We start from the raw sequence: 144,179 nt of genomic DNA on the forward strand, positions 1-144,179 counted from the left end.
TGGTTTGTCACACAATTAGCCTACACCTGTTAGTCAGTGTGTGTGTGTGTGTGTGTAATTGTTTGTTTTTATGCAGTGATGTCTGGACAAAATAACTTTGTAAACGTAGGCAATGTTCAGTTTGAAAAGTTGTTATTTCATATTTATACCTTTTATATGTAAGGGGCCATACAAGACATAATTCATTATGGCCCTCTCACTCACATATTCTCCTTACACATACATATATTTTCAACTAATCCTGTATAGCGCCACCTACTGTATTGGAGTATGTAGGCATAAATTACCTGCCTTCTGTTTCAACCAAACTCCTTCTGTTTCAACTATATACTCATTCACACATGCCTACATTCTCCTCTCACATACATACATTCTTCTCTATATTCATTTCTTACATACTTATAAGAGTGAAAATATATTTATGAGATAAAAATGTATGAATGTGAAAGTGAAAATGTATAAATGTGAGACAATTATATGAATGTGAGAGTAAAATTGTATACATATGAGAGTGAAAAAATGTATGGAGAATATGTGAGAATGCTAGAATGAATTATGTCTTGTACGGCCCCTCATCTGAATATTTTTGGTCTCATCATTAAACTTATATGGAACATTTGAAAAATATAAGAATAACATTTACTGCTGCTCTCTGTGCTCGGGTACGTTTAATCATTTTGTCAGAAACCTGCTGTTGTGTCAATCAATCACGTGCACCATGGTTTGGTAGGTTGTTGTTTGTTTAGTTAATAGATGAGCATAAAGCAATATAGGTCATCTTATCTGATCTTAAGCCATGTCATAGACTCAAAGACTGAATTTTGCATCCACAAACAGACAAAATCAAAGCGGCTGTCTTTACAGCTACCAATCAGTGACCTGCTTTATTGTTCAGATAAATCTATCTTTCTGTAAGTCACAAGGGAGGACAAGCACAATAAATGTGCGTATAAATATCCCCCTCATCAGCACAGACAGAATCATCAGTGACAGTGACAGTGACTCGCCTGCACCTGAATTTACTTTGCAAGTCAAGGTAAGCTAAGAGGTTATAGTGCTTTAAAAATCACAGTTTGGGTGTTTGTTTCATTTTGTGTGTGCTTGGCTGAAGGGTTCATGTATGTTTGTTATTTTCAGCATGTTTTATACACTTGTCTTATATAGTATCTCAGTTTGTTGAGGGTTGTGTATCTATTTCATTACATCTGTTTAATGCAATTCTTCTCTCTCATCAGACTGAACCAGAACAATGAAACCCAGTTCAACCCTGCTGCTGCTGCTGCCTCTCCTGGGGATGTGCTCAGCTTACGACTACAGTAAGTGAAGTATGATCAAGTAAATGACCCCTCTATCCCAACTTCCATCAAATTTCTTAACAATACTGCTTGAGTTTGTGCACTTATGAGGTGTAGGCTATGTATGTGCTATGTTGTGGGATATGTACAATATGTGCTATGTTATGGGATATGTGCAATGCTGTTATGTCTTGTGTTTGCCGGGTTGGTATGGCTGAGGTGTATTGTTTTTTGTCATTTGTGGCCATCGAGGCATTTATGGTGCAGCTACAGAGTCCAAGACAAATTTCCCTGAACGGGACAATAAAGTTTATCGTATCCTATCATATCGTATTGTAAGTGTTAGAATCACAGTAGTCAATGTAGACTACATAATGGTGGTCAGTGTATCTTTTGCTTTTGGTCATTGGATTTTCTTTTGATGAATGGAAATTAAAAAAACAAAAAATCATTGGTTTATTGGATTTTCATTTTGAAATACAAGAAATAAAATTGAAACACAAAGCGTTCTTGTTTTTGAGTGTCAGAGAACAATTAACTACATTTTAAAAACAGTTTGATTTTCATTTTCTATTTTATTGTTTTTGAGTGTCAGAGAACAATTAACTACATTTTAAAAACAGTTAAAAACAAAACAAAAGCTAACGTTTTTTTTCATACTCTGACACTGGAAGTTGTAATTTACAAGGCAAGACCGTGGGCCGGACTGGTCAAGTAAAGTCTTCACGTCCACCCATGCACACTCACCAAATACAGAGTAGAGAAAAGGAGGGATAATGCAGGTTCATATACTTTGGTTATGACTTTTGCCACCTCAGGTGTATGTTGTCTACTTAAGCTTTTGCCATTTTCAGCTCAAAATCTCATCAAACTTGTTGCAGAAAATCCTCTTCTGCCCCCACTTTACGTTTAATATGTGCACAGATTTCCAAGAAAAACTGCAAGTGCCTGCAGGTTCGCCAAGAGGTTGACAATCGCTTGGCAAGTTGGTTAGCACGTCCTTTATGGGTGAGTGAGTGCACATCCGTTACATAGGCACACAGTGTCTAGTCCACTTTATTTTTAGTTTATCTCTTCAGCAACAGAAGGTGCCTAAATTATGGAAACATGCCACTATTGTTCCTGTGGCAAAGACGAAAAGCCCAGAAACATTAAATGACTTTAGGCCTGTAGCATTGACCTCTTTAATTATGAAAACTCTAGAAAAAATAATTAAACAAGAGGTTCAAACACAGGTGGAGTCACTCCTTGGGCCCATGCAGTTCGCTTACAGGTGTGGCAGAGGTGTAGAGGATGCCACCACCACACTGCTACACCTTCTGTACCGCCACCTTGAAGGGACAAAAGCTCATGCTAGACTGTTGTTTGTAGACTTTTCCTCAGCTTTTAATACTATCCAGCCACATCTTTTAGTTGACCAGCTAATTCACTTTTTTTAATTTGGATCTTAATCTTGTAGGCTGGATACTGGACTTTTTGACTGTCAGGTCTCAGTGTGTGAGGGTAAATGGTTCCTTCTCCAACCAGCTGCAGTCCTCTACTGGGTCTCCTCAAGGCTGCTGTCTTTCTCCTTTACTCTATTATCTTGTATACTAATGACTGCCATAGCAATCATCCCAACAGACATACCATCAAATTTGCAGATGATTCAGTGGTCGTTAGTCTCCTTGAAGGTGATGAGCTTCAACATGGACCTGTGGTTGACGATTTTGTTTGCTGGTGTGATGAGTCTTTTTTACAGCTGAATGTGACAAAGACTAAAGATATGTTGATTAGCTTCAGAAAGATGAAGAAATGGTACAGAGATTGAACTTGTGGGCAGCTATACATATCTTGGAGAGGTTCTTGATAAGAAACTCTGTTTTGACCAACATGTCGCTGTCACAACAAAAAAAGTTCAACAACGTCTTTATTTTCTCAGGAAAATGAGTTCTTTTAATGTGTCCGCTGAGATGATGACTTTATTTTATAAAAGTTTTATTGAATCTGTTTTAACATTTTGCACTATTGCCTGGTTTGGAAACTTGACTGTAGCCTACAAAAATAGGTTAGGTAGCCTCATCAATGTGGCCAGTAAGATTTCTGGGAGGAGGCAACCCCATCTTATAGACCTTTATAAAAGGCAGGTGTTCAAGAAGGCCACTTCCATCCAGGAGTGCGTAGATCACCCCCTTCAGACCGAGTTTGAACTGTTACCTTCAGGTCGGAGGTTAAGGGTGCCTTCTATCAGGACAAATAGATATAGGTCTTCATTTGTTCCTTCTGCTATCATAATGTTGAACAGTGTTAAACAGTGAGATAATTGACCACAGTCTGTTCTATCTCACCTTGTTTGAATGCACTTGTTGATAAATTAATTACTCTGCCCACTATGTGTTGCTATGTGTTGTTATATGCGCTGTTTTCTTAACAGGGGTGTGTGTTTTTTTTGTGTGTGTGTGTGTGTGTGTGTGTGTGTGTGTGTGTGTGTGTGTGTGTGTGTGTGTGTGTGTGTGTGTGTGTGTGTGTGTGTGTGTGTGTGTGTGTGTGTGTGTTATGGGTATTGGATGTTTTTATGTGTTGGACCTCCTGGCTGCAAATCAATTTCAGGGACAATAAAGATAACTTTGAACTTTGACTTTGAACAGATACAGTCCTCATTGGCACTGTTGCCTTGAAAATGACAACATCTGGTGTCAAAATATGGAGTAAAAAAAGTGTTTTTGGTCTGTTTATTTAATTCTGTTGACTGGTGATTTTATTTTTTTATGTGAAATAAAACATGAAAATGAAACAATTTTTTAAAATTTAGTTAATTGTTCTTTTACTCTCAAAAACAAGAACACTTTGTGTTTCAATTTTATTCTTGTATTTCAAAATGAAAATAGAATAAATCAATGATTTCTTGTTTTTTAATTCCCATTCATCAAAAGAGAATCCAATGACCAAAAGATACACTGACCATTCTGCATGTCTTTGTAGTCACCTAAGAGAAATGATGAAGTTGAGGTGAAACAAACCAAACAGAAAACCTGATGTTTGACATCAGTGTTGTGCAGTCAGAGTCATATGAATTGAGTTTGCAGAGCTGTGTCCAGTGATGGAACAAGTATTGAAATCTTTTAAATGAAAGAAACACCACAGTTTATAAATGCAGAAATATGTAGGTGACCTCAACAACCAAATTATTTTATGTCAACTTTCCCATTCACAGAAAATGTGGCTCTGCGTGGTAAAGCGACTCAGTCGTTCCGCCATCATGAGTTTGGTGCCGCCTACAACGCCATCGATGGAAACCGTGAATCAAATTATTTTGCTGGTTCATGCACCCACACCGTGGAACAGACCAATCCCTGGTGGAGAGTGGACCTGCTGGACTCCTACATCATCACCTCCATCGTCATCACCAACAGAGGAGACAACTACCCAGAGAGAATCAACGGGGCTGAGATTCACGTTGGCAACTCTTTAAGAGACAACGGCATCGCAAACCCACTGTGAGTCCACGTTGGTCGTGAATGATGTAGATGAGAAACCTAACTTTGCTTAAGAAACTGTTTAGCAGAAGTTTGGCTGTAACAAAAACCAGACGACAGTTAATTGCCTGCCATATCACAATTTTGATAATACTCCATTTAAAGCAGAAGTAAGTGATCCGGTCGTTTTGGCTAACTTCTTGTCAGCCGATGGAGTTAGCAGCCCCCGCCCTTGTCCCTACGTCACCACATTCACGCGCATCCCTTGGCTGCCGTTCTGTCTCCTCATTGGATAAAGGTTGTAGGATACAAGGAAAGTTTTCTCTTCGGCTTACAGCAGAGCAGAGTGACTGACAGACCCGTGTTTCAGACCAAACACTATATGTAAGTGATTGCTGTCGGAAGAAATAACTATTTAAGACTTATATTAACACAAATATTCCGCTTACTTCCGCTTTAATTGCTTGGTAAAAGGAATTTTAACTTATAGCTACTAGGGATGGGCATTTCGAATAATTTCCTAATCGAGTAACCTAACCTGGTGTTACCCGGGTAACCGATTACTGTAATAAAAAAATTAATTTAAAAAAATTACGTCATGTCTGATGGACAGAGCGCAGCCGGTGCATAAATGCGCTCTGTCCGTCAGACAGTCCGCATTACTGACGCACAGCGTCGTCAGACAAAATATCAGGTGGATAATAAGAGTAGAGACTGGACTTTAAGATGCACATATCGGGCAGATGTGCATCTTTATGCCGGGGAATAAAGGCGCTGCATGCGCTCTGAGTGCTGAGCGCAGAGCGCAGCGCATTTATGCCGCGGCTGCCTCGGAGGAGGAGGAGAAAACTTTCTTTTCTTTTTTCTTTTTTTTTAAATCATTAGCGGTGCTTATTTATTAGTCCACACTACATGTTGGTGCCTTCGGTCCTCTCTGCCGTGCATCGTTTCAGGAAATAACTGGGAATGTTTCAGAATGTTTGTAAACTGAAAGCATATTTTCTAACAGACTTGATGACACCTGTCGTCTCCCTCCCGACGGTTTACGCCGAGGGAACCACCACAGATTATTGTAAAAGGTTTGAAAGTCCGAGGCTCGATCCAAAAACACTTTTACACAGCAGAAAATCACGTTGCTTGATCCGAAACAGTTTAACACTACAAAAAGCCGAACCATGGCATGATAATGTAGTTTGATCCGACACTAGACTGCGCTCTAACGTGCCGTTTTTTTAATCCTAGGTTAACCGGGTAATAAATTCATAACCGAGTAGCAGATTGCCTACTCGGGTACCCGGGTACTCGGGTAACCGTGCACATCCCTAATAGCTACTGCAAAATTTTGGGCACCCCTGGTCAAAATGTCTATTAATGTAACAGTTCAGCAAATGGAAGATGAAATGATCTCCAAAAGACATAAAGTACACATTACTTTTACATTTTAAACAATATATATTTTTCATCATCATTTTTTTTTTCATCTGACACGCCTTCCGTAGAGGAACCAGAGGCTGAGGACTCAGAGGTTGATTCATCCATTACCCAAGCTGAAGTCACTGAGGTAGTCTGGAAGCTCCTCAGTGGCAAGGGTACCTCAAGTCTCTGGATGTTGTGGGGCTGTCGTGGCTGACACGCCTCTGCAGCATCGCGTGGCAGTCGGGGACAGTGCCTCTGGACTGGCAGACTGGGGTGGTAGTCCCTCTCTTCAAAAAGGGGGACCGGAGGGTGTGTTCCAACTTTCGGGGGATCACACTCCTCAGCCTCCCGGGGAAAGTCTATGCCAGGGTACTGGAGAGGAGAATTCGGCCGATAGTCGAACCTCGGATTCAGGAGGAACAATGCGGTTTTCGTCCTGGCTGTGGAATACTGGACCAGCTCTACACCCTCCGCAGGGTGCTCGAGGGTGCATGGGAGTTTGCCCAACCAGTCCACATGTGCTTTGTGGACTTGGAGAAGGCTTTCGACCGTGTCCCACGTGGCATCCTGTGGGAGGTGCTCCGGGAGTATGGGGTCGGAGGCCCTCTGCTGAGGGCTGTACGTTCCCTGTACGACCGGAGCAGGAGCTTGGTTCGCATTGTTGGCAATAAGTCAGACCTGTTCCTGGTGCGTGTTGGACTCCGGCAGGGCTGCCCTTTGTCACCGGTTCTGTTCATTGTTTTTATGGACAGAATTTCTAGGTGCAGCCAAGGGCCGGAGGGGGTATGGTTCGAGAGCCACTTGATTTCATCTCTGCTTTTTGTGGGTGATGTTGTCTTGTTGGCTCCCTCGAGCCAGGACCTTCAGCACGCACTGGGGCGGTTTGCAGCCGAGTGTGAAGCAGCTGGGATGAGAATCAGCACCTCTAAGTCCGAGGCCATGGTTCTCGACCGGAAAAAGGTGGTTTGCACCCTCCAGGTCGAGAGAGAGTTCCTGCCTCAGGTGGAGGAGTTTAAGTATCTTGGGGTTTTGTTCAGATAAATAGATAAATAAGAAAAAAAAACAACAGCTAATAATCCCTGAAGTGACTGGATAACTGTCTATACTACACTGCTCCACCCCTTCCAATAATGATACAACAGTATTAAAATGCTGCTTCCTCTCTCCCTTCTCTTTCAGGGCTGCTGTAATCGACCAGATCCCAGCAGGCAGATCTCATAGATTTCCTTTCACCACACGTGTGGAGGGACGTTACGTGACTGTGTCTCTTTACGGTCAAAGGAAGGAACTCACACTGTGTGAAGTGGAAGTCTACGGTTACCGCTCTCCAACTGGTGAGACATCGTCGCCAAGGCCACAGTCACAACAAAGTTCAAACCACATTCATTTCATAGATGCAAACCTCATTCACATCTGGTTATAATTGTTATCGATTTGTTAAAATAACAATATGCAAATAACAATACATTTTAGGGTCAAGACATACATGCACTATTTTTCTGCAGATATTATTGAGGAGAACTAAATGTTTGATGGCTGATGTCTGCAACTGTGCCCTTTGTGCAGGAGAGAACCTGGCGATCTATGGGAAAGCTACACAGTCTTCACTGCATTCCACAGGCTTTCCATATAATGCCATAGATGGGAATCGAGCCGCCAACTGGGACTCCGCTTCCTGCAGTCACACAAAGGCGGACCTCAACTCCTGGTGGCGATTAGACCTGGGCAAAACCACCAAAGTGTTCTCTGTTGACATAACAAACAGAGACTCGTACTCCACCAGACTCAACGGAGCTGAGATCCGCATCGGAGACTCTAATGAAAACAATGGCAACAGCAATCCAAGGTAATCTACAGCCTATTGATGAAACCTGTACTATAACTAGCTGTCATTGTGGATCAATAAAAAACAAACAAGTAAACATATTTTCACTTATCTTCTTGTAGATGTGCTGTCATCTCAAGCATCCCCGCAGGTTTCACCCAAAAGTTCCAGTGTAATGGGATGGAAGGTCGCTATGTCAACATCATCATTCCCGGGAGACACGAGTACCTGCACCTGTGTGAAGTGGAAGTGTATGGCTCCAGATTAGATTAGGTTAGAGGGGCCACAGCTGGATTAACCAGGCAAAGGTCCAAGAGCCAAAACGAGTCCACATTATCATTTTATCCAATGTGGATGAACTGCACTGTATTATATTATATACACATATACACATTTCTGTTACTTAGTGTATGGTTCATTATTTTTGATTTGGGGTGAACAAAATAAACAACTGATGGTATAACAAAATATTCAAAAAATGTCATAAAATCTAATAAATGACTAATGTAACGTGTATATTTCATTTAACATATCTTGTTACTTTTGGTTACACTTCATGTGTGCTTGTATTTGTTTGGAATGTTTTCATTTTTATTTTGTAGAGCTGTTGCTGAGTTTAATTAGAAGATTTTCATTTCTTTGATTGACTGAAATGCAAAAAATAATAAAGAAAGAAATGAATAAAAGCAGCCTGCATGTCTTTTCTTGTTTCCAGTTAGAATGGACTCATCTCACATGGAACCTCCTGGGATAATGTTGCTGCTGTTTATATTAACCAACATATTTGGCCTTAACCCTGCTGCTAGACAGAAACAGACTGGTGGCCTGGTGTTGATTACCCACACTGGCTCATTGTCTTGGTACGTTTTATATTTATCAATGATTACTATGACTAATAATTGATAGGACCGACTCAAGCTGGCAGACAACAGAGACTGATATGAGGTGGTTCCTGAGTGGGAGGGGCAGAGGGTTTGTCTGAAACGTTGACAGGAAGGTGGCAGACTCTGAGACAGCCTTGAGCATGTACACCAGGACTATTTTACTATGTTGTTCAGGGGGCCAGGCTTCCTGGAAGCTATGGGCCCCTACCTCTAAACCTATATCTACACTTGACACAACTTGGCACCACATGCCACATTGCAAAGAAGACACAAATTGAGAGGTACATGTGCATTTTTTTTTTTTTCAACCTTTATTTTACCAGGAAAGTCCCTTGAGATTAAATCTCTTTTGCGAGGGAGACCTGGGTGCACTGGTACAGCAGAAGCAGGTTACATAACAATATAAACACTTACATATAATACAAACATATCATCATTCAAAGCAGGTGCACTTTTCTATTACTTTAAAATTTATAAGGGTTTTGAATTCACGCAGGGAGATAAAATTGGATAACTGAAGTGTGTTCTGAGTGGTGTTCCAGGACCAAGGGGCAGCATAGGAGAAAGCTGCCTTACCATGCTCAGTATGAGTCCTGGGAACTTTATACAACTTCCGTGTAGAGGAGCGGGAGTTGTATATAGTGTGTGCAGGGGATAACAGATCGCACAGATATGACGGCAACTTATTGAGGAGCGCTTTGTAGGTGAAAGTAATCCAGTGGTGATGTCTTCTGAGTGATAGTGAGGGCCAGGAGACCAGAGAGTAAAGAACACAATGATGTGTTGTGAATGCTGAGTTGGTGATGAACCGAATAGCACTGTGGTAAGCTGTGTTGAGGCACTGGAGAGTTGAGGGGGCAGCATGCATATAAATAATGTCTCCATAGTCCAAGGTGCTCAAGAAAGTTGACTGTACTAATTTTTTCTTGGCAACAGGATTAAAACAATTTTTGTTTCGGTAATAAAATCCCAACAAGACCCTCAGTTTTTTCAGCAATTGAGACACATGTACAGAATATGACAGTTTATCATCCACCCAGATGCCAAGATATTTATATGATGATACTTTATCAATAGTTTCTCCTCCCTTTGTGTGTATTTCGAGCTGAGTGATGTTAATTGAGCGAGCTCTAGTAAAGGTCATGAATTTAGTTTTCTTTGCGTTAAGGACCAACTTTAACTCATTCAGTGATGATTGAAACTGTTCGAAAGCAGATTGTAGATCACTGACAGCTTGAGCGAGAGAGGGGGCTATTGCATAAATAACAGTGTCATCTGCATAAAGGTGAAATTTTACATTGTTCATGTTTCGCCCAATATCATTAATAAAAATAGTAAATAAGCTAGGAGCCAGAACCGAGCCTTGAGGGACCCCATATGAGATGGTCTTGAGATCTGATCTGTGTCCCTCTAAAGTAACACATTGGGTCCTGTCTGTGAGATAATTCTTGAACCATTGAGTAGCCTGGTCAGAAATACCAATCTCTGAGTCTGCTGAGCAACAACCCATGGTCAACACAGTCAAAAGCCTTGGTAAGATCAACAAACAGGGCGGCACAGTGTTTCTTCTGGTCTAAAGCATTACAAATATCATTAAGCACAGACACAGTTGCAGTTATAGTGCTATGTCCTGCCCTAAAGCCAGACTGAGTTTCACACAGAATATTATTATTTACTAAATAATGTTTTAACTGAGAGTTTACTTGGGACTCAAATATTTTAGCTAAAACAGGCAATTTTGAAATGGGGCGGTAGTTGTTTAAATCAGATGGCTCCCCGCCTTTAAAAAGTGGTACAACAAAAGCTGATTTCCAGATTCTGGGGATGACATTTGTTTGAAGGCTCAGATTAAAAATGTGAGAGATGGGTTCGGCAATAAAATCAGCTGCACATATTAATAGGTACGGGTCCAGATTGTCCGGCCCAGGTGGTTTTCTTGAGTTAATTCCTTTAAGAGCTTTCCTTATTTCCTCGCATGAGATAGGTTGGAAGAAGAAACTGTTTTGAAATGGGGCGCTGTCATCTGAGTGCGCTTCAGCAGGTGAGTTTGATGGTATTTCATCTTTGTAAATGCTGGGAATCACTCCAGCTGAAGTGCTCGTTGAAACATTTTACTATCCCTTCTTTGGAGTTAATTTCAACTGAGTTCGCTATGATTTTTGCTGGTAGGATTGACTTGACTTTAGAATTAGATAAGGATTTTATTTGTTTCCAAAACTTTATTGGGTTGTTTAGATTTTCTGAGATAGAGTTTAAGTAATATTCAGCTTTTATTTTTCTTGTTAGGACTGTGCATTTGTTTCTTAGGGCCCGAAAAGTTGTCCAGTCTGCTGGGGCATCACTGGAGCGTGCTTTAGCCCACGATGTATTCCTCTCCCTGATTAGTTTAGCGAGTTCTTCTGTAAACCATGGGTTGTCTTTTCCAGATATTCTAATTTTTCTTATAGGGGCATGCTTATCACAGATCGCTTTAAATGATTTGTAGAAGTCTTCCCATGCACACTCCGCGTCATTTACTAACCTGATTCTATTCATGTCACTTTCATGCAGATCGCGAAGAAAGGCTTGTTTTTGAAAATGTTTAAAATGCCTTTTAAAAATATAGCGAGGCTTGGTTTTAATTAATTTGGAGTGCCTTACTATAGAGATTGCACAGTGATCACTTACATCATTGCAGAATACTGCAGTTGGTGTATATTTATGTGGCATGTTTGTAAGTATTAAGTCTAATAAGGTGGCTTTCTCCGGATCTTTTTGATTAATCCTGGTTGGAGCGTTTATTGTTTGTGTGAGGTTTAGATTGTTGCATAAATCTTTAATACCATCAGAAGCAGAAGAAAGCCAATCCCAATTAAGGTCACCCATGAGGAGAACCTCAGTGTTACAGAGGCTTTGTAGGGTCTCGGACAGTGAGGATAGTGTTTCTTTAATAGCTGATGGGGGTCTGTAACACCCCACAACAGTTAGGAGGTGGTGTTTAGTTAGACTGACTTTAATGGCAAGCAGCTCAAATTGTCTGGCCATGGAGATTGAAAGAGACACAGAGCTAGAGAATTTAGTTTTTACATAAATTGCAACCCCGCCTCCTTTACCTACTCTGTCGGATCTATAAATATTGTAGCCATCAATAGCGATTGCATCATCTGATATTGAACTTTTTAACCATGTTTCTGATAGGACCAAGATATCCACATCAGTTGTACGAATCCAAAGCTTTATCAAGTCTAGTTTAGGAAGAAGACTTCTAACATTTATGTGCAGAAAGCCTAGACCTGTTCTGCTTTTGAAATATTCTGGTGTGAGATTACTTTTTGCGGGGTCAGGATTTGAAATTGAATTTAGGCTCTTTTGTTTGTTTTGTTTTGAATTAGGATGAGACTGTTTATTCGGATGAGACTGTTTATTGTAGCCTATGATAATGTTCTCCTCTGATGCGAGTTCCAAGACGGAGGATGCAATTGTTCCAGGTACAGTCTCCAGCATGGTCATGGCATGGCATGTTGTTGGTGGGAGGGCTCGACAGTAGGGGGAGCAGGAGCCAGGAACAGTGGACTGAGGGGGAACAGTCTTGCAAATGGTTGGCGGCTGCGGCCGCAAGGGGGGGCTACTGAGCAATTGAGCAGTGGAGGTGACTAACTGGGGAGGAGAAGAAGTCGCTGCAACATGAAATGTAAACAACCGTCAGTCCTGGGTAGTAGTCCGAACGGTATAATGAATGTTTTCGGATAGCACTGAGTTCGCCAGTTTGCTCGGGTGGAGACCGTCTCTGCCATAAAAAGAGGGACAGTTCCAGAAGAGATTAAAGTTGTTAACGAAGCAGATGTTGAGAGCCCTGCAGGAAGCCAGGAGCCAGGTGTTAAAGGTCCCATATTATGCAAAATGCACTTTAGAGCGGTTTTCTATCAATAATATGCATCCTCGGCCTGTCTACAATCCCCCCTGGTATGAAAAAAGTTCATCCTCTCCCTTTTTCGCTTTCTCTGTCTTTAGAAAATGTGTGCTTAAACAGGCCATGTTGAAGATAGTCTGTCGGTGACGTCACCGACAGACTCGACGCCACCCCCTAGGTTGGTGGCACCGCCCCCGGTGAAGGTTTGCCACGCCTGAAGAAATTTTCTAAACCGTGCCATTTTTTTCCCCTGCTTGTTAACATAGTGGTTGCTCTGTTGTTAGCTGCACACACGAGCGCCAAAGTCATCAGATATGACCACATTTCAATCAATAAATGTTTTAAAATGAACAAACTATGCAAGTCTGGTCGCTTTTCCGCTGTCGCCCCCCCTCCCCTTTATTTACGTAAATGTGGTGATTTCAGTACATAGCCCAGCTCCTCCTCACTTTTCATTCAAACAAACTAATGCCACTGCCACAGTTGTTAAATTTCATCAATGAGACCAGCATTAAATCTCCTAAAAATAATGTAACCAGCCAGCGGTAAACCTCTAAAAGCATGCGGATACGTTACTTCGCTCGTTTTCTCCTCCGGGAGGAGGAGATGTCCGTGCCGGCAGATCAGCTCAGTAGAGCGGCTGCTGCTGCAGCAGACAGCCGCTGCCCTGGTGCCCGGTCGGGGCTCACACAGACTCTAGTCTGCACTACTCCCAGGACAGACATCGGAGCAAACTGACCACAGACTCTGGATTAAACTTTCTTGCATGAAACTGTGACGTGTTAACAGCGCTAAAGCCAGAATTAAAACAGGTTTTAGCAGCTTCTATGGCTGTTCGTTTGCCGCGAAACGGCGACAGCCGATGCTAATTTCTGTTAGCCCGTCTATGAGGTTTCACATTATACGTTAGCATTAAGCTAAGCGGACTTTATGCTTAGTTGTGATACTGGCTGTGTGTGTTTTGAACGTTGTTTCAAGCCTAGTTTGGGACTATTGGGAGCTACATGAACCACGAGACCGCACTGGCGGCGACGTCAAGAGCTGTCGCCACGCTGTTATATCAATCGCTCTGGCTATAGTGATACATCCACCCATAAACATTAGCCCATGCTACCGTTAGCCACATACTGTCCCTGAGGCAGAATCTTTCCTACTATGGCCACGCCAAGACCCGCCTTACTAGGCCTCTGATTGGCTGAGAGGGGCAAGGCAAGGCTGTGACAGACGGAGCTCATTAACATTTAAAGGTACAGGCACAGAAACAGCTTGTTCTCAGGAGAGCTCATTTGAGCGACTTTTAGACAGCTGCCATTCAGGACCACGGATCAGTTTGGGGCAATACATTTCGAATACAGTTTAGTTGGACGTCTGACAGCTGAGTGAAACTGAGTAAAAAGAGTATAATATGGGACCTTTAAGACTACGGAGTCTACTGAAGCGCTCAGCGCCGCGCGACAGCGTTGGAAGAGGGCCACTGATAAAGACGGATTTACCGCAGCTTTGCAGGTAGTTTAAAAGTCTGGTAAAATGCTTTTTCGTCACCTCAGATTGTTTCTGGGCAGTGTCGTTACACCCCACATGAATTATTGTGCGGTGAACAGAGGGAGGGAGGAGTTGCAACAGATCGGGTAATTTGTGGAGAATGTCTGGGACTGTAGCCCCGGGAAGACAGCGAGTGATAGCGTTAGGGTAACGAATGTTCCTGGTGATGCTATCTCCCATTATTAAAGTGGTGGGAGCGACCTGAGGGCGAGGTAGGCGTAGTTGAGGCGGGGTTTTGGGGTTGGTGATGAGATTCTCTGGTGGATCATGGCAGGGGGTCCCTCTGGAGTGTTGGCGCACAGCCTCTATCAGGACTCTGCGCCGGGAGGAAGAGGTCGAGATTCGGGGGCGGGACTCGGTGCGGGGACCATCAGCCGCGAGCGGGGTTAGGGCTACGGGGATACTGTGTGCAGCTGCCGGATCAGGACCAGGTAGAGGATTAGGGGCAGGGGCAGGGGCTAGACCAGGATGGAGATCAGGTACGGCAGCGAGCGGAGTGCTAGGTGGAGACGCAGCTGGATGTAAGGGGGGAAACTCTTCAACAGACAGTACATTATAGCGGGTGGAGAGGTTCAGTCTCGGGGGGGAGTTGACCTGTCGGAGATTCGTTTTGCGGCCACGGTCACGAATCACCACCTCACACCAGGAGGACACTCCATTTGGAGTCGAACAGGAGGGGCGCATGCTAGAGATGGGGTCCCAGGTGACAGTGTCCTGAGCGGCTGTGGTTTGCAGGGTTGATTTATTAAATTGCTCGGACAGGACCAGGTTAGATAGCGTAGGAAGACGGGTGGAGAGGTTGGACAATATTGAGTCTTTTTTCTCCAACTCTGCAGAGAGACGTCGGACATCTTCCTTAAGATCCGCGATCTTCTTGTATGATCGATGGAGAAGGAGGTTGGCGTCACAGTGTGGCAATTCCCCCGGGAAAGAGGATGAAGCCATCACAGATCCACGTAGGGCGCAGCCGCTGGAAGAAGTTCCCACGCTGTCAGTCAGCTCAGCTGGTAGAGTGCGATTCAGGAGCGCTGAAACAGAGGGAGGGAAAGACGGCAGCCAGCAGACAGCCAGAGAGAACAGCCAAGAAGCTATGCAGCCCGAGGCAACGGAGTAGAAAATGTGCCGTGCAGGACACGTACTCGCCAGGGCTCCGTCCAGGAGCCCGCAGCAGTGAGAAAACAACAATCAGCTATCCGTAGGGAGAGGGACACCTACCGACCAGGGCCCAGACTGGGCCCGCTGATGATAGACAGCTCAGGTTAGCCTCCGGTTGCGGTGTCGACACTCTCCGGGATCGCTTGTTGCTGGGTGGGGTTCACAAGGGAGATCATCCAGGTAACAAGGGGCAGTTATGCTCATATAGCGGTGGTGGAGTCGGAAAAAGTGAGCATATAGTGAAAAACCGGTGTCGCTATTAATGGCGTTCGGTGGTGACGGTGAATCACAGTGGGTCACAGTGGGTCGCACGGAATCAATAAAAAGTGCAGCGATCAGAAAAGTTTGATCGTCAAAAGCAACATCTCGGCTAAAAGTTACAGTATACTCATGTGGCAGGTGGCACCGAGTAGGGAAGGCCAGCTGAAAGCTACAAGTGGTGGCTGGTGTAGTTTTCCTCCAGGGGGGGCTACACCAAAAACTAGTCTATTATATTATGTAGAACCTATTCCAAAGGTGTCAAACTGAAGTACACAGTGGACCAAAATTAAAAATAAATTGGTACAAGTCGAGGGCCGGACTGGTTTAATGTTTATTGAGAACTTATTGAAATTACTTTATTACACATATTGGACCTGCAACTAACAAAGCCTGTAGGTTATTGCATATAAAACAACTTTAATCATTTAATAAATAAAAAAAACCGTTGCATTAAGTTCTATCTGCAGCTCTCCATAATGAAAACTTTTTTTCCACAGGGCTCCTTTGTTTCATGTCCAGATGCTTGTACTGGACCTGCCAAAGTCAATAATAATTTCTTTGGTCTTTGATTAAGCAACAAGTTGTTCTTGTTGCACCAGTCTGTGAACGCCCCCACCAGGTCCCTGTATTCATCTTCCTGTCCCTTCTTCACACATGCCACAATGGCCGTATCGTCAGAGTACTTCTGAATATGGCAAGATTCAGATCTAGATGTAAAATCCACAGTGAACAGTGTGAAGAGGTAAGGTGAAAGCACAGTAGGGGAGAGTGGGGTAAAGTGAGACACTTTTTACATTTGCTCCCCTCTAAGCGAGCTAAAATGATTTATCAGTAAAATTTACACATTTCCCATTAATTCAGGATGTTGCCTAGCAATGGAAATTATCAGAATGTATTTAGGACGAAGGACAGTGAAAATATGATTGTTTTAAAAAAAGTGGTCTCGTGTCTCACTTTACCCCAGGTCAGGGGTAAACTGAGACAAACTAGAAAAATCAATGGGGTAAACTGATACACTTACTTTTTCCACTCTGAAACTACCATAACAATACATGTTGTAACAGTTAGAGTCCTGACAGCTAGCTTGACAACCACACTTTCCAGAACTAATGTCGGACTAGTAACAGAATCATGGGGATTGGTCAATTAAGCACTTTTGTTTTCTCAACGCAAAGTGACTCAAGACCAAAATCAAATACAATACAAAATGTTTTAATTAACATTTAAATGACAGATAGAACCAGTTAGTCTGGGGGTCAGATTGTAGGCCCCGACAATGGTGACCATTTTGATCAAAAGTCCTCTTGTGTGGGGGGGGGAGCCGACAAAGTGGAATATGACTAAAATTGAGTTAATTAACCAATAAAAAAGTGAGCTGACTGAGAGCACATAGCATAACAAAGCAGTATGGCTACAAATCATTGATCACACAAGATTTCTGGCTTGGGGGACGAGATTCTAGTGTAAATCTTTGTGTGTGGTGCTCACAGTGTCTCACTCTTGGATTTATTATAATACATCCATGGTCTCACTTTACCCCGCTGCATTTGTCTCACTTTACCCCAACAACCCCATTTTAGAAAAAACGACCTCTCTAAGAAATTCAGGCTAATTTTCAGCCAGCATCATCACATGGTTTTATGTGTTGGTAGTTCATCATCATGTATCATAGAAGTTTTTCTACCTGAATCAATTGGCTTTGGCACAACAGTTGATTAAGTTGACCGCAAGAAATTTTACTTTTACATGCAAAAATCATATTTTTGTGAAAAAAACATGCTTTCCACAGCATCATGAGGTCCTCTCCTTCATAGCCATGGGGAAATGGAAGGGGCTTGAAAACATAATGGTCTGATGACCATAAATGTGTTCCGTTTTCTAGATATAGGGGGTGTCTCACATTACCCGGTGTCTCACATTGCCCCACTCTCCCCTACCATGTGGTACTCCCACATTGCTCACCACTGTGTCTGACATGAAGTTCCCCAGCCTCACATACTGTGGCTGGATGGAGCAAGATCACTGGATGGATCAGGACTGGAGGGAAAAGCAGCTGAGGTAGAGGGGCAGTCAGATGGATAAAACGTCTAAAATGAGGATAAAACATAAAGAAGGGTAAGAGCATGAAATTAATTAAAGCAGATATCAGCTTCACGGCCGTTTCGGCTAATGCTGCGTTCAAGGCAGGCTTTGGAAACCGTAAGTTACAGCTTCAAGTCACAACTACGACTTGGTAGCGTTCCAGGTAACCCGTAGCTCGTGTTTTTACCATCCTGTTGTCTGTGAAAGTTCCCTATAACGGCCACTCGTAACTTCCGACCCGTGAACTCGTACCAGATCGAACTGATATGACTTCACAGGAAGGAAAAACACAAAGTACGAGTTTCTTTGAACGCACCATGAGTTAGCAGCCCCCGCCCTTGTCAGGCATCAATTGGTCCTCGTGCTACGTCACCACATTCACGCGCATCCCTTGGCTGCACACACAGCCCTTCATGCCGTTCTCTCTCCTCATTGGATAACACTTGTATCCCACAAGGAAAATTTTCTCCTCGGGTTACAGCAGAGCAGAGTGACGGAGAGACTCGTGTTTAGGCTGAAATACTTCATGTAAGTGATTGCTGACGGAAAATAGGACTATTTAGGACTTATATTAACAAAAACATTCCACTGATATCTGCTTTAAAAATATTTCAAAAAATCAATTAAAAACCTGATTATAGTAAGGGAAACTATGAAAATCTCTGAACTAAATCCTTACCAAGAAGTTTCTTCACCATCGTGTTTAGGAAGGTGTGTAATATCACGTTTAAAATATTGAAATTCAACTCCTATGGGAGCCCACATAAAAAACTGCTCAAAGTAGGGGTTTTTCACCCAAACGGCGATGCCCACATAGTATTTCCCACTCATCTGAATATTATATGACATCACAAAATCCAGGAGGGTCTGTATAATGTCCTACAAAGTAGGCTAAAAAAGATAGAAAGTAAAAAAAGATAATCCTGGAAGTTATATTGACCCCTTGCAGCTACGTCACAATTAGAACGTTCGCGAGAGGCGACGCCATGACGGACGGCAGAAAGTGCTCAGTGATAATGTACTGCTCCCATAATACATCCATGACTGCTCCATGGACTGTATGGGTGCCGTCCAACAATGTGGCTCGATCACTTCACACTACAACCTTACAGCATTATCACTTATTTTAAATAGAATATCTACTCATCCGTTGCAATAATCTGTTTGTTTTTTTGTTATTCACCGTAGAATATCTCAGTTTTCTGTGCTTTTTCCACTGCTAAGGAGCTAACGTCAGTCAGTGCCACACTCCCCATACAGCAGCTGCTGCTGTCTTTGCTGCTGCTAACTACAGTTAACAGACCTGGAAAGTAAAACCTGGTCCGACCCGTGGGTGTTGAAGACCTGACCCGACGTCTGTCTAATTAGTGATCATTCTCTGATTAAACCCGGCTGAAAAATAAAAGAAAACGGGAAGCCGTCTTCGTTGTAATCGCCGCGATCCGACGGCAACTACGTTGTGACGGTGCTATGTTTAATACGAGCGTTAGCTGTTGTTAGCCACAGCATGTAGCTCAGCTAGTTAGCTTCAACTGTGTTTACATCGACTATACACTGTAGATAAACTAACTTATAATGGCATCGATAACGTGTCTGTATATCTTCACACTGGTCCTGTTGCTCATGTAACCCCGCCGCCAGTGGCCAGCCGCCAGTGGCCAGCCCCCAGTTCTTAGCTCTAGACCAGCAAGGAGTTGGTGCTTGGGAACAGTTTTAAGAACCAATATCCGGTTTTTAAGCGGTGGAAAAGCAAAGAACCGGTGCTAGTCAGGCTCTGGCTCCGAACCAGCACTGGAACCAGCTCAGTGGAAAAGGAGGGGAAACCCTACAACCACGGTATGTCACAAAACTATAACGCGCCCATTCAATTACATTGACGTTCACTGTTCTTTTGCCGTCCATCATGGCGTCCGCAGCTACCGCGAGTGGAACGTGACGTCACGTGCAAGGGGTCAATATATATACAGTACATCCAGCAAAAACTGAAACAAACAAGTTTGTTAGAAATGAAGAGAAGAAAAGCACAAGTGTGCTACATTGATCGCAAGCATGACAATATGTTACGTAATTTGCACACACACTGAGCATCACTCTCCATCCAGCATCCAGGCTCTAAAAGTGGTCGTTCCTGAAGAATGGAAAAAGATAGATGTTGCAATGTGTCACCAACTTGTTCATTCCATACTAGAAGACTTGGTGCTGTCCTTAAATATCATGTCAGGTCATACAAAATACCAGTGGTAGCTATTGTTGTGTGGTGTATTCATTTTTGCTTCAACTGATTTAAGTAAAACTAAAACTTTTGCAATCTAAGTAATATTATTAACCTTACTTTCATTTGTGTTCATTGAGATATAGATTAAAATCATATTTTATTTATGCTGAGCACTGTACATATGTCCAGGAGACTTTGTCCTGTCCTCGAGACGTGAGCGAGGGAGGATCAGATCATAGAATAGATTTAGTGATGAGGAAAGTCACTATCAGCTGCACGGGCGCATGACGTCTGTCCGACTACCCATTTCTCCGACCATACATTTCTTTATTTTTGCGTCCATTAGTCCGACCTCCCACTTCTCCGACTTAAGTAGCCCTAACCCTTAACCTTACCCTAAACCTAACCATAACACTGTAGAATGGGTAGTCGGAGAAATGAGCCGTCGGACTTTTGGGCAGTCGGACTGATGTATGCTCCCCCAGCTGCACATCTGTCAGCAGGTCAGCTTCACACTGTGCAAACTTTATTTTGTAAGACTAGAAGTTGACTTAGGGCATATCACGCCTGTGGATTGTTTTCCTGTCCTGGGTGAGGCAGGATCAGATGGTAGAATAGGTTTAGTGATAAGGAACGTCACTATCTGTCAGCAGGTCAGCTCCACGCAGACAGACTTTATTTTGTAAGACTAGATGTGACTTAAACCGTGACATGTTGGATATAAACACTAAGCACTATACTCACCCTAATTTATAATGATTATTGAGTTACAGGGTTTAATTTGTGCCAAGATCCGGCACCTCACCAGTTGGGACTGGTACCTATTTGCAGAGTCAAAAGTACATTCTGTACTTCAGCAGAAGTACTGAAAGTTTATATCCAACATGTCACTGTTTACCAAGGATGTATTCTTTGTTTGGAGCAGTTCTTCTGAAACAGGGAGCGGTTTACATCAGAGACTGTATCGGAATAAAGAAAACAATCCACAGGCGTGATATGCCCTAAGTCAACTTCTAGTCATACAAAATAAAGTTTATGCAGTGTGGAGCTGACCTGCTCACAGATGTGCAGCTAACAGTGACTTTCCTTATCACTAAACCTAAAAACACTAAAAGGTGGGCCAGTAGCAACTTTTGGCATAAGTGCGAGGCAAGAATGTACGTATATGGTTAAAGTGCTAGTTTTCTTGAATAAAGTGCTGGTTTTCTTATTTGAGGTAGATAAACTGCAGAGTGCTCATAGCTGCAAGATGAGTAAAAAAAATAATGATAGTAATAGAAATGTTAGCAATTTTGAAAATGTAAAAAAATAAAATGAGAATGACATAGTTTATGTAGCTGAGAAGGCAACAGTGGAAGACCAAATTCCAGCAACCAGGTTTCAGAAATAAATATGTACCAGCAATGGTGCATCTGTAATGCTCAGATAAACAGCAGGAGGAGAGGCACCAAAAGAAAACTCATAATGATAAACCAGGAGCGGAGCTATGGGTGGGCCTGGATGGGAACAGGGGGGAACAAGGGGGTGCCACAAGCAGTGGCATAAGTATCGACGGTGCAACCGGTGCAGCCGTCAGGGGCCCATGAAGGAAGAGGAAAAAAACCAAAAAAAAAACAGCTATCCAGAATTGCCACAGGCCCCTGTTTTGTGAATGGAATAGCTCTGTGCAGGCCGGTAAGGTAACGCTGAGCGGCTAGTATAGGAGGAGGAAATGATCATTTGTCCAATCACCTTGATACCTGTCAGTCATGATGAGTCGCGGTTTGAGCCCAGGTCAGGGCAGGCTGTTAGGATATGGAGCTGCTGTCCGTGGTGCTTAAACGCTGGTTTGCAGGGTGAGAGAACTGATACCTAGTCAGTACCAAGTCGATCCTGACACGTAAAAAATACGTTGGTACCTGCATTTTTTCTCGGCGGACTGTGTCGATCGCTGTCGGGACCGACACGGAAAGAATACGCACGTCGAGTTGGAGCAGCGCGTGGTCTCCGTGCGGCTGCAGTCGAGCTCGCGGCCGGACCTCGAGCCTCCAACTGCTCAGTGTGCGCCACAAGTTTGAGCTCATGTAAACATGACGACGTGCCGTGTGTCTTTCTCCCCTCGGTTGTCATGATGGAAACATGACGCTCTGACAGTGGTGCTGCGTGTGAACCATAATAAATCCATGGTATGGACCAGAGAAAATACAAACATATGTAAACGTAGGCTAATACTATGAGCTGAAAAATGAAACAATGTGTCATTTTTGCACCAGTTTGTGTGCGTGTCCAAGTGTGTGTGTGTGTGTGTGTGTGTGTGTGTGTGTGTGCGTGTGTGTGTGTGTGTGCGCGCGCACTTCTGTTTAGGGCGGCGGGTAGGGGCACAACATTTTTTTTGCACCGGGGCCTATCACCAAACTATCACTAAATTGGGTCCTCTGCTGTTTACAATTTCTATAAATGAATTGGGGAAAAATGTTGAAAATGCTAATTAAAATTTTTATGCCGATGATACTGTGATTTAGATAAAACTAATTGTCGTCCTACATCTCCGACTCCTATTGAGACTGTTTCTACTTTTAATTAGGCATCATCCTTGAGGACAATAAGTCTTTTAAGCCCATATTGAAAACCTGACAAATAAGCTAAAGGTGAGATTGGGCTATGTCCCTTTGGCCAAGTGGTTAGCGCGCGCAACTCTTACCAGAATATCCCTCACATCAGCGCCAGAGTCTGGGGTTCGAAGCCCGCCCGGGCCCTCTTCACCTTGCCACATTCAGATGTGACACTTGAGGGTCCTGTCACTATGCCTCCAATTGATCCTGCGCCCTGGCTACTTGACCAAGGGCATGTCCCTTTGGCCAAGTGGTTAGCGTGCGTGACTCGTACCTGGGAGTCTGGGATTCGAAGCCCACCTGGGCCCTCTTCACCTTGCCACACCATTTTTCATTGTGCTTTAAGATACATTACCGGCTGTAAGTCACTCACCCATCATTGTACTCTGTATGCTAAAGAAGCTGGCTGTCTCTGTCTGCACGTATAGGCTTCTACACTGGTACACTATAAAGCAATTATTGGACTACTTCCCTCATACCTCTGCACCTACTCACTCTCACATCAAACCCATCATACAGTTTGCACTCTCTGGACTTCCTATCTACCTCTGTCCCTAAAACTCATACTGAGTTTGGGAAGATGGGATTTGTGTACTCTGCTCCCTCTGACTGGAACAATCTCCAAAACACTAAAACTACAGGCATTTATCACCATTTCTGATTTTAAGACCAGACTTAAAGCAGAAGTAAGCGGAATGTTTGTGTTACTGTAATATAAGTCTTAAATAGTCCTATCTTCCGACAGCAATCACTTACATAGAGTGTTTGGTCTGAAACACGGGTCTGTCAGTCACTCTGCTCTGCTGTAAGCCGAGGAGAAAACTTTCCTTGTATCCTACAACCTTTATCCAATGAGGAGAGAGAACGGCATAAAGGGGCGGTCCTCTCTGTGTGTGCAGCCAAGGGATGTGCGTGAATGTGGTGACCAACCACTCCATCGGCTGACAGGAAGTTAGCCAAAACAACCGGATCGCTTACTTCTGCTTTAATGGCTTTTTAATGGCAAATTCTGGAGTGTGTAAATGTTTTACTGTAGTATTTTAGCATCACTGGATTAGTGTTCTTTTAGTGTGTATCATTGTGCAATGTTCTATCTTGCTTGATTCAACATAATCTCTTTTCCCTCCGGATCCCCTCGTACAGCCTTCTCTTCCACCACGCAGCCCTCTCTTCCTCCTTCTCTCCCCCCTATACCCCCGCCGGACTGCAGGACATAGGGCTCTGGACGTCATTTATTTTTTCTCTCTTTTCTCTCTGTCATGTCTGTCCCTTCTTCTTTGTGTGTATATGTATCTTGTTTGCTGCCTTCTTGGCCAGGCCTTGCTTGGAAAAGATATGTTTTATCTCAAGCAATCTGCCTGGTAAAATAAAGGTAAAATAAATAAAAAGTAAAATAACTCTAACTCTAAAATAACTAATATTTTTGGTCTCATTAAATTTATGGAACATTTCAAAAATAAGAATAACATTTACGGCTGCTCTCTGTGCTCAGGTACGTTTAATCATTTGTCAGTAACCTGCTGTTGTGTCATTCAGTCACATGCACCATAGATTGGCAGGTTGTTGTTTTTGTATGTTTTAATAAGCACCACCACTGTAAATACATACTAGATGAGCAAAGAGAGAGAGAGAAATAAAGTTCATCTTATCTGATCTTACTCTAAGCCATGTCATAGGCTGGAAGACTGAAGTTTGAATCCACAATCAGTCACGAGGAAGGACAAGCATAACAAGATGTGGGTATAAATATCCCCCTCATCAGCACAGAATCATCAGCGATTTCTCGCCTGCAACTGAATCTACTTTGCAAGTCAAGGTAAGTTAAGAGGTTGTACTAAAGTAGCAGATTTTACAATCAAAATTTGGGTGTTTAATTGTTGTGTGTGTTTGGCTAAAGGGTTTATACATTTTCAGCATGTTTTATACACGCGTCTTATAGTATCTCAGATTGTTGAGGGTTCGGTACCTATTTCATTACATCTGTTTAAATGTCATTCTTCTCTCTCATCAAACTGAACCAGAACAATGAAACCAAGTTCAGCCCTGCTGCTGCTGCTGCCTCTCCTGGGGATGTGCTCAGCTTATAAATACAGTAAGTGAAGTAGTGTGTCCTTGTAGTCACCTAAAAGAAATGATGAAGTGTTGTGCAGTCAAGGTCATTGAGTTTTCAGAGCTGCGTCCAGTGATGGAACAAGTATTAAAATATTTTAAATGAAAGAAAGAAACACCACAGTAATGTGTGAGTGACCTCAATAACCAAATGTTGTTATGTCATTTTTCCCATTCACAGAAAATGTGGCTCTGCGTGGTAAAGCGACTCAGTCGTTACTCGGTCATCCGTTGGGTGCCGCCTACAAAGCCATCGATGGAAACCGTGAATCGAATTATTTTGGTGCTTCATGCACCCACACCCCGGCACAGACCAATCCCTGGTGGAGAGTGGACCTGCTGGACTCCTACATCATCACCTCCATCGTCATCACCAACAGAGGAGACTGCTGCGCAGAGAGAATCAACGGGGCACAGATTCACGTTGGCAACTCTCTAAAAGACAACGGCCTCGCAAACCCACTGTGAGTCCTCGTTGGTCGTGAATGATGTAGATGAGAAACCTAACTTTGCTCAAGAATGGGCTGTAACGAAAACCATACTGCAATTGCAATTCGAATCAATTGCCTGCCATATCACAATTTAGATAATACTCTATTTTTGCTTGGAAAAAGGAATTTGAACTTATAGCTACAGTGGCATTAAAAGTACCATCCCAGGCGACTCATTTTTGGCTAAATTTTGGCAAAATCATAAACATCTGAGTATATCTGGTAAGTATTAGACAGTAATCGATGACATAATTGATTTGACATTGGATTCTCCTATCAGAGTGGCGTCCCTAGCAATGGTGATTCCTGATTGGACCGGTTGGGTGGGTGCTTATCAGTTGTGCAACCTGCATATGGACTAACCAGGTCCTACATCTTGCCATTTTTGTCCATTCTTCGTATAGCCTGAAGCCATAAATCTCTTCTTTTCTGTCCCACTTGCTTAACTATTAACATTAACAGAAATTTTGACCGGGGGTGGCCCAAAGTTACGATAGAAGACAACAACCCTACGTCACTTGAAAGGCCACACCCCCTCACCGGTGAAAACAAAGGAGAAATCGTTGATGTGTATGCCGAAGAGTTGCAGTGTGGTATATTAACTTAAAAGAACCTAACATAAGGTTTTCCCTTCTCTCCTTAAGCAGGAAATGAAATTATCTCCAAAAGACATAAAGTTACAGACACATTCCCTTTACATTTTAAACTATATAATTTTTTAAATTCTCATCTCATTTTCAAAATGACAGAAAATGAAAAGGGTTTGGCCACCCTGCATAGTTAGTACCTATAGTAGTAGCCCCCTCTTTTGGAAACTATCGCAGTGTACAAACAGCTTGTCTGATACCAATTGGTCAAAGTTATCTGAGAGCTCAAGTCTTCTGGGTTTCCCATTCTTGTGCAGGCTGTTGCTTGTATTCCCCTTTTCACTCTAAAATTGTAGAAGACAAAAAATAACACACTGATATTGTTTAAAATATTGTTTCATGTTTAACTTTATGCCTTTTGGAGATCATTTCATCTTCTACTTTCTGAACTGTTCACATTAACAGAAATTTGGACCAGGGCTGCCCAAACTTTTTGCATGCCACTGTATAGAGAAATAAGTAAAAAGCAGCTAATAAAAGTGACTCAATAACTGTCTATACTACACTACTCTGCTCCACCCCTTCCAATACTGATACAACAGTATTAAAGCGCTGCTTCCTCTCTCCCCTCTCTTTCAGGGCTGCTGTAATCCACCGGATCCCAGCAGGCAGATCTCATAGATTTCCTTTCACCACACGTGTGGAGGGACGTTACGTGACTGTGTCTCTTTACGGTCAAAAGAAGGCACTCACACTGTGTGAAGTGGAAGTCTACGGTTACCGCTCTCCAATTGGTGAGACATTGTTGCCAAGGCCACAGTCACAGCAAAATTCAAACCACATTCATTTCATAGATGCAAACCTCATTCACATCTGGTTATAATTGATATCTACTTGTTAAAACAACAATATGCTAATAGCAATACACTTTAGGGTCAAGACATACACACACTATTTTTCTGCAGATAGCACTGATGCTGGTGAAAATTATGAAAAAAGAAAAAAAAAGAAGTCAAGCCAACTTTCATGCACTTTATTGTTGAATTTTAATAATATAGCACCGTTTTATTCAATGTTGAAAACAAAAAAGATGTTAAGACCTTTTAGTTACTTAGTAAATAATATAAGCTCAATTTGTTTTATTTTTTCATTTGCTGGTAACAGCAAGCTCAACCAATCAGACACGTCGCTGATAAATATGAGGATTATGGTTAATGTAGGCTAGTGCTTCTCCGTGATATGACATTGGAAACAAAACGTGTTTTCTTAAAATAAAGTTGATATTATACGGGGCTTTTGGACTCAGCAGAAGCACATAATATTGTTACACAGTCTTCCTTGGATGGTTACAGCGTTATGGCTAATAATCAGATCTTTCTTCAGAATATCGATTAATCTAAACTGCAGCTTTTTGAACGCGGAAGTGGTCTTCACCTGTAGAATCCACAACTCCCCCCCCCTGGTCTGACGTAGCTTCCGACAAGGACGTCATTTTTTTTATTTATATATTGATTATTCTGCACCAACACCATGATCACTAAATAAATAAATGAATAAATAAATAATAACCGAAATGACGTCCTTGCCGAAAGCTACGTCAGACACAGCAGCATCAGGTTCAATAAAGCTTTAAGAAAAAAAAAAAGTTATCCTCCGCTCACGGCGTCTTTCAGTGCCAAAGCCGGGTCGGCTGGATCACTTTGCTCTGAGTGTCACATATCGCCGCAAAGGGGATTGCATTGGAATCAACTGAAAGCCCCGCTCGTCAAAACGTGACGAAAAACGGGCACCTAATGAGTCAGGCATGTGACGATGAGGGACAGTGACCGTTCGTCAGGCTAGGGTCGCGTCCAAAAGTTGACTGCAGCTCAACTTTATGCAAATGAATCCGTCAGACGTAAGGTCATTGTCCAATGGGGAGCAAGATAGAGAACAGCTTGGTGGGGTCGATGGGTCTGCTTATCCACTGTCCGTGCCTCTCAGTTAACACGCCAATCTGTGTTCCCGCCTACCAAAACGTCCGGGTTTTTTTGTAATTCACTTTTTATTAGTTTTCAACAAGAAAATACATACACAAACAGTGGCGGACTGGCACCAAAAAGAGGCCCTGGCATTTCTGACAGAGAGGCCACACATTACACACACACACACACACACACACACACACACACACACACACACACACACACACACACACACACACACACACACACACACACACACACACACACACATATATGATATGATATGATATGATATGATATGATATGATATAATATGATATGATGAGAAAAGAAAATGCATTGTTCACTAAAACTGCACACTGGGATTCGATCCCAGACTGGAATAAAGTTTCTCCTCGGCTTACAGCAGAGCAGAGTGACTGACAGACCCGTGTTTCGGACCAAACACTCTATATAAGTGATTGCCGTCGGAAGATATAACAATTTAATGGTGCGTTCCAAGCCGGCTTTTGAACCCGTAAGTCACGACTTCAAGTCACCAGTTACGAGTTTGTAGCGTTCCAGGCAAGTTACGAGTTACTAACTGGGAACTGGGAGTAGATCTATCTAGTGCGAGTTCACAGGTGGGAAGGTACGAGTTTGACTGTACGTTCCAACTGGTAACCATAGGAACAGGTCGGAAAAACACGAGTTACGGGTTGCCTGGAACGCACCATAAGACTTATATTAACACAAACATTCTGCTTACTTCTGCATTAAACAACTGTTTTATAAAATTCTTGTGTTCATTAAATCTTACTTTATTTATGCTGAGCACTATATGTCCAGCAGACTTTGTCCTGTCCTCGAGACCTGAGCCAGGGAGGATCAGACGGTAGATCAGGATCAGATGGTTTGGTGATGAGGAACGTCACTATCTGTCAGCAGGTCAGCTCCACGCAGATACTGCACAAACTTTATTTTGTAAGACGAGATGTTGACTTAAACAGTGACATGTTGGATATAAACACTAAGCACTCACCCTTATTTATAATGATTATTGAGTTACAGTGTTTAATTTGTGCCAAGATCCGGCACTTCGCCAGTTGGGACTGGTACCTATTTGCAGAGGTGTCAAAAGTACATTCTGAACTTAAAGCAGAAGTAAGTGATATATTTGTGTTAATATAAGTCTTAAATAGTTGTATCTTCCGACAGCAATCACTTACATAGAGTGTTTGGACCGAAACACGGGTCTGTCAGTCCCTCTGCTCTGCTCTGAGCCGAGGAGAAAACATTTATCGTATCCTACAGTTTTTATCCAATGAGGAGAGAGAACGGCATGCAGGGCTGTGTGTGCAGCATAGACGGATTATCATGACCACGGGCCCTGGACACAAACTCGCCACGGGCCCCTGTCTACTCATGCAAACAGTGTGCGCGCAAAGGCGCTCTTCCCATTACGCACATAACAACACCGGGCAACACACAACAACACAAAATTACTGTCATTTTAGGTCTTTTTGCGCGAGGGTTGTGCTCCCCTGAACCGGGCTCTAAACACTGGTGCGCATCATGCCACGTAGCAATGGGATTGGATTATTAATAAGAGCCTATTGCACAACTGAAAAACTGTAAATATTGTAGCGACCCCGCAGTAACGTTCTTGTTATGATGTTTAAGTTCTGTGATTTCTGACTGACTGTCAATGTGTACGGGCAGGTAGGGTATGGTTGGATGAGGGGCCGGGGTGAGTGTGAGGAGGACAGAGTCCTGTGTGTGTGTGTGTGTAGGTGAGTTAGTGAGGAGGAGCAGATGACGAAGTGAGAGCTGTCAGATAAATTTGTGTTAAGTTGTTGTAGTTACGTCGGATCGGACACGACAATGTCAATAAAAACGTTAGTTTACCATAGACGTCGGACGTGAAATAGCGGCGCAGTGGAGCCAGTTTCCTTTCTGCGCCGTTAACAGATTGTGCCAGATGCGCCAGAGCGCGCACCTCTGTGCCAGGCTCGCGCTCTGCAGCGGTTTCTGTTTATTCATTTAACAGAGCGCGAGAGAGATTAACACACAGGCTACACACACACATAACCAGGGGGTCGGACTGCACTCAGATGCCGAGTAACCTACTCGAGTACTTGGATATCGGCTACAGCCTATAGAAACTACTCACCAAAACCACCGGCTTTTTCCTGGAAAAGTTCTTGATAACCTAGTCCAACACTCGGATCAGTCTGTCCTCTACGGCCACTTACATAGCGCAGTTTCAGCCGTTTCAGCTTTTTCTTTCCTTTGTTTTCGTCTAGCAGCAACAGCTGATCCACTGAGCGCCCGCGTCTCCATTTTAAAAACGCACTGTATATTTGACCCCAGCGCACGTAGGCTACGTCATTGTGTCATATAATTTCTAAAGCATTCAATTGATTTTATAATCATACTACATTTTCAAAACCACATTCATTCCAATATATATATTTATTTTTTTTGTACCAAAAAAAACTCTGAAGGCCAAGGGCCCCTATTGGATCTGGGGCCCTGGGCACACGCCCACTTTGCCCATGCGGTAATCCGTCTATGGTGTGCAGCCAAGGGACGCCGTGAATGTGGCGACGTAGGGACGAGGACTGTTATGGTGCGTTCAAGGAAACTCGTATTTTTCCGACCGTGAAGTCGTACCAGTTCGATCTGGTACGAGTTCACGGGTCGGAAGTTACGAGTGGCCGTTATAGTGACTTTCACCGGTAAAACAGGTCGGAAAAACACGAGTGGGTTGCCTGGAACGCTACAAAGTCGTAAGTTGTGACTTGAAGCTGTAATTTACGATTTCAAAAGCCTGCCTGGAACGCAGCATTAGCGAAAACGACCGGATCACTCACTTCTGCTTTAAGTGTGGGTCAAAAAGAAAACCAAGTGGTGGGGTGGTGGATGTCGTTTCAGTCTTTTCGGTGTCGTTGAGTCGCCTTTTTTCCTGTGGCGTCTTCCTCATGGGCTTCTGCCTTCTTCCTCCTTCCGGCCCAAAATCCCGACTTCCACTTCGGGAGCAGTTGCCAACCATTTAGAGAATCCCCCAACACCACGCCCCCTTCTCACGTGTATGTCAGTGACTCCCTAGCAACCACTCTACCGTTCATCCCACCAGACTGACTCATAACAGGCAGCCCTTTCCTGCATGTCATTCCCCCTCTCTCTGCCTCCCCCTTTCCTGTCTATCTCTACTGTCATCACTATCAAATAAAGGCAAAAAGCCGAAAAATATACTTAAAAAAAAAATCTCTCTCTATTTTCAATTCACCATAGTAATTATCTAACTATATAACTGTGTTTCAGTTCCTGGCTGTCCTCCTGGTTGGACTGTGTTTGGCTCTCGCTGTTTCATGTACCGAGTCGATGACAAGGAAATGGCTGATGCAGAGGTATTGGAACAATATGATCACACAGCGCCTCTATGTCAGTGGGCTTTGCTTAAAATTTCTAGTTTACACCATAAAGCACTGTGTGAACAGTTTTCTTGTAATGTTGTTTGTTTTGTTCCCGGCACCAGATCTAGGGTTACACAAGCCAGTAAGCACTGTGTTACCATGACAGCTTGAAGGATGTGCTCAACAGCATGTATTATAGGAATTATAATTTCATATATCCTATAATTACGATGGAGTATTAGGGCCACATTGAGAAAAAATGAATATAAAAAGAATATGCACCGGCTTATTGAGAAAAAAGAAACACAGACTTCGAGAATAAAATAAAGTCGTAAATTTCGTACATTTCCTACGAGAAAAAAGTCATAACATTATGAGAATAAAGTCGTACATTTCCTACTAGAAAAAAGTCAGATATTTACGCGAATAAAGTCGTAAATTTACGAGAATAAAGTCGTACATTTCCTACGAGAAAAAAATCATAACATTACGAGAATAAAGTCATAAATCGAAGTTTGTGATTTTTTTATTTGTCAATGTGGCCCTAATTTGTAATATATGTAATTATAAGTTCTTCTAATCCATGCCCCACAGGGACAGAGCTACCCAGCTCTGCCTGTGAAATAGCACCATCTACTGGCATAAATGTGTGTTCCTTCAATACAAAACAATGTGTGGTGGTGTATGTCTGTGTCAGTGGCGTGCACAGATATTGACATTGTGGTGCTATAGCACCTGCCCTTTGCCCTCTGGACCAGACAAGTGCCCTTTTGAAAGTTACTTTTTTTGTGTGTGTGTACTATATGCGGCCCATGTTGACATGATCATCGATCAGTTCTCAATTAAAAACGTGTAATATTAATGCCCCAATATGCATGCTCCCCTCCCTTCCCTCCCTTAGCCCGTGTCATGAAAGTGAAACGTAACGTGTTGCGCACTGCCTGTCAGTAACAGCGGCCGCTTAACCCTCTGAGGGCGATGCCGGGGGTATTGTTGTACTCTTTCGCGTCTATTTCTGTAACGGAAAATGATAGCGACGTAATTCTTTTTTTAATGAAACTGGGACACTTTAGCCTTTACATCGATCTCATCGGTGTGTCTATAGCTTACCCAAAAGCCGAGCAGTCAAGCCAGTAAGATCGGGTGTCCATTAACAAAGATACTCTATTTACCAAGATACCCCATGAAAGGCTGCTCCAATGATAGAAATGGTATACACTTCCTGTCTCCTAAATGGATGTGGTCAACCGTCCCCCCACCTCGTTCTGTGAACATGTGTGTGGATTTATAAAATTTGTAGGTAGATGAAAGTGAGATATTTATATACATTAAATATTTAGGTTACACCCCGCTTTTCTGAAACCCCGCCTTTCCATTCTTCGTATCGGGGTTTCCTATTTTTTCGAAAGACCCTGCTATTCCGAAAGGGCTGTTGGGGAAAACCCTTCATTCCGAAACCCGCCAACTCTGAACGAACAGACGGACGCAATCAGAAAGGAAACAGAGGCTGCGCATTGATCATTTTTTCCTTTTTGGGATCAAAGAGATCATGTCAACTCCTTTCCTCATTGCCTAAACCCAACCAAAGCAATTTTTTTTTCTCCCCCAGTCAGCTGTCAGCAGGAGCGGCTGCAGCAGGCTCGCGCCCGTGAAGTGGGCTCAAGCCAGGCTCAGCCGCGCTCGAGCGGAGCAGGGGAGAGAAAAAAAGTGCATTTCGTTTACTCTGTTGAAGATCTTCCACAACAGAGTGGGGGAGAAAGCAAGTGGGACATATCTGCCCAGTCCCTGAGCAGCACGCATTTCACAGAGACAGCCACAACGCAGAGTGTAAACAACGTCACCCGGTTCAGCACCACGGACAGCTGTGTTTCGGGGGGACGTTTTGGAACAGCGGTGTGTCGGAATGGAGGTGTTTCGGAATGGAGAGCTGTCCCCAAATATTTACACTACTAACAGTCATATTTAGCATGATCATTTTCACGGGAGTTCGCGGCCGTTTGTTTGATGTTGCCTAGGAGATCTGTGCCAAATCTCGCGAGAGTTTGTCGTTGAGATACAGACAGGTCGTGAACAAAGTTCATTTTCTCCTGATGTGTCCGTCTGAAAATTGCCATTTTTGTCTCAAAATGTTCAGAAGAGATGTGGCTTGTGAAAAATGAGTTCAAAATTTACTTCAGTGACTGTGGGGTGAAAGAATCGACCATAATCTGTGTTCACGTTCAATTTTCCCATTGGAGTCAATACACTCAAGACTGCCGCTGGTCTCGTGCAGAAACCCATGTGACATGTATACAGGAAGCTGACTCGTCATGGGGGGTCTTGGTTTATAAACCGCCTTTGCCATTAGGAGACCCGGGTGCCGGTCCGTCACATGACCGGTTAAAATCCAATGGGGAAGCTGTGAGCGGTCACATGATCGGCCAAAGATTGTTTATTTACATCAAGATGATTGCTCTGTTGCCGTGTATGATCACAGGAAATATCCAGTAAATCCTAATCTCATTAGAAATTGTAATTACAGTCCTTATTTTTTAATATCACAATATATATTGCAGAAAATCGCAGAAAATGAAAATATCACAATATAATTTTTCCAATAGCCCTAGCTTGCAGAAAAAGTAGCCGTCTGCTTTGTTGCAATGTCACGAAGCAGTGAACTACTGTTGGTCTTTTTTCATTTCAAAGCAGGAAAATGATAATGCTCACTCAAGTCTTTGAGCTATTGTCCAATTGAAGTCTCAAGTTTGAATTAGAGTCCCTTTTTTCAATATTGTGTTGGCACTACTATCTTTATTTTGTTGTTTCCAATGCATAGTCTCTTTGAATTGATACGGAAATTTTATTACCAAAATGAAATAAATATGCAATTACGTGCAACATGTGCCTATAATGTTTTTTTATTATTATTTAGGAATCTCACGCTGCTATAATAAGGCAGCCGGCCATTTCATGTGCCGCATAGTGCCCTTATTTTTCACTGAGCACCTGCCCCCCCAAAATGTCTGTGCATGCCACTGGTCTGTGTAAATTGTTAGAATGGTTCAAGTACTCAACTGGCTGTTTACATTAAGAAACCATGTAGCATTTTCCAACCCACTACAGTATCATCATTTTCTGCTGGTTGTAAGGCGATGCCTGTGTGTTTGCTGTTTAGACCCAGGTTGTATTTCTCTCATTTCATTATCTTGGTCATCAGCTCACCTGCATCAGTCTTGGTGGGAACTTAGCCTCAATCCACAGCGCTGAGGAACACAAGTTTGTCAGGGACCTGATTCAGAAAAAGAGTGGATCTTCTCCACTTACCTGGATTGGAGCCCATGACAGCATAAGGGTGAGATATTTAAACACCAAGGATCTGATGTGCCCTGTGCATAAAGAGGTAGATAACCTGTGCTTTCTCTTCTAGGAGTCCACATGGATGTGGACTGATGGCTCAAAGTTTGACTACAAAGACTGGATTAAAGGGCAACCCGACAACTTTCAACATTCAGAGCACTGTGTGGAGACTAAGAATTTTGGTATTTATGATTTCATGACCTTTTACTGGTGATTTGTGTTCCCTGAAGGGAACTTGATTTCTGGAGCCTTATAACAATGGACAGATTGTTGTGAAGATGTTAAAAACAACCGATAAGTTCATACAGAGTCAGATAATGACTGCTGGCTCTGCCCTGTTCAGAGATCAGTCATGTTTGATGTCCAGGTGGATGCCAACAGGTATCTGCAAGTGTGCACCACCTGAGTCTGATGTTGTCCCTGTGTCCGCATGGGTTCTCTCCAGGTTCAGTCCAAACACATGATGCACATTAAGTTGACTGTCCCCAGCTCTCTCTCTCTCTCTCTCTCTCTCTCTCTCTCTCTCTCTCTCTCTCTCTCTCTCTCTCTGTCTCGACCCTGCGCATGTGAGCTGATTGAACACACTTTGTCAGCAGTTCTCTCATTGATGCATCTCCATGACAGCACAGCAAATGAATCCTGGGGCGTAATTTTGCTAATAGATACTTTAAAAAGAAAATGTATTAAACTTAGATGTCCTAACAACTGAGTGCATGTTTGGGAACATGTGTGTAGGAACTGTGCACGTCTCTTAGAAATATTGGTAACACTTTACTTGACGCCTATCTCTATAACGCATTATAAGCATACTTAGAATCATGATGATCATAATGCTTTATAACAATAATCATAACACACTATAAAGCATTTTATCATGAATTATAAGGTCAGGCATTATAATATGTTATAATTGTTATAGTAACTCGCTGACAATGCCCACATCAATAATGCATCATAAATATAGTTATAATGTGCTTATAAACATTTATAACTATCATTATAAACACTCATAAATTACCATAAGGCTTTATAACAATAAGCATAACACATCATAGAGCATTATAACTCTATTATAATACTTGACCTTATAAGCCATTATAAAATGCTCTATGATGTGTTATGCTTATTGTTATAAAGTCTTATGATAATTTATGAATGTTTATAATGATAGTTATACACGTTTATAACACATTATAGCTATATGTATTATGCATTATTGATGTGGGCATTGTCAGCGAGTTACTAACAATTATAACGTATTATAATATCTGACCTTATAAGTCATGATAAAATGCTTTATAGTGTGTTATGATTATTGTTGTAAAGCGTTATGATCATACATTTTATGAGTGTTTATAACTATAGTTATACAGTGCTATAACTGCATTATAGCTCATTTTAAGTATGGTTATAATGCATTATAGAGATAGGCGTCAAGTAAAGTGTTTACTATATTACTATATTTACTGTAAATAAACTCCTCTTCTTCTTACAGGTCGGAGCTGGAACGATGACCAATGCTCCTTCAAAAGACCTTTCATCTGTGCCAAACCTTTGGGACTGGCAAACATCAGTACTGACTGATCGTCACATCAGACTTCAGTGACAGCAGTGTGAACTCACACACACACATGTGTCTTCTCCTGAATTTATAATCAAATGAGTTCAGTTAATCACAACTAATCACAGCACAGTCATTGTTTTTGATTTGTGTGTTCAGGGATATAAGATCAATCTATAACTACAGGCAGGTCAGAGATTTGACCTGGTCCTGTCCTCTTTCTCTTTCTTCCCATCATTTCATTGGTTCTAGTTCTTTGTTCCTCAGTGGTGGTGGATTGTTGGATTTCGATCCTTCAGTATAAACTGTATTGTGTTGCTGAATCCAACAACTTTTGAAATAAACAGACAGAGCATCAGGCAGTAGTCATGTCCATTTACTGTCAGACTAATTGCATACACTTTGATACAACCAGGGAAATGAAAACAACACAGAACAGAGCATGAACAGAGGACAGAGAAAAAAAACAGCCACAGACCAAACCTTTCTGAATCAAATAAGCAGCTGCACTTTGTTTAACATTCGATACAGTTATTAGCTTTATACATCCAACTCCACTGTTACTTAGGTTGACACACTGAGACACACACAGCAATAAAAAAAAGAAATAAAATAAAAGGAAGGAAGGAAACTAAGACTAGAAACCTTTCAAGGCCCAAATCAGCTCCAAGTTCAGATGGTTAGCAGACTCAGTGAGCTCCGATGTTGTAAATGGTTTGTTGGTTCAGCCTCTCAGAACAGGCAGAATCTGGGAATCAGACAGATTTATGTTTGGAAAAATCATAAATTCTATCCACAGTCAGAATACAAGAGCAAAAAAAGTACATTTCTCCATTAAAGGACAAGTTCTATTATATTCTATAATATCAAATTTGCCAATGGTTTAGTATTCTTCTGTGCAGTTGTAGTATTTGCAAGAGCTCACAAAGGTAGAAAGAGAGGACGTGTGAAGTAGCTTAAACCAAAATACTCTAGTGAGATACTGGTACAATGCTGGTACAATGCTCAAAGCTTTTTTTCCCCTCTTTTTTTATATATATATTTTTTGGGGGGGCTTTTTTCTGCCTTTATTTTATAGTTGGGAAAGTGAGTGAGCAGTTTCTTTGGAATCAACCTCTGTATGAACCAATGAGCATGGAGCTGAGAGCTGCAGACAGGAAGTGTTGTGAGACCAATCTTTTCCTTGTGAAACATGTTGACAGACAATAGTAAAATATAACAATAACACCAGTTTTATCCGTTACAAATGTATTATTTTTTTAACAGTAGATCTTAATTTGTGTTTATCCTGCAGAAACAGTTTTTCTTTTCTTGGTGGCAGTTGGCCACATGAGGCTGATCACACTTACGACAGGCCAACAGACTAAAGACATAAGCAGCAACTGGGGGGGGGGGCAAGCAAAAGATTATAGCTGCTACAGCAATGGTCGGGGCCGGGCAAAATTAGGCAATTTTAAAGTGAAAGTTGCAAAGCCATAGCACATACAGTATGGTTGATAGTTTTGAAATATAGGTATGCTGTAACACCACAAGTCAGGCCTATTGTCTTGTGTTAGTTGAGGACATCTGGCATATTGAAATGGCATCATCATCACCCTTGCTGGGTCTTGAACCCACATCCTCTGGCACCAAGAACCAGCTCCTAACCCACTGAGCTAATTGTCTGGAAGCGTGTATGGACGTACGCTGGGTCATTGCGCTGACCAGCTTAGTATGGTCTTTAGTTGGGGTTTTTCACCCAAAACACTCCCTACTGGAAAAAAAACAGCGACGCCCATATTTCCCGCTCATCGTAATACAATATATATATTATATATATTAATATAATAGAATTTATAGTCTATCTTTTTTACTTTGTAGAACATTATACAGACCCTCCAGGATTCCAGTCGTTCCCACATGTCTGGCGAGGCAAGCCCTAAAATGAATAAAAAGTTTTAGTTTTATTTTTGTTTAATTTAATGCACATGGTATTAACAGTTTCAGTTTCATTAAAAACAAAACGCCAAGAGAGCTTCTAGCAGAAAAATGCTAAGCTTGGTTAGCATTTGACGTGCATACGGTTAATTGAAAACGTATTATAAGTCAAACGTTTGTTACGCTGCAGATGCATTTTCAACAAAAACTTTTATGACATGAAACAAACGATGTGATTAACGTTCAATACCTTTTTTTCCGGGGTCTGCACGTCCATGTTCCGAGTAGGTAACATTAGCATAACACAAACCAGGGGGCTCTGTAGCAGAAAACCAAGGGGTGTGAATGTGTGGGTCCAAACGTGCGGGTCTGAATCTGCAGACACATGCTCCTCAACAAATGTTTTATAAAACTCAGTCTTGTCAACATTTAGCTATTTGTTCTTGTGTTCATTTAGATATAGATTAAAATCTTACTTTATTTATACTGAGCACTGTAGCCTACATACAATATATGTCCAGGAGACTTTGTCCTGTCCTCGAGACTTGAGCGACGGAGGATCAGATGGTAGAATAGGTTTAGTGATGAGGAAAGTCACTATCTGTCAGCAGGTCAGACACTGCACAAACTTTATTTTGTAAGACTAGAAGTTGACTTAAACAGTGACATGTTGTAAGCACTGTATATTCACCCTTATCTATAATGATTATTGAGTTACAGTGTTTAATTTGTGCCAAGATCCGGCACCTCGCCAGTTGGGACTGGTACCTATTTGCAGAGTCAAAAGTACATTCTGTACTTCAGCAGAAGTGTTAGTGTTTATATCCAACTGTCACTAATGTCACTGTTTACTAAGGATGTATTTACATCTGGTTCGTTTGGAGCAGTTGTTCCGAAACAGTGAGCGTTTTACGTCAGAGATATCAGTTTCGTTGCTGAATCGGAACAAAAAAAACAATCCACAGGCGTGATATGCCCTAAGTCAACTTCTAGTCTTAAATAATAAAGTTTACGCAGTGTGGAGCTGACCTGCTGACAGATGTGCAGCTGATAGTGGCTTTCCTTATCACTAAACCTATTCTATGATCTGATCCTCCCTCACTCATGTCTCGAGAACAGGACAAAGTCTCCTGGACATATATGTACAGTGCTCAGTATAAATAAAGTAAGATTTTAATCAATATCTCAATGAACACAAGAACAATGGGCTCTATGCACAGCTCCACTACTTCCTGAATTTAAGGCAGCTCCTTTATTTCCTGTCTTACTGTGCGTTCACACCAAAAGCTTCCAAAGCGTCAAAACGCCGGAAGCCTGGCGGCACTGAGTGACAAAAGCGTCAACAGACGTCGCCGCGTTTCCAAAGCGTCCAAAGCTTCCAAAGCGTCACCAGACGAGAAGTTGAGCCAGGTTTAACTTTAGGGTAATTAGCTATGACGCGGTTCGGCGGCAACCTGTCAGAATAGAGATGTCCGTCGGCTGCCTTTTTTTCCCTTTTTTTTGTATTTCGGCTCCCCAATGACCAGCGCGATCGAACTTTGACGTTAGTCACGTGACGAGCGGCCAAAACGGCTGAAAATATTTGCCGTTTTGGGAGCTGTCTTGTCTGACGCCCACCCTCGAGCGTTTTTGACGCTTTGGAAGCTTTTGGTGTGAACGCACAGTTACATTATTGGACAAACTGATGAATCCAGGTGTGTCTGACCATTGTGACTACTCAGACACACCTGGATCAATCAGTTTGTCCAATAATGCAAGACAGGAAATAAAGGAGCTGCCTTAAATTCAGGAAGTAGTGGAGCTGTGCATAGAGCCCATTAACTAAATCTTGACAAGACTGAGTTTTATCAAACATTTGTTTAACTCATTAAATGAAAGTAAGGTTAATAATATTACTTAGATTACAAAATCTTTAGTTTTACTTAAATCAGTTAAGCAAAAATGAATACACCACACAACAAAAGTAACTGGTATTTTGTATGACCTGACATGATTTTTAACGACAGCACCAAGTCTTCTAGGATGGAACGAACAAGTTGGTGACACATTGCAACATCTATCTTTTTCCATTCTTCAAGAACGACCACTTTTAGAGCCTGGATGCTGGATGGAGAGTGATGCTCAGTGTGTGTGCAAATTAACATATCGTGTTTGCAATCAATGTAGCACATGCTTGTGCTTTTCTTCAGTTTTTGTTGGTATGTGAAATCTGGTGCATGCCCAGTGTCTTTTCTCTCTCCCTCCCTTTCTCTTCTTTTCACCAAGGAGTGTTTTGGGTGAAAAACTAATGCTTGCAATCAATGCAGAATCATGAATAACCCTGAGTTTGACCCCTCACAAGTTACTTGTGGCCAAATTAAACATTTTGGAATATTATGAAAATCCAATTACGGGTACCTTCGTCAAGTATCTGATAAAATGCCCTTACTATAAGGATATAAATCTTTAAAAGTGAGGCGACAAAATGAACACGCTGAAAATGATGATTTCTGCCTGGAAATAATCCTTGGTTCTCCCAAAAATCCAGTTTGAGATATGGAAAAACATGACCAAAGCACGATATCTATAGATACAAGGGTATTTCTTGTTTCACTACAAGGGTTGTGTTTGGTACGGACTTCCCCGGGTGGGGTTTGAACTCTGGTCTCCTGTACCCCGGGCGACAATGCAAACCCTTTTGCCAAGAGGTCAATAACTGCTTGGCAGTCAGGTTTGCACATCTATTATAGGTGAGTGAGTGCACCGCAGACCTCCCGTTACAGTTGCATCAGACATTTATAAATCCACCATATTTTTATACAGTAACATCAAGTTAAAACCTGTCATAAAGTAAATCAGGTTTGTTTAACAGAGAGCATTGTAGCACTGTATAATAAAGAGCAATACCAGAATTTCACTGTAGCATAACATAATAGCATAAGGCCTACTAAATTCTAGCTGTTTTAGTCTTTGTCAAATAGAATCGGTATAGCATTTTGTAACTTAAAGGGACAACGAGGAGTTTTTATTTGGTTATAAAAAAGTCTCATATGAATGTGGATGAATCTACGTTACCCACACTTGTTAATGGGCCCATTTTCGATAAATATATCATTTTGTCTCTGTCGTTATTTTGTTATTATTATTAGTGGTGGAAATGCTGGGCGAGCCGACCAGCGGTTCCTTACTTTCAATTTTACAGACACTGCCCGGCGGGACATGGGAATATCGCCGCCAAATCTCTGTTTATGGTCGGAACTACGACGGTCTTCAAACCTCCGACTTTCATTCTTGATGAATGAAAACATTCTTGGCAAGACGTGCCTCTTGCGCCGGTCCAAGAATTTTACCGTGCACGCAGGTGCATTTTAGGTCTAATATTGTTATTATTTTCTGACAAGCTAACGTTCGTTTTGTCATTTGGTTTGGTTAGTCACACAATTAGCCGTATAGCCTATACTCCTCGCTCCTTCCGACTGAAGCTACCACTGTGTGATATATTGTATTTGTACCATGTTATACTTTGTTTTGTCCTTGTCTAAATGTTGTTTTAGTGTGAAGCGCGGGACTGCAGATGGAAATTAGCTTTAGAGCAAAATCTGGCATATTTACATTTTGTATGTTCATGAATATGCAATAGGAGTCCTGTTACAAATTTTTTTTTTTAAATGAAATGAAAACATTTCTCTCTCTCTCTCTCCCATCACAGAGAGAGAGAGAAAAAAATAAAGTTCATCTTATCTGATCTTACTCTAGTCTAAGCCATGTCATAGGCTGGAAGACTGTTTGAATCCACAATCAGACGAAATCAAAGAGGCTGTCTTTACAGCTACCAATCAGTGACCTGCTTTATTGTTCAAACGAATCTTTCTTAAGTCATGAGGAAGAACAAATAAGATGTGGGTATAAATATCCCCCTCATCAGCACAGAATCATCAGCGACTTCTCACCTGCAACTGAATTTACTTTGCAAGTCAAGGTAAGCTAAGAGGTTAAGTAGCATTGCTTTTAAAATCACAATTTTGGTGTTTATTTAATTGTTGTGTGTGTTTGGCTAAAGGGTTCATGTATGTTTGTTATTTGCAGCATGTTTTACACACTTGTCTTTAGTATCTCAGATTGTTGAGGGTTCGGTACCTATTTCATTACATCTGTTTAATGCAATTCTTCTCTCCTCAGAACCAGAACAATGAAACCCAGTTCAGCCCTGCTGCTGCTGCTGCCTCTCCTGGGGATGTGCTCAGCTTATAACTACAGTAAGTGAAGCATTATCAAGTGTTAGAATCACAGTAGTGTATGTAGACTGCATGTCCTTGTAGTAACTTAAATGAAATGAAGTGTTTGCAGTCAAGGTCACTGAGTTTGCAGAGCTGCGTCCAGTGATGGAACAAGTATTCAAATCTTTTAAATGAAAGAAACACCACAGTAATGTGTGAGTGACCTCAATAACCAAATGTTGTTATGTCATTTTTCCAATTCACAGAAAATGTGGCTTTGCGTGGTAGGGCAATTCAGTCGACCCGCTATCGTGGGTTTGGCGCCGCCTACAACGCCATCGATGGAAACCGTGATTCAAATTGGGCAGCTGATTCATGCACCCACACTGCGGCACAGACCAATCCCTGGTGGAGAGTGGACCTGCTGGACTCCTACATCATCACCTCCATCGTCATCACCAACAGAGGAGACTGCTGCGCAGAGCGACTCACCGGGGCGGAGATTCATGTTGGCAACTCTTTAAGACACAACGGCCTCGCAAACCCACTGTGAGTCCTTGTTGGTCATAAATGGATGTAGATGAGAAACCTAACTTTGCTCAAGAATGGGTTGTAACGAAAACCATACTGCAACTGCAACTGCAATTGCCTGCCATATCACAATTTTGATAATACTCTATTTTTGCAAACGAATTTGAACTAGCTACAGTGGCATTAAAAGTACCATCCCAGGCAGCTCATTTTTGGCAAAATATTGGCAAAATCATAAAAATCTGAGTATATCTGGTAAGTATTAGACAGTAATCGATGTGTGATTTGACATATGACGAAATTTGGTCATCTGTGTAAGGAGCATCCTGGGCCAAACTCTGGCCAACCAATCAAATTAGTCACAGACAACTTTGGTTGGATGGCCCGTCTGTCAGTCAAACTGCCAAATCAGATACGTTCATGGGACACGTTTGTGTCACGGACTCGTGGTGCCACAGAGACGAGAGCTGTGACACCGGGTCCGAGGCTCTGATCGCAGGTTTGGTTTCCAGCAGCGGTGTGGAAGGCAGAGAGCCTCCACTCTCCCTGTAACAAGTTACAGTCATTTATCTAACATCATAATTAGTCCCAAGCCATTTAATGATGGTAACATAAGGTAAATATCCTGCATAGTTCTTCTGCTCTGTGCTACTCCCATCAGAGCAGCGTCCCTAGTAACGGTCTGTTTTACTTAGCAACAGTTTTGGTGATTCCTGATTGGACCGGTTAGGTGGTGTGCTTATCAGTTGTGCAACCTATATGGACTAGCCGGGTCCCATGGCTTGCCATTTTTGTCCATTCTTCATATGGCCTAGGCTGAAGCCATAAATCTCTTTTCTTCTGTCCCACTGTGGGTGGCCCAAAGTTACAATAGAAGACCCAAAACCCTACGTCACTTGAAAGGCCACGCCGCCTCACTGGTGAAAACAAAGGAGAAATCGTCTGTGTGTATGACAAAGAGCTGCTGTGTAGTATATGTTGAACAACTTAAAAGAACCTAACACAATATTTTCCCTTCTCCCCTTAAATCAGAAGTAAGCAATATTTTTGTGTTAATATAAGTCTTAAATAGTTATATCTTCCGACAGCAATCACTTACATAGAGTGTTTGGTCTGAAACATGGGTCTGTCAGTCACTCTGCTCTGCTCTGAGCCGAGGAGAAAACTTTTCTCGTATCCTACAAGTTTTATCCAATGAGGAGAGAGAACGGGATGAAGGGCTGTGTGTGCAGCCAAGGGATGCGCCTGAATGTGGTGACGTAGGGACGAGGACCAATAGATCCATGACGAGGGCGGGGGCTGCTAACTCCATCGGCTGACAAGACGTTATGGTGCGTTCAAGGCAACCGTAACTCGTGTTTTTCCGACCTGTGAAGTCGTACCAGTTCGATCTGGTACAAGTTCACGGGTCAGAAGTTACGAGTGGCCGTTATAGTGCACTTTCACAGGTAAAACACGAGTGGGTTGCCTGGAACGCTACAAAGTCGTAAGTCGTGACTTGAAGCTGTAATTTACGGTTTCAAAAGCCTGCCTGGAACGCAGCATTAGCCCCTTTTTTTATTATTCTCATCTCATTTTCAAAATGAGAAAAAATGATAATGGTTTGGCCACCCTGCAGAGTTAGTAACCCCCCCCCCCCCCCCCCCCTTTGGAAACTATCACAGTGTACAAACAGCTTGTCTGGTCAAAGTTATCCGAGAGCTCAAGCCTTCTGGGTTTCCCATTCTTTTGCAGGCTGTTGCTTTTATTCCCCTTTTCACTCTAAAATTGTAGAAAACAAAAACAACACACTGATATTTAAAATATTGTTTTATGTTTAACTTGCCACTGTATAGAGAAATAAGTTCAAAAACAGCAATACAAGTGACTGAATACTACCCTACTATCAGGGTTGAGGGAGGAAGGACCCAAATGCAGACAGCCAGGATATCAGTTACACAAAAGGGGTTTAGTTCACTCACAAATCCACGGGGAAACACAGGAACATGGCAGAGGATAAAGGCAGGTAACACACACAGAGAATTGGACAAAGGGAGACACTGAGTTTAAATACATGAGGGAACAAGACACAGGTGGTGCAATTAACACAGGTGAGACACATTAAGTAATCAAGGGCAGGGAGCACAGGAAGACAGGACAAGGACTTCAAACTAAAACAGGAATCAAACTAGGACAAAGACACAGACCACAACACACAGGAAAACAAGACAAGTAAAACAGGAAACAACTCAACCACAAAGAAAATGACACCAAGACAAGACACCAGGATGCACAAAAGGACATAACACTAAGACAAGACAAGAACACAACAGGGTCATGACAACTACTCTGCTCCACCCCTTCCAATAATGATACAACAGTATTAAAATGCTGCTTTCTTCCTCCCTTCTCTTTCAGGGCTGCTGTAATCCCCCAGATCTCTGCAGGCAGATCTCATAGATTTTCTTTCACCACACGTGTGGAGGGACGTTACGTGACTGTTTCTCTACACGGTCAAAAGAAGTATCTTACACTGTGTGAAGTGGAAGTCTACGGTTACCGCTCTCCAACTGGTGAGACATCATCGCCAAGGTCACAGTCGCAGCAAAATTCAAACCACATTCATTTCATAGATGCAAACCTCATTCACATCTGGTTATAATTGATATCTACTTGTTAAAACAACAATATACAAATAGCATGACATTTTATGGTCAAGACATACATGCACTATTTTTCTGCAGATAGCATTGAGGAGAACTAAATGTTTGATGGCTGATGTCTGCAACTGTGCCCTTTGTGCAGGAGAGAACCTGGCGTTCTATGGGAAAGCTGCACAGTCTTCGCTGTATTCCATAGGCTTTCCATCTAATGCCATAGATGGGAATCGAGCCACCAACTGGAACTTAGGTTCCTGCAGTCACACAAAGGCGGACCTCAACCCCTGGTGGCGACTGGACCTGGGAAAAACCTTCAAGGTGTTCTCTGTTGACATATCAAACATAGAAGGTGTCTCCGCCAGACTCAACGGAGCTGAGATCCGCATCGGAGACTCTAATAAAAACAATGGCAACAGCAATCCAAGGTAATCTACAGCCTATTGATGAAACCTGTACTATAACTAGCTTTCATATTGGAACGATACATTCAGGATCAATCAAAAAAAGTAAACATATTTTCACTTATCTTCTTGTAGATGTGCTGTCATCTCAAGCATCCCCGGAGGTTTAACCCAAAAGTTCCAGTGTAATGGCATGGAAGGTCGCTACGTCAACATCATCATTCCCGGGAGACGCGAGTACCTGCACCTGTGTGAAGTGGAAGTGTATGGCTCCAGATTAGATTAGGTTAGAGGGGCCACAGCTGGATTAACCAGGCAAAGGCCCAAGAGCCAAAATGACTCCACATTATTTGGGTTGTTTTTAATTTCTTTTGATTGATTCATTTCTTTTGATTGATTCATTTCTTTTGATTGATCTTTTTCAGTCCTAGTCAGAAAAAGACGTTCATCTGGAAGTAACCAACTCACTCCTCCACACAGGCAGGCTCCACTAGTTCCAGATAAACAGTGGTTATGGTTAGGGGGCTAGGAGGGCAAGTTCTAGTAATTTGACATATTTGAGCATTTTATAAAAAAAGTAACGCAATAGTTACTTTTCCTGGTAATTATTTATTTTTATAATGTAGAAATTCAGTTACTAACTCAGTTACATTTTGGGGAAAGTAACAAGTAACTATAATTAATTAAAAGTAACTTGCCCAACACAGCTAATAACTGATAGATCTGACTCAAACTAGCAAACAACAGAGACTGATATATGAGGTGGTTCCTAAGTGGGAGGGGCAGAAGATGTGTCTGAAACATTGACAGGGAGGTGGCAGTACACCAGGACTATTTTACTATGTTATTGAAATGACTATGCCTGTAAGTTGTTGCATATAAAACAACATTAATCAATTAAATAAAAAAGCACTTGCATTCATTTCGTATGGCTCTATCTGCATCTTTTCTATAGTGAAAACCTTTTTGCACAGGGCACCATTGTTTCCAGATGCTTGTACCTGTCGTAGTGTTTTGTCGCTGTATTCTTCCATTATGCTACAGCCACACTGTTTCTGCACAGAAGACAAACAGCTTTGCCCTTTATATCCGCAAACATGCTCAGCTTTCCACCCCTGTTTCGTTTTCGTTTAGCCATTTATGGGGGGTGAACAAGTGGGGAAAGGACTCATACTCACTTGGCCCTTGATTGACATGCCAACCCCTGGCAGTGCATTGTGGGATTTGTAGTAGATTTGTAGTGTATTAGTGGTGCATGCAATGTACCGATAGGCTCTTTTCATCCTCTCAAAACAGCCCTGTTCAGAACGGCTGGTTTCAGTGCCTGTCCCTTTAAATGAAAATGAACCACTGCTTGCTCGGCCCCTTCTACCGGTCCCAGGTAGGGGTGGGGTTATGCAAATTCGACTCCTAGTTACATCACTGGAAGACAACTGAGGGAAAGCCACATGGATTTCAATCTAGAGAGTCTGCACATTACAGATTCTTTTTGTCAATTCTCACATTTTGGGGGCCGAAAGGCAAGACAAACACCCTAATAGAGTCCTTCAAAAAGTGATATTTACATATGTCCTTTAAGTTTGACATATGTGGCCTATTCTAAGGCGTGTTCCTCACTTTTCTGCACAATACAGCACTACTATGATTAAAAACATTGTAAAAGACCAACACCACACATTCAGCTTCTGTACATGGTTTCAATCAATCAATATCCTTTATTTAACCAGGTAAAAAAAAACTCATTGACATTTAAAACCTCTTTTCCAAGAGTGACCTGGCCAAGACGGCAGCACACAAGCACAAGTTACACAACACACAAGACACAAGTAAAATACAATCACGCATTTCAGGAAAACATGGTTAAACAATGCAATCACACGATCCGATTGAGCTCAGTTCTCTGTCTTTATAATTGACTTGAATTCCCCCAGAGTTACAAGATGTGTCAATTTCAAGTCCTGCTGCACATCGTTCTAGGTCGACAGGGCAGAAAATGTAAAAGCCTTTTTGCCCAGTTCCGTTCTCACTCTCGGGACCTGCATCTGTATAATGTCCAGAGAACGCAGGCTTCCCCCTGTCTGGTCCCTGGATCAGCTCCTCTTACTTCGTCTCCTCTTCTGTCATTTGTCTTCTTCAGTCTGTTTGACAAATTTCTTATTTTGGCCATGACAAACACGCTGAGAATAGTGAGCTAGCTAGTTTCTTATAGTTGGGTGAGAGGTGTTGAGGTTGGTGTGTGAGGCGTGTTGACATAACTTGAGAACAAAGTGACAGTGCAGTGCCTGGCCAGCAGGGGGTGCTGTGACAATAGATAGATAGATAGATAGATAGATAGATAGATAGATAGATAGATAGATAGATAGATAGATAGATAGATAGATATAGCTGCTGAAGGCTGGTGGCTAGCAGCTGGCAGACTGACCCTTATTATCCACATCGCATGAACTGCTGGGTGCTAGACAAACACACATGTACAAAAATCTAAATAAAGTCCGCAAACCAGGTCCTGCTCCTAAAGGTGCATTCAATGGTTGATCACCACATGTATGTGTGACGTTTGGGCCACCTGCACTTCATCAAATGTCAAGCAATGAGGAGACACACCTCCATATATACCATGTTAGATCCCCGGTTTTTAGCCCCTTTTACTAAGGCTATTTAGTGGACCAGCTCTCCGTTTAAAGGGTAAGTTCTCAAGTTCTAACAGTCACTGACCTGAGTAGAAATTCTAGAGAATGTTTAGGCTGGTGACGAGGAAACTTGCCTAGCTTCTAACTGCCTTCATCCAGCTGTCTATCCCGCTTCCCCAAGCCACTAGCCCTGGTAGAGCAGGAATAGTCACCTGACATGCTTTCCTCAGCAGCTTTCCTCTTTGAGCTTGGCACTTGGTATTGGCTAGGTTAAGTTTAAGGGTTTGGAAAAACAACCCTAGCTATTCTAACGTGGACACAAAACTAGATTAACCATTAAGAGTCCTAAAGATGTTGTGCACACTAAGGCTTAGCTTTTTACTATCATGGACAGCATCACAGTGATAACAGACACAAAGATGAGGATAACATTTCTCTTGTCTTTTAGGTTGAATATTTATTGCAGGAATTTAGCAGTGACGAGGCAGCATCGGAGCATAAAAACAAGATTTTTAAAATCAATTTCTCCCCATCGATCAACCCTGCCTCTGATGAATAATTACCTGATTTACAATTTCTGTAGGATACAAGGATACAGGTTTCGGCCGACAGGTCACAAATTTCCTAAACCCCCTCTGCCGGGGTAATAGTTCAGGCTGAGGATCCCTCAGAGCGGAATGAGCTCGCTCTGGTTCTGGAAGCCGGTTCTTCACCAGGCTCATCCAACCCTGATGGCAGGGAGTGTGGGGTTCACCCAAGACCAAATCACAGAGTGCAAGTCTTTTCTAATGGCTAAGTTAATTGCACCAGTTCTCGGGGTCCTCGTAGGAGTGGGGCCTGACCAGCTTTGTTCTCGCACCCGGTCCCGCCACACACACTCCTTGGCTCCCGGGCGGATAACCGTTTTATAGGCTCGGAGCAGCCAACACCCTTCCCCTGTCATGGAACAATTTCTCCATCATTCGGTACTTGCCTTATTTGGTCAATGTGTACTTCCCCCTCTCAAATCTCTGCCTCCTTTACTGACCTTGTGGCCTCATACCTTAACCTTTGCCCTGTCCCTCCTACTTCCCTCTTTAACAGGTTACAGCAATTATATCATCAGTTCAGGTTTCACCATAAATCTGAATACAGCAGAGAACACATCACTTTCTCATCCTGATCTTACCATTAGATACAATTGCAAATCACATATGACCGTCTTTCCTTGTCCATATTAAGCAAAAATAAATTTTCTGATCATAATATCATGAGAAAAATCACAGGATACTCCTTAGCACTGTTCCCTCTAAGGTGTTTTACTGTGCAATTGCACACTGCTCCCCACCTCTTTGCCCAGAAGACAAAAAAAGTTGCACACTCAAATATCCCCGACTAGTTTACTGTTTATTTCTCCCTAATGTGGCTTCGAATTGTGAAATGTATGACCTTAACCGTGGTCTGTAGTGCAACTACGATTTAAGTTTTTGCTTGAGAATTATTATTACTGTTCATATCAAGAATGCTTCTGCGCCAAGAGTTGATGACACCAACTTGATGTTAGTTATTTTTTTCATATTGTTCACATGGCAATAAATGCAAAATCAATTTTGCCAAAACAATATTGTATTTTGTTATCATTAACTGTAACTGACCTAGATATGGAGTAGCCTAGGTAATGTTGTCAAAATAATCTGTTATTAATCATAATCGTAATAGCCAATTGTATTGATATTTGGAGTTGGAGAGAGGCCATAGCACCAGCATGTGGACGTACTGTGTACGCTTGAGCTTTCGCTCACAGTCGCTCAAGCAGGTCATCAGGGGAGTTGAATTTCTGCTCAGGAGTTTTGAAAATTAGAGGGAACATTGCTCCTTAGCATTTCAAATCACACTTCACAAGATAGCAAAAATCACATTCCCTCTGAAGGCTGAGCCCGGGACCCTCAACTTTCCTTGACAACCCAGACACATGATCTGTCACCTGACAGGTCATGTGATTAACAATATGCAGAAACAAATGGTGAAGAATTGTTTTTTTTGCAGAAAAAATACATCTTAGAGAAGCTGCGTGCAGATGTACACACAATATATGCACAGAGAACTCATTTAGGGTATATATATTATACAAAGAAAATATTATTTTACATCCAGACTGTCTGCGTATATGGGGGTGTGTCTCCTATTTGCTTGATGTCTGATGAAGGGCAGGTGCCCGGAATGTCACACATACATGTGGTGATCAACTATTAAATGCACCCTCAGCAGCAGTGCCTGGTGTGTGGACTTTATTTTTCACAAGTAAGTCAGTGAAAACTGGGTGTGTTTGTTTGTTCAGAGACCAAAACAGAGAAGTGGGAGAACATCGGAACAGTTGACATCCAACTGACACATTAAACAGAGAAGTTTGTGCAGATTGCGCAAGGTGAAAATATGCAACTAAGCATTTTCAGCACAAAACTGCCACTGGTTAAAAGGTTTAATGGGGACATAAGCTTCTGTTGGTCCACTGTCACACAGACCGCTAAATCACAAAGTGTCATGTATCTTGTCTGCTTCACTTTACTGCACTTTATTAGGTACAGCTGAAAGTCTTAAGAGCAGGAACAGGTTTCAAGGTACTGTGGAAGTTTGCAGGGGTGACCTTTAATGACCTTCCATCAGCTCATAGGTAGCTACAAACTGCCAAGATACAGAACCAACAGACTTCAGACCTCCTTTGTTCTTGTCGCTGTTGGTTTCTTAAAGGTCCAGTGTGTAAAATGGGGGAAAACCCTGATATCTAGCGTTCGGATTCTAGTTTGCAGCACTCGCTTGCTCGCACTCACCCCTCCCGTCGGCAAAGTGACGGTGGCCTCCGATGACAAAAAAACTTGTTTACCACGACTGGGACAACTGGGAGTATTTCAGGAGCATGGAGCCATGGGGTGAAGATCTAAACCATTTTACCATATGTCTGTTGTTTCCTACTCCTTTCCTTCCGCCTTTTTCTCGGTTGGTTTATTTATGAATGCTAAACTTGTGAAACCTGCTCTCTGGTTGGCTGGATTTTCTGTTTGGGCTGCCGTACAAACATGACAGCGCAAGATGGCGACACTCTCTAAAGCAAGACCCTTGCTATAGGCTATGTATATATAAAAGAGATTATACACTTATATATATATATATTAATGGGTAGTATGTTCAGATTTTGCCAATAAACCTTGCCAATTACTGTATTAAACAATGGACCTTTAACCTTTTGTGGTTACACAGGAATGTGTGTATTTACTGTATTGCTATTTTAGGTGCTTATTCTGAGTGTGTATCATTGTTTAACTGTAGTTGAATTGTACTCTTTCTTATTCATGCAGCCAATGCTGGCTGAACAACAGTTTGGCAGATAATTAAATCTTCAACCTGTTCTATTGGTCGTGTCAGAATTTGGCACAAATTGGATCTCTTATCACCAACTGAGCATCGTTTGACACCACAGCTGACCTGAGTTTTGTCTCTGACCATGTCCATCCCTCTATGACCACAGTGGACCATCTTCTGGTGGATACTTCCAGCAGGATAACACACTGTCATGAAGCTCAAATCGTCTCAAACGGCCTCTGCAGACACCAGATCTCAGTCCAGTTGGGTGTCATCATAGTAGCTGACAAGTCTGCAGCAGCTGTGTGATGCTATTGGGTCAGTATGGACCACAGTCTCTGAGAGATGCACCGCGCTGACTCTACAGCACAAAGGCAGTATGGTGTATCCACTACTTAACTCCTGACCCAGTGGCAAAATAATACATTTATTGTGTAACCTCCTCAAACTGTTTGGAACAGTCTTGGCTAACCTCTTCCATGTAATTCACAAATGGGGAAGTGAAATATTTCTGCATAGGAATCAACCAATGGAATAAATGATGATTGGCTGGATTCTGGTTAAACTGATGTAGACATGATGTAGGAGTATATAAAAAGAGAGCAGATACTGAGCTTCCAGGGGTTCAGACGGGTTTTTTTCTCTCCATCTTTACCGTGGAATCATCCAATCCGTCCAATCAAAGTCCTCGCTGTGTCCGAGTCTCCAGGTAACAACATCTGTCATTTGTTTGCAGCATCACATCATCTCATCATGCATCATGCTCTCACCCAGAGCAGGTCACATTAAAAACATTTCTTTATCTGTCTTTATCCTGAAATGTGTGTTGGATTGACTTTGTAATTTGTGATTTAGCTTTTAAACCTTAAATACAAATAATGCAATTTAGAAATATCGATGTTAGAGGGTTCTTTTTCAGATAAGATACAGTAGAATGCATTTTGATAATAATGTTGTGTTAATCAACTTTGATGAAACTACAACCGTGCACAGTCAGTTCAGGACTGCTACTTAATAATAAGAACATTTTCCTCTCCAATATCTAATTTTGAGTTTTCCTTATCTAGTCATTAGATATCAGTATAGAGACATATTCAGAAGCTCAATATAAAGATGTTTTTTCGTCTGGAACTCACACTTGTATTTTTAGCATTCAACATTTTGTGTTTATTTTTCAAGTTCTCAATTGTACAGTGACATTGCAGGTAAGAAAAAATTGTGGCAAATGTCTGAGGAATAAAACGTTCTCGGATGGTCTCTGAAAGTCACATTTTTGCGAGAAAAGAAGATGAAAATGTTTCTTTGTTTTTATCAAGGAAGGAAACCGTTTTTCTACCTTTTTATATACAGTGTTTGCTTGTTTGTTTTTCATTATAAATTTGCAACTTTAAACTTGAGAATTCTGAATTTGAGATTCAGAAAAATACCAGCTTCTCTCTCCTTCTCTTTGTTTCTTTCTAGCCCTACCCTAATATGCAGGTAAATAACAAAGGATCAGTAGTAGTGTCATTCTTTTAACGACTGTGTGTTTGTTTGTCTTGACCAGAATGATGACACTCAGTGTAGCTCTGCTGCTCGTGGTGTGGACAGGCTCAGCTTGCACTTACGGTGAGTGTGATCGGTATGACTGTTAAAGGGATAGTTCACCCAAAATTCAAATTTCACTCATAATCTACTCACCCTCATGTCAACTAAGGGCTGGGAGAATTTTCAGAGTCCTCTGTGGCTTCTCTGAGTTACGGGGGGGTCCGCGCAGCAGTATGTGTCCATATAATGGTTGTGAATGGGGCTCACTTTTCTTCATCCAAAAAGACACACCAAAAAACATCCAAATACCTCCATGCTGCTCGTCTGTAATGTCCCTCTTGTATTGAAGCCCCGACATGAGAAATTGTTCTGCCGGTCAGTGCAAATCAGGAAGAGCAGTGAACTGAGACATTGGGAGCTTCCTCTACAAACAAGCTTAAAACATAGACTTATTAAATTTTTTTAGGAACAATTTCTCATGTCGGGGCTTCAATACAAGAGGGACATTACAGACGAGCAGTATGGAGGTATTTGGATGTTTTTTGGTGTGTCTTTTTGGACGAAGAAAAGTGAGCCCCATTTACAACCATTATATGGACAAATACTGCTGCGCGGACCCCCCCGTAACTCAGAAAAGGCAGAGAGGACTCTGAAAATTCTCCCAGCCCTTAGTCGACATGAGGGTGAGTAGATAATGAGTGAAATTTGAATTTTGGGTGAACTATCCCTTTAAACATCAGCTGCTGCAGACACATGACCCTGAACAACAGTTGTTAAGTGATGACTATGTTCACTGATGAAGATGAATTAAACACTGGACTCCAGCTTTTGCTCAAGGAGTAGTTTGCAGTGTAAGGAAGCCATGTTTATCTTCCACAGCAAAACACTAATGGAGTCAATCATCATTCCAATAAATGGAGAAATATGACTTTCTAACGTTGTTTTGTCAGCAGCGTCTCAAACCACAATAAATGTAATCTTCTTTTCTTTGCATCTTTCTTGTTTTGGTACAGCTGCAGCCTTTCTGTGATGTTTTATTTCCATGTATTGCCGTATGAGGAAACACAAAATTGTTGGTTGAGATAGAAGAAGAGTAGGCAAAATAAGCTGAAGCTTCAGCCTACACCTTTTCAGTCAAAGTACATTTGTTTTGTTTTGTATTTTATGAAAAAATAATTATTGTTTTTATTTATGTTTAATTCATATCGTATATAGACCAAATTAAACTCACTAAAATTGTTTTAAAAAAAAAGTTACAATCCATAACATTTCAACTGTCTCGTTCACAGAGAACGTGGCCCTGCGCGGGAAAGCCACCCAGTCCGACCGTTACGAGAACATGTTCGGAGAGGCCGCCAGCGCCATCGACGGAAACCGCGACTCTAATTTTAAGGCCGGGTCATGCACCCACACGGACGAACACAACAACCCCTGGTGGAGAGTGGACCTGCTGGACACATACGTCGTCACTTCTGTGGCCATCACCAACAGAGGAGACTGCTGCGCTCACAGGAACAACGGCCTGCAGATCCACATAGGAAACTCTCTCCAGCTGGATGGTTTAACAAACCCAGTGTGAGTAAAGATAATAAAGTAGCAGACAATATCCTAAAATTTTGATATTCTTTTTTTTTATTTTGTAGGTTTGTTTGTTCTAAGCCTTTACCTCATTTTGGTTTACAACATAACCCCTAAGGCACAGAGGCAGTTCATGGGGCCTTAAAGGGATAGTTCACCAAAAATTGAAATTTCACTCATTATCTACTCACCCTCATGTCGACTAAGGGCTGGGAGAAGTTTCAGAGTCCTCCGTGGCTTCTCTGAGTTACAGGGGGTCTCGGCGTAGCAGTGCATGTACAAATAACGGTTGCAAATGGATACCAACTGTCTTCATAACAAAAATACACCAAAAAACATCCAAATACCTCCATGCTGCTCGTATGTAATGTCCGTCTTGTATTGAAGCCCCGAAATGCGAAATTGTCCTGAAAAAAAAATAATAAGTCTATATTTCAAGCTTGTTTGTAGCGAAAGCTCCTCTTCCCGGTTCGTCAAATTTGGATGAACCAGGGTCCGTCCTCTTCCCAGTTTGTCCAAATTTGACGAACCGGTAAGAGGAGCTTCGAGAAGCTTCCGCTACAAAACAAGCTTGAAAATAGACTTATTTAATTTTTTTCGGGACAATTTCGCATTTCGGGGCTTCAATACAAGACGGACATTACATACGAGCACTGTGGAGGTATTTGGATGTTTTTTGGTGTGTCTTTTTGTTACGAAGACAGTTGGTATCCATTTGCAACCGTTATTTGTACATGCACTGCTACGTCGAGACCACTGTAACTCAGAGAAGCCACGGAGGACTCTGAAACTTCTCCCAGCCCTTAGTCCACATGAGGGTGAGTAGATGAGTGAAATTTTGGGTGAACTATCTTCCCCTTTAAGGGGCAACGCTGTATCCTGGTTCTATCACAGGCTCCCCGATACTGTTCCACAAAGGACCGTGTGGCTGCAGGTTTTTGTTCCAACCAAGCAGCAGCACACCAGACTTAACTCATTTAATTAACCGATCTCAGTCTCCAGACAGTTGATTGGTCAAACTGTGTGCTTTTGATTGGTTGGAACAAAAACCTGTAGCTACACAGCCCTTTGTGGAACAGTATGGAAAATGCCTGTTCTATCAGCTTTGTGTACATTACTCCATAAAACTGTGACGTTAACCTTCTGTGAAGGTCTAGAGCCTAAAATATAGCATTCAGACAGTTCATTGTTTCTGTATTTTAAAAAAACAACAACATACAAATGTATAGATTGCATGCATGAATAAATCATTTTATAAATAAATATGCAAATGTATAACTATAAATAACAACAAAGTTAGAGATGACCTCTTCATAAGAAAACTCCAATATATAAAAACTGGAGGATAGAAGATATATAGTTTGGCCTTTCATGCCTTCCGTAGATTGCCATGTTTGATCAAATTTAAAGGGACAACAAGGAGTTTCTATTTGGTTATAAAAAAGTCTCACGTTAATGTGGATGAATCTACGCTACCCACACTTGTTAATGGGCCCATTTTCGATAAATATATAATTTTGTCTCTATCGTTATTTTGTTATTATTAGTGGTGGCGGAAATGCTGGTCGAGTCGACCAGCTTTCTTTACTTTCGGTTTCGTGGCGAGTCATGAGAATAACGCCGCTGAATCGCCGTTTATGGTGGGAACTACGACGGTATGTGATCGTCTTCCAACCTCTGACTTTAATTCTTGATGAATGAAAACATGAGTCTGTCTTGCGCCGGTCAAAGAATTTCACGGTGCGCGGAGGCTCATAAATGTAGTGTGAAAACGCTTCGCTTTTCCAAAACTCCTCGTTGTCCCTTTAAAAATTAAAACAAGTAGTGGCTTTTATTTTAAAATATTTACTCCCAGTGGCGTACAACCAGGCTACAATTCTCCATTTTTCTATTAATTACGGAAAATGAAAACAAACAAAAACAAATTCACAAATTTTTGTTTCAAATAGAATCTTTTAAGTTTCTGGTTTGAAATGAAGAAAACAAAGCACATACCTTCTAATTGAAAAATCTGTTGTTTTTTATATAACTAACCATCCTTGTCTCAACATGTGAAGTTGGTTGTTAATCTATTTTAAAAAATGGAAAATTGTACCTCAGCATCAGTGTAGTTCATATTTCATTTCTTTAAAGCCTGCTGCTTTATTTAACCCTGAGGGATGGCAGGTGCAATATCTAATTCATGGATGTATCTTTACGTCTCTCTCTTAATTAGTGTTGGTACGATTCCCGTCATGCAGGCGGGAGAAACAGCTACAGTGAAGATGGACCATCATGTGGAGGGACGTTACGTGTCTGTGGTTCTGCCAGGTGCTATGAGGATGCTCACAGTCTGCGAGGTGGAAGTCTACGGCTACCGAGCTCCAACTGGTGAGAATCTGAGCTCTTGGTGGCATGCAAAAATTTCAAGCCAATGTGAACAGTTAAAGCTGAAGTAAGCGGAATGTTTGTGTTAATATAAGTCTTAAATAGTTCTATCTTCCGACAGCAATCACTTATATAGAGTGTTTGGTCTGAAACACGGGTCTGTCAGTCACTCTGCTCTGCTGTAAGCCGAGGAGAAAACTTTCCTTGTATCCTACAACCTTTATCCAATGAGGAGAGAGAACGGCATAAAGGGGCGGATCTCTCTGTGTGTGCAGCCAAGGGATGCGCGTGAATGTGGTGACGTAGGGACGAGGGCGGGGACTGCTAACTCCATCTGCTGACAGGAAGTTAGCCAAAACCACCGGATCGCTTACTTCTGCTTTAAGCAAGTGGGAGATGAAAGATGAAATGTATTCTGCGAGGGCAGAATGCATTTCATTGCATTGATTGTAAATTGTACTTTTTAATATATATGACAAATAAACTAAACTTGAACTTGAAATTATCTCCAAAAGGTATAAAGTTATAGATGACACATTCCCTTTACATCTTTTACATTTTCAAAATGACGATTTCATCTTCCACTTGCCTAACTCTTCACATTAACAGAAATTTGGACCAGGGGTGCCCAAACTTATGAATGCCATTGTATATGTTGGTTCACGGACAAATAAAATGAGCAGGATCTGTATATATATATTTTTTTTTTAAATATATTTTTTGGGGCATTTATGCCTTTATAGATAATACAGTTGAGACAGACAGGAAACGGGGAGGCAGAGAGAGGGGGAATGACATGCAGTAAATGGCGCCCGACGCAGGACTCGAACCAGGGCCGGCTGCAGCGAGGACTTTGCCTCTTTACATGGGGCGCCCGCTCTAACCACTACGCCACGCGACGCCCCCAGGATCTGTATATTTAAAGTATACTGTATATTGTTCTTTTTGCAGGAGAGAACCTGGCAGTCCATGGGAAAGCCACACAGTCCTCACTGTATTCCTTTGGCTTTGCTAACAACGCCATTGATGGGAATCACGCCGGCGACTGGGAGCAGGGTTCCTGCTCTCACACTAAGAACAACATCAACCCCTGGTGGCGACTGGACCTGGGCAAAACCCACAAAGTGTTTTCTGTTAATATAACAAACATGGATGAAGACTCAGATCGACTAAACGGCGCCGAGATCCGCATCGGAGACTCTTTGGAGAACAACGGCAATGATAACACCAGGTAGTTTCCACGGTGGTCATCTGAGTTTGCATTCTACAGTTAGTGGATTCATTCATTTGATCAATTTCTGGTTTCTGCTCCTCCTTCTCCCAGGTGCGCCGTGATCACAAGCATCCCACCAGGTCAAGTTGCTAAGTTCAAGTGCGACGGGATAGACGGCCGCTACGTTAACGTGGTCATACCGGACAGAGAGGAGTTCCTGAGCCTGTGTGAGGTGGAGGTCTATGGCTCCAGGCTGGATTAGTCCTTTAACAAGCTCCCAACTCAGGACAAGAACATCTTAGCGCTCACCTACTGTATACTCGTACTAACCACAGTTGCAACAGCAGCTTCAATACTGTCAGAAAAACAACACAAGACAGAAACGGTCTGAATTCACTTCCTCATTAAATCGTTCACCAGCTCCTGGTTTCCAATCCATTTTGTATTCAACTGTGGGACGTTTACACAGTGTGCTTATGATCTAAGCACAAATACAGTTGGAGAAGGTAAACAAAGACCACAGACAAGAAGCTCTGACAAGGGACTGACTGTCTGTATTTTAAGTATTGACTGTAATCCCATCGGTCACAAAAGTGACCGTAAAAAATATTTCCAGTTGAAAGGCCCTAAAAATGTTAGTAAATGGAGTATTAACATATTTCCAAAAAATACTGAAGCAAGAAACCCTCCTGATCACATATGTGCAGTTTCATATGTTTAGTGTAAATTGTCACATGATCAGAGCTGATTACTTCCTGGTTGCACCATCCGAGGAAGATGGCTGCATCAAAGCCTCAACAAAGAAGGTCAGTAAAGAAGGTTGACATAAAGATAAGAGAAAGATTTTTGGCACACATCATCTTTAAGGTGTCTAGTATATGCATCTACAATCACTCAACTGTGTTTAGTGTGGTCACAGCATGAGTAAAATTGTTGACGGCAACAATAGTGACCGGTGGGATAACACAGTGTAAGTAGCTAACTTTCTACTTTTTAAAAACTTTCTTTTTTTATTATTATTATTTAAATTTGAATCAAACAGAGTAGGGGAGAGTGGGGTAAGTTGAGCCACTTTTTGTATTCAGGATCACTACATCAAGACAATTATAGTTTTGTTCCTAACTAACACATCTGCATATATTTCAGGATGTTTTGCATCCCTACAAATTAACAGAATGAGTGTAAATATAACTGTTTTTAAAATAAAGCATGTTCAAAAAAAGTGGTCTTGTGACCATAGGAGTGGGGTAAATTGATCACCCCCCCCTTCTTTCCTTCCATCCATCTCCTACCTCCCCCTTTACTTAATATTTCATCTGTCCAGGTTACAGGTGAACACAAACTGCAGGGACTGAGCCACCAACTCACTGAGATTTGGGGAGTTTTGCAATTACGTGGCATTTTGGGAAGAATCCCAGATATTTTTCTTTGAAAGTAAAGTTTGGCACACTATAAACAACTTTTCCTGTTTATAGGAACATACTTACTGTAATCACAAACATACAGAATCTTGATTTAATAATTTGGACATATACAGCCAAAATACATTCATTAAGTGTATAGGATAGGTGGCTCAACTTACCCGTGGCCAAATGGATCAACTTACCCCACAGCTACCTTAGCTTGGGTTTATTGCTCTCACAGCTAAAATGGAGCAGTTTCATGCTAAGTGGATACCACAACCCATGTATAAAACAAATTTACAATCATCTCTTTTAGTCTAAACACAATTCTCATAAAACTTATGATCGACAAAATTCACTTGCGAGAGTGAAAAATGATTTTTGGGTCATAAATATCAAACCAATTTACTCATGTGGTTCTAATCTTCACAGACTCCATGAAATGATGCCTGCCTCCCAAATATTTGGTCACATGCTAATTTTTTCCTATAGTTTCCTAGAAACAAGGGGTGGGTCAACTTACCCACTGGCTCATCTTACCCCACTCTCCCCTATATGTTGGACCTTACAGACCCTAAAGCATTTCAGTTAACCTATCTCTCAAAGTGAAATAGATGTTGTCCCCAGTGACTGTGATATGGACTATAAGGGCGAGACAGGCCAATTTCCAGCCAGGCTGTTGAATGAAAGTTAGGCAAAAAGATTATGTAAGAAACAATGTTATTAGGGATGATAACTTCCCTCTCACCACCCCACTTCCACCCACTGTTGGTGAAGAGGCAAATCCCTATACCCACCTGAGCAGCTATGGGCAAACCTTCCCACAAAGGGCCGCGCGGCTGCAGGTTTCCGCCCCAACCAAGCAGCAGGTGCAGGTTGCAGGTGGTCAAAAATAAAATCTAAACATTCACAACCTTCATAAGGTGTCATATCTTAATCAGGTCCAAGAAGTGGTGGGGGCCCACCTTTACATGGTCCCTCAATGCACTCATAAGCAGCCACCTCTTCTACAGAGATGTTGTTGGAAGGAAGTCTCATACATGGGTCAGTGACAAATAAGGGTTGGCAAGATGAGCAATTCATGAATCTTCTTAAAAAACTATTTTAAAAGCTTGCATCAAATTTGTTAAAATGTGCATTTTGTAGTCATGTTGGTTTTATGTCTTTTGAAATTACATTTGAACCTGAACAAAAGTAAGACTGAGGTTATGCAGGTTATTCTGAGTGACCCCTAGGTCAATAAGTCAATATTGCACTAAAAATGTACATTTACAATGCTAAAATGAAAAGTACACTAAAGCAATATTGCACTAACTGTAACACACTGTAAATCCAATAGCAAAGTTAAAATATGCATGTCTTAAATTTTTCACAAAAGTGACAATGGCAATGTTGATAGGCGTCTTTTCGTTTTTGCTTTTAGTTGTTCTACATGTTTTTGATATGTAAAATAGCCACACTAACATGTGATAAAGCACACAAGCATCTGTTATGTACTGTATGCTGGCACTGGTAACAGTAAAAAAAAAAAGAGTTCTGTAGTACAGCCCAGTTAAAATTGGGCTGGAATATGCAATTTGATAGCTATGATGGATATGTAAAATTAGTATACATATTATCCCACCGGTCACAATTGTGACCGACTGTAAAACACACTTTTTCTCCTATTTTTCCATGAAAATTAAAAAAAATAATGATTGATTATTTCAAAGGGTTGCTAATGGCACATGGTTTGGATATTTTCATGTCTGGGAAAAATTTGGGATTAAATGAAAACACATGAGAACTACAATACTGTTATTGTTTAACACTTCTAATCTTGACCTTTAGTAAAAGTTTGACTGATGTTCCCTGTATTCAACTGAAAAACATCAAATGATTAACCTGTGTATCTAAGCATGCAGGACACACATCGGGCAAGTTCTTATGTTCACTGTTGGCGTATAATACAAAGTGAAATCATACGTTATTCCATTTTTATAGTTAACTTTGCTCTATATAGTAACTTTGTATTGAATGAAATTACAGTGTATCTTCTGTGACTGTAACCCATTTTGAAAATGTCATTCTGTGACCCATTAGTGTTTTTATTAATGATGACTGTACGGGGGGAATTGTCTGCCAGTGAATAAAGAAAAAACAGTGTGCGCTGATGTTGGACATTTCTTCCTATTACACAGTTCTGTATATTATACAGAACGTGGTAAATATCTACATAGACAGAACAAAAGAGAGAAACGGACTACACAACGCTTTGGTTTTTAACTTAACCACAGACATTATCTGTGTTACTATTGGTTCATTAAATCTGGGTTTGGAAAATTGCTAGTAATGCTCAGGAAAAGACAATAACAGAACTGAGTAGTTAGGAGCCTCCATAATGCAAATCTGATTGAAATGACATTGTTCAATGACGGCATTCATCTGTTAACCTTTGCCTTGTGTCAGCTTTCTGCTACCGTCTCTTGTGTTAGGTTCAGTTTTTAAGTGTCTTAAATCAGCTGTAAAATACACTAAAAACTTTTTTGTGTTCATCCAATTTGTTTTTCTTCTCTTGGTTACATTGGTAGGCTTCCTCATACATTAAAAAGTTGGTTCTGCACTTGTGATTTCAGTAAAAAAAAAAAAAAAAAAAAAAGTATTTTGTCTTGAAATATAGGTTACTGACAAAGTCAAAAAGCCTTGATGCAATAAACAAATTTATGTGGTACTTTTATGCCTTAAAAGCCTAAAAAGGGGTCAACTGCCAACCCTAACACAAGAGGAAGGTTAAGAGAGCATTGCATGTGTACTACAGGAACTCCATCATCCATAGCTGACCAGGAAATTGAGCTTAAAAACAAAGGAGATTTGCCATTCCCCTATTTTTAATAGCAGGAAATGGGGAAAGAAAATGGGGGGACAGTAAATGATTATCATGGTCAAGAATTGAACTGGCACTTGTATCCTGTATAAAAGCCAGAGAAGACACAAGAGCTCAGTCAGTCATCTGAAGAGGAGCTGAATCACCGGACTCTCATCTATTATCACCAGAAAACAAAGGTGAGCCTTTCATTTGTCATTTCTCTCACTCTCAGACTCACCCTCTCCCGCTTATTATTCACAGCTATCATTTCAGCAGGATCCTGTCATCTCTTTCTTCCATCTTGTTCTCCCTAAGCATCTCAAAGAGTCCAAATTAACTTGTGTAAAATGTAAAAATGTCACTGTCAGCTTTAACTTTCAGCAACATTTCTCTCTTCTCTGTCCCAGTCACAACTATGAATCACAGCGAGGTGCGTCTGTTGCTGCTCCTCTTGTGGACATACTCAGCTTACTCTTATCGTGAGTATAATGTAAGAATGGTGTATCCCCGAACAGATTGGAAAGAAGTCCAGTAAGATCTGGTTTGGTCTGGTCCAGAACTCCTACTATGGGTTACTAAAAGATTAAGAGGTGGTGCTCAGCACCGGTAAAAGGAGAAGGCAGCTGCCTTGACCTTGATGTCCTAAGTCAAAGTGTGCTGTCATTTAAATAATGGCTCTTTAATAGACAGAATTGAGTTGGCCATTGCTGCCCTGTAGATATGAGGCAGTGGATGATGAGAGTCAACATGGTGGATGAGATGTTAACACTGTTGTGTATTGCACTTCTAACCCTGTAACGATGCACGCTATCTTATGGCCCTTTTCCATGACACAGTTAGCTATAGGACTACTGAGCTTTACTCCACTTGGTTTTGATCATTTTCCATGAATACCTCATAGATTAAGAGGTACTATAAGGAATTACGTTTTTTTTTTCTTTCACAGAAAATGTGGCCTTGCGCGGCAAAGCAACTCAATCCCATCGTCGCAATGGATCACCCTATGGGTTTGGGGCTGCCTACAATGCCATTGATGGAAACCGTGACTCAGATTTCATGGCTGGTTCATGCACACACACTGTGGCAGAAACCAATCCCTGGTGGAGAGTGGACCTGCTGGATTCCTACATCATCACCTCCATCATCATCACCAACAGAGGAGACTGCTGCGCAGAGAACATCAACGGGGCGGAGATTCACGTTGCCAACTGTTTACGAGACAATGGTGTTTCAAACACTCTGTGAGTGCATCTTATTACAGGAGTTCTTGTATATAGATGAGGACAGCCACTTCTGATCCTTTACTTCATCCAGGGAAACTTAACGGCCCATTTTCATCTTGGCTGTGCTCATTTATTGCCACCATTTCCCTGTGGATCAGTAGAAATGACTCAATGCTCAAGCAAAGAGGAGACCACCCATTCAATGTTCCAGGGGCGAACTGTGGCCCCAGACTCTGGTAATTTTCTTACACCTACTGCAATCAAATTGCCCAAGTTGGGACAAATAAAATTACTTGACTTGACTCTGGGCCTTCAATATGACCATGGGGCCAGAGCCCTAAGTCACATGGAAGTATTACATTTATCCATTTCATACTGACTATGTCCCTGGCTAAGAGACATGTCAATATGAAATTCATGTTCAATTGAATTACACAGGTGTTACAGCACAGCACATTCTATTCGTCTATAAAGCCTTAAATGGGATGGCACCCCCATACTTAGCCGAACTTCTAACCCCTTACCAATCACAAAGACCTCTGAGATCTGCAACATCTGGCTGGTTGTCCCCACAGCAAACCACAGACAAAGAGCATCATTAACAGTTTTCCTCACTTTGTGTCTCCTTCTTAGGGTTGGTGTGATCTCTGAAATCCCTGCAGGAAGCTCATACATTCTGAATTTCTCCAGCCGTGTGGAAGGACGTTATGTAACTGTGCATCTACCTGGTGCACAGAGGACTCTTACACTCTGTGAGGTGGAGGTTCTTGGGTATCGTGCTCCAACTGGTGAGGATTTTGACACACCACAAGTATAGACATTCTTGGTCACTCTCTAAAACACAATGGGAAATGGGAGGGTCGATAACTGTCCATCCATTGTCTATACTGCTTATCTGTGCAGGGCCATATGGGTGGGGGGGGGGGGGGGGGGGGGTGGAGTCAATCCCAATCGACATAGGATGAAGGCGGCCTTAGGCGGGGCACAGGTCACCAGTCGATCACAGTGCCGACACACACACACTACTCACAAAAAGCCATGGATATTCCACTTTAGGATGAAATTAATGGAAAATGTAAAAAGCTGATGCTGCAGTGATATTATATCATGGAAGCAGGGCATTTAAGTAGATGAATGGAATGGTCATTTCTTCATCTCAAACAATGTATTGAAACCAAAGCTAACAACAGTTGTGGGTAAACCAAAACATAAGTTGTCGTGACCAAAGGACATCCACTTCTCTGTGTCTCTGTTCAACCTGCTGATGACACTCTGGAGAACCCACACAGACACATTCAAAGTCCTCCCAGAAAGGCCCCATGCCTTGGAATCCCAGAACCTTCTTGCTGAAACACAAGAATGGCAACCGCCACAACAGTGTGCCAAGGACTATAGACCCAGATTTTTACAGGTCACAATTATGAATACGAATACTGTTTGCTGATTGAACTTAAAGTAGTACTTGTCTCTTTTTAAAACTTCCCTGACTTTTAACCACCGGATTGTGACAAAGTTTGTCCTGATGTAATATAAGAACATACAAACCTTTTGTCAATATCACCAATGAGCCTGTTTTTTTTTTGCAGGAGAAAACCTGGCACTCCAAGGAAAAGCATCACAGAAGTCACTGCTTTACTTTGGCCATGCATATAACGCCATTGATGGGAATCGTGCACCCAAGTGGGAAGACGCCTCCTGCAGTCACACCCCTGAGGTCTACAACCCGTGGTGGCGACTGGATCTGCGCAAAACCCACAAAGTGTTTTCTGTAAAGATAGTCAACCGAGACGTTAACCCAGAACGACTTGAGGGAGCTGAAATCCGCATTGGAGATTCTCTTGACAACGATGGAAACAGCAATCCCAGGTAATTTATCTATAGACTGTTTTTTACAATAGTAATCCAATTAAAAATCATTTTACTGAAGGGAAAAATATTACCCTCTCTCTATTTGTAGATCATACAACCCCACTTCAAAAAAAATGCTACTATCCCTTTAAGAGTACAGATAGTATGACCAATAGGCCTACTGATATTGATTTTGAGTTAACTCTGGTGCTTGGATGGACTGGCCTGTGAATGTTCTTGACTGTTTCTACCACGTCTGTGTTGTGTACTAAACTGCGGTTAACTGAGCGATGATATAGTGAAGTGCATACCAGTAGTTAACAAAGTGAAATGCTTCTCCTTCCAGGTGTGCTGTGATCTCCCCATACATCCCAGGAGGTGCTATGGCTGAATTCCAGTGCAATGGGATGGACGGTCGCTACGTTAATGTGGTCATCCCTGGAAGAACCCAATACTTGACCCTGTGTGAGGTGGAGGTGTATGGCTCTGTCCTGGATTAGTGTAACTAATTTGCAAGAATTTAGATGATAGTGTTATATGCAGCAACTATCTGCTAATCAGAATAGATTTCACAAGAATTTAATCAGGAGTAGTAAAATTGAGTGTCTTGTCATTGACTGTAATTATTACATAATTTTGTTTCAAATTTGATGCATGTTTTTTTATTGATTATGCTGTTTTGAGACCAACGGTGAGAATTGTTCTTCCACTGCATGCAGATGCCTGCGTAATTACATTTTTAATCGTTGCAAGGGCTTATTGATCTGGAGCATAGCATTCATAAAATCTGATAATTAAACTTAAACAAAACTGCATCAACTGAGCTGCATTTCCACTGAGGAAGTTCCCAGTAACATAGAGGCAAGGTGTAAGGCAGTTCAACCCCCACCCTAAACTCTCAAGATTCAAGAACTTTATTTTGCCATTTTGTGCACAGAGACTCTAAAGTGTTTCCTTAAAGCCTCTCGTCTACCTGACTTCCCCTTGAAACAGAAAATGATGAAGTGATCATTTTAAACTGTCCTTTTGCTAGACCAAATAATTTTACACGTTGAAGACAAAACTCTGCTGCCAATGGCAAATATTTTATTTTTTTTCAAATACAGACAAAATAGACAAAATATTATAAAAGACACCTGAAACACTCCTATGTCTGCGACAGGAACAAACTACCCATGTCAAAGTGTTTGGGGAAGTGTGACAACAGCCTCACTCCTTAAGAAACGGGCACTTGACTCAACATCACACCTACATCGTCCTCATGAGACACACATCAAGTAACAGCTCTGAATTCAAATGCATGAGATGTCGCAGGTTCAACGTGATGTGTGGGATTTGTTCAACCGCTCAGAAACATATTTGTTTTGTTTGAAAGTGACTGCTCAATCAGTGAAAACGTGTTGTACCAAAATTATCTCAACTTGTTACGAACGAAAATATACATTAAAGCCAAGAGAAAAAGTGCAACCTTCTCTTTTTTAAACACATTCTGCAATAACTGATGAGATGTGGCCAATTACTGTAAAAGACCGGCTGCCATGTTGGAGTGAACATACAACAGAAAACTGAGTCTGAGTGCTGATGGATGTTTGTTCAGTTCAACATGGCGGCTCCTCTCCGTTACAGGAATAGGTCAACATTTTGGAAATAGATTTATTTGCTTTCTTGCCATCAAACAGTCACAGGACCAGACACATCTACCGCTTGTTGTTTCTTTATCTGTAGATGTGCTGGTTTCTTCCGCCTCCAGTCTAATACTATGCTAACAACTGAATCACTGTACTGGTCTCCTCTGATTTGAATGGTCTCGGGCTCAAACTCATGTCCAACCAGCAATATGAAACATCTAGACTTCACAGGAGGTCTGAGACAGGTCGACCATGTTCCCACTGTCAGCCCTTTTAACTCGGGGCTTAAATTAGCTATGTATTTGTAAGTTTTGCTATTGCTATGTAGCAAACGTTAGCATTAGCAGCTGTTTACTAAAGAGCCTTATGTTGCTAAAATGCTCTAAGAGGTTATAAAATGTTCACTGAGCAGTTACTAGTTTCTTCTTCAAACCAGATGTGACGGTACAGTGACATGCCAGACCGACCAGGCTGGAGCTAGCTGTTAGCATGCTAACTGCAGTGTAAGAAATGGAGAAAGGAAGTTGGTTACCATCAGCAGTAGCAGCTCTTTGTGGTTAAAGAGAGACAAATAGCTCCATCACTATTTGTCCAAAAAAAAAAAAACTTTAAAAAAAATCTTGTGCAATGTTCGCACTCGCTATTTTTAACATATTTTTACACAAATAGCGTCCTCAGTTTCTTACCTGATTTTGTGCAATAATGACAAGACTTAATCCTAATTAATATTTTTAAATAAGATTTTATTTGTAATTTCAATATTCTATTTTTAATGTTTTCCCATGCCTCTGTAAAAGACTTTGATTACTAAACTAAATAAGCTGTAGTTTAGAATTCACCTGTTGTTTCAATGTTCTCATCGAACTCTTGGCAAGAAAGCAAATTAATCATATTTCCAAAAATAATAAACACTTATTGTTGTATTGTATAAGAACCAACCAAACACCTGCTACTGATAACATTAAATTCACTGCTACAAATAGTTTGGATTGGCTGTTACAGAACTCGCAAACTGATGCTACAGAACCCCAAACACCCAGCTCTGATCACATGACTTCCTTTGGCAATAAACAACAACTGAAGAAACACAAAAGAACCTTTTAAAGGCTGTAGGTCGGTATTGTACAAAACAAGCATTTGGGATATTTACAAAAACGTAACAGAGCACAGTTAGGTGCAAACTACAGTTTCTTTTTACTATGTTTGGCCATAGAAAACTCTCAATCTCTGCCAGTTTAGATTACAACTGAAATATTCCTGTGTGAAACGGATCTGGACACCGATGCTGAATGATGATATGTATTACAAAGATTTGAAAGGCTTCCAAACACTGGAACAGAATTCATCTCTGTGACTTGTAAAACACTGTTGGCTTCAAATGAAAACGACTCTCCATAAAAATATTCACACAAATAAATTATAAAAAAAAAATCTGCTATGTTTTTTTTTTTTTTTCACAGATCAACACTGTGCTTAAAAGAAGTTAGCTTTTGTCAAGTTTGCAAAGGGTATTGCTTCACAGTATGTGGACATCATTGATTGGTCCTGCCAGACAAAATTTACTTCTTAAGCCAAAGTCACAGGAACGTTTTTACATAGAGTGAAAAAACGACGTTTGAACAGCTTCTCTTGAAATAAGGGCTGTTGGTAACAGAACTAATATAACAAGCTAAACGAGGAGCTACAACAGCTTTTGCTCTGGCACCGCCTGTAGCATGATGGGAAAACAACGCCGGGGTGACGGAGACACAGTGAGGAGGACCATTGGCAAAAATGTGGGAGGAAGGAAACACTGAGGTCACCAAGAGCAGAGGGACTCATGGCAGATTGTTTTGGTATATCCAACCGTTTACCTGTCCACCACTCAGTGAATCAAAGCACCGCGATAAAAGAGGGGGACTGTGGGAGGAGGGGGGGCTAAAAGCAGCAACGGCAGTGAGCGACCAAAAGATATAAAAAAAAAGAAGTGGTGGAAAGAAGAAGTTTGGTGCTGGACTGGTCCATCCAACGCTGTTATCTCAGGTCTTTGGTGACTTTGGGCACTTTGAGAACCTTGTAAATGTCATTGGAAAAGACTGTGGTGAAATGGGGACGCGAGTTCCTGGACATGTGGGTGCAGAGGGGGATTTTACCGACGTTCTCTGGATCCTCGATGTCCCAGATCTCTGGCATGCTGCATCCGGGCCTGAGCGAGGAAACGGAGGGGGAAGGATAAAAGATGAATAAGAAAGACAAAGAGAGGACATAAAATCACAATAAAGTAGCACGGCACTGGGCCCGTTGGAGTACCTGGTTCTTCTGGTGCACCAGGAATCTTCAAGGACAAAGAAGTCCACACCCAGCTTCATCAGATTCCTCTTCACGGCTTCACCAGACATGCGGCTGTACATGGAGTAGACCAGCTTGGTTCTCTCCCTGCAGGTGACAAGACGGTCAACTCAGCATGGAGAGGAAGAGGAGGAAATAGAAGAGGAGGAGGAGGAGACAGAAGAGGAGGAGGAGGAGGGGACGATAGAAGAGAAATAGGAGGGAGAGATAGGAGATAGAAGAGGAGGAGGAGATAGAAGAGAAGGAGATAGGAGATAGTAGAGGAGGAGGGAAAGATAGGAGATAGAAGAGGAGGAGGAGGGGGCGATAGAAGAGGAGGGAGAGATAGGAGATAGAAGAGAAGGAGGAGGAGATATTAGAGGAGGAGGAGGGAAAGATAGGAGATAAAAGAAGATGAGGAGGAGATAGAAGAGGAGGAGGAGGGGGCGATAGAAGAGAAATAGGAGGGGGAGACAGGAGATAGAAGAGAGGGAGGAGATAGGAGATAGAGGAGGAGGGAGAGATACTGTAGGAGATAGTAGAGGAGGAGATAGGAGATAGTAGAGGAGAAGGAGGACTTCAATAAGTGACTCTCCTCTTGCCAACTGTCCCTGTGCCACTGGCCGCCACATAAACCCCAAACATTATCCCCCACCCTGCACTTCTTCCTAGTGCTGCAGAATCAATTGTTGTCTCCATAATCTCTATATCCACATCTGGGATCTGATCTGCTGTGAGCTGCACTGACCTCAGACCAGCGTCTTCGTAGTGGGGGTGGTTGACGATGGGCCGACCCGTGGACAGTTTGACGCTGGCCATGGTGGGCATCGCTCCCGCAAACACAGAATCTACATCACAGGGGGAAAAAAAGCATAAATGAAAGAGTCAAAAACTAATGAACAGTGTTTGATGCATTTTACATTCATCAAAGAAAAGAAAAAGTACTCCTGTGATTTCAATAACACTGGAATGACTTCTGAATGAACTGGGACTTGAGTCTGAACAAGATACAGACCCAATGAGAGACAAGAGAGAGGAGGAGGGGATGAAGTTGTTCAACTGTGAAGATGAACTCAGATTCTGGAGCTTTTTATCTCATGTCGGGATCAGACCACACAAATTCAGGCTGATTTTCACACGGTTTTGTCATGGCAGGATTTGTTGCATTTCCCTGCCTCATTTAACATCTCCTATAAAGTGAACCTTGATGCTGACCAATGCCACAACCACATTTTGAAAATACACAAGTCAAAAGTCCGAGCCCCTTTCGTCAGACTTGTCTCTGAAGCCACGCCTCCAGAGCTCAGGAAAATGCAACGCTTGTTCAGTGCTGGGTTCACATCATCAAGGTGAAGCCACAGAGGTATCATGCTCACGGCCTGACCCAATGTAATCCCAAAGTGACGCGGCTTTCCGCAATACTGTCGCGTGTCACTGTGCAGCATCGCTAACTTTTTCTCATGGCTCATTCATCTGAAAGAAAACACCTGACATCACCATTAACCACTCAACATCCAGCTCAGAGCTACATCACCACCTACCAGACTGAGGTGTGGTACATTGGATCACTGTTATTGTCTTTTCCGCGGTCGTTTAACTTGTTGAAGACTCTGATCGCACAGTCGATTAGTGCGGGAGAGCGGTACGTCCAGAGGAGGGAGGGACAGAGACGGCATCACGATCCAAATGACTTTAATGCCACGTTACCGATGATTGGATGAGGTTTTTACAGGATTGCCCCTCCCACTTCTTTCATTTTTGTGAAAAAGCATTAAATTGATTGCAATAGGAGTGTGAAAAGGTTTTAAAACATCATGATCAATGACTGGTCGGGGTCGTACCTGAAGTGTTTCCAAGATGATCATTTAATGTGACATGAGGACCATCAAGAAAGACAAAAATATTGTGCAGTCTGATCCTGGCAAAAGTGGAGCTCTTTGACTTTTAATCGACCTACACCTCTGCTGTAATCTAACATTGTTTATAAAAGGCAAAGGAAACTCAATACGAGTTCACTATTGTGTTGTCAGCTCATAGAACTCGCACTAATTACTGTAAACCTTCAGCCTGTTTGGCTCAGTTCAGCTAGTTGTGCCACATTGGGAGCTCTGCTGCTCTGCTGCTCTGACACCCACCATGGGCTCCTCCTTTGATTAGTGATTGACGGTCATTAGTTTAATTAGTGTTGACAGCAGGTCACTTCTTGGCTTCTGTGAAGTGTTGGACAGGATTTTTCGCCATGAAACTTCCACTGAGCTCCTTCCAAGAGACAAACAACAAGGGGATTTGAGTTCAGTGCAAATCTCGACTACACCTAAAAATAACTGAGCTGTGAGGCGTTCGGTTCAGGGAGGCGACACCACGACTGTTTTTCCTTCCTCCAGAATAATCTGGGATGCTCTTCAGTTGGCATTTTGATGTTTTCTGTAACTTTAAACACACATGTTCTTTATCTGGATACGGAGCAGACGTGATTCTCAGTTATGCCTCTAATTCTTCCATCTCATTACACTGAGCTGAACGATCAGGGTCATTATTCCCACTGTAACCATGGCAACGGGAGAGTTCACTCACCAGGACGGCTGTTTTCCTGGATCCAGTCCAGCAGCTCCTCCTGCGGCATGTTGCTGAACTCTCCGATGATCCCCCACTGGGCCTGCAGGTTGGCCACTCCCTGCACCGCCATGACGGCCATGACGGAAAACGCCAAGATCTGGAGCTTCAGCCTCTCCCCGATCCAACTGAACAGCTGCCACAACATAGACGGTGTGAAAGAAGGAAACATCTGTATCTTTTAAAATGTAGTGGATGGTGAATGGTATTTATTTTTTTAGAGCAGTTCACTGGTGGTGGGACTCAGACCTGTTTGGAGCAGATGAGAGAGGCCATGATGCACATGTGGGGGGTCAGGAAGAGCTTCAGACGCATGATGAGGACGGCCAGAACGGTAAACGCCACCAGCTGCAGACTGTGGTACACCAGCTGGGGGGGGGGGGGCAACAAGTTCACATACAGTCTGTCATCACAACAATTTGCAGAGGAAATAACAAAGAAAATAGGAAAATAAGAGAAGTTGTGAAGTTAATGGAGCTTTGAGCAAACTGAGCAGAAGTGGCAGCTGACTGTCTGACCAGGGCTGTCATAATAAGACATTTTAGTTGAAGATCATTTCCCTTACAAATAATTGCGATTGCGATAATTTCATTTCATGCTGCTATTATAAGTCTAAACATAGTTTAATTATACACAAACTTATGAAGAAGAAGAGCTATTGATTGGCATTAAACATTGGAACATATGAATAAAAGCTACATTTCTGTTTGACTTTAGGCTTTGACACTAAACCCATAATGCTGAAGTCAATAGATGCTCATCGAAATGTGGTCGTCAAATATTAGAAATGAAGCCCTGCCAGGTAAACAGTTTGTGGCGCTACACTGTATTCACATTTCATCTCTCCAACACTGCTCTCTGAATATGAAGTAGATTTAAGATCAACCTGTAACTATAATTCGACAATGTGTTATAAACTCAGCTCAAATCTTCAATTGTTCTGTGAAGTTTTATTTAAAGCAACACAATGTAGAATTTGTGATACTGGTAGTCTGGTTGAGAAGAGCAACCGTCTGCTACCTTGTTCTCAAAGAAGCACAGTAGCCTACGCAAATTGGTTTGCCATTGCCGGTACCACCGGTACCGTCGCTGTCGTCATTACCGGTACCAGTGCCGCGCCGTTGTCATCATTGGTAGCGGTGCCTGGTCTCCAGAGCTCACCGGCCATGTGGCCCAGCACAGGGCGCTTGAGTGTGGGTGAGAGGAGCAGGGAGACCGGGCCTTAGCTTGGTCTCTGGATCTTAGCGGAGCTGCAGAGTACCAGGACCACAAGGGGGGTTTGTTCCTACCCGCACAGGAAAGTTACAAATTGCAATTGCAGCCTGCGCGACCCCGTTCATGCTGCAGCACAGCAGGATTCATCCTATTAACTGTTTCTCTACAACTTAAATGAGTTCAAAAACAATATTTGAAGGTCCAGAATTTACACAGTGTTGCTTTAAATCCACAATTTCAGTGTTTGTGTACAAAATGAAATGAAACATGAAGAATTTGTTGCATTTCTTTTCTTGTAAAACATCATTTAGAACCATCCTGCATACCATCCAAGGTGCTGGACTGACCTTGTTGTGTGAACAGGTGGAGCTGGGGTGGACAACCCACTCCACCTACTCCACCCGACAAACAGTGTCAAATCACTGCCAAGAGCTTGTATCATCAAATAAAAGGAGAAACCACTTGCTCAACAGAGCGGGTTTTCTCATTTTGTATTCACATAAAACATCTTTAGGTTTGATTTCTTTGGACTGACAAAGAAAACTATTTGAAGACTATACGTTAGTCTTGAAAATTCTAAAACTACGGACAGAAGATTGGAAAAAAATTCAATATTCAGTCTGCAGTGATGTGTTCAAATACCAAATATGCTCCCTCTTCCTGGCCCACTGCTTCCCCTGATGTCAGTAAACTGTCAGTGATGTAATGTGAGGAAATGCCAGTACAGATTAAGATGATAAGGTCTGCTGTCTGCTGATGTGAAATCTAACTTTGGCTTGTCTGAAAGTGTTAATTGTAAAAGCCCCAACATACTTCAGGATTGTGCTTCATGGGCTGCATTCAGATGGGCATTTTCTTAAGCGTAGGAAAATCCTTCTGAAGTTTTCCTGTCACTGTAAAAGCTGCATTTTGTGAACGGGCTGCAACGACATCTACATGGCGCTTTGATCTTAAGTGTGTTTCTTAACACGGCTTTTCCTGTGAGGAGTGAGAACCCTCCTTGTAGCGTCACTCATCAAGTCATAGGGAAACATTAAAGCAATTATGTGGGAAAGCGTGGCAGCCTCCACACGCTGGTGGCTGGTGGAGGAACATCTGAACGTTTTCCCTGCCCTGGGAGGGGGATATTAGAGAAAATGAGACGAAGCAGCAGAACAAAAGGCAGCGCAGTGAGATTTCTGAAGAGAAGAGGAGCTGCCTTTCATTTCTCAGTAATGAGAAAAGGGGTGAAAACACTTAGGGACACAGTAACTGAGCAGATGTAAGTGCACTGGTGGAATCTAATAAAAGAGGTTTAGGAGAGCAGAACAGGACTGTAGGAATGTCTGCAGGTTCACACTGAAGTGTTACCAAGATAATGTTCAATGTAGCTCATGACAAAGAGTATTGGATGAGAATTTTATCTCACCTCTCCTTTTGCAGCCATCTCAGACCTGCAGCAGAGCAGAAAGACATATTTCAATTCAGCTGTGATCACAAAATCAACTAAAAAACATTTCTATTTTCTGATTTACAGTAAAGCTACATATTTTACATTTCTCCTGACTTTTTATATATAAACATATATTTGTGGTTTTAAGAACCAAAAACCATATTAGTGGAGTCTATCAGACTTTTCTCTGGAGCTTTAGTAACAAAAGGTCAGTCGCAGCCAATCAAAGGAGAGGAGGCTCTGAGCCCTTCCTCTGATTGGCTGACTGTTTTCTGAGTGGTCCAATAAAAAATATGGCAGATTTTAAGTGAACACCCAAATCCTGCAAAGGTTTGTACGATTGGTCCAGGTGGGCAGGGATTGGTGAATGCTTTGTTGTGACATCACAAAGTCACACAAGTCCTGACAGCTCGTCAGGGTCAGCACAGACTGACACACAGGCTGTGTGTGTACATCTCTGTGGACTGAGGCTTTGATACAGTATGAATATAAAACCTACAGCTGCTTTATGATCAAACCACACATGGACATTTACGTTCATACTTTATGGGACCTTTAAAACTGTTGGTAAAGCAATGAGGAGCCCTGAGGTCTCTTACCCTGCAGCTTCATCAGCATCTTCGCTCCTGCCAGACGCCTTCCCTCCGTCCCTCAGGAAGCGGACTACGTCTTTGATGGTCTGAAAAAGGGACAAATTGTTAAAAAAAAAAAAAAAAAAAAAAAAATCGGCTCTTCCTAACAGCTTGCTCATGTATTCCCTGCCATGCTTTGTCACGTCGACTCATGTATTCTTAGCTTAGCGTGGGCAAGGCATAATGAGATTAGACAACATGAAGAGCAGTTGCTTTAATATTTTTTTTCCTCTGATGTTCCCCCATAGAAAAAAAAAAAGAAATCACTCAGCTGGCAGTTTATTAGGTACACTAAGCTAAACCTAATGCAGCCGACTCCCAACAGTGCTGCTAGACATCATGACGGTTTCAGTGCTCAGAGAAGCACAAACTGATTCAGCTGTGTGATTATTTTGGAGGAAGTAGTTTGAGGTGTTTTTATTATTTGGCTGACTCACATATACATAAATAGGTGAAGGAAATTAACGCCCCCTCCCTCCTCCTTTCTAAAAGCTTAAATATACCCATGCAAGTGTTAATTACACACCCCATGCAGAACTAATAGGACAATAGCTACTTTCTGAAAATGAAAAGCAGAATTTAAAGAGGCGGGCTCTTCCTCGACTGAAGCAGCTGCGTGGTAACCAGAGCAGATAAGACTCGTGGCTCTTCTTCCTGCTGCAGCGAGGCAGCGTCTCCAGGCTCTAAAGTGATTTGAACTTCATGTTCGAGTGCCTGCTGTATTGTTCTGACAATAGAGAAGGCAACAGATGAGGCTGGAGACTTCACGCTGCAGAACCTGACGCCGCGTGACAGTCGCAGCATCCGTGTGATTCCTGGCACAGCGCGGAGGAGCTCGTGCTTTCCCACAGAATTTAAAGGAGTTGATGTGTTGATGTTTGGTTTTGTTACTGCATGATGTGCTGTGATCTATTTTTAAATGTCTTTCCGTTGTTTTTATCAGATAACGTTCTCCTCAAAAATCACACCAATCAGAAATAAAGCAGTTCAGATGGAAATATATAATGAAGTATAAACTTCTAGGACTCCAGGACAAATCTCAATATTGTATCAGTAAAGCTTAACATAATTTGAAAGTATGATTGGTGTATTATTAATTCAGTCATTTACATAGTGTCTGGACCCAAACCTGCAGCGATGACTGGCGCATAATAAGCTCCACGGTGATTGTGTTCTGCAGCCCGCGGCTTTATTGCAGTAGAACCGTGCTGTTTATTGTTGATTACAACATGCAAGGGCCTAATTTCCACTGGGAATCGGGGGATAAGTCACCTTCACATCTCAAACTCAGCGACTGTCTCCTGCTGCTTCACAGCCTCTGTTTGGTTTCAGAACTAAAACCTCTCTGAAGATAAAAACATCTCACCGTCCAGCTGCTGAAATCCAGACGAGAGGAGAGGTTGATTGCTCTGGATTTGCCTGACAGGTTAGAAGCAAACTGTCTTTACTGTGAGAGAAAGACTCAAGGGCCGCCCACACGGATATGGGTAAAGGAGTACCCGCAAAAGTTTTTTTTTTTAATCATTTCAGCATTTTGTCCACATGGAAACAAAACTTTTTTTTTTTTTTAGAAACGGGTCCCAGAGTGGGTTTATCTCAAAACGCCAACCCAGTGTTTTTGTGTAGACAACCAAAACAGATGTTTTGTGAAACAATGATGTCATACCGCCCACCTCTCTAACCTGTAACCTGAGCCACACCGCTAGATGTCACTTAACAACATCAACAACAACAACAGCAGCAGCAGCAGGAGGATACTGCCGAGTCCCTCGGATACCGCGTCCATTACATCGGCATCGATCCGAGTATTCGGACTGGAACAACTCTCCGTCAACATCTAGACGACTTATGTTTGGAGTTTGAATACAGCATGTAAGATTACCTTGTCTTCTTCTCTGTTTCTAGTGTATTTGTGTGGCAGCGGTACAGCGTCACATCCAGGCCTGGCATATGTAATACAGCGTTTTTAGTCTTTTTTATTGGATTTGTGTGTCCGCAGACATTTCTAGAAACGATTAGTGTTTAAACTTTTTGAGAATGAACAAGAAAAAGATTGGGAAGATGTTTTGGGAAAGCTCCTTTTTCGGATGAGCAAGGCCTCAAATCGGGGGGGTTACAAGACAGAGTTGTGTTTGAGGTAAAGTCATGCAAAACCGTTGATGCACGTTCCCGTCTGGGGCGGTTTTTCAGCAAGCAGTCTCTGCATTTACCCCTAAAACAACTCTGTCTCGTAACATTCAGTTATTATCTCATAGCGTGGTGAATGTGCAGGTCACAACTTGTCCACCAGAGCGTTTTGGAGTTGTTGGATGTGTATTTGATGAGTTTGATGAGGGAAACCAAGAAATCCCATTAGCCTCAGTAGCGTAGCTCTGAGCAGCTCGCCGCTCTGCTCTGCCGTTCTAAAAACAGCTTGCACCGACAATTAAAGGTAACTAACCTATTCCTAAGACTATAGGAATTATGGCAATGGGCCAATTTGCCAAAATGTTGAACTATCCCTTTATGAAAATTAGACTAAACGCTCATTTCTATTGACTAATGACTGAACCTAACGATTAACTACATTTTGAGGTATTAAAGAAATAATCATTAACTGATCACAAACTCTCATGTTGTGTGTGATGGAAACACAGCTGCTTCTTTTGCAGAGTTCACCACCGTCTCACTAGATTTCCTTCACAGTTTCACTCACTCCGACTGACTCAACACCTTCTGCCTCGCTTTTCTCTCTTTTGTCCGATCTGATCTTCATCTTCTAAACCCAAACAAACCGTTTCTGATGTATGATCCAGAAGCTGAGAGACGACTCACCCTGCCTGCAACGAGAGCAACCACCAGCATGTTGATGGGCAGCAGCAACGTCTTGAGGTAACGGAGTGGAGTCTGAGGGAGGGAGAGACACAGAGACACTCGGTGAGGTGAGGTGAGGTGAGGTGAGAAGAGAGGGAGGCGATAGGAATCTAAAGGTGTTTTAGAAACGCACAAAAACAAACCCTGGCAGCTGTCGATCACGCAACTCTTTCCAGATTGAGCTGCCAGCTTTTGCTGTCAGGCCCGCCCCCCCCTCTCTTTAAACTCAGAGCACAGAGCCGGCTCCCTCTACGCTCAGCCCGCCTTTGATACCAAACAGCGGGTCTTTCCTTTTCATGTCTGCTATCTTCCTGAGCGACATTTGGAAAACTAAAACTCGGCAGCGTTTTCACAACAAACCACCTGAGACTTGGACTTTATCTGCGGCTCTGTGGGGAGATAAATGTCAGCTGTGTGACGGAGGCCGCGGTGCTGGTTGAAACAGGCTTTACCTCCAGCTCCATGAAGTCGAATTCTGCAGCACACGTGTACATCAGAGTGTGGAAGTCCTTGTAGCTGGTGAACTTGGATTTGATCAGGCCGCTGATGTGAGCCTGGAGGAGAAAGGAGATCGATGGGCCATACATTTTATTCTATTTTATCTTTTTATCTTATTTTTGTCTTTTAATATTATCTAATTAGTTCAGAGACAGTTCACTTTTACCAATCTAATCCTCCTACAGACTATACTTTATTCATTAATAAAACATTCTTCCTAGATTGATACTAATTTGCATATAATTCATAGATGGTTATAAATGTTTAACTCTGGATTAAAAAGCTAATTTATCATGTGTTTAATGACTGTATTTTCATACTTAATAAATGGAGGGAATAATGGAAAGGAAAGAGAAAAAGAACGTTTTATAAAATATGAAGTATTTAATACTTCTTAACAAATGTTTAACAGTGTGTAGTTATTTTAAAGTGTTGCCAAGTTTTCATTTGTGGGTTTCTTACTCTCATTTCTTTAATAATGAGTCAGTAATGTGTATCATCAAACATTCACACTGATCCTGAAAGTTATTTTTCACATTCTTCTCTTTTCTGAGGAATCAGAAAACTCACTGTACTCAAGAACTATGATTTATAGACAAATTATAATCCTTATTTCATCAGGAATATTGTTTAGTGTGGATTTCAAACTAAATATCTGCAATATTAAAAGATTTAAAAAGAAACTTCCCACCAACAGGAACTAAGATCAATAATAACTTGATATATTTATTGTAACTGGTACAATAAATTGATGAATAATATAAATTTACACGCTGTGGATTCAATGCAAAGAGGCTGTCACTTACATCATCCGAGGCGCCGAGGACTGTGGACAACATGAATTTGAGCAGAACCGTGGAGCCGACCCACGCCAAACCCTGCACGACCTGTGGAGAGGAGGAGGGAGAGATACACACTGACAGGCTGACACACACACACACGCAACAAGCTCAGACAGGAAGCAGGAATCAAAGCGTGGAGGAGCTGAGGGGTCGGGAGCTTTGCTGCTGTCGACTGGACTCAGTGGCAAAGACGTTCAGCCAGTGTCGTGGTGTTTTTAACCTGGTTTATCTTCAGCTCTTTAAATGAGAGTTGGTTACTCACAGAATCTAACCACACAGTCCAAAAGCTGAACAATCAATAACATACAAGCAATATTGGATTAGAACATTAAATATAGAATGGCTGCATTTGGTTATTTTTAACCATAATTAAAGTGAATTCCTCTAAACACAAGAAGCAGAAATGAATTCCGTTGGATTATTGGAGACGGTCTAGTGCATGGATTTAATATGAGTCCTGCAACTGAATCATATAGAGGAATAGTGGAATTAGTGGAGGCAGATGTTGAGAGTGAGAAATAACAGCTGTAATCGCTGAATGATTTTATGGAGACTTGGTTTTCTAATTCTCTTTTTATACTCTGGCTCTTTTTTCCATCTTGCCTTACATTTTTTTATTCATTTCTTTCCATGTTTCTCTTTCATATAGAAATGTTGGAGTAATGCCAGAATATGGAACATCATCAGCAGCAGAAGTAACAGAGTACAGTGAGTGAGTGTAGTGAGGATGAAAGCACAGTAGTAGTGGTGGTCAGTTGCACGTACCCAGATGATGAGGCCAGGTCTGCAGACTTGAGTGAATCGATCCCTCAGTGCAATGATCGCCTGAAAATAGACCATTAAAAGTAGAGTCAGAAGACAGTTACCTGGGTAATGTTCTACCAACTGCAACCCAGAAGGCAATCACCAGGAAATGGTGTAGAGAAGACTCTCCCACTGTGAACAACTGGTTGGACACAGCTGAGGAGATATTCGACATGAAAAGACTCACATATACTGTATTTCCTTTTCATAGACTATTTGCTTTTCTTCAGTGCTAAGTGTGTATCCACCATTTCTCCCGGCTTCACGGCGTCCAGTCACTATGTTTTATACGAGCCCATGGCGCCACATGCCCAACGTCACCTGTGCTCTGCCATTGGCTGGGGAAAACACACTGACTCCACCCAGAAATGTCCCAACACATGAGTAGAAGCCCATAGGAGGAGTAGTAGTAGTTTCACAATTAACCTTTCCTTTTTCTTCGCTGGTTAGTCTGTATTAAATGCCACGGTTACTTAACCACAAAGATCCCTCAATACTGTCGCTTTACAAAAAAAGATTATGCGGGAATTATATCGGTTGATCAGCGCAACTCGCACAGAACGAAAACAAAGTTGGACATCAACCACGTGTGTAACTTTGTTTTCATTTCATGCCAGCTGTAGAACAGAGACGTGCTCGAGTGGTAAAGTTTGGCAGAGGACGACTCATTCCCTCCAAACAAACGTATTCAGTCGAGGACGGCTCGCCAGCCTGTAAAACATGCTGCAATAAAGTAGCAGCTCATTGGAGGAAATTCGTCTAATATGTATCACCACCTGCTGGCTTTGTACGCCAAAGGAAAGCTAAATGCACAGTACCTAACTGGGTTTATTACGTCAATGTCAATTTACTTACACGGACCCCGAGGAGTTTGCTTTTGGTTATAACAGAGTCTGATATTAAAGGGACAACGAGGAGTTTTGGAAAAGCGAAGCGTTTTCACACTACATTTATGAGCCTCCGCGCGCACCGTAAAATTCTTTTGACCGGCGCAAGACAGACTCATGTTTTCATTCATCAAGAATTAAAGTCAGAGGTTCAAAGAGGTTCACATACCGTCGTAGTTCCGACCATAAACGGCGATTCAGCTGTGTTATTCTCATGACTCGTTGCGAAACCGAAAGTAAAAAATGCTGGTCGGCTCGACCAGCATCTCCGCCACCACTAATAATAACAAAATAACGATAGAGACAGAACGATATATTTATCGAAAATGGGCCCATTAACAAGTGTGGGTAGCGGAGATTCATCCACATTAACGTGAGACTTTTTTATAACCGAATAGAAACTCCTCGTTGTCCCTTTAATGTGGATGAATCTACGTTACCCACATTTGTTAATGGCTCCATTTTCGATAAATATATCGTTTTGTCTTTATAGTTACTTTGTTATTATTATTTAGTGGTCGGCTCACCCAGCATTTCCTTCTTTCGGTTTCACGGATGCTGCCCGGCGGGTCATGGGAATAATCGCCATTTATAGTCGGAACTACGGAGGCTCATGGGAAACGTAGTGTGAAAACGCTTAGCTAGATAAATGTAGGTCTCATTGATTAGTTGTTGAATGTTGTCGATTAGTTTGTTTGAATGAAAAGTTGTCGCTTTCCAAAACTCCTCGTAGTCCCTTTAACGTCAATGAATTTGTAGGAATTTAAATGTTAGCGTGTCATTTGTAATATAAAATAAACTTAAACATTTGGTATAGATGACAATCACTTTAATATTTTAAATTAAATTTCCCCTGGGCAATAAATAATTGGCCCTACACTTATAGATACTTAGTAGTGTAATTTGATTTTACACATTCATAGTGTTGTGAAATTGATTAATGCAGAATAATTGTGATAATTATAATACTGTGATTATTTGTCCAGAAAATCTACAGTATAACCGTGAAATCCCTAGCCCATGGGTGATGATTAAGCAGGATTTCTTTTGTTTAGTTTTTTAGGAAAATCCTGCAGACTCTACCTTTAACAAAATGTAAATTCCAAACCTTCCTAAAATGATCAAACGCATATGGCCTCAGTGGTGGTCTGGTTTCAGTCTGTTTTGTCCCGTCATGCTTTTACTTGTACTCACTATTTTGGACGGAGTCGTCTTGTCAGGCCTAATAAATCTCTGAGCGCACACAGACGTTCAGGTCCGACTCACCCAGATGGAGACGAGCGAGGAGGCGTAGAAGGACGTGAGGAGCATGGAGTTCCCGAACATCAGGACGAAGCAGACGCCGAGTGTGATCTGTGTGTGTGGGGGGAGAGAGAGGGAGAGAGAGAGAGGGGTGGGGTGACAGAGGAGGGTGTTATAGTGATGAATAACACCTCTTTAACATCAATCCTGGTGCTGAACAGGGCTGGGGACTGTGGAGCAGCCACAACAACCACTGCCTTCTGTAGCTTCATCATTTGTGTGTGTAATTTGAAATAATGCCACACACACACACACACACACACACACACACACACACACACACACACACACACACACACACACACACACACACACACACACACACACACACACACACACACACACACACACACACACACACACACACACACACACACACACACACACACACACACACACACACACACACACACACACACACACACACGAGGAGCTCAGCAGAGAGAGAGAGACAGTGTCTGTAGGTTTTCAGTCTCTCCAGCAGGAGGGTGGTCTGGGATGGATCGCATTAAGAGCCAACAATACGTCTTTCTGTGCCACAGTGTTGTTGAAAACACTCCAGAGATTTAAAGCAGTGCATTAAACTTTGAAGACGCAGCCGCTCGCAGAATATAATCCTATTACGTTAACTTTCTGAGGCTTAATCCCATAGTGAAGAGTGGAATAATGCTCTTCTCTGTATTGTGTCGACAGCAGGGTGACACAGAATGAAAACATTTTTTGGAGTTTGGAAACAATATTAACTGAGTAGTCAAGTCATTTATTGATGGACCTAAATTGCGTACTTCATTTTCCAAGACCAAGAAAACCAGCATTTCAATGTTTTTTTTTTTCTTAAAAGGTCCCTAATTATCATATTTCCTGTGTTTTAATTTGAAATGTTGATCCATAGTAAGATATATTTGTTGTTTGATACAACAAAACCCATCTGGGTGTAATTTTACATCCATCTGTGTTGAACTCAGTGTTTGGAGTTGGTTTCAGAACCTTTCCTCTGATTGACTGACTTGTTCTCTGAGTGAAGTATGGCCAGGTTAAACAGGTTCATGTAGAAGACTGTAGTGACAGTCTGCTACTAACAAATCTACTGATTAGAACAGACTGTGATGGTCCATCAGTGATGAAATGAGCTGAACAGGGTTTTAGCCAATGGGCTTTAACACCACTGTACTGCTGCGCAATACTGACTTCCTGTCTCATAGTTTCTTTGCTCAGCTATGAAATGACTGCAGTGTTGGTGTCGCCTCTACAACAATAACAAAAAGAAGGTTGGATGCTGTGTGGTTCACAGCAGAGGCATCAATGAGGATGGTAACTGTATAGTTGTGACATCACAAAGTTACAGAAGTTCTGACGGCTTGTTTTAAGGCTCAGTTTCTGAATACACAGGACATGTGCATTTCTCTCTGGACTGAGGCTTTGATACTTTCACTGTATTAATATAGAACCTAGACCTGCTTTATAATCACACTACACATGGACATCTACCTTTATACTGTATGGAGCTTTAATACAAACATCTACCTTTAATCTGTATGGAGCTTTAATACAAACATCTACCTTTATACTGTATGGAGCTTTAACACAAACATCTACCTTTATACTGTATGGAGCTTTAACACAAACATCTACCTTTATACTGTATGGAGCTTTAACACAAACATCTACCTTTATACTGTATGGAGCTTTAACACAAACATCTACCTTTATACTGTATGGAGCTTTAATAAAATAAAAAAGGTCAAATATCAAACTTGTTGCTGATTCATTTTCTGTTCTGCTGCACAACTGAACTGAATTTCAGCTCTGTAACTGTTTCTATTCTGAGACAAAATATCAAACCTGATTCCTGCTTTATGAACTGAGACAATTCTTTAGAGATTTTAGAGACTCCCTGCATTCATAAGACAGGTTCACTAAAAATGAAAATATGGGGCATGTGCAGCTCTGCATGTAACGAGTGACTTTGCTCAGACTACGTTAACAACTCTGTAGGTCGTAGAGGACACGCGGCTGGTTGTGTGTTGCTATTCTTTTCTCGAATGCGCACACACACACACACACACACACACACACAAAGCCAAAGTCATCATTGCCAAGCTCTGTAAATTATGCAGAGCCATATGCCTTCCTCTGACACAAATCTCCACCATCTTACCACAAAGGGCCTCCTCCTTATCTGTGGAGCACACAGGCCCTGGCTAACAGCCTGGCATGCTGAGGGGATTAGGGGGAAAGAATGTGGAGCAGAGGGACAAGTGGCCAGAGTAACACACACACACACAGACACAGACACACACATAAACATCTTTACACATTTCGACATACAGAGATATACTTTTGTCCTTGGCAAAGTCCACCACATATCCTCTGTCTTCAGTGCTAAAAAAGACGCTGGTGCACGCGCACATGTGTAATGAACAGTGAAGAAAGTCGTCCCTGTCTCCGCTGGTGTCGTCCTCCCGGCTCGTGTAAAATTCCTCCGGCCGAGGAGGCGAGCGAGATAAGGAGAAGTGAGGCTGATCGCATTACACCTCAGAGGACAGCAGCAGGAAAAGACTTCCAGTGGTGAAGGGTGCGACACATGATGCAAAGAGCCCCCCCCCCCCCCCCCCCCCCTCCTTCAGGACTATTCAGGATTTTGCCTTTCTGCGTTCCTTATAATTTTGTCACAGTGGCGCTGCATGATGCACCGCTTCTTGTAAAGAGACAGAAACCGTCTGAACGGAGTGATCAGTGCAGGGTTTAGAAGAGACATCTACTGTACCATGTGTGTGACCAGGATGGACTGCATCTTGGAGGGGCCCAGGTAACCCAGGATGTAGGAAGCAAACAGAGACGCCACCTGACGGAAAACACAAATAAACAGGAAGTCAGAATAAGAACAGGGGCAGCAACACAGTCCAGAGAAACATTGCTAAATCAATACATTAAAATACATGCAGCATTACATATTTTCACTTTCCATATTTTTCTAACACTGACTTCTTCGAGGGTTTGTGGTTTTTAAAGTGCTGATTCACATATAGCAGGCAAAGGTAACTGACAGGTCAACGGAAAACAATACAATATACAGTTTATAGCGCTCTGGAAAAAATTAAGAGACCACCAAAATGATGAGTTTCTCTCACACTATTTATAGGTATGTGTTTGAGTAAAATTAAATTTAGAAAAAAATTGTTTTATTCTATCAAGTACTGACAACAATTCTCCCAAAACTGAAATAAACATATTGACATTTAGAGCTTTTATTGGCTGAAAATGACTAAACTAGTCTAAATAACAAAAAATATCAAGTCTTTTCAGACCCTGAATAATAATAATGCAAAGAAAACATGTTCATGTTTATTCCTAAACAACACAGCAAGAATATTTTAACTCAGGAAGAGTTTATAAATCAGTTTTTGTGGGATAATGTCAATGTTTAATCCCAGCAGTGGTTTTTATAATCTTCCTATAAAACCAGATGTGGTTCAGGTGATGACCGCATCAGTGTCTAATTAAGTAGAATGAGTTGTGTTTGTGTTGGTGTTTAAAAAAGAAAAGAAAAGAATGACTGTCATATATGTAGAGATGCTTTTAAGAAACATTTGTGAAAGTGGTCTCTTGTTTTTTTCCAGAGCTGTATATATATACAGTATATATATGAAATCTTAGACTTAAAACTAGGACTGTGTTCCCACTTCGTAGCTGTAAAGAGCGATAATGGCACAGCAGTGTGTGATCTCACATCTGCGCTGGCGGACTGTGATGAGTTTGAACAGTCCACCCACTCTCTTCAGCTTTGACTAGAGAGCAGCACTTGTGACAGACAGTTGACAGGACAATCTCCCTCCTGTTTCACAGTGCAGAGACTAAGAGTCTGGATACTACAATGATCTTATAAAAGAAAAATATTATTTACTGTCTGTTGATACGACAGAACATACATGTAATGTTGGATCAAGTCACAAAAAGAGCGACGCTACTAACAGAATTATCATGAGTTACTGGATGTTTGATGATGATTTAATACACATTAACACATGTGTCATTGTCACTCTGAACCACATGTGGAGGGCACGTATCACTGAAAACCTACGGGGATGATACAGCTCTCAATTATTTACCAAGTTCATGACTTGAATGATATTATATCCCATTTTTGTCCCTATGTCCCATCTGTGTGTCCTAATCATTCCTCACAATATCATGAATTAATCATTAAACAGATGTGAACCTCACTAAGAGTCAGAAAATGGATGGATAAATGGATGGAAGGATTAACCGAATACAAATAACCTTAGTTAAAAGGGTCCACATATGAATATATGAATATACATGAGTGATCTTCAACAACTTTACTGAATGTTTTCCAGCCATTTTCTGCTAAAATCACATACAGATAAATAATATTACTGTTCAGAATGTTAGACCTTTGTATATGATTTTTTTTTTTGGAGATAACTGCAGAATATAAATGAATGCTGCTGATTTTAATTTCACTACTCGCAGACATCCTGTTCTAATGACATCCTGCTCAATAATGGGGGCGGGGGAAAAATCAATACAGCATAGTATCGCAAAGACTGCCTTTTCAGAAAAATCTGATGTTAACAAAGTTTTAATTTGGAGACATCATTTGCAGTTGGAAAAAGATAATAAATCGCTGCATATTGCCAGATTTTTAATATCGCAAAATAATCGTTAGAGACGACACAAGTATCATGATAATATCGTCTCACAGGGCCTCTGGTGATTCCCACCGCTACTCAATAATGAAACAAATCTCCTGTTACATTTGTGAACACTGTATTTCCTCAATAATACGCTGGTATTCAATGAGGAAGCAGGTCTCTTACAACGTGCGGGGGATGTTGTTTACAAGAGCAAAACGCCGGCTCTAAAAACAAAAGATCTTCCGCCTGGGAGAGTTGCCATCAGACTGGCAGAGCTGTGACGGACCGGAGACAGACCACTGTGGACCGCATGCTGTGGAAATGCTCAGATTGACTTGAATAGGAGCGAATTGTTCTGGGATGTGCAGCGCAAACAGAGCAAGTGGAAGGAAAGCAGAAAATAAGGAGGCTTCATATTAAAAACAGAGGGAATTAGAAAAAAAGCCTCTCCAATATGGGCCAGTCCCCTGGATATAGTATACTGTATAAATATTTGTCATAGCTATAACGTTTAAACACATGTCAAGTTTTTTTAAACACGTGTAATCAGTGTGGTTTAAATAAGCTGCTTCATGAAACTAGACATGGGCGACGTAGGAGTTACATTTCCTTGATGGAGTGTTTTCTCTCAGCAGCTGAGGGAGAAAATGTTACAAATTAACTTCTGTTAAACTGTGATGAGATTCATTATCTGTGGCTGAGATGCCTGTTAGAGCCACAGCCCACACAGCTCATTATCTCTAATTAGTCTCACCTTTACAGTCTTTGGATGTGGCCTGCATATATACTGTGTGTGCGTGTGTGTAAATATATATAGTTTGTGTATCCACGCCACATCGTGGGCACAGATTCAGCAGCTGATTTATTGAATATAACACGATGTGGAATTAATACTGCATGAACTGAAATAAACTGCACATCCACGGCTGCACTGTGCACAATATGACTATGAGCACATTCAGTGTGTCAGGTCAAAAACATAAAACTGATCATTGATGGTGGTGGGTTTATTACCAAAACAAACATGTTCCTTTACGCCTTAGGAATATGATTTGTTAGTCGTTCTTGATGCAAACAATGCACAACAATGTTGTGACACATTTTACCTTTATCAAAAAGAATGCAGCTTCTGCAACATTGCATATGGCCACATTACAAAAATTACAAATGATTTTGTTGCAGTTTTGCGCTGCCATGACATGCAATAATGAAGGGACGTGAGTGTTCACGAGCGCAGAGATCATTACTGTTGGTCGTCTCTCACTTTCTAGACTGAGCAGTGAGCAGCAGTTTGGTTTAAACACACACACAGCGGGTGAGGAGAATGGGTTCAAATAGCAGCTTAGAAAATATAACAACAAAGACATAATAGCTGTTAAATAACTTGTCTCTTGTTTAAATCCCTGAGGGAGGGGCCGACGGCAGCGTGGGCTAAACTGCAGACACTCACAGCTCTGACCCATTTGTTCTGGAGTCAAGGTTGAACCTGCAGCTCCTCAGTCTGCCAGCCTACACTCTTTGACTTATTACTCCTCTGTCTGAAATAGGGATTCACTGACCAATACTGTATGTTTTTTTCAAGGCCTATACCAAATCCTGATTATTAGTGCTCAAGGAAACCGGAAACCGATATTGATTTGCAGTAAAAGTGAAAATTTTGGTGGAGAAAAGAACACCTTGGATTAGACTGAATACAGTAAACTGTTTTTGTGCACTGTGAAAATCTGTGATGAAAAGACCTTCACTTTTTGTAGAATAACACAAACTCCAACACAGATCTTGGTTCAGTGGGTAGGACACTGTTACACAGCCGAGAGTGGTGAAAAGAAAAAGATGATGCTGATTATGATAAAGTGTTATTTATCAATCTGAAAGAACCTCAACTCAACAGTCTGAACTAAAATTAAGATTTTAGATGCAGATTCTTCCAGTTTATGTTAGAGCTTGATGGAGATGTAAATGCTGGATCCCTCTGTCCCTTTTCTCTTCCCCGGTTCTTAATTTCTTTGCCAACGTCTCAACTCTTTCCCTCTGCTCTCTCCCAGTCTCTATTCTCTCTTTCTAATCTCCTCTGTCCAATCTCCTTTCTTCCCACATTCCCCCCTCAGTGTTTCTCTGGCGCTCTGTTTACCTGGGTGAGCAGCACAAACTGGGCGAACTGCCAAGGCAGCATGAAGCACAAATTGGAGATGCCCAGAGCGACCATGGCCGTCCTGCTCGGGTTCCGTGCGCTGGGGGGGGTAGAGAAAGAAAAAAAGACAGAAGGGAGGAAGGAATAAAAAGAAATAGATTAGTGAGAGAGAGTGGGTGTAAGGGAGATAAAAGAAGATGCATTAAGACGGCTGAAAAAACACACACACAATTTACTGAGCATACTACAGAGACTTTTTTATGTAGTGAGAAATACGACTGAGACTGAGCTACTGTTGAATCGATATGAGTCACAGTTTACTGACGACGCGAGGTGGCGTCCGCTGGCTCGAGTGCACAGAGAAGATTACTGGTCTGTGACAAGTGCTTTATCTGAGCAAAGAGCTGCTTCAGTCAGTGCAGCGGGCTGACAACAGAGGCGAGCTTCACTTCACCCTGGTAATTACCACACAAAGGACAAACGGTTAGAAGCTGTAGCTGCTGCTGCTCTGAGAGGAAACAGCTCTGTGATCGGTCCGTTATTTCGCACTTTTACGATTCAACAGGCTGTTACATGGAAAGAAAAACACAGCCCTTTAGCAGTTTTCTGATGGATCCCCTCACTGCAAATTAGGCTCATCTTCAACAAAATGCATTTAGAAACATAGCTGAAGCCAGTTAGCAGTACATGTTTCTGCCTAGGCTTTTAAATGTTGATTCAAAATTAAAAACTTGACACAATACAACAAATAAATCCGTTAAGGCTGACATGCAGGTGTGATATCAGTCATGGGTGATATGGCATATCACAATTTCTTTACATTGATGTTTAACTAGGCCTGCACGATATGAGCACAACGTGCGATGACAACGTTCAATATTGCTGATGGTATGATTTGCGATAAGCAAATATTTAACTGTGTATGTTAAACGATAGTTAAAAATTTTGGCAAATTCTCCTATTGCCATAATCCCTATAGTTTTAGTAGTAGTAGTAGTAGTAGGTTCATTACCTTTAATTGTCGGTGCAAGCTGTTTTTAGATCGGCGGGGCAGAGACGTGAGCCGCAACAGAACCACACGGTACTTTCGCCTTTCCCTCATCAAACTAAATACACAATCCAACAACCCCAAAACACTCTCGTGGACAAGTTGTGACCTGCACATTCGCCACACTATGAAATAATTTTGTAACATTACGACCCATGAAGCAAATACTCGGAACTACTTGCGTTTTTGAAGTCACTCTGCCCAGCAGCCGTGTCTGGGATGTAGTTCCAGCTACGCATTTTCCTTGAAAACAACTCTGTCTCGTAATACTACATGATTGTTCCATAGCGTGGTGAATGTGCAGGTCACAACTTTCATTTTTCAGAGTTGTTGGATTGTGTATTTGATGAGTTTAATTAGGAAAAGCGAAAGTACCACAAGCCTCCGTTGCGTTAACTGAGCAGCTCGCGTCTCTGCCCCGCCGATTTAAAAGCAGCTTGCACCGACAATTAAAGACAATGGGCCTCATTCACCAATATCTTCTTAAGAATCTTCTTAGATTCTTTCTTAAGTTGTTCTTAAGAAGTTCCTTAAGAAAACCCTACGTCAGATTCATCAACGCGTTCGTAAGCCTCAGAATTGTTCGCAGCTGTGTTCTTATGCCATCTCCTCGTAAGTTGAGGGCGTGTGCCAGGTCAGTCTAATTAACATAGGATTAGCATAGGTAACGGCCCCATCAATGCCCGTAAAAGGGCATGAGACTGCAGGGCCGTGTGCAAACAGAGACCACAGGCACTGAGCAGAGAAGGTGGAGTGAGAAAGAAAGTTGAAATGCTCAAATGAAAATCTGGGAGGGAGCACCAGACTCCAAACGTAAAAAGAACTTAAGTAGTGAAGTGGCGCTACTGCGGCAGGAATGAAACAAAGAAACAAACAAAAGGCTTATATTTAGTTTATATTTTTATATTTATATTTAGGCTATATTTAGTAGCGTCAGCAGTAGATGCAGCTCTTCGGGTTGTTATCATAAATCATAAATATCATCATATTATCACCTATGAAAAAAAAACAGTTGTGTGTAGTGTGCACTGTTGCAGCCCACAATTAAGTGTCTATAATGTTTTTTAAGAGACTGCAATGATTTGTCAATTATTATTAATATATATGATTATTAAAAACATCATAAAAGATAAGAAAATAATTCTTATTCAAATCATATAATATCATACAACTGCAGAACAGAAGAAAACGCTATAATCGGTTATTTTTGCAGAAGTCTCAGCACTTAAAGTGCGTAAGTATACTCCTGACTGTTCGTAGATTTTGTTCTTAGTTAAGAACAAATTCTGGATAAGAAAACATTCATGAATGCCACAATCTTCGTAAAAACTTCGTAAGTAGGATTTAAGAACAAATTTGTTCCTAAGAACGGTTCGTGAATGAGGCCCAATGAACCTACTCCTATGACTATAAGGATTATGGCAATAGGCCAATTTACCAAAATGTTGAACTATCCCTTTAACTATACAGTTCCTGAGCCTTTCTGTTTTAAAAGGTATCCTTCTAATAGGTACCCTGAAACACTGACCAGAATAATATAAATAAAATATTTTAAGCATACTATTATTAAACAAATTGCACATGAATAATAAATCAATTATACATAAAGTTAATTTAACCCTCTCCTTCCTCATTGCATTCCAGGCAACCTTTTAAGATGTGTTTATCGTGCATGTTCATATCACAACAACGATGAAAACACCAAACTATTTCCCTGGATAAAAACGATACAACAGAGCATTTACGCCAAATAACCTTTCTGATCACATTTGAATCAGTTTGAGTAATTTTGCAATGGACATTTATGAAAAACATTCATATGAATAAGGGTACAGTACAGTACAGTACAGTAAGGGTATCTCAGGCTATTTTGCTTAACTCAAAAATTATCATTGGATTTTATGCTTTTCCCTACCATTATAAGACTTAGGTGTACATGCCCGAGTGTTTTTGCCCAGTGTCCAAACAAACAGAATGAATGGAATATATGAAAAACTAAATAAAAATCTCCACTCATATCCTTGAAGCTGCAGCTTTATATCACACTGATTTTACATACGGACCTCTACCTTCATAATATCAAACTGATGCTGTTTTGCACTGAGGTGATCTGACACGATCAAGCTGATTTGTATTAAATAAATGCATTTGCAGCTTCAATGAAATGAAAACACAGATGAAACAGCTTCTCCTGTGACATTAATCTGAGCTCTTAATGTGTGAATATGAAGAACTGTCCACTAAGTCAAAGACAAAGACTTCTAACGACGTGTGGTGGAGTGTTGTGGACTGATGGTGGGTTTACCGTAGGATGTAGGTGAGAAGAAGCATTTGAAGGACTAAGAAGGGATAAGCAAAGCTCTCTCTCAGGGGTGGAGTCCACATCACACGAGTGCTCTGAAAACACACAACAACACGTTAAATAAAAGTTATTAAATCCTGAGTTAACACATGAATTTGTGTGAAGACACAAAGATTAGAGGTGAGGAGGTTCACGAGTTCTTGGTGCAAACTGCTGAAGGCCTGGGACACTGCACAGAGCAGGACATGTGTTCCAGGTCAGCATTCTTCCAGCTGCTGCCAGATGTTTCTCACAGGTCTGACATTACATTGATCTGACAGATGTTTTTTTGTCGAAATTCTTGATTGTATTGTTTGTTTGTCAGCAGGTTGCGCTGTTTCACATAAAAGCTGAAAATGTTCATGTCTGATAGTAAGACAGCGTCCTCATCAGATCCTCCACTGGTATCGACTAAAATAAACCTTTTACTTTTTCCCCTCAACTCTTCATGAGTGTGTGTTTTTTCCAGCTCTGACGTCGCAAAGCTGCTCCTCTTCATGACAACCAGACTTAACAAACTAGAGGAGGGATAAATTAAATTCAGCTCTTATCAGGGCTGTGTGCTCTCCGTAAGCTGCACTCGGCCAAAGATCATCTGTGAGAGAAGAACCTCGCTCTGTAACACCACTGGAGAACAGACACACTCACTGCAGATCATCTGCTCCTATGCATACATCCAGTTTTAACATGTGTGCCGAGAATTACTGGAACAAACAACATAAAACATTTATGTGTTGTAAGTTGAGTGAGCACTGCGCTAATGTATTTGGTAGAAATCTGTGGTTCTCATTCAAATACCTCTAAACTGATGCTGATTTAACCATTGAACCCATCTCATGAGATTTAGATGATTTAGATGTTTTAGTAAAGAAAATGTTGGGAGCTGATGACCAACACAGCCAAACATTCTCTCTGAAGGACCCAACTTTGAGACAGATGTAAATAGAGGACTGGACTGCTCAGTGGGTAATCTGTGGGGGTGTAGTGGTCAGGGGACACGGGCAGTGAAACAAATAACTATAAAATCACTAAAGCAATTAACAGCAGATCTGACGATTTTCCTGCAATGCCGTTTGAAGGCTGCCATAGCTCCGTTAAAATATGAGATCGTCCTGTAGCCTTTTTGCAAATTAAAAAGTGTTTGTCTTGTATGGTGGTCTTGAATGCAGCATCATTCTGTGAAAAGCCGTCCCACTATGCCCATGACCAGGTAAAACTTGCTGCCATCATAAGTCTGATCACAGACGAGTGGGGGGGGGGTTCAAACGCTTGGCTCAACAGTGTCAGTGACAGTGTAGATCAGACTAGTTGTAAACTATGTCGGTTAGTGCTGTGCGATATGGACAATATTTTATATCCCGATATAGATCATTTTATATCCTGATGACGATATATATCCCGATATAGTATTCTTTCTTAAAATTACATATGTACAGGTTTTTTCCTGCATAGAGAATTTGGTGGCGTGGGCGGGGGGTCGTCATATCACAGCATCTACAGCCGTATCGCCTCGCTCTCTTTTTTCAATCCTCTTGTCAGCTCCAAACTCACTCGTCTGCACCTCGTTTACGGGCCACAGCATGGTTTTCTACACAACAGTTTTTTTTTCCACAACTCATGTGAAACAGTCACCTGTTACCATTACCATACCGACGAGCTAACGTGTCCTTTTCACTTTATCATCTCTCTTTCAGCGTCACGTTCTCGCTAAACACTATTCTGTAAATAAACACACGTGCTGCGACCGAACTACACAGCTGTTAAATGATTGGCTGTTTGCCTGTCACTCGTAGCGTCCCACATCCTTGAGTTTTACACTGCTGACATGTGTCACCAGAACAAACATGTCCTGCGACCCAGTAGCCTACCCCACAAGTTAAAATTACGATATAAACAATAGAGAGTTGTATCGTACAGTAGACATTTTTATATTGCACTACGATATATATCGTAATATCGCACAGCACTAATGTCAGTCAGTGTTTTCTGTGGCGCACGGTGGTCGGTCAGATGTACGGCAGCTTCAGGAGAGAAACCTTTTTCTATTTGCTAGGAAGCCTGTGATGATACATAGTTATTTATGAAATACATTATGTTGCAATGAGTTATATGTGTGGTAATGAGCAAAAAGCATTCTGGCACAATATAATTTTTGTTGGTGATGTTGATTGACTGATTAGCTATAGTTTCAATGTCTGAAACTATATGTGCACACATGGTATTCCATCCTCCCACTAAAAAAAAAAATCCCCACTTCACCACCGATACTCTGTATGAAAGCACTTGGCTTGATAAAGAGACAGCCAACTTGACCAGAGATCAGTTTTTCTGTCTCCTTGTCTTGACCACCTCCTCTACATAATGACACACTTCACCCTATAATCTCGCACAAAAGTGAGAATCGCAAATGTTCCCGAAATGTCACAGAACCCACGGTGGAAAGAGGTGAGCGGGGTGTCGGCAGAAGTGCGTGCCTGTTTGAAATGTCAGTGTATCGATCTGTAAGAAACAGAGACTCACTATTTGCTCTGGAGGAAAACTGGAGAAGAGGAGGTGGGAGGAGGGACTCGGCTTTTTGAGTGCCAGCCCAAAACAACTCTAAGCTCCTTTGAGGGCTTGAAATGAGCTCCTATTAACCACCCTCTGCTTCTCCGAGTGCTTTTTCTTTCGGAGTTTTACACATTTCAGAGGCTTACACCCAGAGAGGCTTGCACTGAGCTACAAAGCTTCGCCATTAAAAAAAACAAAAAATACTGACACAGATAGTGAGTGAGGTGGGGGTGACACACTCACCTCGCCGTGATTGAAGAAGAAACACATGGTGGTAACAATGCCGCCCAGTCGACTGCCACTACAGACAGAAAAGATGGGAGGAAAGGGGAAAAAACAAAGTGGGGATGTGTGATGAGAGAGGCAGATAGCAGCAGGCCGACTCAGAAAGGTCATCCTCCATCTGATCTTTCAAATCCACATTTTTTGTCAGATGCAAACAGCAAAACTGGATTTTCTGTCTAGGTGTGACAGCTGAGAGATGAGACGGATCATAAAACTCATCCTCCTGCTCTCCGATGCCTGCCGAGGCGCGACGGGACTGGATGGGAGGGAGATACCTGAGGTAGGCGCCGTAAACGAAGAACAGGCTCATCATCAGGCCGTTCAGCAGGAACACGCAGGCCACGTAGAAGTACGCCGGGTCGCCCATACCTGATACGCACAACACACACACAGAAAACATAAGAGACGGTGCTGAGCCTTATACAGAATGAAGGATTACCAAGACTGAAGCTGCTGGTGCTACAAAGACCAACTCATTTTATTAGACACTAAACAAAAGGACGACTCGACGGCGAGTGAGTAATCACTGATAAGTCATTTATCAAGCAAAAACATTCACTGGTTCCAGCTCCTCTGCAGCTTTGTGCGTCATTTTTAATGGAATAACTTTGGGTTCTGTGCAAAACTAGCTATTTGAAGACATGGGTTTTGGTTTGTGTCTGTGCTGAGCGGAGGCAGCAGGATGCTTCACCCAACACTGACAGCTGTGTGCAGACGTTCATGATCCCAGGAGGAGAAATCCTACTCACTGTCATGTTTCCTATTATTCACTTCACCACCAGCAGCAGGCTGACTGCATTAGTTGTTGATCAAATATTTGCAGAGTAATGACACCACTGTCACCTGGCAAACACTGGCATGCCGACACACAACAGTAAGACAGTGAACACAGTAAACATTACATGACATGTTTCCGAACTTCACAAACGAAGCCAGTTATGCTCTTCTGGAGGAACTGTACATTGATGGCGCTTTTCCACTAGTGCGGTACGGTACGGCTCTACTCTTTTTTTGCTTTTCCACTAGCCCCTAGTACCTGGTTCTTTTTTGGTTACACAACCCCACTTTAAAAAAATGCTACTATCCACTTTAAGGATAACCGGCTTTGGTTTGTGTAGTTCAGAAACATGTCGATACCATGGTTTGGGTGAATACTCAATTCTGACTGGCTGCAGGGTGTCCGTTAAAAAGGCTTATATGACACCTATAAGACGTTCCGGTCAAATTCCCTGATGATTCAACCGCTAGTTGGTAACCATGGCAACAGAGACTCCAAGCATAACGAGTTTTCTTCAGCGCATCGTCCTCTGACCACCATGTTTGTGGTAAGAAGTGCACTGGCCTTGTAAAATAATACTTTGTGTCACGTAACGTTAAGCCGCCACCTCACTTCCTATCACTGATCAACTATCAGGCCGTGACAGAGTTGCTGTGGCTCTTCACTGTGGACACAGTTGGTTTCCATGGCAACGCCTGCGGACGAGAGATATTAAATAGTCCGCTCAGCTGTGGCTTGTGAAAAACACATGATTTTTAACTGTAAAACACATTCAAGTATAAATAATTGTTGTAATATTTATTTATTTGGTGAGTGATCACATATCAGCAGAAAAGTAAGTGCAAAATTGCATTTCTGAGGTTTTCTGCCTTCAAACTGCTGTGAACCAAGGGCAGATCAAACTGGCAGTTTCAGACAGACTGGGGTTGACCGGTCATAACCCCAGGGCGGGGCGATAGTGCTACAAGCTCCCGCCCCGCTCTGCATCTGCCTCAAAACTGAAAGGCTGGACAGCTTGGTGTCTGGCCCACCAGGTTTTTTTTGTACACACTCTAGCGGTCCGCCACAGTCTTGTTTGGGTCCACTAAAGTCTCTCACCGAGAGAAAACAACCACAACAACAAAAGTTTTTTTTAAACAGCATTTCACCATCTTTCATCTCTGTCAGTCAGCCCCCCGTCCTGAACTCGGTCTCTCTCTTGCACTCGAGCGCACACACACACACACACGAATGGGGGGAGGGTGCAGAGCAGCCGCGTCTCCGCCCATCACTCAGAGGCGCATTGCTAATGAGCTGCTGGTGCTCTGCAGAAGGAGAGCCCTGGGAAATGGCACAGGTTTTGTGATTTTGGCTAAAAACTTAATAATAACAATTTAAAGACCACAGAGAATGCTTTAAAATAACTAAAAAGGACGGAGGGGGTCTTTAATGTCAATGTGTCCAGTTTATCAGGTATGAATGGACTTTGCGTCGGACAGTTGACACCTCCACGTCCATTCATTCCTGATAATTGGACACCTCGTCGGGCACTATCTCTTGTAACAGTGAACACAACAGGCTGATGTTATAATGAAGCTGACCCAGCTGCTTACATGGCTGTCAACTCTGCTGCCTACACACTGAACTTTTAGAGACAACAGGATTAATGGAAAAAATAAAACAACAGATCAATCAATTTCATTACTGCAATAGAAAACTGCTAATGAATAAGGAGACGACAGGATGAATCTAGGTTCACAAAACCTCCCAGAATTCTGCTGCACCTCCTCCTCGTCAACGATGTGGGAGTGATGCGAGTCTCCTGCAAACTGAGCTGCTTGCATTAGGGTGCAGTATAATTTGGAGCCCTCAAATGTGATTAAGTCAGGTCAGTGCAAAAATAGCCTCAGAAAGAGGTGGCGACTCTGCAAAGCTTCTGGCCAGGATGATAAATTCATGGTGCTCTGCTCCAGCGAAGAGCACGCCACACTGATCCCCTGCTGCAGCTGCCTGTGGCCTCACTTGGTTTTCAGCCACATTTTTCTCTACTGTGATTTCATGTCAGCTCCAAAACACCATTTACATACTATCCCTCACTCACACACACACACACACACACACACACACACACACACACACACACACACACACACACACACACACACACACACACACACACACACACACACACACACACACACACACACACACACACACACACACACACACACACACACACACACACACACACACACACACACACACACACACACACACACACACACACACACACACACACACACACACACACACACACACACACACACCACCATTGTGCATGCTTTTATCTCCTCACACCTTGATTATTGTAACAGTCTATTTTCATCAAAAAGCTCTGAATTGACTACAACTCGTACAGAACTCAGCAGCTCGGCTTTTGGTACCAACGAGTATGAACGCATCTGTTTTAGCTTCTTTACGCTGGCTCCATGTTTGTTTCAGGATTGATTTTAAAATTAAATTGTATGAATTACTTTTAAAGCTCTTCATAGTCTGGCTCCAGATTACATCTCTGACCTTTTAACCCCTTATGAACCACATCATTTGAGATCCTTGGGCAGTTTTCACCTCTGGAATGACCTGGAATGGTCCGAGGAAATAAGGTTATTTTAAGTCTTTACTTAAAACATATTTCCTTGTATAGAAGTTCCTGATTTTTATCATTATCATTCCTACTGGATTTTATTTTCTTGTTTTAACTGTTATCCTCATTTTCTGTTATATATATTAAGCACTTTGTTCTCCTGTTTGTTAAGTGCTCTATAGATGAAGTTTATTATAAGTATTACTATTATTATTATTATTGTTTTATATAATGGCTCTGTAAGCTGTGACATACAGTACACATACAAAATATTATCCAGGGGCTAATGATGTATTAATTATTCACTGTATCACAACACAAGAGCAAATGAGCTCAAACTGAAAGCATAGTGCAGATGTACAACCTGCAATACAAACACTTCACACAGCAAGAACTTTAATAGAGAATAAAACTCCATCACCCAGTGAGGGATCATAGAGACCTGGGGCCGTATTCACAAAGAATCTTAAGGTTAAAAGTAGCTCCTAAGGGCCAAATTTAGGAGCAACTCCTAAAAAAAAGTCTTAAATTTTGGACTCCTAGTTTTTTAAAATAAAGCCGTTTCAGGGCTCCAGACTAACTTTTTTGACTAGGAGCACAGTGGCCCCTAACTTAAAATTTTAGGAGCGCAAGCAGAAAATTTAGGGGCGCACACCGAAATCGACTTGCAAAGTAAATTTGCACATTTCCTCTAATTTTCACTGTATTACTGATAAATATTGCATAAATGCAGAAACTATAATGTTTTAAATTCACATTTTATTGTGCAACAGTTTAAATATTGAAAATATCAAGTTAATGTTTAGGCTGCACTGACCAATAACAGAACAAGTAGACACACCACTTGTGGTAAACTCATCCTAGAACAGATCCCCCCCCCCCCCCCCCCTCCTTGGGGGATAAGGTGCCTGTGTAGGCCAGCCCTCGTTGGCCTCCTTGTCTGCTGACCCTGACTGAGCCACATGTACACGGACTCCTTGGCATCAAACTCGTCGACACCCCCCCCCCCCCCCCCCACAACTTCCTCCGCACCGCCCCCCCAAAAAAAGGATCTATCGATCAACAATCAACAATCAATCAATCATTTCCGAGCCTAGTCTGTGCAGCGCGTTCTGCAGCGCGAGTCAACCTGCTTCGTTGCCTTGTGACGATTTGAGTACCGCTGCTGAGAGCGCGAGCATATTATGGGATGTTTAAGGTTTGTAGCGAGCCGTCGAAAAAAAAAAATGCAGGTGACACAGCACACACACACACGCAGGTCACCGGTCTGTGTGTCTCCTGCTGTTTCACACGGAGCTGCGCTGTGGAAAGACGTCTCCTCCGCTCCGAGATGTAGAGAAGAGAAACACACGTTTCTTTTCACACGAGCCAATCACAGTGGTCATTAAAAAAAAAAAAAAAAATCGGCAAATTTACTGGTCGCACATGCGCGAGTAGATGAAAAATTTACTCGCACTGTATCAAATTTTAGTCGCAGTCTGGAGCCCTGCGTTTTCCCACTAAAATTAGCGGGTCGACGCGGGTTTTTTAAACGCGGGTCGACCCGCTAACAATCGGCATTTGGCCCCTTTCCCATTGACCAAAATGAGCCGAGTCTGACCCCCCCGCTGAGGGATCAGACAGAGCATAAACCAGTCGCCCCGCTCTCATCCGCGGTGCAAGAGACACACACAGTCATGCCACAGCCGCCCGCCGCGGAGTGTCCGTCCGCCGAGGCAGACTCTCTGGCTGGCTGACCTGGAGCACCAGGACCGCGGAGGACAGAGAGTCTGCTGCGGCCGGATGACGGACGTCCGCGGCACAACACGTCTGTTAAACAGACTGTCGCTTCTTTTCTTTTCTTTTTTTCTATCGTTTTTGGTCAGTGTTCTCTGATCTTTTGATCCCAGTCTCGGATGAGAGCAGAGCGGAGCAGAGCTTTGTTTTGGTACGTGATATGAGACGCGACCGGCGCGATGACGTAGCGTCACGTAACGTTCAGTGTCATCACGTAAATTAGCGGGTTGACGCGGGTCTGGCGTTCCCATTGCAAGCCGTTCGGAGCCGAGCCGATTAAAGGCGATTTTAACCCGCGTCGCTTGCCGAGTCGTTTGCTCGGTGCGCCTTTCCCACTGCCACCAAAAGCCGATTGTTAGCGGGTTTAAACGGGTTTTTTGGCCAGTGGGAAAGGGGTATAAGAGTAATTCACAAAGTATTTTAGGCCTAAAAGTAGCTCCTAAGTCTGGGAGAGCTTAAAAGTCCTCGTGAGGACTCCTAACTCAGTAAGACCTATTCACAAAGAATCGGAAATGGCTGCAGCCAGGCAAATGTATGGAGGACTGCGAATTGCTGGGGTGCTGGAGCACCTGCCCCTTTGCCCTTTGATGCCCAAAGTGCCTTTTTGTCTGTGTTTTTTTTTTTTTTTTTTTATCTACAACATTTTCGCTATAAAACGGGCGTAGTGACGGTGACGGACTGTCCAATATAGGCGTCACAACGGTCGGACCGAGGTAACTGCGACCGCTGCGATGCAGTCATGCTGATGTGAGCCAAAAATATTTTTAAAAAGTTGGTGGGTGCGCTAGACACATCTATTAGTAGTAATCGCTCACGTGATACGGGCAGCTCCTCCAGTAAACTAAACTTGTTGTCAGTCTGGGTTCGAATCCTGCTATAGGCCACAAATGTGGGTAATGCATTTTCTTTTCGCCGCCGGCACTCAACAACCAATCACCGTGTTGAGCGCCTCGAATTCGTGCACGAGAATTAACGTAATCCATAGCAACGGGGCGTCACCAGGGGCGTCACTCTTACTCTGCTCTTAGTGATTTATCCTTAGTAAGAGTAGGTCTCAGCGGCTTTGTGAATAGCTTTTAAGGAAAAACTCCTACGTAAAAACTTTTAGCGCGAGTTAGGAGCACTCCTAGCGGTAAGATAAAATGCTTTGTGAATACGGCCCCTGGTTTCTTACACTAAAGCTGAACTGAAACTAGAGAATATTTATTTGACATCTGGGTAAGTTTTACAGAATGTTCCCGTTAACTGGTGTGATAATTCGCAGCAGAAGATGTAAAATTAAATCCCACTGAGTAATAGGTTTTGAGTTTTGATGCAGAAACAGAGGTTCCTCAATTTGGACTTTAGCCTCACTCACACTCTTACTGGAACTGCAACAGATCATTTCCTCTCAGCACTACTGCTGGACAGAATTAGCAGGTAGACCGAGCAGAGCATTAAAAATATATGTGGAAATGTAAAGGTCATTACTGAGAGCTACTTCATCACCACGATGTGACTGGAAATTACTGGGGAAAATAAATCACCAATGCGCACCACTAACTAAAAAACACATCCATCTGTAGCTGCCTCTAACAAACAAGATGCATGGACTGACTGTGACAGTAAAGGTTTACTCTGGTCTGACCGTTGGCTCTTGTGCAAGGCGGCCGGTCCTGCACTGGGTTTATGTAAACACAGTGAAAACATTGACCCCACTGTGGCTCAATTCACTAATGAGACAGACAGAAACGCAGCTCAACAAAGGAAAACTGAAAACTGTTTGGTCTTGTTTACTAGGGCCCGACCGATTTATCGGCGAGCCGATTAAATCGGCCGATTATAGCCCGTTTGAAACTAATCGGTAATCGGCCAAAACTCGGCGATTGTCGCCGATATTTTCAGGAATAAAATGCAGGGAATAAAACTTGGTTTTACTTTGAAAAGATTCCCCCGCACCGGCGCCGACCTCATGACAAACTCCATCCACTACCACCTCAGTCACAGCAAACAGCAGAGTGACTGATCTGTCTCAAAACCAGTGTTGCCACTGGCTTTCTGTTTCCCTTTTTTTTTTTTTTTACCGCGGTCGGGTTGTGAATTAATTAATTAATGCTCGTCTCCGGCCGTGTTGGGTCCGAGATTCAACAAGCCGGTCGGGGTCGGGTTTTACCGTTATATACCGGCACGGCAGTATGCTCATTTATCACCAATAAACACAGTAGATGAGGGAGGGAGTGACTGAGCTGAGGCTGTGTGACGGGTGGGGGGGTCCGCGGCGTGGAGCGGTGCGGGACTCTGACTGCAGCGGGGACTATCATGTCTCTGCTCCGTGACACTGCTGTGAGACTGACCGCCGGTGAGCGCTTTGACACGGTGCCGGGCACGGCAGCAACCGCTGATCGCTTTTGATTGAAAAGAGAGAGAGAGAGGGAGAGAGAGAGAGAGACGCCGTGCCGTGTAAAAAAAACAACAACAAAAAAGTATCACGTGTCATGACTTCCTGTATTTGGCCCTTCAAAATAAAAGCCCATATTGATTTTGACTTCATTTTGACAAGACAGGGCTTCAAATGTTTTTTTTTTTTCATGCAACCAATCGACCAATGAAATTTTAGTCAGCTAATGATTTTTTGGTCGACCAGGCAGCCCTAATTTATATATTATATAATATATATAGATATATTATTATAGTAATACAATTTTAAAACTTAATTAAAAAAATAATAATAATCGGCCGATTAATCGGTTATCGGGTTTTTTCCCCCCTAATAATCGTAATCGGCATCGGCCCCAAAAAATCCATATCGGTCGGGCCCTATTGTTTACTCTCAGCTGGTTTACTCCTCAGGGAAATGTGTCTGCAAAAGAGAGCAAAAAATACTTCTGTGCAATTTCTTTCCCTCAGGCCTGATGTAATAATTACTGCTCCCCTCGCTGTTGCTGTGTTCTACCTGTTGTTCTGCCATTTGTTTCCCTGACTTTCAGACCCTAAGACTGTGTGAGTCTCTCTTATTGACGGCAGCTCTGAGATGTTTTGTCAGTTTACCCACTGGTTCATTATCATGTTCTCTGTCTTGTGTAGCAACATCTTTGCTTAAAGCAGAAGTAAGCGGAATGTTTGTGTTAATATAAGTTTTAAATAGTTCTATCTTCCGACAGCAATCACTTATATAGAGTGTTTGGTCTCTGCTGTAAGCCGAGGAGAAAACTTTCCTTGTATCCTACAACCTTTATCCAATGAGGAGAGAGAACGGCATAAAGGGGCGGTCCTCTCTGTGTGTGCAGCCAAGGGATGCACATGAATGTGGTGACGTAGGGACGAGGGCGGGGACTGCTAACTCCATCTGCTGACAGGAAGTTAGCCAAAACCACCGGATCGCTTACTTCTGCTTTAAAGGAACTAGAGGTGGTCAAATCAAGGGAGAACTACACGCTAATGTGTCAAAAGCTGTGTATAAAATAAGACATAAATGTGAACAACAGTTTCTTTGCCTTTCTGAGGTCGTTCTGCTGTTCAACATTAATCTGTGATTTATTTTACTTTGAGTTTGTTCTCTTGTTGAACAGATGTGTTGTATCATAAAATGTTTCCACCTCCACTATTAGTTTTTCTTCATCCATAATGTATTGTACGCTTTAGGACCAATGATGTGTTACTAATGTTGACAATAGATGATTTTATTGTGATACATTTTTCCAAAGCTGCATCTTTGTTCTTCACGTCGGGATTCCATACAACCTCTGAACTATACATTATCCCTTACACATAGACTTCTTTGCTGAGCTAGTGACTTTCTTAAGTTTCCACTTGTTGCCTAGCAACCTGGCAGACTTTTTACAGATTAAACAAACAAGATATAGTGTGTTAAATAATTAGTGAGACTCTGAGCCTCTGTGTCCAGTTTTGATGCTAAGCTGAGGCGAGGCGAACTTCTCTGTGTCCTTTCAGTCCTGCCAGCAGCCTCTCAACACTGTTTTTGGCTCCAATATAGCTTACATTGGTCGGATGTGAGACCTTATAGAGGGATGTGTGTGTGTTTCTAAAATCACGTCTAATCAATTGAATGTACCATTAGTGAAACATATCACTGCAAAAGGTCTGAAAATTGCAACTGTGACACTGCAGTTTGGTCTTTTTTTAATACACCTACAATTCTGTTTTCACTATGCAGTGTTCCCCACACATTCATTTATTCGTGGCAGGCTGCCACAAAAGAATTATGTCCGCCACGAATAAATCTTCTCATCTTACTCCTGTCAAGGAAGAGAATATGCATATTCTCTCATATTTTAAACTTTTTAAGGAAAAATGCGAAGCCGTTCTAACTCTTTGGGGTGTGTGGATTTACAGTTTTTTTTGCTGTATTATTTCATTTCAAGTAGACTAAATCATTAATTAAAAGCTTCCATAAGATTTAAAGCAGATATCAGTGGAATGTTTTTGTTAATATAAGTCCTAAATAGTCCTATTTTCCGTCAGCAATCACTTACATGAAGTATTTCAGCCTAAACACGAGTCTCTCCGTCACTCTGCTCTGCTGTAACCCGAGGAGAAAATTTTCCTTGTGGGATACAAGTGTTATCCAATGAGGAGAGAGAACGGCATGAAGGGCTGTGTGTGCAGCCAAGGGATGCGCGTGAATGTGGTGACGTAGCACGAGGACCAATTGATGCCTGACAAGGGCGGGGGCTGCTAACTCATGGTGCGTTCAAAGAAACTCGTACTTTGTGTTTTTCCTTCCTGTGAAGTCATACCAGTTCGATCTGGTACGAGTTCACGGGTCGGAAGTTACGAGTGGCCGTTATAGGGAACTTTCACAGACAACAGGATGGTAAAAACACGAGCTACGGGTTACCTGGAACGCTACCAAGTCGTAGTTGTGACTTGAAGCTGTAACTTACGGTTTCAAAAGCCTGCCTTGAACGCAGCATTAGCCGAAACGGCCGTGAAGCTGATATCTGCTTTAATGGTGGATTTCCCTGATTTCTATATAATAAAACCAGCTCTGGGTTCTATATTAATACTGTTAAAATATCAAAGCCTTAGTCCACAGAGAAATGCAAACACAGACTGTGTTCAGGAACTTAACCTTAAATCCAGCCGTCAGGACTTCCTGTAAATTTGTGATGTCACAACAAAGCAGCACCTATCCCCACCCACCTGGACCACCTGGAAGACCGGATTTGGTTTCTCTGTGTGTTTTAGCTGAAATCTGCTACATTTTATTGAATCTCTCTAAAAAACAGTCAGCTCATCAGAAGAGATGACTCAGACATCCCTCTCCTCTGATTGGCTGATCTGTTGTTACTAGAGCTCCAGACAAAAACTAAGAGATGGAGAACTACACTGAAATGGTTTTTGGCTCTTAAAATCACAAATATATCTTCTTGTGGATCAACACTTTAAACTAAAAACTGGGAAAGTGTAAAATAATTTTTAAAAAAACATAAAAGTGAGATTGCTCTATAACTACTATGCCTTTAATCCGTGCATATGAAAATAAAACCTCAGGATTGGGGGAAGAGTTATTCTTCTGATCTGTTGAGCACTACTTATGAGCATACAGTAACAGAGAAAAAAACTGTCAGTGGATGTTTCAGTTGAAAGTAAAAAGCAGGAATAAAGAGTGCTGGATTCCTTTGTTCAGGTCACTCTGTAAAAGGCATTCATCTCCTCTTAACCGGCTGCTCTGTATGAGGCCGCTCTGCCTGTGTCTGTCCGAGTGAAGAAAACCATGACTGTGAAGAAAATTAGTCATCCAGTCAATTCAGTGTGAGCGTTTTAAATGTCAGTGGAGCTGCAGGTCAGGACTGTGATACTATGTGCTTGGGTAATGTAGATGTACAACCCACTGTCTGTGTGTGTGTGTGAGAGAGAGAGAGACTCTGTGTGTGTACGCATACACAAACAAGCATATTTGCAGATAAGACCGGGGCTCCAAGGCGACGGTCTTTACCTTCACAGCTATCCACGGGGGTGAGTCCCTCCCCTCTGTTGATGGACCAGCACGTCTTGGTGGGAATCCCAAAGTAGCCCATCACACCTGTGTACGTCCGGTACCAGCTGGCCAGGACCACCTGAGGAGAGGAGGCGGGCAGCCGGTGAGAAGCCTTTTCAAGCGTGTCTGAAAGGACCTTTCTGTCCTCTTATCTCTGAGGAGAGCAGACACATGCGGTTCTATTGTAGTCCTGCACAAGTCGTTTACCATGTTGATCTTCCCTGCACTGCTTTGTGGATTAGCTCTCTCATGACTCCAGGAAGTAAAAGCAGCTCACTAAATGTGTGAAACCTGTTGTACACTAAAGTGGAAAATGGACTGATGGTGCAGCATCTTCTATATTCTTCCTGATCAGACTTTTTATTCTGGCTTTAATCCCAGTCTGAGTCTTTTAATGCAGTGTTTTATCTGATTACACTGAAATAGCAGATGATTAAAAGCGACACAACTTTTTGTTTTTTTTTAGGTTTCTTCATTAAATACTGTGAGCTTAGATTCATAATTATTACAAATGTATCTACAGGTGCATCTCAATAAATGAGAATATCAAGTCAGCAGTCGTCCCCATGATAGTGTAGAACCAGACTAAGGGTGTCTTCAGACCTGGCTCATTTGGAGCAGTTATTCAGGTCAGGTGATTCAGGCCAGGTTCTGTCCGAAAATAAATAGGATGACTCGGTTCGGCTTCCTCATTTTTTTTGACCGAGTTCGGGTGGACAATATTGACTCGATTGGGGTCGGAATTTTCAGGTCCATTGATACCTACAGACAGGGCTTGAAATTAGCGGTCGCCACTCGCCATTTGCGACCCAGATTCCTCTGTGGCGAGACAGATCTTTAGCTGTCTCGCCACTTGGCGAGCTAGAAAAAAAGAGACTCCCAATCTGTTTCCAGGGTTTCCCCCAGTGTATTATAAACTTATAGTCACCTGACAACGTCACAACTTAGTCGCGCATAACGGGACACGTCACGGACATCATGCTTATCAGACCGCTGCTTCACAGCTGACTGAGAGGAACGCACCGAGCCCAGTTAACGTGAGCCGAGCCGCGGCTCCAAAAGGCTCAGTCAGCTGCTAGCTGGTAGCTGTTAGCTGTTAGCACGCCGGAGTCGGTGGTCGGACTATCCGACGGACGGACGGACGGACAGGGGGGTGGGGGGTGGTATTTGAACACTGTACAATCAGCGTGATATAGCGCATTTACGAGCGGCAAAGTGCCAACTGTCCATGCGCCCGTGTGTGTGTGTGTATGTGCGCGCGTGTGTGTGCGTGTGTGTGTGTGCGTGCGTGCGTGCGAGAGAGACGGCAGGTGGACTGACTGGCAGAGATGAGAGTTGGTGAAGCGCTGTTTAAAAATTATTATTACACTGTTCTTCTTTGAGTGGGGTGGATAAAAAACTGGGGGGAAAAAACGGAAGAATGGAAGTCTTCTCTGTCACGTTGTACTGTCATGTTGCTACCTGTGAAATTGCTTGCATTAAAGAAAGTCATCAAAAAAAAAAAAAATTCTGAGAGCCTGTGGCAGGCCACCACACATAAACTACTGTTATTCTAGAAAAGTTGAAAGGTCATCGTCTACAGAGCACAATTGATTGAGAAGAACAGGATGACTGTTATATGGTACTACTATGACTGCTATATAACTAGTGACGTCGAAATACAATAGTGAAGCAACTTTTGGTTTTGGCTAGTAAAAAATCTGTCTGGCGAGTAACTTTTTTTCAAAAAGTTAATTTCAAACCCTGCCTACAGAATAGTCCATTGTTTCTGTTTTTCCCGGGTAAGATTTCTGATCAATTAGAGAACAGTTGGTTCCCGCATGGCATTTGTTTACAAATTTGGACCGCCTGGGACTGTTCCTGTGTGAACGCAAACGACCCAAAAGAAAAATTCTACAGTTGCATCGGTTGTGAGTTTGAATCGGAACAAAGCAAATGAGCTGCAGGTCTGAATAATACTGTACACCCTCAGAGAGCATTTAAAGGCTCAGAAACCTTAGCAGGTGTTAGAGTGTGACATCATTAGGTTACAATAGAGAACTTTTTCACTATATTCTAATTGTTTCAGATACTGAATATTGGGTTTTCATTCAATGTAAACCATAATCATTACAATTAAAAGAAATAAGACATGAAATACGTCAGTCCGTGTGTAATTAATCTATAATACCCGAGTTTCACAACTGAAATAGATGAACTTTTCCATGATATTCTCATTTACCGAGATTGAGATCCTGATACGGACATAACACAATCTATTGTTACAATAGATTCATGCAAATGATCTCTGGCTGAGTAAAGACAGCAGCTGCAGCGTGAACATTAACCAGACTGAGCTGCACAATTTAACGAGTTGTTAGTTGCGGGCCTAAACCAGACGAGAGGTGCATTTAATTCCGGCCTGTCCTCCAGTTAATGAGAAGCTGCTTCAGAATCTGGAGGTTTTCTCTCCACTGCTAATAAGAAGTTAAGTGGATCCATGTATTTGAACTGAACTCAGAGGTGCTCACTGATGCAGCCAAAAAAAAAAGAGGAAAGAAATAAAAAGCATTTCCAGATAGCTTACGATTTTACGATTTGAACAATTTTACAACAGGTGAGCGCTGCTAATCATATGAATGACATGTCAACATTACCTCTGGGTAGAGATTAAATCTCTTCAGCGTGTTTATGACCAGGGGGTGCTCTGTCAGCCGATCGTTCATCACCATGTGGAGGCCGTCCAGGAAAGAGGGAGCCTCGATGATGGTTTTGTAGTAGGAATAATACAGACCCTGGAACCAAGAGGAAGGAACAGATTACACTCAGGAACTCAAAAGGAGAGAGAAGTCTGGTGGAGGATGTCTGCTAGATGACACCCAGCATGCTAACATCCCAAAAAAAGAGCCCCCAGCCCAGTGCCACATTTCAAACCCCTTGGAAAACACTTGAACACATCACTGCAAAAGCTCAACAGCTCCACTTCCTCAGGCAGCTTAAAAAAAAAAAAGAACAACAACACCACATCCAATCAGTCAATAACTTCTGGTTCTGTTCTCCTCAGCCATCACCCAGTCCATTATCACATCCTCTGTTACAGTAGGCTACAGCAGCACAGACAGTCACAGACAGATTGTTGGCAGCAGCAACCTCTTCCCTGCACACACAAAACTGCTAAAGCGAGCAGAGAAGATCGTCTCCGACCCCTGGCTTCCTGCTCATCACCTCTTCCAGCTGCCTCCTACTACAGGTCACTGTTCACTAAATGACTTAATGCTTCACAAACAGCTTTTTTCCTCAGCTATCAGGACCCAGAATGCCTCTCTCTAGCCCACCCCCCCCCCCCCACATATCATAACCGTCTGATGCTGTCCAGTTGTGAATCACAGACAACGATCTCCATCTATCTATGAGAAATGTCAAGTCCGAGTGATGGACACAGGCAGAACTAGAGAAACAAAGGAGAGACAGAGCAGAGTGAGACAGCTAAATATAACTCTACAACAGATGACAGAGGAAACAGGAGTTGCACAGGCTCAGAGCCCATCTGGTAGCACACAGCAAGAGGAATGTTCTGCCTGCATATGATTAGACTGTCACCTTTAGTGACATCTCTGAAAGAAAAAAAAAAAAAAGAGTGTGAAGCCTGAGCTGCATGTCGAGCATCAGTTATCGCAATGGTATTAACATATGCTGCATTAAATCACATCTTATATTCTCTGATCTCGCTCCTGTGCAGCTGCCTTTACCACAGCATTCAGAAATGAAGAGCAAGTCGTCTATTGTTTGTACTGATGTGAGGGCAAACAAGGACTTTCTATGAATGTGTCGGCATAGTAACGGTCTGGTCACATCGCTCTTCTGCCTTGCAAATATTCACTCTTGTCTCTCTCGTTTACTTACAGTGAAATCTGTGTAACTGACACGCGACACCTCTACATCCGTTTGGACTCAACCGACACGTGAGAACCGCCGGTCAAAGCTCCTCTCCACTGCTGCTTTTGTTTAGCAAATGAGCATCGAATAAAAAATGTGTGATGCAAAGTGTTTGGAAATGTCAGCGTGGTTATTCTAGTGTTGTGTCATCACCTTGCTTTGGACCAGTGGTTCTCAAACTTTTTTACATCAAGGACCCCGAAATTGACACAAATTGGACTTTGGATTGAATTCTGAAGCAAACTCACTATAAAACACAATATTTGTTCTGAGACTGAGGAACACTTTTTTTAGTTAATGCACTTTAAAATTAGGGCCAATGGCATGATTTTTTGTAAATATTGTAGAAAAATTTCAGGAAAAAAGTGGTAAGATTTATTTTTTTTAAAAGAATAATAAAAAAAGAAGTTACACATTTTCTATAAAAAGTGGTAAAATTTCTAAAAGATAAATAAATATATAAAAATTCTCAAAAAAAAAAAAAAAGAAGTTGGGGAGCCCCCTGAACCTTCTCAGGACCCCTGGGGGTCCCCAAACCCCACTTTGAGAACCACTGCTTTGTGAATTATAATCCACTGCCTGATAATGAAGTGTAGCATCGCTCAAACAGACCCTAATCACGCTGCTCAATATGTACAGTATTCACCACCAGCAATATTCAAACCTCAAAATCATTCCTCTTTTTTTGAGGTGGACAGCTGCTGTATTTATTGACTGATTAATGTAAAAAAAAACATAAACATTTCTGTTCTCAAGAAGCAGATGTCTAAAGGATGAGGGGATGCTTCTGCTCTGGCTAAAGAAATGATTGTCATATATCTTCCAAACTGTTGAGACAATATTACCACCAAGGCAGAGGACAGTGGCTATGTTCATATTTCCTATCCTCCGTCCACACCATAAATAAACTCAGAATCCAGTCACACATGGTAGAACACCCAGAATCACAGTATTAATAACAGACTGAGTTTGAGTCATTTTTCACCCGCAGACGTTAAATATTTCCTGGTAACAAATTCCCTCTGTTCTATATGTTCATAAATTAAACCTCTGGCAGCTTCAGATAGGTGGTCGAGCAAAACAAGACATTTAAATACACAATCCTCAGGCTCTGGAATTAAAATCATTATTATGCTGCATATTTCTCACCTATTCCGACCTATTGAACATAAATTAATTTCTCTGCAAATAAATCAGTTGCAGCCAGACAGAGTCTTTCCTTTCAAAAACAATCTGAAAACAATGCTACCGTACTCAAATGTATATTGCTGGGATCACTCCATAATGTTGTATAATGCCCCGCAATGCATTCTATTGTTATGCCAAATAAAAGCATAAACCATTTACCATTTCTGTCCGGAAAGCCATCTCCTTCTCCAGGTTGGACAGGTGGGAGAAGTGTCTGTCATTCTCAAACAGCTGTGACAGGTGATACCTGATCATAGGAGGAGAGATGTGTGTGTGAGGTGCATCTCAGAGGCAAATCACAGCAGTGTTGTTGTTGTTGGACTAATAATCACATGCAGGTAGAGCAACGTACCAGTGCAGGTATCCAGTCAGAGCAGCTGTGGACAGAGAAGAGGAACTTTCAGTGCTGCTGTCTGACAAACTGTGACGGCCAACTTTAGACGACCACATGCAGTGTTATTTACTGTGGCGCATTGTGAGGAGAAATCATAGTAATATTAGCTTGAACTTTGTGAGAAACACGTGTGTAGCTGTGGAGAAGAAGCCAGGCTACTTTGACGGGGTTTAAATGATTGGCAACAACGGGAAGCTAACTGGTGAGCTAGTGCTTAGGTGAGCTAACGTTAGCCAACAGATGAGCAGGAGCGATAACTTCATTTAGCGGACCGCTAATGCTAAAAAAAAAAAAAAAAAAAAAAAAATGTACGGAGCGTTAGCAGAGGTTAGCAGCAGCTAACGGGCTACGGCTCCTAACTTACCGAGGAGAAGAGTGGTTCCCAGCTTCACGACCGCGGAGGGAGTTAGCCCGAGCTTGTGTCTGATGCCCGACAGCCCGTTGGGATGGGAGCCGGTGAAAGCTTTGCCCTCTCTGCCAGGTCGCCTCATATTACTTTTGCCAGGGGGCGAAACCAGCGGGCTCTTGTCGCGGTCAGCCTGGGTCGCCGCCGGACTCTTCCCGGTCTGTTTTCTGTTTTTAGCCACCATGGTTTCCAGGAAGAGCCGAGGTAAGGCAGCCACGGAGCCGGAGCGACGAGGGTGAAGAAGCACAGCCCCGCCGAGTGTGTGTGTGCGTGTGTATGTGTGAGCTGAGCTGAGCTAAGCAGCTCCACGGTTGCTCCTCGTATCTGCTCCTCGGATCTGCCCCTTTACTACCTGAGCGACGCTTCTTCCACTGGCTCTCGTAGAAACCTAATGAGGCTTCGCCCCCAACCGGCCGCTGCGCGCCACTACAGCGCTTCTGGCGGTAGCCATGGCAACGACGGTAAGAGCGGGTACCGTGAGATATAGCAGCTCTGAGACAAAACACACAGAGGGTTTAAACGGCAGTCTAAACTGTCAGGGGCATGATAAAATATGAAAGATGATAAATCAATTTACAGACATCTGTCTAGTGTTGATTGAGGATGCCATTCTTTTCTTTCTTTTTTTAAAATCTGGTTTTACTTTTTTGTAAGAAAAATATAGCCTAACGATTATGATAACACTACAACACACCAAGTATGAAGACATCGGACCCAAAGTAAAAATTAAAAATTAAAAAAAATTGTAGGCTACATACATGCAATTGCCTACATATCTATGTAACTCATTTTATATGGTATAAGAAATTGTGACCATACTAGTTAAATATAGGCCTAGGCTATGTGTTTATATATATTAAAAAAAAACACACACACACATATTGATGTTCCTATTCTGTGAAACCATTCTGCTACTTATTGTAGCATATGGCCTAACATAATGCTTTGAGATAGATACATAGGCCTACAGCATAGCCCACCTCTTAGTTTGTGCTTTACATATTGTTGATTTCTAACAGGTTTCATAAGTAGCCTAGGCCTAGTTCTCTTTCATGTTTCATTCATTTTATATTTTATTATTTTATATAGAGAAATTATATTCTATTCTATGTTTCATTTGCTATAGACAGACTCAGACTTTCACAAAATGCAAGAGAGTCAAATATTCATAAGATGAAGTACAAAAGTCAAGCAAAAAGAGTGGCTCAAATAATATTGACAAGGGGGAGAGGGAGAGAGAGAGAGAGAGAGAGAGAGAGAGAGAGAGAGAGAGAGAGAGAGAGAGTCCCCCTCGTCACTAAAACGTGTTGATGACGCCCCCCACTGGTCTCCACTCAGCACCACAGGAGTCTCTGCAGGAAGGCTCATGGGACGTGATGTTCCTTACAATTCTCTTTGGTCCTTTCAACACATAGTAAGAACTTCCCATTTAGGTTAATAATGGAAACAATACAGACAATTCCCACTGATCTTTTCCTCCCATTTTATTTCATTTTGAAAAGATATATATATATATATACATCCTACAATTGAGTGCATGCTTGGAACAGTTCCCAACTCCCAACCCAATTACTGTAAATCACTGTTAAAACCCCTCAGCATTTTATCAACACTATTATCATATAATTATGTCACTGCTATTATTAATACACACAAATCTACCAAAAACAACTGTAAAATCAATCATTAACAGATTTTTTTTTTTTTTTGTTGACACAGAATAATGCATAATACACAATAAACAAGTGAGAGTTAGCAACAGTAGGATTAGGGAAATCCTGCTTGAACAAAATTGACATATTGTGTTAATTTGACAGAAAATAAACATTGTTATTGATTTCTTTTCAGACTTTCTTTTGCATCAAAAATACAGAAATGTGCACCCTTACATTCAACTATGTTTACAGATCACAGAATCACACTACCCGACTCTTTTACAAGATTACAGCACTACATCTGCCACAACTTTCAACACAATTTACCATAGGTTTCAAAATCTGGCATTTGCTCTTTTTTTGCAGTTATCTCATTCTTGGGAAAAATGAGAATGCATGCATGTGAAAATGCAAAGAAAGAAACATATAAGGAATGGAAATCTACTTTGTACTCCCTCTGCTTAATTTGACCTTAAGTGACACAGCTTTTAAGTGCAATATCTGCCAAATTAGGCATTTATGTAGGCTAATGCATGTGCCTCCTAGGAAACCATATTATTCCACAGAGCAGGGTTGGAATGAGTCATTTCGATGTTTAGGCTGCATTAGATACATGAATCTCATAATGGTCACAAAAGCCCAGCAGTCTAACAAATATTGCCTCTAATGTCATTAACTGGAGCAGGAAAACACATTTTCTCTTCCGAATATTCACATAAAATTTGGCCTCAGTGTTCCTGAAAGCATCAAATCAGTTCCACTGATACCTTACAACCAGTAGATGGCGTTAAAGGACCACAAGATATCTGAACCATGACCTCAATGCATCTGAAGTCAGTGGTTCAGGCTGTCTGTTGCTGATTTGATATTATTTGATTGAGAGCTTCCACCTTCATGTGGCCTTCGTACTCATTCGAACATTGATTTTGTTTTTTAAATCCTTAAAAACAGGTGTTTTTATTGATATTATGTTCCCTCTGCTTTATATTTAACATTAATAACATAGCATTAACAACAGTTACTGCCTTATAACCTTCATCCCTGGATGAGAGAGATTCTGCAGATTCACAGGCTATAAAATTTAATTGGAAAATCACATTTTCATAAAAATATGAGGAGTCTGGCAGTTTAGCAGGCAGCTTGAGACCGATGCCTTTGGGTCATAGTTTGAAGCTGGATGGCGTGGTGCTCTCTCTCTGGCGACATCAGAAAAGATGAGTTGATCTCATCTGTTTAGCTTGGAAGCTTGACGAGAAGCAGCGAGAGAGCAAGAGGAGGGGAAAAACTGTCTGCCGTCTGGTGGTGGTGACATCATGACAGCTTCCCTCAAACTCCACGAACAAACACTCACCGGGAAGTCTTCCATATACCCATTCCTGCTCAGGGCAATGTGGTGGTGGGTTTTTTCGGGACTGGGGAGGGTATGTGGGTGAGGAAACCAGGCAGGGATAACAAGCATTGGGAGACAGTGTTTGTTTTCTCCTCTGGCTCAGCACAGACAGCCAAAACGCTGCATGTGGGAAACTGTGAGATTCACCAGGAAGATGAACAAGGAGTTAAAGCTGTTAGTGGAGAGATCTGATCAGCTAGGGGTTCATCAGTTGGAACATGTCTTACTGGGATAAGCAGCATTGGTCAAATCATTTATTCTTGTTGTTTTTAAGACAAAAAAAATCCCTTAACCTCAAGTCTGAGTGGACTCTGAATCACCTATAGTCCAACTGGAGTCCTCATGACCTGAGTCTGAGTCCAGGTCATCAAGATTGAGATGGTCTCCAATTATAAAGAAAAAACATCACAACTGCCACCATTACAAATGCACTTCACTTACTGTGTGTGATGCAAACAAATAGCCAATCTCAATCAGATTAACAGTCATTGCCTCCAACTCACAAATGCTCCACACTGTTCAACTTTTTTTTTTTAACTAGTGGCAATGATAGCTTACAAAGGGTTGCTTTTCCAATTTGTTACCAACTTGTAAGTGGAACGCTGTCATCTCAGATGTGATTTCATTCCCAGTTACAAATTTTGACTTCTGAGGTAAATAGAATAAATGAACAGAGCTTGAGTCCAAGTGATGAAGCCCCAAGTCCTGAAAACCAGAACATGAACCTTTTTCCTATCATTAATTGCCATGCTATAATTATTACAAGTCCAATTCTTTATTTATTTTGCTCTGCATTACAGTTCAGATTACCTGCTGTGCAAGAATTGGATATGCATTTCATCTATCATCATCTATAATTATGCCCAAATTACTGATTCTCTCTTGGAAACTTCCTAAGAATTTCAAGTTAAGTATGTAGGAGCCTACATACAATTTTAAGCAGAAGTGAGCGATCCGGTCGTTTTCGCTAATGCTGCGTTCCAGGCAGGCTTTTGAAATCGTAAATTACAGCTTCAAGTCACAACTTACGACTTTGTAGCGTTCCAGGCAACCCACTCGTGTTTTTCCGACCTGTTTTACCGGTGAAAGTCACTATAACGGCCACTCGTAACTTCCGACCGGTGAACTCGTACCAGATCGAACTGGTACCACTTCACGGTCGGAAAAACACGAGTTACGGGTTGCCTTGAACGCACCATAACAGTCCTCGTCCCTACGTCACCACATTCAGGCGCATCCCTTGGCTGCACACACAGCCCTGCATGCCGTTCTCTCTCCTCATTGGATAAAAACTGTAGGATACGATAAATGTTTTCTCTTCGGCTCAGAGCAGAGCAGAGGGACTGAGAGACCCGTGTTTCAGACCAAACACTCTATGTAAGTGATTGCTGTCGGAAGATATAACTATTTAAGACTTATATTAACACAAATATATCACTCACTTCTGCTTTAAGTTAATTAATTTGGATGATAATTTAAGGTGATTTATGTTTATTCTGAAAAAATGGCTATTAACATTCACAGATTAAAATGTTTTACAGTGCATATTTACAGTAAGTAATAGTTTAATTCATTGCACTTAAAATGTGTGTGTGGATAATTTAAAAGGTTTAAAAATATATTGCTTTCGTTATATTTGAGAGTATGCTGTGGCTTTCTGATGTAAATATTTAATTCCCTTTAATGCGCAAGGATCTGTGTGGTTTGAGTAATTTTTGAAGTTAACTGTGGAACAGAACCAGGAGGATCGTGTGGAGTTTTTATTTTTTGTTGTTGACATGGATGACAAGGAATGATTAGAGCGTCAAGCTAAGGCTTCATCAATTAGGAACCTACATCGTAGATAATAGAGGCCCAGGGAAGAAGGTGCTGCAGATGTGATTGTCTTAACACCTGCACACAATGTCACTGTAAAAGAAATGCAAAAAATTCTGATCCCGCTAAAACACACTGTTTTTAATTGTGGAAAGATTGTTTATTGAACATTTCACATTCAACTGCCCTGTTCAAACAGGCCTTCTCACAACCCACACACATCTGACAGGATGCTTGTTGTTACACCACCCTACAGCAGTTGTTGTTGGAGCACTGTGCGTTTGTGCCTTTCCTGTTTCGCCTTGCCAGAAAACCACCAGCACATGTGGACATGGCATGAGATTTAAAAAAAAAAAAAAAAAACCCTCCTTGCGTGCCACATCTCTCATCATCAACCCCAATTTCCACTCCACCATCTCACACCTCCTCGCTCTCATGGTGGTATTTTTTTCAAAACTCCTGGCCAATTTGTGGCCGGCGAGTCGGACCAAAATACAATAACTGAGGCTGAGTGGTGGTCAGGGCCGTCAGGATTGGAACGTCGAGGTGTCGCTGGACTGGAGGACGGTGAAAGACAAGCGTTTGAAAACTGTTAGCTCAGCTTGGGATTACACTGAGGGAATTTGTTTTTACACCAAACACGAGTGTGGCGCAGGCTGTGGTGGGGGGTGAGAGTGTGGGTGGGTGGGTACAGTCTAAGTCAGGGGCTTTTTTGGCTGAGTAAGTGTTGGGGCTGGGGGGGTGGGGGGGTGACGACACCTTCTATCTGAGATGTTTCATGGGGCGTGTTGCTTAAGGGACCCGCTGATTATTAAAGACAGCTGACCTGAACAAAATAGAGCTGAGTCCACGCATGAATTAACCTGTGTCCCCGCTGAAGAAAAGACTCCACTGGAATTTCAAGATCACTGTCGTCTGTCCTCAGACCAGCTCCAACTGCAGAACTATTTCAGACACAGTGAATTTCCCCCTTGGGGGATTAATAAAGTTTTATTCTATTCTAGATGTCAGAAAATCAAACGGTTGATGTAGCTTCACATTAACTAAATCCTTGCGAGCTTAGCCACCTGATTCATCAAGCTTTGATTTTCATGTCAGCTGAACTGAGTTTGGAGCGTACCAAGCCTTTTCAAAATAAAAATTAGAAGCAACAGGGTGTGTGTGTATATAGCCTATCTTTAATGCAGCAACAGCTAGCTTCTGGATATCTTTTTTTCATATTCAATGTATGTAATAAGCAATACTTATTGATCTCAATGTGTTGAAATAAACAGCATGTATCTAAACACCTTATAACATGAAATATTAGACATCGGAAAACATGTTAACTAAGTAGCCTAATGTAGTTGCTATCCTGGATATGAGTTAGCAGTTCAGTACTTCAGGTTAACTTATTTAGAAGATTTTTTGAATCAGTTTCGGTTAGGTGGTTGAAATAAGGTCTGTTCAACCTCAAGACGTTTTCACATTTTATCCTACAACATGCAAATGCAGCTGTAAAAAGCCCAGTCCTGATTTCTTTATGTTAGTCCGGGCTCTTGGCCTGATCAGCAATCCCCCTTTCCAGTCTTGATCTTACAATCTGTGCGTAACTTTGTATTAAGTGTTGTGTTGTTCACGAACATTTCGTACAAAGTAATTGTTTGAGTGAACCCCTACTGAACGGAATCCCTTCCTGCCCTGATTTGTTCTTTTCTCAGTTCAGTTGAGCTCAGCAGCGAGCGTCCAGGCCGACAGTGGAACAGCTTGCGTGGCCTGTGAATCACTGAATCACTCTAAAATCTGGTGGCAGAGACTCTCATTGCTAAGGAACAGTGCATGTTCAGTGATGCGTTCACCAAACTGTCACCATAGACTGTAAAAGACTGTCACATTCACTGAATACCACTTAAAGTAGTGTTGTGTCATTTGCGAACGTGCCGCTGTGAAGCGAAGCGTTTTCACACTACATTTATGAGCCTCCGCGCGCACCGTGAAATTCTTTGACCAGCGCAAGACAGACTCATGTTTTCATTCATCAAGAATTAAAGTCAGAGGTTCGAAGACGATCACATACCGTCGTAGTTCCGACCATAAACGGCGATTCGGCGGCGTTATTCTCATGACTCATGACGTCCGCGAAACCGAAAATAAGGAAATGCTGGTTGGCTCGACCAGCATTTCCACCACCACTACACCACTGCCACCACTAATAATAACAAAATAATATAGATAGACACAAAACGATATATTTATCGAAAATGGGCCCATTAACAAGTGTGGGTAACGTAGATTCATCCACATTAATATGAGACTTTTTTGTTGTCGCAGAATTTTTCGTTCTGCCGATGGAGAAACTCCTCGTTGTCCCTTTAACCAATCTTTTAAAGATACTAGTGATTCAGTACTCTCAGAAGAACTGCTGTTCCCAACACCACTTTGTATGATCAAAGGCTTTTATAGGAGAGGTCTGATCTTAATCAGTGTTTTGTAGTGGTGATGTTGAAGTCATGTGACTGTGGTGTAGGTCTACTTAGTGATCCAAGTTTTAAAAATGGTTTGTGAAAATCCTGCTGCTAAACATCACAGTATCATTAACTTCTGTTTGTCACAGTTAATTTTCTGCAATGAGACATTGTTGCTTGTAACTGAGATAAGCCAGGTTTATCAACAAAGACATCATTCTGCTGCAATCCACAACCATCAGCGTCTGAGAGACTGACAACTTTTCTCTCCTGAGACTCAGTTTCTAAACTTTATGGCTGTTGGCTGGAGCTGCTGACATTCAATGGCTCAAAATGAGGAGCCTGTTTTCAGTCTGAGATCAAGGATCCATTGTCTCAAGAACTTCAAGCGGTAAATCCATCACAATTATCACAGTGAAGTGCAGTGAATGTGCCGTGAGAGAAGGGGAAAAGTCTGAGAGGCGTAGCGGCAATAACTGTGGGAGCCGGAGCCAGACAGTTGCACTGACCACAGCTGTTAGAAGGCAATGCGCTGCAGCTGACCCCTAAACCTCCCCAGTGTGCCGTGACTGTTCACCAACTCACTCTCAGCGTGTTCCCAGCTTAATGCAGATCCTTATCAGTTATATCGTCGGTTGCGGAGGTGTGAAAGAGTGAGCTGTGTTTCAGAGCGCTGAGGTCGTCTCTGCTGCGCAATCGTCTCCCAGGCGGCGGCAAAAACTGAGGAAGCAGAGGAAGAAGAGGAGGAGGAGGAGGAGGAGGAGGAGGGCTCTGGCTCAGACAGCACCGGGACCCATCGACGCCAAAGTAACCAAGGATCAGTGGGAAGACGTTTGTGTGTGTGTGTGTGTCTGTGTATCTTAAACTCTGAGTGTGTGCATGAAATACAATAGGTGGTAATTACAAAAATTGCGAAAGCGTGTTTCACCCTTTGTTGAACTGACCTCCTCACTGTAGTGGTGGAGCAATGGGCACAACACCATGTGTGTGTGTAGGCCGGTTTTTTTTATTGAGTCCTTCACTTGGGTCCTTGGTTCGTCTGCTGCCATCCGTCCATCTCCATCTCCATCTCCATCCTGGTTGCTACCCCCACCCCCCCCCCCCTGGCCATTCACACCTCCATCCCCATCTACACCCCCCTGCAATACTCCCCATTGGACATTCATGGTGAAGAGGGCGGTAGGACTGAGTGCACTCATTTTATTTATTTTTTTCCTATTCATTTGAACTTTTGGGACATTTTACTTTTTATTACCTGAGATCTCAGAGGTTTTTTCTTTGTTATTTTCATTTTTTTGGTTCAAATCAAACAAAGACACTTGAAATAACTGTGAACCCAATTTGTAATGGTTACATTGTAGGTACTGTTGATTTTTTTTATACAGTATTCATTTTAAGTTACTTACCATTTTAATATACTGTGCTGAAAAAAAATATTCATTGGGTCCAATATAACTCCTTTAAACCTTCAGTCTGTGTTTCCGTGTAATTTTTGGGGTAAATGTTACAGGTCTGGTCCAGCAATCGGCCTGGTAAATATCAGCAGTCTCCTCATCGGATCTAGAATAAAAGTTAACTCTAATTTTATTGTTTGATACTACGCTGCCTCAACATAACAGGTACAAGTAGGGGTTACATGTGCATGTGAAATATCACTGATATATTGTCATGATGCGCATTTGTTTGCATGTGCTCGTCTTGTCATCAACCTGCATTTTAGTGCTACAATAACATGGAGCCGCGTCCTCACAAGTATGGTGCAAACATCGACATGTGTGGATGTGTACGAGAGGATGTGTACGAGAGGCGGGGGTGGGGGGGCGGGACAGGACACGGGGAGGGGGAGGAATACATTTACGGACCAACTGGCTCCCTGTGTCCCTGTGACATGTTTATTATGGAGCAGGAACACATGCTGTCAATGATCACTCGTTGTTTGAGTATCAGTTATCTCAACATTAAGGCCCATTAGTATTCTCTGGAAACCAATTCAATTAGTGCTCTCCAGGGGCCCCCGGGGGCCGCAACACCACATCAGTCAGACCGCAGGAGAGAGTGGCTGTCACAGCCACGTAGTGTGTGTGTCTGTGTGAGAGACAATTTACATCTTAGAGGCAGGCATCTTGTCTGGGTCCTAATCCATGTTCAGGGCTTAGAGAGGATTTATTTAGACTTCACAATGAGAATCTGAAAAGAAACTAAACCTCAGACACACAAACTCTGTTTGATAGATTTCTTATATTGTCATATTACATGTAAATGGTTTTTCATAGTCTTCTTTATGAAAAGCTGTAATTTGTTGCTTTGGTGAATTATCTCTCCGTTTGATTTATTGGACGTATGTGTAGCCGATGTTAATCTGGCCCTCTGTGTTGTGTTTCGGTACGGTCTGCCCCAGGTGGAGTTTGAATCCTGGTCCGTCCCGCATGATGGGCGACGATTAGAGGCTGACACAGGAGTGTTTTTTCAATCCCGTCCCATCCCGCTCCTGCAAAAAAATTCCCGTCCCGTCCTGCTTCTGTGACAAAGTAAAAAAATAATCCTGTCCCGTTCCAATCCCGAGTAAATCACTCCCAATCCGGTCCTGTTCCCGTTTTTTGATGCTAACCGTTTCGCCAAGAGCTCAATGAGCACTTGGCAAGTTAGTTAGCACGTCTTTTATGGGTGAGTGAGTTTAATTTCAGTACCGCTAACCGCCACAAGCTGTCACTTCTCCTCACTGGTACCTTGTGACTGTGTCTATACCTGCGGACCTCCGTTACACCAAGAGGTCAATGGCCGCTTGGCAGTCAGGTTTGCACGTCCTTTACGGGTGAGTGAGTGCACCCGGACCCTCCGTTACATATGCATAGTAATTAAGAGTGAGCAATTTAGAAAAATGTATTGTGATTTGTTTTTATTTGACCAGTTTTACAATTGCAATTTAAAGGCATTTATTTTCTACATTGAATCCAATCACATTGGTATATTGACTGATTTGTTGAACAAAGCACGTAATAATTGTAATGTGACTCTCATACATGGCTTAGTGGTGCTGATACGGTTGCTCCATTAGGTAGCAATTGTATAGCAGGGCACGTTCTGCACAATACCTGACTCTGTGCAGGATCTTCTTTTTTTTTTTTCTTAAAGTACACTACAAAAACACTGAGAGCGTGCACTACACACACAACACAGCTCTTTGGGCCACCTCACAAAATAGTCCCACACATCCCACGTCCTGCTCCCTGTACAAAAGGTCAGTGTGTAGTGTGCCAAGCTGTTTTAAGTCCACGGTTCTCCTCTCACTTCCATGTCATGTGAGCTTTTGTCAGCCTTAACAATGATAAAACTTTGTTCCATCATATCACAATATTAACACAAATGCAATCAATCTTTCTGCTCTTATATTAATGATTTGTCTGCTGAATGACTTTTGTCTAGTAAGTGGAGTTGAATTGTGAGTTTAGGTGCAATCAGTTAAGTGCAAGCTGAGACAACAGTAATAATCATCATTATCATTAGAATATTTTCTTCGGTTTGACCTTGATTTTTAATGTCAGCTATAGAAACGATTTCAACACTGAGGGCAGTGAACGTAGGTGGACATTATGCAGTTTTCCTTTCACATCCAGCTCCATCTCTATGACTCCAGCAGGATCTACAGCAGTTCTGCTTGATACCCTGTCAGGTCATCGTTGTGGCAACGGCTGTTTCAAGTGGACAGAGCGTCGGCCTCGGCCTCGTCTTAATCCTGGTAACACAGCTGCCTGGATTACCAGCGCACCTTGACCTTGGGCGTTTGAATCCCTCGCTTCCCGGGACAAAGCTGTCGGCCGGTTCACCTGCTGCTCCGCTGATGGAGAGATAAACCGAGGAGGAGACGTCAGGCAGAACGGAGCCTGACACACATCAGAGCCGCTGCTCCGTCTCATTAAACCAGAGCTGCTTGTGGCTCAGCACCCTGTTTGTCTTTTACCTGATCAGTATTACCATTCACCTTTAATTAGCATGATATAAATGATCTACATTTCTGCTGTATGAATTTATCTTAATAATTACTAGAAACAGTTTCAGAGGCTTTTATTCATGTCTCCTTCTTGACCTGAGGGAAGGCAGGAACTCGGATTATCATCCCTGTGGCCACTGTGATTGTTAACTGTCTACATTATAAGTATTTAAAATGGCTGTGTGTGATCATGTCCGCCAATTGCCATAGTCCCTATAGTTTTAGGAGTAGGTTCATTACCTTTAATTGTCGGTGCAAGCTGTTTTTAGATCAGCAGGGGAGTACGCAAGCTGCATGGTATTTCCATGTTTCCCTCATCGAACTAAATACACAATCCAACAACTCCAAAACACTCTGGTGGACAAGTTGTGACCTGCACATTTGCCACACTATGACATAATAACGTATAATTATGTAACATTACGACACATGAAGCAAATATTCGGAACTACTTGCTTTTGAAAATCATTCCGCCCAGCAGTCATGTATGGAATGTAGTTTCAGCTACTCATTTGCCTCAAAAACAACTCTGTCTCATAACGTTACATTCTTATTTCATACGGTGGTGATTGTGCAGGTCACGACTTGTCCATTAGAGTGTTTTGGAGTTGTTGGATTGTGTATTTGATGAGTTTGATGAGGGAAAGCCTATACCATATGCCTCTAGCGTTAGCTGAGCAGCTCGTATCTCTGCCCCACTGATCGAAAAACAGCTTGCAATGAACCTACTGAGGACTCAAATGAAAATACAAAAACAGCTCAAAATGAAGATGTACATTAAAATGAACAATAGCTTTGACTATTGTTATAAAGGTTAATTGCTCTTCCTCTGAGCAGACTGGGGGCTACAGAGTGTTGCTATCAGACAGTGAGAAGACAGGTTAGCATGCTAACTAACAGACATAAAGACCAGATACAGACAACAGTCTACTGTGGCCTGGATCCACCTCTGGACACAGATGTTGATGAGTACGACATTGCCTCTTCTTGGTGTAGCAATACAGATTGCTCCCTTAATTTCCCATATTTTCCCATATCTTATTTTAATACGTAAATGTATGGAAGCCCTAAGGGGCCATACATTTATACATTCTATTTCTATTTCCTCTAGTTTCCTGAGATCATGATATCATTAACTGGAGATGTGGAGATAACAAAACAAGTCTGTTCACTGAGGGAAAGATGATTCAGTGCAGTGATGTCAGAGGAGCAGGGAAATATTGATCAGTACAGTGCATCATATATCTTCAATCAAGGCCTGACCCAGACTGAAACAGCTTCATGCCTCGCTAAAGTCTTGTTCATGTTACATTCTTAATGGCCTGTCAACTACATAGCTGACCACTTTTCAAGACCCTGGGCGTCTCCATGGATACCTGATAGTGACTGAGAGATGCTGATCAGCAGGCTGCCATCTGTGCGACGGAAATCTCAGACACATTTCTAATTTATTGGTTCTGTTGTATTGAGATCTTGAAAAAATGATCTCTGGAAAACAGAGGAAATGAAATGTTTGAATGTATGGCTGCTTCAGGCTTCCGTAACAATCTGATCTAAAGTAACATTGCTTTGCTGGCGTGCACATAAAAATGACCTTGAGCAGAAAACACAATTTTGCACTGTTCTTGTCATGAGTTTAAATATGAGGAGAGCCATATCTGAGAGCACTGTGAATACACAAAGAAGAATTAAAGAAGAAAAGCTGTGGGGGAAAAAAAAAAAAAAAAAAAGTAGAGACAGAGGGAGAGAGAGACGGAGGGCAAGCGAGAGGCCAAGCGGCGGGTTGAGAGAGAGGACATGATTGGCTTAAGCCAGTGCAGAAAGATTGTTTCCTTTGGCCCTGTGCTGCGATTTCCTGCCCTGTGATCATCTCTTCCATATGATTAGGCCGATGTGCAGGGCATGCAGTCATATGACGGGCTTTGCTCCGCGCTGGCTGTGCAGACAAATGAAGCAGAGCAGCAACACAGTCAGCAGGAGAACACATGGAGGATTAGAGAGGAGGACAGGTGATGTGCTCTGGATGTAACTGCATGTTAGTGCTGTTGGTGTTGGCTCCACGCCTCGGTAATATGGTGACACTGCTTTGATGGATGCTCTGGTAAGAGCAGAGCAGTGTGTGTGTGTGTGTGTGTTAACCATACACCCCCTCCTTAACCAGTAAACCTTAAAGGGATAGTTCAACATTTTTGGCAAATTGGCCCATTGCCATAATCGCTATAGTCATAGCAGTAGGTTCGTTACCTTTAATTGTCGGTGCAAGCTATTTTTAGAACGGTGGAGCAGAGCCGCGAGTTACTCAGAGCTATGCTACAGAGGATTTCTTGGTTTCTCTCATCAAACTCATCAAATACACAATCCAACAACTCCAAAATGCTTTCGTGGTCAAGTTGTGACCTGCACATTCACCACATTATGAGATAATAATGGAGCGTTACGAGATGGAGTCATTTTAGAAGTAAATTCATGCAAAACCACTAATGCGTGTTGCCTTCAGGGACAGTTTTCAGCAAGCAGAAAAACAACTCTGTCTCGTAATGTTCTGTTATTATCTCACAGCGTGGTGAATGTGCAGGTCACAACTTGTCCACTAGAGTGTTTTGGAGTTGTTGGATTGTGTATTTGATGAGTTTGATGAGGGAAACCAAGAAATCCCATTAGCCTCCGTAGCGTAGCTCTGAGCAGCTCGCAGCTCTGCTCGGCCGTTCTAAAAACAGCTTGCACCGACAATTAAAGGTAACAAACCTACTGCTATGACTATAGAGATTATAGCAATGGGCCAATTTGCCAAAATGTTGAACTATCCCTTATAACCAGTCAAATGGCTCTTGGAAGATCGAGAAGCCAAGAACATGTCCTCACTCTCCAAATGTGATGTCAAACTCAAACTGGATCTCACAAAGATAGATGTACAAGAGCACACACACAGTAATATAATGACACACACATACTCACTCACACACATAAATGCAGACCTAACCAGCCCTGAGTAGGGTCTATGTAATATAATTAGCCCAAATCAGTGACCTCCTTTTCAGACCCTACACAATGCCAGAGGGGCCCTGCTCTCCCTCAGCAACCACACACTCAACACACACACACTGTAACTGTCTAAGCGCTAACACCACTAGCTGCTGGAGTCACCCAGCTGGGACCTTCTGGCTAATGGAGACTGGAGCTGGAGTAACAAAGAAAAGGGAAGACACACACTTTATTTGGTGAGTGTTGTGGAAGAAGAGCAGTCCACACAGACAAAGAAGTCAGGGGAGAAATTCAATCAGTTGTAATTTAATAGTTGCATCACAACCTGTTTTCGAGGTCACATGTCATCACAGAGGCTTATGCATCTTTTACTGATATAGTGAAGATACTCCATACAATTAAGATTGTTATAAGTATTATAAATAAAAGTACTCATTTGAGAATGGTACTGTATATGATATACAGTAGTCCATAATATATCTCAGTTGGGTATGAATACTGCTAAAATCATGTTAACATTTAAGTAAAAAATTGACACGACTTGCAATATTACTTGCAATTTAATATGAAACACTATATTTCATCAAAATGTCATGTATTAAGTTCATAATTTGGTTTTAAAATAAAAGCCTAATGGGGAAAAAGTGGTGAAAAATAGTTTTTCTATATTAATTTATCTCGATCCACCCATTTTCTTTCTGTGTTTGGATTTAAGTATTTAGTTTTTCAGTTTTTCTTATTACTATTATTATCCTTATTATTATTTTCTCTTCATGAAAAGGACTTAAACCTGCATCCAATCAAGGAAAATCTAAAAAATAAAGCATAAGGAGCAACTTAGTTACTTTTTACCACTGTTGTTTTCCTATTTTTAAGAAGTAAATAGACTTTACAGAACAATACATTATGAAACATAATAAATGATTCATATTTACAGTAAAATAGTAAAGAGAACATATATAACAGGTAAGTGTAGTGTATTGTGTAATGAAATTGATAAGTAGTGACATAAAGATGTGCAACAGTTAGAATCTATACAGGAAGTCAAAGTCGAATGTGAAACAGAGAGAGAGAGAGAAATGTAAACACGTCCATAATCACACACACAATCAGAGGTCACTTTCAATTTTCCATCACAGGAGACTTGGTGTGAATGAATCGTCTATTCATTCCCAGATTTCCCCATCTCTCTCTCTCTCTCTCTCTTGTTCTCATCCTAATCTCTTTGTCTGCCTATGTCTCTGTTTATTTCTCTGCCCTCCCTCCTCTCTCTCTCTCTCCCTCTCATTACCTCTACCATTTTGACTAAGCCTCTTACTGCTACCTGATCAAGTATTGGGGAAGCAATCTGGAAAGCCAATTGCTTTAATTGAGGTGAAGAGTCCCTGACCATTCAGAGAGGGGTGGTGGTGGTGGTGGTGTGTGGTGGGAGGGGGGGGGCCTCTGAACGCAAGTGTGTTAATGTATGTGTGTGTGTATATGCATGAGTCCACGGCTGTGACTTACACACTGGACGAGGCTCCTCTGTCAGTTGTCAACACCCTGACGGTTTAATCTTTCCTGCCTGCGCGAGTATTAAAAGATTATGAGCGTTCTGCATGGCTTCATGCGCGCCACATAAGGGGCTGTTTCTTCCCGGGGGCCCCTCAGTTCACTCTCACAGGGGGTGAGACAGAGGCCGACAGGGGGAGAGAGGCGTGGAGAAAGGAGAGGTGGAGACGGCAGCGGTGGTGGTGGTGTGTTCAGGGCATTTTCACAGTTTCCTCCAGGAGAACTTTGCAGAAGTTTTCAGCTTGTTAACACGGACTTTAAACATCTCACTGAGACCTGAGGGGAAGTTAGAAATCCCACTTTCTGAGGACAAATGGTTTTGTTGTAGGAACTAGACTGACCTTTCAATAAGTCCCAGCAGCCACTGCTTCATTCACGATATATATATCCATTTATTTAGTGGACAAAAGCTCTTGTCTTTACCTTCTGGACTGAAAACTGTCACTCATGTTTATCACTGAGCTTGTTAAGCTAATGTTAACTCTGTGAATTGGTCCAAAAGGCTGCAAAATAAGGTCTTTGCTGCATTCAAGTGCTTCCCCGAAGGTCTCGATTCCTGAGTTGCGGAGTCATCCTTCAGACTTTGGTGTGTTCAAGTGTTTTTGTTGCGTTGTGGGAAAGAAGGCGTGTTGTATTTCATTGTCCAGAGGTTTGGCATACTATCAGGGTTACCGTTAATAAATGGATTTTAGTCTACAGGTCACTCTACAAACCCTTTCAACACTTGTGCCATCTATCAGCAGTTTCTCATCTTACAGATTAGGATAAAAAAGCTGTAAAGTGGGCCATGAAAAAAGTGCTGTATTATGTTGATATCAATTAATGACATTTTTTAAATAATTTATTACACGGCTCTATTAAATGCTGTTTTCTGATTGGTCAATCACTGCATGTTAAGGTCTGTTATAGCCTATCTATATCTTATATAACAGACCGGGGACACCACTCTGATTGGCACTGACAATTGTTACCTTTCCTTTAGGCAGAGAAGTCCCATTGCCCCATCTAATTTCACTATCAATGGCAACGTCCAGTTTAATGTGAATTATGAGCTAAAGTTTTCATCAACTCACTGCTAAACAGATGTTGCTATGGGCACAGATTTAGGCTTGCTCAACCACGACAGGCAGTTTATAGATCAAGGTCAAGATTATGATCACATCTTAACCAACATTTTGTCTCAAATGTATTTATTTCACAGTATCCTTCCTATGGGGTTTATTCCTTTATAACAGTGTTTTTCAACCTTGGGGTCGGGACCCCACATGGGGCCGCCTGGAAATTCAAATGGGGTCGCCTGAAATGTCTAGTCATTGATTTAAAAAGATTCTGATAAAAATATGTTTTTAACTTGTTTTTCTTTTTTAAATTATGATTAATAACACCACAGACAATATTAAACAACTATATCCGATACTTTCACTTTCTTGAATATAAATTGAGTTCAAATAAAATGCGGCATATAAAAATATCTGAGCTTGCACTTCTTGATTGAGGGCCGGTATCACGGCTACCAGAAATTTGTGCTGTCAAAATGGGGTCATGAGCCAAAAAAGGTTGGGAACCACTGCTCTATAACAACCTGCTCACTCTACATTATCCCTTACTTGTTGATATTTCACTCATCTTTCAATCTCATGTACACGACATGTCTTGAAATGAAACAGCAGAATCAGCTCAGTGTAACTCGACCCAACCTCGCTGTTTGTTGCCTCTTGGCAAAATGACAGATGCAGACATCATTTGACATCACAGAGAAAGGCAGCAGAGCAAATGGTAACTATGGTAACCATTAATTTTGCGTGTAATTGACAGATTTTGTGCCTTTGAATAAACTTTTTCATAACTAGCATGATGTAAAAGGACAGTCATGCAATTTTTGGTAATTATTAGTACATTTATATAGTTTTACTCTATACACAAGGGCAATACTGTAAGTAAAATATAAAACAAAGTACAGGATACAGATAAGAGGAAAGATATAAAAGGGAAAATTAGTTACTAAATAATTTACAATTTAAAATACACTTTGAAAATACAGTTTATAGTTTGATCCAAATGAGATGATTTTTACAGTGTAGTAGGTCATAGTTTCAGCAAACACTCCCACAGTGCTTCACTTCTCATCTGTCCACCTCTATACTCGTCCAACAGGCCAGGTCAGATGTATAGTGTATATAATTCTCCCAGTCTGTGTGTGTGTGTGTGTGTGTGTGTGTGCATTTTCATTAACACAGGCTCCAGGTACAGAGGCGAGGTGTAATAGGCTCTTTCAGCGCCTCGGCCGGCCGGCGTGCTGCGGTGATCTTTCAGCGGCCTGGCTCCCCGCTAACACCTCTCCGCTCACTGCAGCCCTTCAATTAGCAGTTTATTATTACAGGGGCCCTCGGCTTCGGCCCCCAGGCGCTGATAGCTACATGCCAATACTGCTACTGACAGTGTGTGAGCTTGTGTGTATGTGTGTGTGTGTGAGAGAGACAGAGAGAAAGAGAGCCAGAGTGCAGAGTGACACCTGTCAGCAGCAGACTTTAGGGTTTGTGATGAGACACGCTGTGAGTTGACCAAAGATTTCTGAGCCCTGCAGAATATACTGATCCATTTGTCTCTGTGTTTGTGTGTGTGTATGTGTGTGTGTGTTCATGCCTCCTCATGAATCCACATGTGTCCTGTTCATGATGAAGTGTGGATCAGCAGGAGAGAATCAGGACAGTGTGAGTCCTCATGGTCTACTCTGTCGGTCACTGCTGTTCCTGGACACTTGAACTGTAAAACTGAGATGTAAAATTATAAAATAATTTATAACTTAACAAATATTTATGCTGATATTTGGTGTATTGGTGTAATTTCTGGGTATTAACTTTGGAGCAAAAGCTTAGCTTAGCATAAAGACTGGAAGCTGAATTACAAAGGCTACATTGCACGATTCAGAATCCTTCAATTGTAAGTAATTGCAAGGATTTAATGAACTTTCTGCTGATGCATACAGCCGATACTTTTACTCATGCATAAAATATAAAACAAAGTACAGGATACAGATAAGAGGAAAGATATAAAAGGGAAAATCAATGACTAAATAATTTACAATTTAAAATACACTTTGAAAATACAGTTTATAGTTTGATCCAAATGAGATGATTTTTACAGTGTAGTAGGCTAGGTCATAGTTTCAGCAAACACTCCCACACTGCTTCACTTCTCATCTGTCCACCTCTATACTTGTCCTACAGGCCAGGTCAGATGTATAGTGTAGGCTCTTACAAAGGCTACATTGCACGATTCAGAATCCTTCGATTTTAAGTAATTGCAAGGATTTAATTAACTTTCTGCTGATGCATACAGCCGATACTTCTCCTCATGCAAATGTGAAACAAAAAAGTCAACACTCTTGTTACATTAGGTGTAAAGTTTCTCTTCAAAAACCTTCCACAATCGCTGCTGAACTACATCATGTAGACCGCTTCAGTTCAGTTCACCCAAAGAATGTTGGACATGTGAAGGAGCCATGATGCCTGTAAATGTGTAGAATAAGAGGTTTTTTGAATCAACCATTCTATAGCTGCAATCCACAGAGAACTATACATGGGCGTAGCGGACGCGGGGTACACGGGGGACATGTCCCCCGCACTTCAGGGTCATTCTATGTCAACTCAACCAGAGTTTGGCAACTTTAGTTTAGAGTTTGACTTTGTATATTATTTTTAAAGAGCTAAAGTCGGTTTCCTGGTGCTGTTCTGTTTGTTTGTGTGGTTCTTTAGCTGCTAAGGAGAGGTGCAATTGAATGCGAGAGGATGATAAATCACTCAATAGACCTTTGAACAATTTGTCCCCCTCACTTCTAAAATGATGGCTACGCCGCTGGAACTATATAACACTGTCACTGAACACTTTGCAAAATGTTCAGCTTTTAACTCCCTGTCAAACCGGAACTTGCTTTTCTTTTCTTTTTTTACACCATTTGTGTTTGGATTAAATGTAGCATGAGGTGTAGAGGTGTTGGTGTTTCAGTTAACTTTGACAGATGGCTGGTTTCTATTATTCAAATTGCTAAACAGACCCAGCCTTCTGCTGGACAAACATCTTTTCCTCATCAGTGTGTTATTTGTAGACTCATTGGTTTAAATGAAACGACACAGGAGGTGGTCATGTTCGACGACACTTCACCTCAGCCACATTTCTCCTCATGAAAAAGTCTCAGCTAACATATCGATGAAACACAAAGTGCAGAAATGGTATTGAAACATTTACAAGCAACGGTTGAGAACAAAGTCATCATCTGTCACCATCGTTATTAAATTAGCCATCATCATTTACGTATAGAAAAATCCATCGTCAAAGCCGTCTGTCATCATCGACACGGCCGTGAAATCAACAACTCAGACGGTTTCACAGAGTTGAGAAAAAAAAACTAGAAAAATACAAAAACAGAATATTCAAAACAGAAAATAAAGACATAATTAGTTTTAGTGTGATTTCTGGATGGAGAAATGAACAGAAAATTAAACACCAGATTGAGTTTTCACTGTCACAGCTACAGGAATCACTGCAGAGCTCCTCTGTGTGGGAGTGGGTTCATACACACACACACACATAGTGCTGGCAAATTGTGGGCTTCTCTGTCTTGTTTTTTTTTTTTTGCATGATCAGAAACTATGCACATACACACACATACACACACAGGGAGCTGCCTGCAGCCCCCCTCCTCCTTCTCCTCCCCTGCCAATGCGCTGCTGGTTAGATATTGTTAGCATTCCATTTGCCATTTACATTTTCTCTGCTTGACATAATTGAGGAATGGATGCTCTTATGAAAATTAAACTCGCGGTCCTCCTGGGTTACTGTAACCCTGTTAAAATGTAATGAGATTCTTTATGCGTCGTCTTGTGATTTTTTTATTAAATAGAATATCAGTATGACTAATTCCCCGGGCCCAAATGTGGACTGGGACACCGCATTATTGATAGGCCAGTGCATAAGTGGTCTCTCTTGGCCTGCCTCTAATGGCCTAATAATGCATTATACCAGTATCAGTGGGCCTGCGGCTTGCAGTGCTTATTGTCGTTATTGAAAACACCTGGGCGGACCATTCATCAAGGTTAAATCACCAGAGCCCATCCGTTCATTAGGCTGTCAGTAAACATCTTTATTTAGTTTCGGCTGCCGATACTGACAGAATGGAGGCACGAGGAGCCCTGACGAGCAGCTGCGCCCCCCCTCAGCATCCAGGAAGAAGCTACGGAGCCAGGCCGCGGCGAGGGCTCCTGGCCTCCCGCGGTTTGGTCCTCCTCCGCCGCCGCCACTGGTGGACCGAGCCTCCCCCCCCCCTGTCAACCGGGACGGATGACAGAGCGGAACGGATTACGGCGGCCGTTCCCGGAATAGAGGGCAATTTTACGATAGCTGTGCATCAGCCGTGCATATTTATCTTCTCTGATGATTGTTTTGAGTGTAAGCGGAGGGAGAGGCTGAAAAACTGTCGGGCGATCTGGGAGAATTTGGAGGCTTTTTCTCCTCGTGACGGATGGGCCCTCCGGCGCCCTAACAAAGAGAGATCGGCCCCCCGCGGGGCGGAGGAGCCAGTGGAGAAATGATTAACCTCATTGACTCCCATGTTTAGTTAAAGAGCAACTTGACAAATCCTCACTGCTCGGGCTGCAGGCAGCAGCATCAACATATTCATACGGATGCTAAATAACTACATTTGAAACATGTTCATTCAAATGGCAATTGGAATTTGAAAAATCAAACAAAATGATTTCAAGTTTTAACCATGCTGCATTCACCAATTACATTATTAGATATACTAAAAAACAATACAACACCTTTACTGGAAAGATTTAATTTAAGCATCATTTATCTTCCATACTTCCAGGTTTAAATCCATTTTCAGACAAAGTTTGTGTCTTTTTTAAAAATAAAATGAACAACTGTGATATAAAGTTTTGGCCTCACACTCATTAAACCACAAGAAGACATTAGACTCATTTGTTTCAGCCTCAGGACAAACATAGATAAATAATTTACCGTCTCCTCATAATTAATTTCTTTGGACTCCTGCAGCAGAATTGGACAATTTAATGAATAAATTAAGCAGGTTTGAGAGAATTAGCAACGTGTGTTACTGTGAGCTGTAACACAAATGTGACCTAATACGGTTTACCATGACATTAACAATTAATTCAGAGAGAGAACTGCAACAAATGAAGCCAGTGGGATGCAGTTTCAGGCCTTCATTGTAATAGTAATATAAGTAATAATAATAATTAACACAGAACCCAGTCGCTGCTTTATTGGTTTGGATTCTAATCTGGAAAATGGGCTAAAAATCAAACGCTGCCATCACTGGCTTTTAGTTGGTTCAGAATAAATGATGTGGGCGACGTCTGAGTGAGTCAGAGGGAAGATTATAAAAGCACGGCGGTAAAGAATCTGCTGACTTGTGGCCCAGTAAAACAAACGATGTGTTGGTTCATCAGTTTATCACGGAGCCCCTGCAAAATGTAGATATTTACCAGAATCATCCGGCAGATTCTTTATAAATCTTGTTTATTACATATCTTATTTTTCTTTTCTTTTCTTCTTTTCTTTCTTCTTACAAATGATAGAAAATTATTAACTCTCTGCAGTGGCAGCAGAATATATTGGATCTCCTTGTTCCTCCTTGGAGGAAACAAAGGGTTTTTAAAACCAACTGTGATACGTTATCCTTATAGAATTAACTGAGGCATTTTGTCACCTTATCTGCCCCACTACATGGATCACAGCTCTGTTCTGATGTATTACACATTCAGGCTGTTATTCAAGACCCTAACCCTTAAATAAGTCTTTAATACTATATATATATATATATATATATATATATAGATATATAGATATATATATATATATAGATATATAGATATATATTATAATATATATATATATATTTTTGCACTATTCCAGCTCTTTAACTCTGCAGTTTCTCACCTTCAGTGTTTGCATGTTTGAAAATAGAAACATAATGATGATGGCTGTTCAGATGTAAGATAACCCACTCTTTGAAAGAGTTCTTGTATGTTTTCCTTTATCATCTGTCTAGTGCATGTCTTCAAACACATGACATGATCTCAGCCTTAGCAGAACCACATTTACCTTGCTGTTAAATCACTATAGTAGAAATCCTGCAACTTGAAATGTGGTAAATGTGTTGTAGAGAATTTCAAAATCCAGTTAATTCTGTTAATCTGTGTTGTGCTCACGTGATCCATATTCCTGAACAAAGTTTTGTTCAATCGTGTTTCCACAAACTCTCCTCATTTATTTCCTAAATAGCCAACAAGAGGAAAACATTTACTGTATGTGACCTGGACATTAATAAATGCTGTGGATTAACAACATGAAGCTTCTGTACTTTATACCCCTATACCAGCACATGTGCAGAGGCAACACATACTCCCTCTGACACACACAGACACCTCTGGCACACTTGGAGGAGCCACCATATGTGCGACGGGCGGCCGGTGGTGTTGATGAATTGATGTGGCGGGCAGCTCTTCTCCTGCCAGCTCGGGACACACAGCTCGGATTCATGGGAACCAAAAGTTCCAAGGAACCATATATCTCTCAGAGGGTAAGGACGGGGGCGTTAAAGAGCTGTGCACGTCTGTCACTGAGCTGGCTGGGCCCCGGGGCCACAGACCAAACACAAACAAACTACAACAGCTGGGCCCAGGGAATTCAGACGGTCATGTTCATACACACAAATCAGAACCTGGATACTGAGGTATGTTTCTGTTTCAAAGGTCACTAAGTAAGATAGGATGAATTACATTAAAAACACATACGGTTGTGTATTAAAGCTCCATACGGTATAAAGGTAGATGTTTGTGTTAAAGCTCCATACAGTATAAAGGTAGATGTTTGTGTTAAAGCTCCATACAGTATAAAGGTAGATGTTTGTGTTAAAGCTCCATACAGTATAAAGGTAGATGTTTGTATTAAAGCTCCATACAGTATAAAGGTAGATGTTTGTATTAAAGCTCCATACGGTATAAAGGTAGATGTTTGTATTAAAGCTCCATACGGTATAAAGGTAGATGTTTGTGTTAAAGCTCCATACAGTATAAAGGTAGATGTTTGTGTTAAAGCTCCATACAGTATAAAGGTAGATGTTTGTATTAAAGCTCCATACTGTATAAAGGTAGATGTTTGTGTTAAAGCTCCATACAGTATAAAGGTAGATGTTTGTATTAAAGCTCCATACAGTATAAAGGTAGATGTTTGTATTAAAGCTCCATACAGTATAAAGGTAGATGTTTGTATTAAAGCTCCATACAGTATAAAGGTAGATGTTTGTATTAAAGCTCCATACAGTATAAAGGTAGATGTTTGTGTTAAAGCTCCATACAGTATAAAGGTAGATGTTTGTGTTAAAGCTCCATACAGTATAAAGGTATATGTGTGATTATAAAGCAGCTCTAGGTTCTACTTCTATATATCCTAATGAAAGTATCAAAGCCTCAGTGCACACAGCCTGTATTCAGAAACTGAGCCTTAAAACCAGCCGTCAGGACTTCCTGTTACTTTGTGATGTCACAACAGTCCCCACCATCCTACCTTTCAGGATTTGGTTTTTCTGAGTGTTTTGCCTGAAATCTGCTCTATTTTTATTGACTCACTCAGAAAACAATTAGACAATCACAAGAGAAGATCAGAGCCTCCTCTCTTCTGATTGGCTGGCTGACCTGTTACTGTACTGTGAGCTCCAGAAAAAAGCTGGAGATGTAAAACTACACTGAGATGGTTTCTGGTTCTTAAAACTATAGATATATATTCCTATCGATCAACACTTGAATAAAACACCAGAGAGGAAGAAAATTAAATAATTCTCAAAGTTAATTACCTTGATCGATCCCTTTCCCAAACAAGTAATGTGATGGATTGCTGTTTTAAAGTTTTCGACTATTGCCACTTGAAACTTTATCTTTGTCTACACTGTCCAAAAAATCATCTATGAGCATGAGCATTTTCTATACAGTATGTTTGGTCAGCGAGGCATGAATCGTGTTGTGTAAATGATGGTTGAGGTCTAATACTTTTTTGAAAATGTTAACACAACATCCTGGATCTGTCCTAGGTTATCATAGTGCGCTGTAAACTTAAATCATTGGTTATTTTATTCATATATTCACAAATAAATGCAAACAAACTGCTTTGAGAGAGGATGTTATGTTATATTTACTCTCATGTACAAACACAGATGATAAAAACTATTTGAAAATCTAAAAGTATATAATGAGTGTCTCTTCATGTTGTCTCTTCACATTTAAATTTCTTCTTGTTTTATTTTCCAAAACCTTTGTGAACCAAAACACACAAGAACAAGTCACCATTCACATTTAATTCGCCCTGACTGGGAGACGAATGTGTACTCCACTGGTTGTGGTAGTTCCTCCATGAACCTTCGGGGGGAGATAAAAGCATGAGAAGCGTCCTGACCTTTAGACACGGTGAGGACAGTGCTCCAGAGAATCAGGAAGAGTCGCACAGGAGATGAGAGACACAGGAGGAAGAATCATGATTTTTAATGTGGATATCACAGGTGTTGATTTACAGTTGGGCTTCAAATTGATTTGAAAAAGCTCTAATTTTGCTGTATAGTGCAAAAATAAATCTATCAAAAATACAGAAATATGATTTCTTATTATTATCACTCAAACATAATACTCAGTGAAATCTGTTGCCATTTTCCACTCCAATTCTCAGGTTGTCTCCACTGTCTCACCTGTAGCCGGTCTCAAACTCACTAAAATCTACTTTTTGATGGGTTTTTTTGTTTTTTTTTGGCCCTTCAGAGCAGTTGCCAACATATTTTTCCAAGCGACTGCAGACAGACACGAACAATTAAAAGCTGTTAAGTGACCTTGTTTGGCAGCAGCAGCAGACCGGACAGCAGCGACAGCAGCTATACAGCAGCTCTCCTGGCAGAGAGGGAGAGAGAGGCTGAGGGGGAGAATGAAGCCTTCTCGACAGCGTTCGTCATCCCGGCCGGGGCCCCGAGAACTTCTGAATGAGTAAAATGATTTGATTATGTTGAGGCTAATGACGAGGGGCATACTTAAATCCATCTCCACGGTTTTCTTTGCTTCTGCCCCTGATTCAGCGCGCTGTCAGCAGCTTGTAAGACGGGTTTTTACTGCAGTGCCTCAGCTCAGTGCCTCCACAGATGAGTACTGAGGGAGAGAGGGAATAAAAGAAAGGCATGGATCAAAAAGGGAGGAGGAAGAGAGAGAGAGAGAGCGAAGGTAAGAAAAAGACACAGGAAGCTGAGCAAACTTTCAATCCACGGTCTGGAAACTGAAGCTGCTGTGAGTGATCACATTCGTTAACAGTGACTTCATGTAATTATTATCATTATTTCTCAAAATCAATCACCATTTGTATGGCACCTCTCATACAGGTCAGGATGATCCACAGTAATGAGACAGTACAAATAAAAACATTAAAGGTACTATGTGTAAAATGAGTTACTGTTATCAGGTTGTAAAAAGCTAGCATAGTTGTAAAAATTATACTTCTTGTTTAAAAGCAAATATTTGCACCAAGGAGCTTCACAAAGACAAACATGTATGTATAGTGATATGAGCATACAGACCCTAAACACAGAACACCCATTGTGCATATAGGGCCTCATGTTTGTGCTGCATTTTGGGCAAAATGCACAAATTTGGCAATTGATGCACAAAGGGCACCAAATCAGTACAAGGCAAGAGAGCAACAAGAGCTGTAATCTCACACCACACGCATCACTGCAATGATTGACAACCAACATCTGATCAATCACTGGTCAGAAGCTGCAGGTGAAGAGATGTTGTCAGAGACATCAGGAATCAGGAGCAACAGAAATGTAAAAATGTAATGTAATGTATATGTAATGTAAAACTTTGTCCACATAAACACCTTAGAAAAGAAAAATCTTCATACAGTCCCAGTTTCGTCAGGGGCCTGTACAGACACATAGTGTACATTACAGAATATATTGGATGTTTATAATATATTGGGGTCAAAAAGAAAAAAAAAAAAAAAAAAAAAATAGAAGCAAATAATCAATTATATTTTTGAAAAATCAGGTTAAACACACTTAAAGGCCAGAGAATTGAGGTAGTGCTCTAGGTGCATGGAAGAAGCATGAATGCATTTTCACAGGCATCGACAGAAAACTCTACAGTATGGTGGGAGGAGCTGAGGGGTGAGGTGGTCCTCTAACACAGTGGTTCCCAACCTTTTTTGGCTCAAGACCCCGTTTTGACATCACAAATTCCTGGCGACCCCACAATCACGTGACAAATTTGTGATTTTTATATGCTGCATTTTGTTTGAACTCGATTTATATTCGAGAAAGTGAAAGTATAGAACAGTGGTTTAAGATTGTGTGTAGTTTTTTTAATCATAATTTCAAAAAGAATAATAATTAGTAAAAAAAATGTTTGTATCAGTAATTTTTCTTTAATCAATTACGAGACATTTCAGGTGACCCCTTTTGAATTCCAGGCGACCCCACCTGGGGTCCCGACCCCAAGGTTGAGAAACACTGCTCTAACAGAGTGTCTGCAGGGATCAGACCATGGACAGATCACTGATTTATTAGCAACACCTGACATCACTGCGTTTCAAAAAAATACTCCAGACAGTGCTAAATTGCAGAATTAAACTGCATGGGTGGAAAGTAACCCACGCAGGCGAGAGGAGAACATGCAAAAGGCCGAAAGGTGTAATTCCATATCCTGGCTGAGAGACCATTGCTCCACCGTGTCTCCTCTGGAAGCAGCTGGAAGGATTTTGTGATGTGGTCTCATTACTTTAGATCATAGCAAAGAAGTCTTTTAGATTAGATGTAAACAGAAGCAGAAGCCTGAGGGACGTCCAGATACACATTCATGATGTTGTACGTAAGAGCATAACAACTAATAGTCAGGTTAGCAAATGAAGATCAAGAGGTTCAAACCGTACTTTCCCACCACTGCACTGACTGCTTCCTCAACTTCAAATAACGTAAGTTATCCAATAGGAACAGTCTACATACAACTGTAGAGTGCTCATCCACCCAAAACAGTAGTCAGTCTATAAAAGAAAGACATAATAAATGAAAAATATAATAAATTATACAGTAAAACAAAAAAGGGTTGATCTGTGAAATGAGGAGATCAAACACTCAAAAGTCTGACAGATGTGAGCATGAAGCTTGACGTGTCTCTTTTAGAATCATTTTAGTTTATTCCCTCTCTCATAAATACTGCTCAGTGGCTCATGCCCTGTTTACACATGGCAAAAACTGTGATATTTCCATGTGTTTTGGGCTTTGTTTACAGGATAATGGTGCTTCCTGTTACCAAAAATGATTATGTCTACTAACTCCGGCCAAGGTGGAGATTTGGAAAAACTGTGTTTTCACGTTTTTATGTAGACAAGGAGGAAACAGAACTCTAGGCTTTAAAACGTAACAGAATGCATCAGCATCATGAGTGTGACCTGTACTGTATCATTTCTTTTTCGCTGTTGTTGTGTTTTTTCCAGAATTCTGATTGGCTAGCATGGCTTTATGCTTCTCGTTACACTGCCACATATACGTTTTACATGCTCATATTAGCTCTTACAGCATATTCATATGTAGCTGTGTAAATGAAAAGTTTTTTGAAAACGATCTGGTGTGAACAATGTTATTTTTGAAAATAGTAAAGGGGGAAATGTACGTTTTTTGGAAATAGTCGGTGATTTGTTAAAGGGATAGTTCAACATTTTGACAAATTGGCCCATTGCCATAATCCCTATAGTCTAAGGAGTAGGTTTGTTACCTTTAATTGTCGGTGCAAGCTATTTTTAGAACAGCAGAGCAGAGTCGCGAGCTGCTCAGAGCTATGCTGCAGAGGCTCATGGGATTTCTTGGTTTCCTTCATCAAACTCATCAAATACACAATCCAACAATGCTCTGGTGGACAAGTTGTGACCTGCACATTCACCACAATATGAGATAATAACACAACGTTATGAGACAGAGTTGTTTTCGAGGTAAATGCAAGGACTGCTTGGCGAAAAACTGCCCCTGACAGAAACGTGCATCAGCGGTTTTGCATGAATTTACCTCGAAAACAATTCTGTCTGGTAACGTTCCATTATCTCATAGCGTGGTGAATGTGCAGGTCACAACTTGTCCACCAGAGCATTTTGGAGTTGTTGGATTGTGTATTTGATTGAGTTTGATGAGGGAAACCAAGAAATTCCATGAGCCTCCGTAGCGTAACTCTGAGCAGCTCGCGGCTCTGCTCCGCCGTTCTAAACAAAGCTCGCATCAACAATTAAAGGTAACGAACCTACTGCTAAAACTATAGGGATTATGGCAATGGGCCAATTTGCCAAAATGTTGAACTATCCCTTTAATGTGGCCTCAGTCAGAGATGGTGGACACAGCCCTGTCCCCCCAGTCTGCAGCTGGACAGGTGATGGAGGATGGTGTTTCAGGACTTCTGTGACCATCTGATGTAGACAGGAAACTAGAGCTCCAGCCGTCAGTGTGATTGTCTGCCACCACCTTTACTTACATGACAATAATGGCGACATAGCATACCAAGTTGATTAGCGTCCCTGCTGCTGCTCCATCAATACAGACCATATGGAGACACACACTGTAATTTTAATAACCTGACAATAACTGGTCCGTCCCTGCACTTTAACTGAGGCATCAGAGCTGCAGGAACAAAGCTGGTGACTGACAGACGCTGACCTCTCCCTCCCGGCCGTCAACACAACAAAGACGCTCGCCGTCCATTTCACAGACAGCTGCCCACTCCGCAGCCCTCTGCAAACAAACAAATGACTGTAAAGAAAAAGGGAAATCACGTTAGAGCAGAGAGTGGACGTGAGGAGGAATCACAGCCTGTTGTTCTAATAGCAGCAAAGCTATTGTTGAGGGTGAAGCCGGGGCTGCTGGGAGCTCTGTGAATGGTCCTGATACAGAATAGCAGTTGTGTCACCGTGATTACATTTTGTGCTCAGGACAATGTTCAGAATAATCTGTGTGGTTGTGTTTTCGTCGTGTGTCTATTCACCCAGATGCATTAGGTCCATCAGTGGACGTCAGGGGCCCTGTTCCTGTCTCATGTGTGTGTTTGTTTGTGTGTGTAACAAGATTAGATCAATATATTGGGATGATACTGAGTTCTTATTAGATATCTGCAACCGGTCAGTCGCTGTTTTAACTTGACAATAAGATAGAGACAGAAATCTGACACAATTTAGATCAAAACAGCCCTGAAAACCTATAAACCTTTTTCTCACATTGGCCTTTACTTACTTGAGCCCAAAATATAAATTCCTCACTTTTAACTATTATGTTATTATTCTATTTTTTTTCTGTTGCATGAAATCGATCAAAAAAGAAGAAAAGCCAATATAATAAGTGAAAATAAATAAAAAATAAAGAAGAAACATAATGATTTTTAGAGGTTGTTTCCTCACACCCAAAAGTAATTATTAATAAGTAATTATTGAGTATTAATAAGTAATTACTCTGATCATCACAAATGGTAGATGCGAACCAGAACCAAACATCCCAGGATCAGTGCCTTAAATGTAAAGAAGATGAAGAGAAACCAAACCACTGTTTTAGGAGCAACCTCTGCACTAAAACCAAATCCTGGAGATTTTTGTCTTTTACACTCATATCTGGAGATTTACTACTATGGCATATGAGGTCTGGGGTATTTGGTGCTGTAAAGACTTCTGAAAGAAACATTTGTTATCCTTACACATTTGTTTTACTCATATTGAGTCAGAGTCAGAATAATTTATGTTGTGTATGTACTGTATGTTGTAAAGGGGTTGTGCATTGTGTGTTACCTAGACATCAAATATACAAATGGTTCATTATGGAAACTATAATAATAATAATGATGGCTGTGACAGTGCTTTTCATGGCACCCAAAGCGCTTTACAGAAACCATTATTCATTCATACCACATTCACAGTAAAGTGATCAGCTCAGTGGTTCTCAAACCTGTTCACAATCACCAGATTTTTGCCTTTATATGTTTTATATTTATAGACAGTGTTTGAATATAAGTGATATAAGTAACCTACAGTATTGGAGTCCCAGGACCCAACTTTGAGAGCCAAAAATGCAAAAAAGAGCCAACACTCACTGTATGAAAAATAAATATTTAAAGTATTTAAAAATGTTTAAGCTGACTTTGAAAAGATGTGGACATAAATGGAGGATTCTTCTATAAATTAACTTTATTGATGACTGTTGGTTTGCTGTACGTTGTGCTTTTTCTCTGAGCTGCAAACTCTTTATATTAAGATATCTTTTCAGTTTTTTTTTAAGCATTCATGGTGGCACATGTTGATTTAGATTATGACTGCAATTTGTAAATTAATCCAAAAAGGAAAAACAAAATACTGTAGCCTGAGGTGAAGATGAAGAATCTTCAAATTGTGAATTGAAATTAAAGTGCAAAGACTTTTTGATAAAATGACAAAACAGACAAAAGTGACACATCCTAAGTATGAATCAATCATGATAATTAC

The 144,179-nt window shown here is 41.8% G+C and overlaps 4 protein-coding genes across 4 annotated transcripts; 3 read left to right on the top strand and 1 right to left on the bottom strand.

The window, feature by feature from the left end:
- Nucleotides 1-1,002: 1,002 nt before the first annotated feature.
- On the top strand, nt 1,003-8,303 carry LOC310998995 (uncharacterized protein). Its single transcript, XM_083989279.1, has 6 exons — nt 1,003-1,036; nt 1,236-1,316; nt 4,489-4,771; nt 7,346-7,500; nt 7,733-8,012; nt 8,114-8,303. Exons 2-6 carry the CDS (start codon nt 1,250-1,252, stop codon nt 8,262-8,264), a joined length of 936 nt encoding a protein of 311 aa, XP_083845405.1. The 5' UTR covers nt 1,003-1,036; nt 1,236-1,249; the 3' UTR covers nt 8,265-8,303.
- Nucleotides 8,304-52,257: 43,954 nt separating this feature from the next.
- On the top strand, nt 52,258-58,962 carry LOC310999388 (uncharacterized protein). Its single transcript, XM_083989796.1, has 6 exons — nt 52,258-52,401; nt 53,249-53,314; nt 54,523-54,808; nt 57,027-57,181; nt 58,130-58,409; nt 58,503-58,962. The coding sequence occupies exons 2-6, from the start codon at nt 53,254-53,256 to the stop codon at nt 58,651-58,653; spliced, it is 933 nt and encodes a 310-aa protein (XP_083845922.1). The 5' UTR covers nt 52,258-52,401; nt 53,249-53,253; the 3' UTR covers nt 58,654-58,962.
- A 4,733-nt stretch (nt 58,963-63,695) lies between these two features.
- LOC310999177 (fucolectin-4-like) lies at nt 63,696-66,210 on the top strand (the record flags this gene model as incomplete). Its single annotated transcript, XM_083989501.1, has 4 exons — nt 63,696-63,880; nt 64,496-64,650; nt 65,449-65,728; nt 66,057-66,210. The coding sequence occupies 4 exons, from the start codon at nt 63,696-63,698 to the stop codon at nt 66,208-66,210; spliced, it is 774 nt and encodes a 257-aa protein (XP_083845627.1).
- A 564-nt stretch (nt 66,211-66,774) lies between these two features.
- On the bottom strand, nt 66,775-113,126 carry dpy19l1l (dpy-19-like 1, like (H. sapiens)). Its single transcript, XM_083989782.1, has 22 exons — nt 112,755-113,126; nt 112,349-112,373; nt 112,156-112,243; nt 109,530-109,667; nt 106,852-106,972; nt 96,012-96,105; nt 95,695-95,752; nt 92,866-92,957; nt 89,513-89,612; nt 85,491-85,568; nt 82,688-82,774; nt 80,496-80,555; nt 79,695-79,775; nt 78,843-78,944; nt 78,352-78,423; nt 75,505-75,584; nt 74,882-74,906; nt 72,508-72,627; nt 72,220-72,394; nt 70,394-70,493; nt 69,628-69,753; nt 66,775-69,523 (listed from the first exon to the last, which is right to left on the bottom strand). The coding sequence occupies exons 1-22, from the start codon at nt 112,978-112,980 to the stop codon at nt 69,352-69,354; spliced, it is 2,220 nt and encodes a 739-aa protein (XP_083845908.1). The 5' UTR covers nt 112,981-113,126; the 3' UTR covers nt 66,775-69,351.
- Nucleotides 113,127-144,179: the final 31,053 nt, after the last annotated feature.

This window comes from Trachurus trachurus (genome assembly GCF_905171665.1).
Source record: "Trachurus trachurus genome assembly, chromosome: 16".
Taxonomy (NCBI): Eukaryota; Metazoa; Chordata; class Actinopteri; order Carangiformes; family Carangidae; genus Trachurus; species Trachurus trachurus.

Excerpts from the sequence above, each read along its gene's own strand:
- dpy19l1l (XM_083989782.1), bottom strand. The coding sequence starts at position 112,980 with ATGGTGGCTAAAAACAGAAAACAGACCGGGAAGAGTCCGGCGGCGACC. Across the intron at positions 78,424-78,842 it reads TCGACTTCATGGAGCTGGAG|ACTCCACTCCGTTACCTCAA; the intron begins GTAAAGCCTGTT and ends TCCCTCCCTCAG. Across the intron at positions 72,395-72,507 it reads CTCTCATCTGCTCCAAACAG|CTGTTCAGTTGGATCGGGGA; the intron begins GTCTGAGTCCCA and ends ATGTTGTGGCAG.
- LOC310999388 (XM_083989796.1), top strand. The coding sequence starts at position 53,254 with ATGATGACACTCAGTGTAGCTCTGCTGCTCGTGGTGTGGACAGGCTCA. Across the intron at positions 53,315-54,522 it reads AGGCTCAGCTTGCACTTACG|AGAACGTGGCCCTGCGCGGG; the intron begins GTGAGTGTGATC and ends TCTCGTTCACAG. Across the intron at positions 57,182-58,129 it reads CGGCTACCGAGCTCCAACTG|GAGAGAACCTGGCAGTCCAT; the intron begins GTGAGAATCTGA and ends TTCTTTTTGCAG.
- LOC310998995 (XM_083989279.1), top strand. The coding sequence starts at position 1,250 with ATGAAACCCAGTTCAACCCTGCTGCTGCTGCTGCCTCTCCTGGGGATG. Across the intron at positions 4,772-7,345 it reads AACGGCATCGCAAACCCACT|GGCTGCTGTAATCGACCAGA; the intron begins GTGAGTCCACGT and ends CTTCTCTTTCAG. Across the intron at positions 8,013-8,113 it reads AATGGCAACAGCAATCCAAG|ATGTGCTGTCATCTCAAGCA; the intron begins GTAATCTACAGC and ends ATCTTCTTGTAG.